We start from the raw sequence: 144,179 nt of genomic DNA, 5'->3' as shown, positions 1-144,179 counted from the left end.
AAAGCTAGACAGTTTGCCTTCTGCCCTGGCATCTCAAATAGGGCTGATGGTTTGACAGGAGCTCGACTATGGACAGACCTAAAGATCAAGGGAGTCTTGTGCTGGTAGGCCCCTATATGTATCGGATACCTTCCACCACCCGGTCCCCAACTATCACAACGCACAGATATACATGCACAATGGACAGAATGTTGCCCTTCGCTGACACACCTGGATACCGGAGGCAGGCCGGGGGTTCAGACAGTGTCTTTTGCTCTTGCTAGGCAAGAGAAGGGAGATGGAGGGCCAAAGGCAGCTGTCCCTTTTCAATCACAGCCAGAGGGCAGGAGCCATGACATTTGGAGCCCTGTCTTGCTATCTCATCAGGGCCTAGGTTCATCCTAGTCCTGCTTTTGTCAGAACCAGGACTCATGAAGACTCGGCAATCCTGCTCCCGGGAGGCTCCTGACACACCTAGATCACCGCCCTTTCTGCGTTGGTCTCTCTAAAGTCCGTTCCCGCTATGCACTGCAACTTCCTTGGCCCTGGTTTGTAGACCCTCCACCTAAAAACATATGAGCTAGCCAGGTCTGGGAGGTGAGGATCGCTCTTTCTCCGAGGGAAGACAGACAAAAGCGCTACCCAGGACCCGTGCCTCCGCAGCTGCCTCTCCACATTTCCAGCACTGGGGCTCGGACAGGCCTAATTGAAGTGAGTCCTTGCGAGAGGGACTCACTTGGCCACCCCGGACTTAAAGGCACCTGGGAGCCCTGAACTGCCTCCATTTAAGTGCGATCCCATCGGCCTGCGTGCATGCTGTGCCTAGGTGCAAGGAGCTGGGCCCCTCGCTGAGCTGCAAGGCTCTGCTTTCTTTTTCAAATGTGGGCTCTTGGTCGTGCGCATGCGCACAGGCGTCTGGGAAAAATGGGTCCCTAGCACCGAGCTGAGAGGGGTGTAACTCCAGCCTGCTGCAGCCTCTGGCTCAGGCTTCTCTGGAAGGTGCTGCAGTCCTGCCAGCGACCCCAGAGGACCCCAGCACGACTCTCTTCGGTGTCAACCCCGAACGATGGACTCTGCAGTGTCCCGTGGACATTCTGGAAGACTTTGTACCCTCTCCTTGGCGAAGGTTCACTGTTCCTGGTGGTCTTCTTTCTCCTGTGACTAGTTCTCGCGGGAAATCCATGTTGACCTAGGCCTCCACAAGGTCTGCAACTCCCTGGGAATCACTTTCCTCAACCTCCCTGGGCCCCAACTCAAGGCACCCACCACCTGCTGGGTTCAACTCCTCCACGAGGCTCCCGGAAGACACTATAAGTGTCAAGGCCAGACACTGTGCTGAATGCACTTGTGCTAGAGCCACGCAGCCGACTGTAGTCATGCTGAACCCTGTGGAATGTCCATTCTGAGAACCTACTATGGGGTGATTCCTGGCCCACAGTGCACCTAGGAAATCATTGCCCTCTCCTGGGACGCTCCCGCTAGACGGTGCCTCCCATTGGAGCAAGAGCAATCCTGCCAGCGTCTAGTTCTCTGTCCCAGTGTGGCCTAGAAACACAGGGGGGCATCTTTCTTGGGGCGACCCCAGGCTCCTGCTCCGGGGCTCTATGTTGCCAGAGGTGCCTTCTGTACACCCCCAGGGAGACACTGTCCCGAGAAAAAGCGTCGTTCCCTGGACGTACTGAATCTTGCCTTTGGACACCTCCAATCCAACCCAGAATTCTCAGAAGCCAGCGCCAGGCTCTGTCCAAAAGCTCGGAAAGGAAAGCGGGCCAGCTGCAAGAGAAAAGGCCCGGGAGTCAAAATGCAAGTGAAACCTCTGGCTGTGACAAAGGAGACAGAGTCCTACCCAGCAATGAGGCTTCAGCCTACAGAGGAGCAGCAGGAAATTCCTGTCGGTCCGAAACACCAGAACTCCACTCAGAGACATTCTCAGGAAGAAAGCTGGCTACACAGCTTAGAGGCAGCAGTCAACCTTCTGCACAAACGTCATCATCCCAAAAGAGACAGTGCAGAGGAACAACGGGATGTGTGTATTACGTCTGTGCCTCTAGGACTGTGTGTGTTTCTAGGGGAGAGGAGATAGGAGTGCACGTTCGTGTCAGCTCTCAGCGGTCCTTCTTTAAGAGGCATGCGAACGAGTTTCGTAGAAGTAGAGAGGCCATAGCAGGAGGAAGGAGAGGGTGGCAGTCTCCAAAGCTAGACAGTTTGCCTTCTGCCCTGGCATCTCAAATAGGGCTGATGGTTTGACAGGAGCTCGACTATGGACAGACCTAAAGATCAAGGGAGTCTTGTGCTGGTAGGCCCCTATATGTATCGGATACCTTCCACCACCCGGTCCCCAACTATCACAACGCACAGATATACATGCACAATGGACAGAATGTTGCCCTTCGCTGACACACCTGGATACCGGAGGCAGGCCGGGGGTTCAGACAGTGTCTTTTGCTCTTGCTAGGCAAGAGAAGGGAGATGGAGGGCCAAAGGCAGCTGTCCCTTTTCAATCACAGCCAGAGGGCAGGAGCCATGACATTTGGAGCCCTGTCTTGCTATCTCATCAGGGCCTAGGTTCATCCTAGTCCTGCTTTTGTCAGAACCAGGACTCATGAAGACTCGGCAATCCTGCTCCCGGGAGGCTCCTGACACACCTAGATCACCGCCCTTTCTGCGTTGGTCTCTCTAAAGTCCGTTCCCGCTATGCACTGCAACTTCCTTGGCCCTGGTTTGTAGACCCTCCACCTAAAAACATATGAGCTAGCCAGGTCTGGGAGGTGAGGATCGCTCTTTCTCCGAGGGAAGACAGACAAAAGCGCTACCCAGGACCCGTGCCTCCGCAGCTGCCTCTCCACATTTCCAGCACTGGGGCTCGGACAGGCCTAATTGAAGTGAGTCCTTGCGAGAGGGACTCACTTGGCCACCCCGGACTTAAAGGCACCTGGGAGCCCTGAACTGCCTCCATTTAAGTGCGATCCCATCGGCCTGCGTGCATGCTGTGCCTAGGTGCAAGGAGCTGGGCCCCTCGCTGAGCTGCAAGGCTCTGCTTTCTTTTTCAAATGTGGGCTCTTGGTCGTGCGCATGCGCACAGGCGTCTGGGAAAAATGGGTCCCTAGCACCGAGCTGAGAGGGGTGTAACTCCAGCCTGCTGCAGCCTCTGGCTCAGGCTTCTCTGGAAGGTGCTGCAGTCCTGCCAGCGACCCCAGAGGACCCCAGCACGACTCTCTTCGGTGTCAACCCCGAACGATGGACTCTGCAGTGTCCCGTGGACATTCTGGAAGACTTTGTACCCTCTCCTTGGCGAAGGTTCACTGTTCCTGGTGGTCTTCTTTCTCCTGTGACTAGTTCTCGCGGGAAATCCATGTTGACCTAGGCCTCCACAAGGTCTGCAACTCCCTGGGAATCACTTTCCTCAACCTCCCTGGGCCCCAACTCAAGGCACCCACCACCTGCTGGGTTCAACTCCTCCACGAGGCTCCCGGAAGACACTATAAGTGTCAAGGCCAGACACTGTGCTGAATGCACTTGTGCTAGAGCCACGCAGCCGACTGTAGTCATGCTGAACCCTGTGGAATGTCCATTCTGAGAACCTACTATGGGGTGATTCCTGGCCCACAGTGCACCTAGGAAATCATTGCCCTCTCCTGGGACGCTCCCGCTAGACGGTGCCTCCCATGGGAGCAAGAGCAATCCTGCCAGCGTCTAGTTCTCTGTCCCAGTGTGGCCTAGAAACACAGGGGGGCATCTTTCTTGGGGCGACCCCAGGCTCCTGCTCCGGGGCTCTATGTTGCCAGAGGTGCCTTCTGTACACCCCCAGGGAGACACTGTCCCGAGAAAAAGCGTCGTTCCCTGGACGTACTGAATCTTGCCTTTGGACACCTCCAATCCAACCCAGAATTCTCAGAAGACAGCGCCAGGCTCTGTCCAAAAGCTCGGAAATGAAAGCGGGCCAGCTGCAAGAGAAAAGGCCCGGGAGTCGAAATACAAGTGAAACCTCTGGCTGTGACAAAGGAGACAGAGTCCTACCCAGGAATGAGGCTTCAGCCTACAGAGGAGCAGCAGGAAATTCCTGTCGGTCCGAAACACCAGAACTCCACTCAGAGACATTCTCAGGAAGAAAGCTGGCTACACAGCTTATAGGCAGCAGTCAACCTTCTGCACAAACGTCATCATCCCAAAAGAGACAGTGCAGAGGAACAACGGGATGTGTGTATTACGTCTGTGCCTCTAGGACTGTGTGTGTTTCTAGGGGAGAGGAGATAGGAGTGCACGTTCGTGTCAGCTCTCAGCGGTCCTTCTTTAAGAGGCATGCAAACGAGTTTCGTAGAAGTAGAGAGGCCATAGCACGAGGAAGGAGAGGGTGGCAGTCTCCAAAGCTAGACAGTTTGCCTTCTGCCCTGGCATCTCAAATAGGGCTGATGGTTTGACAGGAACTCGACTATGGACAGACCTAAAGATCAAGGGAGTCTTGTGCTGGTAGGCCCCTATATGTATCGGATACCTTCCACCACCCGGTCCCCAACTATCACAACGCACAGATATACATGCACAATGGACAGAATGTTGCCCTTCGCTGACACACCTGGATACCGGAGGCAGGCCGGGGGTTCAGACAGTGTCTTTTGCTCTTGCTAGGCAAGAGAAGGGAGATGGAGGGCCAAAGGCAGCTGTCCCTTTTCAATCACAGCCAGAGGGCAGGACCCATGACATTTGGAGCCCTGTCTTGCTATCTCATCAGGGCCTAGGTTCATCCTAGTCCTGCTTTTGTCAGAACCAGGACTCATGAAGACTCGGCAATCCTGCTCCCTGGAGGCTCCTGACACACCTAGATCACCGCCCTTTCTGCGTTGGTCTCTCTAAAGTCCGTTCCCGCTATGCACTGCAACTTCCTTGGCCCTGGTTTGTAGACCCTCCACCTAAAAACATATGAGCTAGCCAGGTCTGGGAGGTGAGGATCGCTCTTTCTCCGAGGGAAGACAGACAAAAGCACTACCCAGGACCCGTGCCTCCGCAGCTGCCTCTCCACATTTCCAGCACTGGGGCTCGGACAGGCCTATTTGAAGTGAGTCCATGCATGAGGGACGCACTTGGCCACCCCGGGCCTAAAGGCACCAGGGAGCCCTCCACTGCCTTCATTTCAGAGCGACCCCATGGGCCTGGGTGGGTGAGGTGCCTAGATGCAAGGAGCTGGGCCCCTCGCTGTGCTGCAAGTCTCTCCTTTCTTTTTCAAATGTGGGCTCTTGGTCTTGCACAAGCGCACAGGCGTCTGGGAAAAATGGGTCCCTAGCACAGAGCTGAGAGGGGTGTAACTCCAGCCTGCTGCAGCCTCTGGCTCAGGCTTCTCTGGAAGGTGCTGCAGTCCTGCAGGCGACCCCAGAGGACCCAGCACGACTCTCTTCTGTGTCAACCCCGAACGATGGACTCTGCAGTGTCCCGTGGACATTCTGGAAGACTTTGTACCCTCTCCTTGGCGAACGTTCACTGTTCCTGGTGGTCTTCTTTCTCCTGTGACTAGTTCTCGCGGGAAATCCATGTTGACCTAGGCCTCCACAAGGTCTGCAACTCCCTGGGAATCACTTTCCTCAACCTCCCTGGGCCCCAACTCAAGGCACCCACCACCTGCTGGGTTCAACTCCTCCACGAGGCTCCCGGAAGACACTATAAGTGTCAAGGCCAGACACTGTGCTGAATGCACTTGTGCTAGAGCCACGCAGCCGACTGTAGTCATGCTGAACCCTGTGGAATGTCCATTCTGAGAACCTACTATGGGGTGATTCCTGGCCCACAGTGCACCTAGGAAATCATTGCCCTCTCCTGGGACGCTCCCGCTAGACGGTGCCTCCCATGGGAGCAAGAGCAATCCTGCCAGCGTCTAGTTCTCTGTCCCAGTGTGGCCTAGAAACACAGGGGGGCATCTTTCTTGGGGCGACCCCAGGCTCCTGCTCCGGGGCTCTATGTTGCCAGAGGTGCCTTCTGTACACCCCCAGGGAGACACTGTCCCGAGAAAAAGCGTCGTTCCCTGGACGTACTGAATCTTGCCTTTGGACACCTCCAATCCAACCCAGAATTCTCAGAAGCCAGCGCCAGGCTCTGTCCAAAAGCTCGGAAAGGAAAGCGGGCCAGCTGCAAGAGAAAAGGCCCGGGAGTCAAAATGCAAGTGAAACCTCTGGCTGTGACAAAGGAGACAGAGTCCTACCCAGCAATGAGGCTTCAGCCTACAGAGGAGCAGCAGGAAATTCCTGTCGGTCCGAAACACCAGAACTCCACTCAGAGACATTCTCAGGAAGAAAGCTGGCTACACAGCTTAGAGGCAGCAGTCAACCTTCTGCACAAACGTCATCATCCCAAAAGAGACAGTGCAGAGGAACAACGGGATGTGTGTATTACGTCTGTGCCTCTAGGACTGTGTGTGTTTCTAGGGGAGAGGAGATAGGAGTGCACGTTCGTGTCAGCTCTCAGCGGTCCTTCTTTAAGAGGCATGCGAACGAGTTTCGTAGAAGTAGAGAGGCCATAGCAGGAGGAAGGAGAGGGTGGCAGTCTCCAAAGCTAGACAGTTTGCCTTCTGCCCTGGCATCTCAAATAGGGCTGATGGTTTGACAGGAGCTCGACTATGGACAGACCTAAAGATCAAGGGAGTCTTGTGCTGGTAGGCCCCTATATGTATCGGATACCTTCCACCACCCGGTCCCCAACTATCACAACGCACAGATATACATGCACAATGGACAGAATGTTGCCCTTCGCTGACACACCTGGATACCGGAGGCAGGCCGGGGGTTCAGACAGTGTCTTTTGCTCTTGCTAGGCAAGAGAAGGGAGATGGAGGGCCAAAGGCAGCTGTCCCTTTTCAATCACAGCCAGAGGGCAGGAGCCATGACATTTGGAGCCCTGTCTTGCTATCTCATCAGGGCCTAGGTTCATCCTAGTCCTGCTTTTGTCAGAACCAGGACTCATGAAGACTGGGCAATCCTGCTCCCGGGAGGCTCCTGACACACCTAGATCACCGCCCTTTCTGCGTTGGTCTCTCTAAAGTCCGTTCCCGCTATGCACTGCAACTTCCTTGGCCCTGGTTTGTAGACCCTCCACCTAAAAACATATGAGCTAGCCAGGTCTGGGAGGTGAGGATCGCTCTTTCTCCGAGGGAAGACAGACAAAAGCACTACCCAGGACCCGTGCCTCCGCAGCTGCCTCTCCACATTTCCAGCACTGGGGCTCGGACAGGCCTAATTGAAGTGAGTCCTTGCGAGAGGGACTCACTTGGCCACCCCGGACTTAAAGGCACCTGGGAGCCCTGAACTGCCTCCATTTAAGTGCGATCCCATCGGCCTGCGTGCATGCTGTGCCTAGGTGCAAGGAGCTGGGCCCCTCGCTGAGCTGCAAGGCTCTGCTTTCTTTTTCAAATGTGGGCTCTTGGTCGTGCGCATGCGCACAGGCGTCTGGGAAAAATGGGTCCCTAGCACCGAGCTGAGAGGGGTGTAACTCCAGCCTGCTGCAGCCTCTGGCTCAGGCTTCTCTGGAAGGTGCTGCAGTCCTGCCAGCGACCCCAGAGGACCCCAGCACGACTCTCTTCGGTGTCAACCCCGAACGATGGACTCTGCAGTGTCCCGTGGACATTCTGGAAGACTTTGTACCCTCTCCTTGGCGAAGGTTCACTGTTCCTGGTGGTCTTCTTTCTCCTGTGACTAGTTCTCGCGGGAAATCCATGTTGACCTAGGCCTCCACAAGGTCTGCAACTCCCTGGGAATCACTTTCCTCAACCTCCCTGGGCCCCAACTCAAGGCACCCACCACCTGCTGGGTTCAACTCCTCCACGAGGCTCCCGGAAGACACTATAAGTGTCAAGGCCAGACACTGTGCTGAATGCACTTGTGCTAGAGCCACGCAGCCGACTGTAGTCATGCTGAACCCTGTGGAATGTCCATTCTGAGAACCTACTATGGGGTGATTCCTGGCCCACAGTGCACCTAGGAAATCATTGCCCTCTCCTGGGACGCTCCCGCTAGACGGTGCCTCCCATTGGAGCAAGAGCAATCCTGCCAGCGTCTAGTTCTCTGTCCCAGTGTGGCCTAGAAACACAGGGGGGCATCTTTCTTGGGGCGACCCCAGGCTCCTGCTCCGGGGCTCTATGTTGCCAGAGGTGCCTTCTGTACACCCCCAGGGAGACACTGTCCCGAGAAAAAGCGTCGTTCCCTGGACGTACTGAATCTTGCCTTTGGACACCTCCAATCCAACCCAGAATTCTCAGAAGACAGCGCCAGGCTCTGTCCAAAAGCTCGGAAAGGAAAGCGGGCCAGGTGCAAGAGAAAAGGCCCGGGAGTCGAAATACAAGTGAAACCTCTGGCTGTGACAAAGGAGACAGAGTCCTACCCAGGAATGAGGCTTCAGCCTACAGAGGAGCAGCAGGAAATTACTGTCGGTCCGAAACACCAGAACTCCACTCAGAGACATTCTCAGGAAGAAAGCTGGCTACACAGCTTATAGGCAGCAGTCAACCTTCTGCACAAACGTCATCATCCCAAAAGAGACAGTGCAGAGGAACAACGGGATGTGTGTATTACGTCTGTGCCTCTAGGACTGTGTGTGTTTCTAGGGGAGAGGAGATAGGAGTGCACGTTCGTGTCAGCTCTCAGCGGTCCTTCTTTAAGAGGCATGCAAACGAGTTTCGTAGAAGTAGAGAGGCCATAGCACGAGGAAGGAGAGGGTGGCAGTCTCCAAAGCTAGACAGTTTGCCTTCTGCCCTGGCATCTCAAATAGGGCTGATGGTTTGACAGGAACTCGACTATGGACAGACCTAAAGATCAAGGGAGTCTTGTGCTGGTAGGCCCCTATATGTATCGGATACCTTCCACCACCCGGTCCCCAACTATCACAACGCACAGATATACATGCACAATGGACAGAATGTTGCCCTTCGCTGACACACCTGGATACCGGAGGCAGGCCGGGGTTCAGACAGTGTCTTTTGCTATTGCTAGGCAAGAGAAGGGAGATGGAGGGCCAAAGGCAGCTGTCCCTTTTCAATCACAGCCAGAGGGCAGGACCCATGACATTTGGAGCCCTGTCTTGCTATCTCATCAGGGCCTAGGTTCATCCTAGTCCTGCTTTTGTCAGAACCAGGACTCATGAAGACTCGGCAATCCTGCTCCCTGGAGGCTCCTGACACACCTAGATCACCGCCCTTTCTGCGTTGGTCTCTCTAAAGTCCGTTCCCGCTATGCACTGCAACTTCCTTGGCCCTGGTTTGTAGACCCTCCACCTAAAAACATATGAGCTAGCCAGGTCTGGGAGGTGAGGATCGCTCTTTCTCCGAGGGAAGACAGACAAAAGCGCTACCCAGGACCCGTGCCTCCGCAGCTGCCTCTCCACATTTCCAGCACTGGGGCTCGGACAGGCCTATTTGAAGTGAGTCCATGCATGAGGGACGCACTTGGCCACCCCGGGCCTAAAGGCACCAGGGAGCCCTCCACTGCCTTCATTTCAGAGCGACCCCATGGGCCTGGGTGGGTGAGGTGCCTAGATGCAAGGAGCTGGGCCCCTCACTGTGCTGCAAGTCTCTCCTTTCTTTTTCAAATGTGGGCTCTTGGTCTTGCACAAGCGCACAGGCGTCTGGGAAAAATGGGTCCCTAGCACAGAGCTGAGAGGGGTGTAACTCCAGCCTGCTGCAGCCTCTGGCTCAGGCTTCTCTGGAAGGTGCTGCAGTCCTGCCAGCGACCCCAGAGGACCCAGCACGACTCTCTTCGGTGTCAACCCCGAACGATGGACTCTGCAGTGTCCCGTGGACATTCTGGAAGACTTTGTACCCTCTCCTTGGCGAACGTTCACTGTTCCTGGTGGTCTTCTTTCTCCTGTGACTAGTTCTCGCGGGAAATCCATGTTGACCTCGGCCTCCACAAGGTCTGCAACTCCCTGGGAATCACTTTCCTCAACCTCCCTGGGCCCCAACTCAAGGCACCCACCACCCCTGGGTTCAACTCCTCCACGAGGCTCCCGGGAGACACTATAAGTGTCAAGGCCAGACACCCTGCCGAATGTACGTGGGCGAGAGCCACGCAGCCGACTGTAGTCATGCTGAACCCTGTGGAAATCCATTCTGAGAACCTACTATGGGGTGATTCCTGGCCCACAGTGCACCTAGGAAATCATTGCCCTCTCCTGGGACGCTCCCGCTAGACGGTGCCTCCCATGGGAGCAAGAGCAATCCTGCCAGCGTCTAGTTCTCTGTCCCAGTGTGGCCTAGAAACACCGGGGGCCATCTTTCTTGGGGCGACCCCAGTCTCCCTCTCCGGGGCTCTATATTGCCAGAGGTGCCTTCTGTACACCGCCAGGGAGACACTGTCCTGAGAAAAAGGGACGTTCCCTGGACGTACTGAATCTTGCCTTTGGACACCTCCAATCCAACCCAGAATACTCAGAAGCCAGCGCCAGGCTCTGTCCAAAAGCTCAGAAATGATAGCAGGCCAGCTGCAAGAGAAAAGGCCCAGGATTCGAAATGCAAGTGAAACCTCTGGCTGTGACAAAGGAGACAGAGTCCTACCCAAGAATGAGGCTTCAGCCTACAGAGGAGCAGCAGGAAATTACTGTCGGTCCGAAACACCAGAACTCCACTCAGAGACATTCTCAGGAAGAAAGCTGGCTACACAGCTTAGAGGCAGCAGGCAACCTTCTGCACAAACGTCATCATCCCAAAAGAGACAGTGCAGAGGAACAACGGGATGTGTGTATTACGTCTGTGCCTCCTGGACTGTGTGTGTTTCTAGGGGAGAGGAGATAGGAGTGCACGTTCGTGTCAGCTCTCAGCGGTCCTTCTTTAAGAGGCATGCGAACGAGTTTCGTAGAAGTAGAGAGGCCATAGCAGGAGGAAGGAGAGGGTGGCAGTCTCCAAAGCTAGACAGTTTGCCTTCTGCCCTGGCATCTCAAATAGGGCTGATGGTTTGACAGGAGCTCGACTATGGACAGACCTAAAGATCAAGGGAGTCTTGTGCTGGTAGGCCCCTATATGTATCGGATACCTTCCACCACCCGGTCCCCAACTATCACAACGCACAGATATACATGCACAATGGACAGAATGTTGCCCTTCGCTGACACACCTGGATACCGGAGGCAGGCCGGGGGTTCAGACAGTGTCTTTTGCTCTTGCTAGGCAAGAGAAGGGAGATGGAGGGCCAAAGGCAGCTGTCCCTTTTCAATCACAGCCAGAGGGCAGGAGCCATGACATTTGGAGCCCTGTCTTGCTATCTCATCAGGGCCTAGGTTCATCCTAGTCCTGCTTTTGTCAGAACCAGGACTCATGAAGACTGGGCAATCCTGCTCCCGGGAGGCTCCTGACACACCTAGATCACCGCCCTTTCTGCGTTGGTCTCTCTAAAGTCCGTTCCCGCTATGCACTGCAACTTCCTTGGCCCTGGTTTGTAGACCCTCCACCTAAAAACATATGAGCTAGCCAGGTCTGGGAGGTGAGGATCGCTCTTTCTCCGAGGGAAGACAGACAAAAGCGCTACCCAGGACCCGTGCCTCCGCAGCTGCCTCTCCACATTTCCAGCACTGGGGCTCGGACAGGCCTAATTGAAGTGAGTCCTTGCGAGAGGGACTCACTTGGCCACCCCGGACTTAAAGGCACCTGGGAGCCCTGAACTGCCTCCATTTAAGTGCGATCCCATCGGCCTGCGTGCATGCTGTGCCTAGGTGCAAGGAGCTGGGCCCCTCGCTGAGCTGCAAGGCTCTGCTTTCTTTTTCAAATGTGGGCTCTTGGTCGTGCGCATGCGCACAGGCGTCTGGGAAAAATGGGTCCCTAGCACCGAGCTGAGAGGGGTGTAACTCCAGCCTGCTGCAGCCTCTGGCTCAGGCTTCTCTGGAAGGTGCTGCAGTCCTGCCAGCGACCCCAGAGGACCCCAGCACGACTCTCTTCGGTGTCAACCCCGAACGATGGACTCTGCAGTGTCCCGTGGACATTCTGGAAGACTTTGTACCCTCTCCTTGGCGAAGGTTCACTGTTCCTGGTGGTCTTCTTTCTCCTGTGACTAGTTCTCGCGGGAAATCCATGTTGACCTAGGCCTCCACAAGGTCTGCAACTCCCTGGGAATCACTTTCCTCAACCTCCCTGGGCCCCAACTCAAGGCACCCACCACCTGCTGGGTTCAACTCCTCCACGAGGCTCCCGGAAGACACTATAAGTGTCAAGGCCAGACACTGTGCTGAATGCACTTGTGCTAGAGCCACGCAGCCGACTGTAGTCATGCTGAACCCTGTGGAATGTCCATTCTGAGAACCTACTATGGGGTGATTCCTGGCCCACAGTGCACCTAGGAAATCATTGCCCTCTCCTGGGACGCTCCCGCTAGACGGTGCCTCCCATTGGAGCAAGAGCAATCCTGCCAGCGTCTAGTTCTCTGTCCCAGTGTGGCCTAGAAACACAGGGGGGCATCTTTCTTGGGGCGACCCCAGGCTCCTGCTCCGGGGCTCTATGTTGCCAGAGGTGCCTTCTGTACACCCCCAGGGAGACACTGTCCCGAGAAAAAGCGTCGTTCCCTGGACGTACTGAATCTTGCCTTTGGACACCTCCAATCCAACCCAGAATTCTCAGAAGACAGCGCCAGGCTCTGTCCAAAAGCTCGGAAAGGAAAGCGGGCCAGCTGCAAGAGAAAAGGCCCGGGAGTCGAAATACAAGTGAAACCTCTGGCTGTGACAAAGGAGACAGAGTCCTACCCAGGAATGAGGCTTCAGCCTACAGAGGAGCAGCAGGAAATTACTGTCGGTCCGAAACACCAGAACTCCACTCAGAGACATTCTCAGGAAGAAAGCTGGCTACACAGCTTATAGGCAGCAGTCAACCTTCTGCACAAACGTCATCATCCCAAAAGAGACAGTGCAGAGGAACAACGGGATGTGTGTATTACGTCTGTGCCTCTAGGACTGTGTGTGTTTCTAGGGGAGAGGAGATAGGAGTGCACGTTCGTGTCAGCTCTCAGCGGTCCTTCTTTAAGAGGCATGCAAACGAGTTTCGTAGAAGTAGAGAGGCCATAGCACGAGGAAGGAGAGGGTGGCAGTCTCCAAAGCTAGACAGTTTGCCTTCTGCCCTGGCATCTCAAATAGGGCTGATGGTTTGACAGGAACTCGACTATGGACAGACCTAAAGATCAAGGGAGTCTTGTGCTGGTAGGCCCCTATATGTATCGGATACCTTCCACCACCCGGTCCCCAACTATCACAACGCACAGATATACATGCACAATGGACAGAATGTTGCCCTTCGCTGACACACCTGGATACCGGAGGCAGGCCGGGGTTCAGACAGTGTCTTTTGCTATTGCTAGGCAAGAGAAGGGAGATGGAGGGCCAAAGGCAGCTGTCCCTTTTCAATCACAGCCAGAGGGCAGGACCCATGACATTTGGAGCCCTGTCTTGCTATCTCATCAGGGCCTAGGTTCATCCTAGTCCTGCTTTTGTCAGAACCAGGACTCATGAAGACTCGGCAATCCTGCTCCCTGGAGGCTCCTGACACACCTAGATCACCGCCCTTTCTGCGTTGGTCTCTCTAAAGTCCGTTCCCGCTATGCACTGCAACTTCCTTGGCCCTGGTTTGTAGACCCTCCACCTAAAAACATATGAGCTAGCCAGGTCTGGGAGGTGAGGATCGCTCTTTCTCCGAGGGAAGACAGACAAAAGCGCTACCCAGGACCCGTGCCTCCGCAGCTGCCTCTCCACATTTCCAGCACTGGGGCTCGGACAGGCCTATTTGAAGTGAGTCCATGCATGAGGGACGCACTTGGCCACCCCGGGCCTAAAGGCACCAGGGAGCCCTCCACTGCCTTCATTTCAGAGCGACCCCATGGGCCTGGGTGGGTGAGGTGCCTAGATGCAAGGAGCTGGGCCCCTCACTGTGCTGCAAGTCTCTCCTTTCTTTTTCAAATGTGGGCTCTTGGTCTTGCACAAGCGCACAGGCGTCTGGGAAAAATGGGTCCCTAGCACAGAGCTGAGAGGGGTGTAACTCCAGCCTGCTGCAGCCTCTGGCTCAGGCTTCTCTGGAAGGTGCTGCAGTCCTGCCAGCGACCCCAGAGGACCCAGCACGACTCTCTTCGGTGTCAACCCCGAACGATGGACTCTGCAGTGTCCCGTGGACATTCTGGAAGACTTTGTACCCTCTCCTTGGCGAACGTTCACTGTTCCTGGTGGTCTTCTTTCTCCTGTGACTAGTTCTCGCGGGAAATCCATGTTGACCTCGGCCTCCACAAGGTCTGCAACTCCCTGGGAATCACTTTCCTCAACCTCCCTGGGCCCCAACTCAAGGCACCCACCACCCCTGGGTTCAACTCCTCCACGAGGCTCCCGGGAGACACTATAAGTGTCAAGGCCAGACACCCTGCCGAATGTACGTGGGCGAGAGCCACGCAGCCGACTGTAGTCATGCTGAACCCTGTGGAAATCCATTCTGAGAACCTACTATGGGGTGATTCCTGGCCCACAGTGCACCTAGGAAATCATTGCCCTCTCCTGGGACGCTCCCGCTAGACGGTGCCTCCCATGGGAGCAAGAGCAATCCTGCCAGCGTCTAGTTCTCTGTCCCAGTGTGGCCTAGAAACACCGGGGGCCATCTTTCTTGGGGCGACCCCAGTCTCCCTCTCCGGGGCTCTATATTGCCAGAGGTGCCTTCTGTACACCGCCAGGGAGACACTGTCCTGAGAAAAAGGGACGTTCCCTGGACGTACTGAATCTTGCCTTTGGACACCTCCAATCCAACCCAGAATACTCAGAAGCCAGCGCCAGGCTCTGTCCAAAAGCTCAGAAATGATAGCAGGCCAGCTGCAAGAGAAAAGGCCCAGGATTCGAAATGCAAGTGAAACCTCTGGCTGTGACAAAGGAGACAGAGTCCTACCCAAGAATGAGGCTTCAGCCTACAGAGGAGCAGCAGGAAATTACTGTCGGTCCGAAACACCAGAACTCCACTCAGAGACATTCTCAGGAAGAAAGCTGGCTACACAGCTTAGAGGCAGCAGGCAACCTTCTGCACAAACGTCATCATCCCAAAAGAGACAGTGCAGAGGAACAACGGGATGTGTGTATTACGTCTGTGCCTCCTGGACTGTGTGTGTTTCTAGGGGAGAGGAGATAGGAGTGCACGTTCGTGTCAGCTCTCAGCGGTCCTTCTTTAAGAGGCATGCAAACGAGTTTCATAGAAGTAGAGAGGCCATAGCACGAGGAAGGAGAGGGTAGCAGTCTCCAAAGCTAGACAGTTTGCCTTCTGCCCTGGCATCTCAAATAGGGCTGATGGTTTGACAGGAGCTCGACTATGGACAGACCTAAAGATCAAGGGAGTCTTGTGCTGGTAGGCCCCTATATGTATCGGATACCTTCCACCACCCGGTCCCCAACTATCACAACGCACAGATATACATGCACAATGGACAGAATGTTGCCCTTCGCTGACACACCTGGATACCGGAGGCAGGCCGGGGGTTCAGACAGTGTCTTTTGCTCTTGCTAGGCAAGAGAAGGGAGATGGAGGGCCAAAGGCAGCTGTCCCTTTTCATTCACAGCCAGAGGGCAGGACCCATGACATTTGGAGCCCTGTCTTGCTATCTCATCAGGGCCTAGGTTCATCCTAGTCCTGCTTTTGTCAGAACCAGGACTCATGAAGACTCGGCAATCCTGCTCCCTGGAGGCTCCTGACACACCTAGATCACCGCCCTTTCTGCGTTGGTCTCTCTAAAGTCCGTTCCCGCTATGCACTGCAACTTCCTTGGCCCTGGTTTGTAGACCCTCCACCTAAAAACATATGAGCTAGCCAGGTCTGGGAGGTGAGGATCGCTCTTTCTCCGAGGGAAGACAGACAAAAGCGCTACCCAGGACCCGTGCCTCCGCAGCTGCCTCTCCACATTTCCAGCACTGGGGCTCGGACAGGCCTAATTGAAGTGAGTCCTTGCGAGAGGGACTCACTTGGCCACCCCGGACTTAAAGGCACCTGGGAGCCCTGAACTGCCTCCATTTAAGTGCGATCCCATCGGCCTGCGTGCATGCTGTGCCTAGGTGCAAGGAGCTGGGCCCCTCGCTGAGCTGCAAGGCTCTGCTTTCTTTTTCAAATGTGGGCTCTTGGTCGTGCGCATGCGCACAGGCGTCTGGGAAAAATGGGTCCCTAGCACAGAGCTGAGAGGGGTGTAACTCCAGCCTGCTGCAGCCTCTGGCTCAGGCTTCTCTGGAAGGTGCTGCAGTCCTGCCAGCGACCCCAGAGGACCCCAGCACGACTCTCTTCGGTGTCAACCCCGAACGATGGACTCTGCAGTGTCCCGTGGACATTCTGGAAGACTTTGTACCCTCTCCTTGGCGAAGGTTCACTGTTCCTGGTGGTCTTCTTTCTCCTGTGACTAGTTCTCGCGGGAAATCCATGTTGACCTAGGCCTCCACAAGGTCTGCAACTCCCTGGGAATCACTTTCCTCAACCTCCCTGGGCCCCAACTCAAGGCACCCACCACCTGCTGGGTTCAACTCCTCCACGAGGCTCCCGGAAGACACTATAAGTGTCAAGGCCAGACACTGTGCTGAATGCACTTGTGCTAGAGCCACGCAGCCGACTGTAGTCATGCTGAACCCTGTGGAATGTCCATTCTGAGAACCTACTATGGGGTGATTCCTGGCCCACAGTGCACCTAGGAAATCATTGCCCTCTCCTGGGACGCTCCCGCTAGACGGTGCCTCCCATTGGAGCAAGAGCAATCCTGCCAGCGTCTAGTTCTCTGTCCCAGTGTGGCCTAGAAACACAGGGGGGCATCTTTCTTGGGGCGACCCCAGGCTCCTGCTCCGGGGCTCTATGTTGCCAGAGGTGCCTTCTGTACACCCCCAGGGAGACACTGTCCCGAGAAAAAGCGTCGTTCCCTGGACGTACTGAATCTTGCCTTTGGACACCTCCAATCCAACCCAGAATTCTCAGAAGACAGCGCCAGGCTCTGTCCAAAAGCTCGGAAAGGAAAGCGGGCCAGCTGCAAGAGAAAAGGCCCGGGAGTCGAAATACAAGTGAAACCTCTGGCTGTGACAAAGGAGACAGAGTCCTACCCAGGAATGATGCTTCAGCCTACAGAGGAGCAGCAGGAAATTACTGTCGGTCCGAAACACCAGAACTCCACTCAGAGACATTCTCAGGAAGAAAGCTGGCTACACAGCTTATAGGCAGCAGTCAACCTTCTGCACAAACGTCATCATCCCAAAAGAGACAGTGCAGAGGAACAACGGGATGTGTGTATTACGTCTGTGCCTCTAGGACTGTGTGTGTTTCTAGGGGAGAGGAGATAGGAGTGCACGTTCGTGTCAGCTCTCAGCGGTCCTTCTTTAAGAGGCATGCAAACGAGTTTCGTAGAAGTAGAGAGGCCATAGCACGAGGAAGGAGAGGGTGGCAGTCTCCAAAGCTAGACAGTTTGCCTTCTGCCCTGGCATCTCAAATAGGGCTGATGGTTTGACAGGAACTCGACTATGGACAGACCTAAAGATCAAGGGAGTCTTGTGCTGGTAGGCCCCTATATGTATCGGATACCTTCCACCACCCGGTCCCCAACTATCACAACGCACAGATATACATGCACAATGGACAGAATGTTGCCCTTCGCTGACACACCTGGATACCGGAGGCAGGCCGGGGGTTCAGACAGTGTCTTTTGCTCTTGCTAGGCAAGAGAAGGGAGATGGAGGGCCAAAGGCAGCTGTCCCTTTTCAATCACAGCCAGAGGGCAGGACCCATGACATTTGGAGCCCTGTCTTGCTATCTCATCAGGGCCTAGGTTCATCCTAGTCCTGCTTTTGTCAGAACCAGGACTCATGAAGACTCGGCAATCCTGCTCCCTGGAGGCTCCTGACACACCTAGATCACCGCCCTTTCTGCGTTGGTCTCTCTAAAGTCCGTTCCCGCTATGCACTGCAACTTCCTTGGCCCTGGTTTGTAGACCCTCCACCTAAAAACATATGAGCTAGCCAGGTCTGGGAGGTGAGGATCGCTCTTTCTCCGAGGGAAGACAGACAAAAGCACTACCCAGGACCCGTGCCTCCGCAGCTGCCTCTCCACATTTCCAGCACTGGGGCTCGGACAGGCCTATTTGAAGTGAGTCCATGCATGAGGGACGCACTTGGCCACCCCGGGCCTAAAGGCACCAGGGAGCCCTCCACTGCCTTCATTTCAGAGCGACCCCATGGGCCTGGGTGGGTGAGGTGCCTAGATGCAAGGAGCTGGGCCCCTCACTGTGCTGCAAGTCTCTCCTTTCTTTTTCAAATGTGGGCTCTTGGTCTTGCACAAGCGCACAGGCGTCTGGGAAAAATGGGTCCCTAGCACAGAGCTGAGAGGGGTGTAACTCCAGCCTGCTGCAGCCTCTGGCTCAGGCTTCTCTGGAAGGTGCTGCAGTCCTGCCAGCGACCCCAGAGGACCCAGCACGACTCTCTTCGGTGTCAACCCCGAACGATGGACTCTGCAGTGTCCCGTGGACATTCTGGAAGACTTTGTACCCTCTCCTTGGCGAACGTTCACTGTTCCTGGTGGTCTTCTTTCTCCTGTGACTAGTTCTCGCGGGAAATCCATGTTGACCTCGGCCTCCACAAGGTCTGCAACTCCCTGGGAATCACTTTCCTCAACCTCCCTGGGCCCCAACTCAAGGCACCCACCACCCCTGGGTTCAACTCCTCCACGAGGCTCCCGGGAGACACTATAAGTGTCAAGGCCAGACACCCTGCCGAATGTACGTGGGCGAGAGCCACGCAGCCGACTGTAGTCATGCTGAACCCTGTGGAAATCCATTCTGAGAACCTACTATGGGGTGATTCCTGGCCCACAGTGCACCTAGGAAATCATTGCCCTCTCCTGGGACGCTCCCGCTAGACGGTGCCTCCCATGGGAGCAAGAGCAATCCTGCCAGCGTCTAGTTCTCTGTCCCAGTGTGGCCTAGAAACACCGGGGGCCATCTTTCTTGGGGCGACCCCAGTCTCACTCTCCGGGGCTCTATATTGCCAGAGGTGCCTTCTGTACACCGCCAGGGAGACACTGTCCTGAGAAAAAGGGACGTTCCCTGGACGTACTGAATCTTGCCTTTGGACACCTCCAATCCAACCCAGAATACTCAGAAGCCAGCGCCAGGCTCTGTCCAAAAGCTCAGAAATGATAGCAGGCCAGCTGCAAGAGAAAAGGCCCAGGATTCGAAATGCAAGTGAAACCTCTGGCTGTGACAAAGGAGACAGAGTCCTACCCAAGAATGAGGCTTCAGCCTACAGAGGAGCAGCAGGAAATTACTGTCGGTCCGAAACACCAGAACTCCACTCAGAGACATTCTCAGGAAGAAAGCTGGCTACACAGCTTAGAGGCAGCAGGCAACCTTCTGCACAAACGTCATCATCCCAAAAGAGACAGTGCAGAGGAACAACGGGATGTGTGTATTACGTCTGTGCCTCCTGGACTGTGTGTGTTTCTAGGGGAGAGGAGATAGGAGTGCACGTTCGTGTCAGCTCTCAGCGGTCCTTCTTTAAGAGGCATGCAAACGAGTTTCATAGAAGTAGAGAGGCCATAGCACGAGGAAGGAGAGGGTGGCAGTCTCCAAAGCTAGACAGTTTGCCTTCTGCCCTGGCATCTCAAATAGGGCTGATGGTTTGACAGGAGCTCGACTATGGACAGACCTAAAGATCAAGGGAGTCTTGTGCTGGTAGGCCCCTATATGTATCGGATACCTTCCACCACCCGGTCCCCAACTATCACAACGCACAGATATACATGCACAATGGACAGAATGTTGCCCTTCGCTGACACACCTGGATACCGGAGGCAGGCCGGGGGTTCAGACAGTGTCTTTTGCTCTTGCTAGGCAAGAGAAGGGAGATGGAGGGCCAAAGGCAGCTGTCCCTTTTCAATCACAGCCAGAGGGCAGGACCCATGACATTTGGAGCCCTGTCTTGCTATCTCATCAGGGCCTAGGTTCATCCTAGTCCTGCTTTTGTCAGAACCAGGACTCATGAAGACTCGGCAATCCTGCTCCCTGGAGGCTCCTGACACACCTAGATCACCGCCCTTTCTGCGTTGGTCTCTCTAAAGTCCGTTCCCGCTATGCACTGCAACTTCCTTGGCCCTGGTTTGTAGACCCTCCACCTAAAAACATATGAGCTAGCCAGGTCTGGGAGGTGAGGATCGCTCTTTCTCCGAGGGAAGACAGACAAAAGCGCTACCCAGGACCCCTGCCTCCGCAGCTGCCTCTCCACATTTCCAGCACTGGGGCTCGGACAGGCCTAATTGAAGTGAGTCCTTGCGAGAGGGACTCACTTGGCCACCCCGGACTTAAAGGCACCTGGGAGCCCTGAACTGCCTCCATTTAAGTGCGATCCCATCAGCCTGCGTGCATGCTGTGCCTAGGTGCAAGGAGCTGGGCCCCTCGCTGAGCTGCAAGGCTCTGCTTTCTTTTTCAAATGTGGGCTCTTGGTCGTGCGCATGCGCACAGGCGTCTGGGAAAAATGGGTCCCTAGCACCGAGCTGAGAGGGGTGTAACTCCAGCCTGCTGCAGCCTCTGGCTCAGGCTTCTCTGGAAGGTGCTGCAGTCCTGCCAGCGACCCCAGAGGACCCCAGCACGACTCTCTTCGGTGTCAACCCCGAACGATGGACTCTGCAGTGTCCCGTGGACATTCTGGAAGACTTTGTACCCTCTCCTTGGCGAAGGTTCACTGTTCCTGGTGGTCTTCTTTCTCCTGTGACTAGTTCTCGCGGGAAATCCATGTTGACCTAGGCCTCCACAAGGTCTGCAACTCCCTGGGAATCACTTTCCTCAACCTCCCTGGGCCCCAACTCAAGGCACCCACCACCTGCTGGGTTCAACTCCTCCACGAGGCTCCCGGAAGACACTATAAGTGTCAAGGCCAGACACTGTGCTGAATGCACTTGTGCTAGAGCCACGCAGCCGACTGTAGTCATGCTGAACCCTGTGGAATGTCCATTCTGAGAACCTACTATGGGGTGATTCCTGGCCCACAGTGCACCTAGGAAATCATTGCCCTCTCCTGGGACGCTCCCGCTAGACGGTGCCTCCCATTGGAGCAAGAGCAATCCTGCCAGCGTCTAGTTCTCTGTCCCAGTGTGGCCTAGAAACACAGGGGGGCATCTTTCTTGGGGCGACCCCAGGCTCCTGCTCCGGGGCTCTATGTTGCCAGAGGTGCCTTCTGTACACCCCCAGGGAGACACTGTCCCGAGAAAAAGCGTCGTTCCCTGGACGTACTGAATCTTGCCTTTGGACACCTCCAATCCAACCCAGAATTCTCAGAAGACAGCGCCAGGCTCTGTCCAAAAGCTCGGAAAGGAAAGCGGGCCAGCTGCAAGAGAAAAGGCCCGGGAGTCGAAATACAAGTGAAACCTCTGGCTGTGACAAAGGAGACAGAGTCCTACCCAGGAATGAGGCTTCAGCCTACAGAGGAGCAGCAGGAAATTACTGTCGGTCCGAAACACCAGAACTCCACTCAGAGACATTCTCAGGAAGAAAGCTGGCTACACAGCTTATAGGCAGCAGTCAACCTTCTGCACAAACGTCATCATCCCAAAAGAGACAGTGCAGAGGAACAACGGGATGTGTGTATTACGTCTGTGCCTCTAGGACTGTGTGTGTTTCTAGGGGAGAGGAGATAGGAGTGCACGTTCGTGTCAGCTCTCAGCGGTCCTTCTTTAAGAGGCATGCAAACGAGTTTCGTAGAAGTAGAGAGGCCATAGCACGAGGAAGGAGAGGGTGGCAGTCTCCAAAGCTAGACAGTTTGCCTTCTGCCCTGGCATCTCAAATAGGGCTGATGGTTTGACAGGAACTCGACTATGGACAGACCTAAAGATCAAGGGAGTCTTGTGCTGGTAGGCCCCTATATGTATCGGATACCTTCCACCACCCGGTCCCCAACTATCACAACGCACAGATATACATGCACAATGGACAGAATGTTGCCCTTCGCTGACACACCTGGATACCGGAGGCAGGCCGGGGGTTCAGACAGTGTCTTTTGCTCTTGCTAGGCAAGAGAAGGGAGATGGAGGGCCAAAGGCAGCTGTCCCTTTTCAATCACAGCCAGAGGGCAGGACCCATGACATTTGGAGCCCTGTCTTGCTATCTCATCAGGGCCTAGGTTCATCCTAGTCCTGCTTTTGTCAGAACCAGGACTCATGAAGACTCGGCAATCCTGCTCCCTGGAGGCTCCTGACACACCTAGATCACCGCCCTTTCTGCGTTGGTCTCTCTAAAGTCCGTTCCCGCTATGCACTGCAACTTCCTTGGCCCTGGTTTGTAGACCCTCCACCTAAAAACATATGAGCTAGCCAGGTCTGGGAGGTGAGGATCGCTCTTTCTCCGAGGGAAGACAGACAAAAGCGCTACCCAGGACCCGTGCCTCCGCAGCTGCCTCTCCACATTTCCAGCACTGGGGCTCGGACAGGCCTATTTGAAGTGAGTCCATGCATGAGGGACGCACTTGGCCACCCCGGGCCTAAAGGCACCAGGGAGCCCTCCACTGCCTTCATTTCAGAGCGACCCCATGGGCCTGGGTGGGTGAGGTGCCTAGATGCAAGGAGCTGGGCCCCTCACTGTGCTGCAAGTCTCTCCTTTCTTTTTCAAATGTGGGCTCTTGGTCTTGCACAAGCGCACAGGCGTCTGGGAAAAATGGGTCCCTAGCACAGAGCTGAGAGGGGTGTAACTCCAGCCTGCTGCAGCCTCTGGCTCAGGCTTCTCTGGAAGGTGCTGCAGTCCTGCCAGCGACCCCAGAGGACCCAGCACGACTCTCTTCGGTGTCAACCCCGAACGATGGACTCTGCAGTGTCCCGTGGACATTCTGGAAGACTTTGTACCCTCTCCTTGGCGAACGTTCACTGTTCCTGGTGGTCTTCTTTCTCCTGTGACTAGTTCTCGCGGGAAATCCATGTTGACCTCGGCCTCCACAAGGTCTGCAACTCCCTGGGAATCACTTTCCTCAACCTCCCTGGGCCCCAACTCAAGGCACCCACCACCCCTGGGTTCAACTCCTCCACGAGGCTCCCGGGAGACACTATAAGTGTCAAGGCCAGACACCCTGCCGAATGTACGTGGGCGAGAGCCACGCAGCCGACTGTAGTCATGCTGAACCCTGTGGAATGTCCATTCTGAGAACCTACTATGGGGTGATTCCTGGCCCACAGTGCACCTAGGAAATCATTGCCCTCTCCTGGGACGCTCCCGCTAGACGGTGCCTCCCATGGGAGCAAGAGCAATCCTGCCAGCGTCTAGTTCTCTGTCCCAGTGTGGCCTAGAAACACCGGGGGCCATCTTTCTTGGGGCGACCCCAGTCTCACTCTCCGGGGCTCTATATTGCCAGAGGTGCCTTCTGTACACCGCCAGGGAGACACTGTCCTGAGAAAAAGGGACGTTCCCTGGACGTACTGAATCTTGCCTTTGGACACCTCCAATCCAACCCAGAATACTCAGAAGCCAGCGCCAGGCTCTGTCCAAAAGCTCAGAAATGATAGCAGGCCAGCTGCAAGAGAAAAGGCCCAGGATTCGAAATGCAAGTGAAACCTCTGGCTGTGACAAAGGAGACAGAGTCCTACCCAAGAATGAGGCTTCAGCCTACAGAGGAGCAGCAGGAAATTACTGTCGGTCCGAAACACCAGAACTCCACTCAGAGACATTCTCAGGAAGAAAGCTGGCTACACAGCTTAGAGGCAGCAGGCAACCTTCTGCACAAACGTCATCATCCCAAAAGAGACAGTGCAGAGGAACAACGGGATGTGTGTATTACGTCTGTGCCTCCTGGACTGTGTGTGTTTCTAGGGGAGAGGAGATAGGAGTGCACGTTCGTGTCAGCTCTCAGCGGTCCTTCTTTAAGAGGCATGCAAACGAGTTTCATAGAAGTAGAGAGGCCATAGCACGAGGAAGGAGAGGGTGGCAGTCTCCAAAGCTAGACAGTTTGCCTTCTGCCCTGGCATCTCAAATAGGGCTGATGGTTTGACAGGAGCTCGACTATGGACAGACCTAAAGATCAAGGGAGTCTTGTGCTGGTAGGCCCCTATATGTATCGGATACCTTCCACCACCCGGTCCCCAACTATCACAACGCACAGATATACATGCACAATGGACAGAATGTTGCCCTTCGCTGACACACCTGGATACCGGAGGCAGGCCGGGGGTTCAGACAGTGTCTTTTGCTCTTGCTAGGCAAGAGAAGGGAGATGGAGGGCCAAAGGCAGCTGTCCCTTTTCAATCACAGCCAGAGGGCAGGACCCATGACATTTGGAGCCCTGTCTTGCTATCTCATCAGGGCCTAGGTTCATCCTAGTCCTGCTTTTGTCAGAACCAGGACTCATGAAGACTCGGCAATCCTGCTCCCTGGAGGCTCCTGACACACCTAGATCACCGCCCTTTCTGCGTTGGTCTCTCTAAAGTCCGTTCCCGCTATGCACTGCAACTTCCTTGGCCCTGGTTTGTAGACCCTCCACCTAAAAACATATGAGCTAGCCAGGTCTGGGAGGTGAGGATCGCTCTTTCTCCGAGGGAAGACAGACAAAAGCGCTACCCAGGACCCGTGCCTCCGCAGCTGCCTCTCCACATTTCCAGCACTGGGGCTCGGACAGGCCTAATTGAAGTGAGTCCTTGCGAGAGGGACTCACTTGGCCACCCCGGACTTAAAGGCACCTGGGAGCCCTGAACTGCCTCCATTTAAGTGCGATCCCATCGGCCTGCGTGCATGCTGTGCCTAGGTGCAAGGAGCTGGGCCCCTCGCTGAGCTGCAAGGCTCTGCTTTCTTTTTCAAATGTGGGCTCTTGGTCGTGCGCATGCGCACAGGCGTCTGGGAAAAATGGGTCCCTAGCACCGAGCTGAGAGGGGTGTAACTCCAGCCTGCTGCAGCCTCTGGCTCAGGCTTCTCTGGAAGGTGCTGCAGTCCTGCCAGCGACCCCAGAGGACCCCAGCACGACTCTCTTCGGTGTCAACCCCGAACGATGGACTCTGCAGTGTCCCGTGGACATTCTGGAAGACTTTGTACCCTCTCCTTGGCGAAGGTTCACTGTTCCTGGTGGTCTTCTTTCTCCTGTGACTAGTTCTCGCGGGAAATCCATGTTGACCTAGGCCTCCACAAGGTCTGCAACTCCCTGGGAATCACTTTCCTCAACCTCCCTGGGCCCCAACTCAAGGCACCCACCACCTGCTGGGTTCAACTCCTCCACGAGGCTCCCGGAAGACACTATAAGTGTCAAGGCCAGACACTGTGCTGAATGCACTTGTGCTAGAGCCACGCAGCCGACTGTAGTCATGCTGAACCCTGTGGAATGTCCATTCTGAGAACCTACTATGGGGTGATTCCTGGCCCACAGTGCACCTAGGAAATCATTGCCCTCTCCTGGGACGCTCCCGCTAGACGGTGCCTCCCATGGGAGCAAGAGCAATCCTGCCAGCGTCTAGTTCTCTGTCCCAGTGTGGCCTAGAAACACAGGGGGGCATCTTTCTTGGGGCGACCCCAGGCTCCTGCTCCGGGGCTCTATGTTGCCAGAGGTGCCTTCTGTACACCCCCAGGGAGACACTGTCCCGAGAAAAAGCGTCGTTCCCTGGACGTACTGAATCTTGCCTTTGGACACCTCCAATCCAACCCAGAATTCTCAGAAGACAGCGCCAGGCTCTGTCCAAAAGCTCGGAAAGGAAAGCGGGCCAGCTGCAAGAGAAAAGGCCCGGGAGTCGAAATGCAAGTGAAACCTCTGGCTGTGACAAAGGAGACAGAGTCCTACCCAGGAATGAGGCTTCAGCCTACAGAGGAGCAGCAGGAAATTACTGTCGGTCCGAAACACCAGAACTCCACTCAGAGACATTCTCAGGAAGAAAGCTGGCTACACAGCTTAGAGGCAGCAGGCAACCTTCTGCACAAACGTCATCATCCCAAAAGAGACAGTGCAGAGGAACAACGGGATGTGTGTATTACGTCTGTGCCTCTAGGACTGTGTGTGTTTCTAGGGGAGAGGAGATAGGAGTGCACGTTCGTGTCAGCTCTCAGCGGTCCTTCTTTAAGAGGCATGCAAACGAGTTTCATAGAAGTAGAGAGGCCATAGCATGAGGAAGGAGAGGGTGGCAGTCTCCAAAGCTAGACAGTTTGCCTTCTGCCCTGGCATCTCAAATAGGGCTGATGGTTTGACAGGAGCTCGACTATGGACAGACCTAAAGATCAAGGGAGTCTTGTGCTGGTAGGCCCCTATATGTATCGGATACCTTCCACCACCCGGTCCCCAACTATCACAACGCACAGATATACATGCACAATGGACAGAATGTTGCCCTTCGCTGACACACCTGGATACCGGAGGCAGGCCGGGGGTTCAGACAGTGTCTTTTGCTCTTGCTAGGCAAGAGAAGGGAGATGGAGGGCCAAAGGCAGCTGTCCCTTTTCAATCACAGCCAGAGGGCAGGAGCCATGACATTTGGAGCCCTGTCTTGCTATCTCATCAGGGCCTAGGTTCATCCTAGTCCTGCTTTTGTCAGAACCAGGACTCATGAAGACTCGGCAATCCTGCTCCCTGGAGGCTCCTGACACACCTAGATCACCGCCCTTTCTGCGTTGGTCTCTCTAAAGTCCGTTCCCGCTATGCACTGCAACTTCCTTGGCCCTGGTTTGTAGACCCTCCACCTAAAAACATATGAGCTAGCCAGGTCTGGGAGGTGAGGATCGCTCTTTCTCCGAGGGAAGACAGACAAAAGCGCTACCCAGGACCCGTGCCTCCGCAGCTGCCTCTCCACATTTCCAGCACTGGGGCTCGGACAGGCCTATTTGAAGTGAGTCCATGCATGAGGGACGCACTTGGCCACCCCGGGCCTAAAGGCACCAGGGAGCCCTCCACTGCCTTCATTTCAGAGCGACCCCATGGGCCTGGGTGGGTGAGGTGCCTAGATGCAAGGAGCTGGGCCCCTCGCTGTGCTGCAAGTCTCTCCTTTCTTTTTCAAATGTGGGCTCTTGGTCTTGCACAAGCGCACAGGCGTCTGGGAAAAATGGGTCCCTAGCACAGAGCTGAGAGGGGTGTAACTCCAGCCTGCTGCAGCCTCTGGCTCAGGCTTCTCTGGAAGGTGCTGCAGTCCTGCCAGCGACCCCAGAGGACCCAGCACGACTCTCTTCGGTGTCAACCCCGAACGATGGACTCTGCAGTGTCCCGTGGACATTCCTGAAGACTTTGTACCCTCTCCTTGGCGAACGTTCACTGTTCCTGGTGGTCTTCTTTCTCCTGTGACTAGTTCTCGCGGGAAATCCATGTTGACCTCGGCCTCCACAAGGTCTGCAACTCCCTGGGAATCACTTTCCTCAACCTCCCTGGGCCCCAACTCAAGGCACCCACCACCCCTGGGTTCAACTCCTCCACGAGGCTCCCGGGAGACACTATAAGTGTCAAGGCCAGACACCCTGCCGAATGTACGTGGGCGAGAGCCACGCAGCCGACTGTAGTCATGCTGAACCCTGTGGAAATCCATTCTGAGAACCTACTATGGGGTGATTCCTGGCCCATAGTGCACCTAGGAAATCATTGCCCTCTCCTGGGACGCTCCCGCTAGACGGTGCCTCCCATGGGAGCAAGAGCAATCCTGCCAGCGTCTAGTTCTCTGTCCCAGTGTGGCCTAGAAACACCGGGGGCCATCTTTCTTGGGGCGACCCCAGTCTCCCTCTCCGGGGCTCTATATTGCCAGAGGTGCCTTCTGTACACCGCCAGGGAGACACTGTCCTGAGAAAAAGGGACGTTCCCTGGACGTACTGAATCTTGCCTTTGGACACCTCCAATCCAACCCAGAATACTCAGAAGCCAGCGCCAGGCTCTGTCCAAAAGCTCGGAAAGGATAGCAGGCCAGCTGCAAGAGAAAAGGCCCAGGATTCGAAATGCAAGTGAAACCTCTGGCTGTGACAAAGGAGACAGAGTCCTACCCAGGAATGAGGCTTCTGCCTACAGAGGAGCAGCAGGAAATTACTCTCGGTCCAAAACACCAGAATTCCACTCAGTGACATCTCTGGAAGAAAGCTGGCTACACAGCTTACAGGCAGCAGTCAACCTTCTGCACAAACGTCATCATCCCAAAAGAGACAGTGCAGAGGAACAGGGGGATGTGTGTATTACGTCTGTGCCTCTAGGACTGTGTGTGTTTCTAGGGGAGAGGAGAGAGGAGTGCACGTTCTTGTCAGCTCCCAGAGGTCTTTGTTTTAAGAGCTTTGCAAACGAGTTTCATAGAAGTAGAGAGGAGATAGCAGGAGGAAGGAGAGGGTGGCAGTCTTCAAAGCTAGACAATTTCTCACTGTCCTGGCATCTCATGTGGTGCTGCCGGGATGACAGCACGTTAATTGTAGAGAAATTTAAAGGTGCAGGGTTTCTCTGTCTGGTAGTGCCCTGTATAAACATCTGATTGCTCCCACCTCACTTCCCTCTCAACCCCATTAATGAAACACCCTGATATACATGCAGAAACCTAGGAGAGTTGGCCTTCGATGAAGAATGAGGATGGTAATGTTGGGTCAGACATTTCCTTTTTGTAATTTGATGCAATAAATGGGAGAGGAAGGGCCTCCAGGCAGCTGTCCCTTTTCAGGCACAGTCTAAAAGGAAGTGTTACCCCTCTCAACTCAGTTCATAGGTTTTTGGCTAGACAGATGCAGTGGGTACTTAGTAGCATTTGGAAAACAGCATAACTACACTCAGATAAGGGTGTCAGGACCCAAACCCTATTCCCTTTTCTTTGCAGTGTGTTATTTTTCCCTAATGTTTTCATTTCTGGAGGATGTGTTTGTTTTGTGTGTGTGTGTGTGTGTGTGTGTGTGTGTGTGTGTGTGTCTTTTGTATTTGTGTATGTATACCCTATCAGCTCATTTTTTTTGGTTACAGTGTGACCGAAGTTTATGTTTGGACAATAAATACTTTCAGTCCAGCACAGTAAGCAGAATTTAGGCACCTGGCCGTTCCCCTGAAATGCCTTGCTTACCCCGTGGACATTTCCCTTTTGAATGAAGAAGCAGAATTTCAGAGAGGTGTCCACTGCTCTCTTATGGTCCTGTGGTGTAGGAGAATGGATAGGGAAGTCTTCCTGTTATCAGTCCTATTTCAGGCATAGCCTGGAAGCAGTTCCCACCACTCCCTTGCTCAGTCTCTTGCTATAAAATCACAGAATAGAACCATCAGATAACTTCTCTTACCAGGGGCTGTGCTCATGTAGGTTTAGCACTCCTGCTACTTTGAAGCTCTTTTTATACCTCAGTATCATAACTGCATACTGCATTGGTCTATCTGAAATCCTTTTGCACTGTATTTTCCTCGTTTTAGGGTTTATCTACTGTGAAATTCAAGAACTCAACCATCATGAGGACGAGAGAGACAAGGGTTCTTTGCCTCCATGGATATTTAGCTAATTAAGACACAAGAGAGCTTGATTGGAGAGTTTTGTGTGGACGCAAGTTCTGTGCCATTCATTCACCGAAGAAGGGCTGTTGTGGGTGTATACCATTGTCAGGACACTCAGCACCACGGTTTGGTAGGTGGCATCCAGAATGTTAGTACATGACAAAGTGGAGCATGGGATATTGGAGTTAACATTCATCATGAAGGTCAGAGAAAGAGAGAGGGAGAGGGAGGGGGAGAGAGAGAGATCTTCAGATCAGCCTGTACTGTGAACACACACACACACACACACACACACACACACACACACACACACACACGGGAGATTGAAGGCAAGCAAACATAGAGACCATCAAGATAGTTGATGATGAGAGGTACATGTATATTTCCTTTGACCTTGTCCCCACAGAGGCAGGGGGATATCTGTAACTTTGGCTCTATTCATATGTATAAAGGATCTCCCAGGAAATATAAAGTTGCATGGTAGTTCAAATCCACATGGGATAGCCAAATCACCTCTACTGCAGGATTTGAACATCATGAGCTTTTTTCGGAAACATTGGGAAGGAAGAAATGCAGTGTGGAAAGACTCAGAGATGACTCCATCTGTCAGGGAGCTTTCCACGCAAGCATGAGGAGCAGAAATCAGACCTGAGCGTCTTTGTTGAAGCCCCAGTATGCTCACATGCTTCCTTGCAAGCCAGCACTGTGAGAGGGTGAGATTCGAGGACCAGAGGGTTTTGTTGCTACCCAGCACCAAAGACTGAGGCTCCAAGTGGTCAGGCAGGGAGTCATAAGTCACAGAGCAGCACATGCCACATGCTTCTGCCCCTTCCAGATCCAAGAGCAGCAGCCATCATAGCTCATCTCACACCCCTCTCACCTCAACACACACAAACTCACCTATCCACAGTTTAGTCAGATTTTCTGTGCAGTCTTTTCCAGTCCTCATAATCTACCAGCAGCAGTCCAGCTTTTTTGTCACGGTACTCAAGACTACATTTTGTTTCCCATCTACCTCTATGAAAATAAGTCCACCAAAATCATAAGAGGACCCATAATGTCATATATTTCTGTATATATTTCCAGCATTCAACATACATGCAGTGGCCTGGAACTCACTTTCTGTCTTCTGCTGTATTTCCACTATCCTGTCCTTTTATCTTTTGGTCTTGCTGTGGACACTGCAGGAAACTGATGCCATGCCTGGTGGTAACTACTTTCTTCTTTCAAGACTGCATCTTCTTCGGGGTAAAGTGCAATTCTTCAATAAGTGAGTGGTGTGGCTGAGGCTGTTGATTTTCCACAGGTATGTTTTACAGTCAATCTGATCTTATTTTTTTTCTTTTTTCCCCCCATCTTTATTAACTTGGGTATTTCTCATTTACATTTCGATTGTCATTCCCTTTCCCGGTTTCCGGGCCAACATCCCCCAGCCCCTCCCCCTCTCCTTCTCTATGGATGTTCCCCTCCCCATCCTCCCCCCATTACCGCCCTTCCCCCAACAATCACATTCACTGGAGGTTCAGTCTTGGCAGGACCAAGGGCTTCCCCTTCCACTGGTGCTCTTACTAGGCTATTCGTTGCTACGATCTGATCTTATATTATGTTCTAAGATTGCCAATCTAATATAGAGAGACCATTTGTAATACAGAATTTATTGATGTTACTCTGTTTTATTTTTTAAACTCTTCACGTGTCCATGTCTCTGGAAATCACAAGGTGTCAGTTACTATGAAAATAGATTACAAGTATTATGGGCATCCACAAACATGGGAACATAGAAAAATCCTCCACAGGAGAAGTAAAACTTTTTCACAGCTGTGCCATCTTTTTTGCCCTGAAGTAGGTGTTTTATGTTTCTTCACATATTTAGTTAGTGAACTTGTAACTGCTCACCCCAATCTCATGAGTGCAATATGTGGTGTGTGGTTTGTTGGAATAGGTGTCTTCTCCTCTTACCCCAGCTCCCCAGTCTGCATCCATTCTGTGACTTCAAACCAGGTCTTCTCGGCACACACAAAAAGTGCTAAGTGGAGTAGGTGGCTGTCGACATAGCAGAGGATGCCATGCCCAGCCGTGGTTCCCAAATACTCCTCTGAGGTCTATCAGCCCGGCGAGACACTGATGATGTGAGTCGTGTGTTGATGGGTGTGAATCTGCTCAAGGGCACTTTGACACATGGAGTCTTTCCCCTACCTGCCACGATCTCCAAGATGCTGCTGTGTGAGGAGGGCTCTGGGATGTAACAGCTGTAGTCATTGTTGGGTTTTCTGGTTAGTGTGTCAGTCATTGAGCAGTCTGCCCGTACGTCTGCCATGTCTCACCCTTGACCCAATTTCACATTTAGCACAGTCTTCTTGAGTTTCAGGGTGTGTGTGTGTGTGTGTGTGTGTGTGTGTGTGTGTGTGTGTGTGTGTGTGTTGTGCGTGTATTACTCTAGACCCAGATGATCTGTTGCCATCTTCTGGTCTCAACAGGCATTGTACACATGTGCAGCACACACACACACACACACACACACACACATACAAACACACACACACACAAACACACAAATGCACATATATACACAGACACACATTGTAAAAAATAAATATAAATTTTTTATAAAGAGAATTTTAGAGGTCTGAAACAATTAATTAAAAGCAATCAATTAATTGCGAAAGTGAAATATGTTTGTTTCCTTTCTGAGCTGTCTGCTGTTACAACAAACACATTTTGGAGGTTGTAGTGGTTTTAGTTAGAATAGCTAGGAATTTTAAAACTTGGTCCCCATGTGGTGCCACTGCATGGAAGGTTTAGGAGATGTGGCCTTGTTAGAGGAAGTAAGTCACATCAGGGTGCCTGTGTCCTGGACAGCTCTCTGTCTAGTCAACAACAGACTCTGGGAGCAGGTGAGAGATGCTGGAGCAAGCTCATCTGAGCACTGCTGCGAGCTCCTTTAATCCCCTCCACCCACGCCCCCATTGGTCCCAAGAAAGCAACTCTTCTAAACAGCAGTTCCCGATTGGCTGGCATAATTTGAGCTAGCAATCCTTACTCTCTCAGGTAGTCCTCAATTAGGTCTTTTGATGCTTTTGCAGCCGCAGGGCCCCCCAGCATTTACATAGAGGCAGCCCCACTATTCCTGCTGCAAGGGTGGATTCTACTAATGCTCTGTGGTATTTGTTTTGTCACAGGTAAGTAATGTGAAGGTCAACACCGGTGCCTAGGGATTCCTGCTTCCTGGGGTAGATTCCCTCTGCAGCCCCCACTTCTCCTTTCTCCGTAGTTTTAGCCTTTCCCCTCATGCAGTAAACTGGCAGCAGTTGTTTTAAAGCCATAGGTCTGGAGAGATGGCTTAGTAGGTTAAGAACACCAGCTGTTCTTCCAGAACAGGTCTGTGTTCAGTTCCCTGCACCCACGTCAGGCAGCTTACAACTTCCTGTAAGTCCAGCTCTGTGGGACCTAATACCTCTTCTGGCCTCCAGAGCACTGTTCAGATGTGGTGCACAGAAACGCATGCAGGCAAATACCCGTTACATAAAGTAGTTTTTAAAATATCAGTTGTGATAACATCAATTGTATTAAGCTACTATGAAGAAAACTGCAGCCAGATGGAGGGGTGCAGGCGCTGAATTACAGCACTGGAGAGAGCAGAGGCAGGTGCATCTCCTTATGTTTGAGGCTAACTTATTGTGTGTTTCAGGCCAGCCAGGGCTACACAAAACCTCATAAAGGGGAAAGCGTTACATTTTATGAATTATTATAAATTACTATGATTCAAATATGGCCTTTCTCTGAGATAATGCAGTTTAACACCCAATGTTTTATGTTAAAAAATTAAGAGGGTGAAAATAAATATCACTGTGGTTGGAGGTGGGGCTTCTGGGACTTGGTTAGGGTGGATAAAGTCGTTGGTGGGGCTGAATGGCCAAATCCGAAGGCTTGTATAAGAATAAGGAAAGACAATGGATCAGACCAGATCAATCCAGACCAGACCAGACCTACAAACATACAGACATCTTGATGTAATGCAGCCTAGAAGAATCCTCAACAGAGCTGTGCCATGCTGGTTAGATCCTGAGCATCTGGAGCTAGAAGCCAACACAAACCTTTGTTCCATATGCAGGAACCTGCCTCATACATTTTGTTATAGTAGCAAAATCCAAACAAATCCATAACCTTTGCACATACTTATGCAAAAGTATAGCGGTGAATTAGTTAATTCGCTTTGGCTCCCGGCAGGCCATGCATGTGCTGAGCCCACCCAAGAGCTCTGGATTCGTGAATGAAAGACACATACACACTAGCTAGTTTTGAAATGCCCTGACTAACTCAATGGCTGGGCACTTCTAAACCTCCCTGCAGCTAGCATACACTCACCTCCGGTATTCCCGAGTTAACATCTTTTAAAAGCTGTATTTCTTTTTTTTAAGATTTATTTATTTTATGTATATGAGTGCACTGTCGTTGTCTTCAGACACACCAGAATAGGGCATCAGATCCCATTACAGATGGTTGTGAGCCACCATGTGTGGTTGCTGGCAATTGAACTCAGTACCTCTGGAAGAGCAGTCAGTACTCTTACCCACTGAGCCATCTCTCCTGTACCCTGAAATCTATATTTTATCTCTGCTCCCCAAGACCCAATTGGGGGAATGGCCCCTAGGGCCACTTTCCCAGAATCTTACCTGTTGGTGGACCTTTAAGTCTGTTCTCCTTGCTTCCTTGTCATGGCCTTTCCTCTCTCTCTTTCTCCTTGGTCCCTTGCCCATGAAATCTAAAAGTCCCGCCTCCATCTCCTGCCCAGCCATTGTCTGGATGTCAATTCTTTATTACTAATCAAAGTCAGCTGTGGGCAGGGACCCTCAGCATTTGGAAACCTGGCTTTTGGGAGCTGAATTAAAACAAGACATTAGAACTAATCCCCAACACAGTATTGGGTAAACTAGTAAGTTTAACAAGTTGGTCATTCAGAGAACTTGCCTGAAGTTAATTAGCCCATGCAAAGAATCTGGAAGGAATTGAAGAGTCTGAAGGCTCTTATCCATCACTGACTCCTCTCCTTCGAGGATTTTATTTTTATTTCTATATCTTTTTAAATTTAGGGCAAAAAGCATGGCTTCTCTTGGATTTTGTGCAAACCACCCACCACTGATTCTTTCCAAATGGGCAGAGTCCAAGTCCACCTCTGCACTCAGTCCAGGGCTTTTTATAATTCCGAGATGAATTCAACCATGTAGACAGGTGCAGCCACAGCTGACAGAGCAGAGAGGAAGTGCATCCCAGAGCCACACAGTGGGCTCCATGCTTCTCAGTGTCTGTTTGCCTAGCTATGAAGGCAAGATGAGCCCAGTATGGTGTTAGATAGTGTTGTTAAAGCACAAAGTCTGGCTGCTGGCATATGTTCATGGTGTTGTTGTTGTTGTTGTTGTTGGTGGTGGTGGTGGTGGTGGTGGTGGTGTGTGACTCCCAGAAGGCAACGTTGGATGCCTTCTTTTATCCATCTCTAGCTTAGTTTTTGAGACTTGCTGAGCCTTGTCCTTCTGACCCAGTTCAATGAGCTGGGTACCCCAGTCTCTGTCTCCCCAGCACTGGGATTACAGCTGCATGCTGCCACACCTGTTTTCAAATGTATTTCATTTTTACATGTGTGAGAGTGTTTTCCTTCTATGTATATATGTGTACTGTGTGCCCACAGATGCCAGAAGAGGGCACCTGATCTTCAGGAACTGTGTGTGCTAAGGCCATACCTGGATCTTCTGCAAGAGCAGCCTGGGTTCTTAATTACTCACCCATCTCTCCAGCCCCAACCTTACCTTTTAGATTTATTTCGTGTGTGTGTGTGTGTGTGTGTGTGTGTGTGTGTGTGTGTGACCTTTATGTATGCATGCACACCAAGTATGTGCCTTGTGCCTGAGGGGAGGTGAGAAGAAGGGGCTGGGTCTGGAACTAGAGTTATAGATGCTTATGAGTTGCCATGTAGGAGGTGGGAACTTAACCTGGGTCCTCTATATGATTAGGCAATGTTCGTAACCACCAAGCCATCACTCCAGCCTCCAATGTTTTATTTTTAGGTTGATGTGAAAGCACTCCTGTGTAAGCGTTGGAAACTCTGAGCACTGTCACAGGGCATTGTGTGTTCCTTAGCTGACGTTTATTCACTTCTTGTCCTTGTCATACCCAAGTCAAAGCTCCTTTCTCAGCATAACCCTAAGACACCCCCACCCCCAAAGCTTGAGCATGAAGAGTGTCCCAGGATGCAAGAAGGAGTAAGACAACACTTAGAACCACCACCAGGGGCAGCAGCTGAGGGCTGGCCATGGCTGTCTTGCTCCCCACCAAGTTCTAGAAAAACAAAAGTCCTATTAAAGGACATTTATAAATTTGAGTCGAAATCAGACAGAAATCCTTGTCAGGCTTTCGTTTCCACCTGTTCCCCCAGCCTATGAGACTCAGAAAAGTAGACACAAAGCAGCCATATAACAGTACCTTCCAAATGTTGTCGTGTTTTAGGTAAGCAAAAATATCTCATTTGGACAGGTCATGCAAACAGGAACACAGACACAAAAGGCCAGCTTTTACAGGGGTTCCTACTTGCAACACTCATTGATGTTCAACATTACATTTTAAAATATAAATCACAACTCGATTCTGTCATAAATAAAACTGGACGTTCCCATGATTTCAACAGAATTCGTTCAGCATGTGTGACCAGAAACCACACAGTCTCATAGAGAAAAGCACATTTGTCCCTTCCGAGGGTCACCCTCTGTGGACAGGTGTGCTCCATGCCCGTTACTCGGGACACTGTCACTTCTCTTGGGGAACACTGTGAGTACATGGCAGGGGACATTTCTTCCCTTTTGGAGAAGTGATGAACTGAGGCCATACAAAGTTCTCATCCCGAGTTTCTGACGTGAGTATCAAATGATTCCAGGAACCTCTTTTCCTTTGTCACGCCAGGGGCCTAGAGTGAGAGCCCCCTGGTGGAGTCTTAAAGAAATAAGGCTGTCTTGCCTTTCCTTTGCTTAAAATAGAACCATTCAAAAGTCTCTTCCTCCTCCTCTTGACATTTGAGGACAGTTTTTGTTACTGTGTTGTTGTTGTTGCTGCCGCCATTTTAAAAGCCCAAAAGAACTAAGAGTTGAAAATGATGGACTCACAAGCTGCCTAATTTCCTAGAAACTCTGAGACACGGGTAAGGCAAGTTCCACGGTGGGGCACATAGCTCTGGACAATGCTGTAAGAGAGGCTCGGCTCGGAAGGACTGCATTTTGAGAAGTGTGGCTGCAGTGAAACAGCTGCCAGGCCTCTCCAGGTAACCCCTGGAAGGGGACAGCATCGGTGTGCATGTCTCTGCAGTCACACAGCTTTTGTTCGGGAAGTCTGAGTCCAGGCTAACCCTCCAGAAGAACTATAGCCACACATTCCCACTTCAGTTACCAAGAAACTTAAGTCAGAGAGTTTGACTTCCACGGAGTATCTGAGACTCCCACAGTCCCTGAGGGCCAGGCATGCTCTGCCTGGGTCTCCTTCAGATGCTCTGCATTCTACCCAGAGCACAATCGCTCTGCTGCCTGCTTTCCTTCTGACAGCTCCTGGGAATGCCTCCAGACTGCTCAGCCCAGGACCTTAGATTCCACTTCCTAATGCTCAGGGGTCTAGTGACACCCATGCTTTCTTCCTCTGGTTCCCTCTTGGACATCAGACGTTGTCTATCCACTATGTGGCATCCTTTTGGTATGCCCTTAGGAACGAATGTGCAGAATCTTTTTGAATGTCTTCTTGAAGTTCTCGTTGCACAGGGGGTAGATGAGGGGGTTCAGCGTGGAGTTGATGTAGCCCAGCCAAATGGTGAACATATGCACGGGTTCACTGCAGCAGCTCTTGCAGAAGGCAATGACCATGAAGAAGATGAAATAGGGAATCCAGCAGAGAATGAAGGCCGCCATGATAAAACCCAACTGCTTGGCTGCCTTCCGCTCTCGGTTCAAGTGCAGCCCGGACACATACTGTCTGGAGTGTGAGCGGAGCCTCTTCCAGGTGATTTTGATGTAATCCAGGCCACTGTTAGACCCGCTTCTCGATTTGACTCTGCCCGGCCCTGGCTCTATGCTTGTGTCTGAGTCTGTGGTCCGGGAGAAGGACTGTTGATCCACCAAGGTCTGATCCTCTGATGTCTCACTGATCCGCCGACAAGTATTCAGGCTCTGCTCATCCATTTTGGGCTGGCTCAAGGCCTGATCATTGGCCTTTGAGCCCCTGACATCTCCCTCAGCCACAGACTGTTTCTGCATGATGTCGAGACGGAAACAGGGACGTGTTTCCCTTTCCCCCTCTTGGCTGAAGACAGTTGGAGAGGTCATCTTGGGGTCTTCAGATGTTGACTTCTGATCCAGTCCTACACTGGGGTCTCTTGATGGCCTTTTCAGAACCCCCCAGGGAGACTCTCTCCCAGGTTTCTTGGCACCTTCCTTGGTATCGTCTGACCTCAGCTTGAGTTCTGAAAAGGAAGGGAGGGACCCGTTGGTGAGCTGGCGGTGCTGACAGTGTCGCCGCACAGCCTTGTAGATCTTCACATAGAACCACAGCATAAGCAAAGTGGGGAGGTAGAAGTTAATAATAGCAGTCATGATCTTGAACCAAGTGACATTGTAGAAGTCTGTCTCACACTTGTCTTCCCGAAGCTCTGGGGCTGGGGGCATGAAGTGATGCCAGCCAAGTATGGGTATAACCCACAGGAAGGAGAAGAACCAGGCCCCCAGGATGGTAGCGGAAGCCCGGGTCTTGGTTCGGTACCTCAGGTACCGGAGGGGTTGCTGGACGGAGCGGTAGCGATCAATACACAGGATGAAGACGCTAAAGATGGATGCTGTGCTGGCCACATAATCCATAGAAAGCCAAAAGAGGCAGAGGGGGCGGCCCAAGGACCACTTAGTCATGATGAGATAGAGGATGTTCATGGGCATGACGACTGCCCCTACAATCAGGTCTGCCACAGACAGGCTGACAATGTATAGGTTGCCCACGGTGTGTAGCTTGCGTTCACTGTGCACAGCGTACAGCACCAGCAGGTTGAGGCCCACTGTGACCAGGGAGATACTACTGAGAACCACCACCAGGGGCAGCAGCTGAGGGCTGGCCATGGCTGTCCTGTTCCCCTCACACATCTTGTCTTCGAAGGTAGAGGAGGTATTGGCAAAGCTCATTGGCACAAGGGCAGCCTCCAGTGATGGCTCCCTCCCTGGGAGAAAAGAAGACACAAGATCAAGGTCAGAGATCAAGATGATCAGAGGTCACCTAGGAACACCATGCTGGTCAGACTGGAGTAGAAGCTGCTGGGGGTGGTGGACACCCATCACACCATCAGGACCATGTATTCACTCATGCGTTCCTGCGGTCCTCACATTCTGCCAGGGACTAGTTGCTGGATTCCTGGCATTATTATGAATATCAGAGATTCCACTGTTGATAAACCAGAGGGGAAGAAAACCTCTGATCTTGTGGAGTTTAGATACCAGAGTTTAACCAAAACAGGGTGACTTATACAAGTCTTATTCCGAACATGTCTTGAACACTCTGAGAAATCTCATTATCTGGGACCTCTTTGATGGTTCTGGGACAAAACTGTGGCCAGAAAGAGGCTGTGGGGTTCAAAAGCACTCATTCTTCCCCTGTGGCAAAGATGCCAAGCTATGAAAATCACCCTTTCCCTCTACCGTACTCCTGAAAGGGAGTGAGGAAGGGGTGTTTGGAGTACGATGGTAGTTTGGACGTAGTTAGGAATGTCAAGAAAACCACAGAGGCTGCAGCTTAGGACTTTGTTGACACAGAGCTGCTGAAGGAACTCTGCAATCTTGCTCCTATAGTAGCGAAATGTGTTCTTTGCTTAAGCCACTGTCCAAGAATCGTTGTTGGAAGAGGCAGCTGTTGGAGGGAAGCAATTGGGAGGGAGCCGTAGGGGTGGGGCTGTTGGAGAGCACTTGGAAAGAAAGCCCTGTGCCCAGCTCGCACAGTGAGGCCAGAGGAATGCCTGCAGTTCCATGGAAGTGGAAAAGCCTTGGGGAACAATGTGAGCCGGCTGTGAGCCCAGAAAGAAATGGCCACACAGGGAGCTCAGTAAACTGCACTGGCCTGAGAAGGGCTGCTGCGATTCCAAGAAAGGAGGGGGAGACTTAGGGACAGGCTTGAAGGAATTCTAGGGACTTCTCAAGAAAAAGAGATGCCTCAGGGACCCATGGGTTCTAGGTCTGGAGCTTACGGTCACACACAGAGGACTGCAGAGGGCCCATGAGAGAGAATTCCTCCACTCTGTGTCCCACTCAGGGCCAGCTACTTTTAAATTAAAGGAAACAAAATACCAAAGTACTAATAAAATGGAAAGAAAAAGAAAGATGTTTTTCAATACTGGAAACCATACCTAGAGTGTCACCCTTCCCAGACAAATGCTCTGCCTCCAAGCCTCAAGCCTTAAATAAAAATGTTCGAATAACCAGGAATTTGGTGTCAGGAGGTACAGAGCATCTCCGCATTTGGGGAATTTTCTAGAAGCTACTGGATTACAGGCTCACAGTGGCTGGGAAGTACCTGTGCTTTATCAAATCCTTAGACAGGACGTAGCCAGGAAATACAAGCCAGTGTGTTCCTCCCTCCTTTCGGATCAGCAGTTTGAAGGGCAAGATCCACAACAGTTTCTATAAGAGGGCCAGGCGCTTGTGGCAAGAGGGCAACATGCCAACACAGACCCCATCTGACCTCACAGCCCACAGAGACTACAGAGAAGGAGGGAGACAAGATCCCATCCAGTCTTACTTCTCACAAGAGACTGTGAAGAGGGTGGGGACACACAGAGACTGGGACCCCCACCTGGCTTCACATCCCATCGAGGACTGAAGAGAAAGAACATGGGGGACATGGGCTCCCATCTGACCTCGCATAACATAAGGGACTGAAGAGAAAGGGAGGGGCATGTAGAGACAGGGGCCTGCAGAGAGGATGAGGGCAGGGGCATGGATCCCTTCGGCCTCATGCATCCCCTAGTCCCCAGGAGACTGAGCAGTTTAGATCCTGGCAACGTATCCTTATATCAAAGGCAGAAAAAAAAAGCCCCCTTCCTTCACTCCCTCCCTTCCTTCCTGCTAGGAGGCCAACATCCTTCTGAATTACAGTGGCAGATACAGACCAAAGCCACCAGGAGGAGCAGGCTCTTTACCTAGTGACTGTAACTAGAAAAATCCAATCAAGTTCAAGAACTGTGAAACAAGCCCAAGGTCAATGTTCCTGCCACACTCTGGACCACAGACAGCAAGAAGCCAAGCCCTGGGCCTCTCTCACACATCTGTTATATTAACCTGAGTAGTCCACACTCAGACAGGCCAACCAAGTACTGAAAGCCACACAGCGCGAGAGCGTTTGCTGACGCTGTGGTTTAGGTGTGCTCCCCTTGGGTCACTCACCTGAGTGCCACTGGCATTTGGAGATGTCTTACTCTGTGGTGGGGTCTTCCCTGTGCCTGGTCTACGCAAACATCTGCAGCTACTGTGCATGGGACACCAGTAGTGGAAACCTCCCAGAGTGACAGCAGCATAGCTGACGTCAGATATTCCCTGAGGTACAGAAGAAAAAGTGCCCAGAGCAATGGCACGCTTATCTAGCCTAGGACACAACATGCATCTCACAGTAAGGACGACATGCTTGTGTGGTGGGTTTCAAGGGTGTGTGCCCTCATGTGCAGGTATGCCCAGAGGCCCGGAGAGTCCATTGGATGCCATGGAGCTGGCAGTAGGAGTTGTTGAAGACTGCTGGACTTGGGTGCTGGGATCGTCTGCAAGAGCAGTTCACACTCTTTGACACTGAGCCACCGCGTCTTCAGTCCTTGTTTTGGTTTTCGAGAGAGGGGCTCATGTAACCCAGGCTAGCTCTCCAACTCAAACTCCTTATATAGCTAAGGATGCCCCTAAACTTCTGGTCCTCCTGTTTCCATCTCCTGAGTTCTGGGATGAGGGGCATGTGCCACCATGCCAAGTTTTATGCAGTCCTGGGGACAGAACCCAGGGCCTCCTGAATGCTAGGCAACTTCCCGAATGCTGCCAACTGTGACACCTCCCCAAGCCCAACACAGGTTCTTGATGAGTCAGACCTTATCTAATACAACCAAGAGCTACCTTGAGAAATCTAAGCTCCCCTTGCATAAGAAGCACATGACAACAGATAGCTTCAACATAATTTAAATTAAATGCCATCCATCTTTCTCAAAGGTAATGATCTGACTAAAACCTGCAATGGTGGCTTCAGATGTAGCATTCAAGGCACTCAGTACTGTGCCTGGCATATAGAAGGTGCCCAATTGTTGCAACCACCACACTTTCCAACAGTCATAGCTGCCCCAGTCTAGCTAAAGAGACCCCTTCTCTTCTCATAATTGATTTGGCTTTTATTTATTTACTTATTTATTTGCTTGCTTATTTATTTATTTTATTTAATTATTTGTTTAATTATTTATTTGCTTGCTTTTTACTTTTTTATTTATTTAGACAGGGTCTTACTATGTTGACCAGGCTGGCCTCAAACTTACAAAGATCCATCTGCCTCTGTCTCCCAAGTGCTGGGATTAAAGGCACAGCCAGCATTAACTTGAACTTTAGAAATTGTTTATCTTACCGATGAGCATTGTTGCATGCCATTTAGACAACTTGCCTAGCCTTCCTTGGAAGCTTCAGAGTTAGAAAAAAAATCTTCCACAGTAATCTGAAACGTGAATAAAGAGGTAGACCCAAGGTGGGTGATCTTAACACCTGCAAGGTAGAGAGAGGCAGGACAGGAGTTTAAAGGTCATCTCTGGCTATTAATGACCTCAAAAAAAAATCCAGAAAAAACCAAACATGAATAAACCTATCTCCACTGTGTTAGTCCCCAAAAGGCTGACCAGCAGGTGTGTGGTTTGTATGTGGATGCAGATCAGCCTATAAGGGCTTCTAGTCACCAAGACGGGAGGGGCCTAATGGGGCCTCCAGCCCCCTGGGGGAACTGCTCATCTTGGGATCAAGGTATCTCTCCTGAGACCTTCAAATCTTGGAAGAACTCTTGGTGCTGAAACCTGAACCTGACTCTGGGCTGTCTCTGGCTTCCCGTTTCATATGCCTTTGCCTTCCACACATACTCTATAGCTGCGCCACCAGAGGCTACTGCACTGGCAGTGCCCAACCTTGGCTTTTTGACTAAATTCTGAGCTGAGCAATCTTTTTTCTTTATAGTTAGCCTGCCTTGGGTATTTTGTTACAGTGTCAGAGAGTGAGGGTCACTAAAGCAGAGATTATCACGTAGTCACTGATACCTAGTCTTAGAATACTCTTGATAACATAGGAAAATCTGGGGACAAAATTAAATCTTCACGGTGTTGTTTGTACAGGGTGGTGCCAATTCTACTGACCTAAAGGCTCTGAGAGAGGACGGACCTCTGCTGCACTCATGGCTCTCTCTGGGCTGTGGAAAACATTGTTTAATATTCCCAAAGGTGTCAAGAAATGAGATTTGACTTAATTTAGTGATAGGAAAAATAAGCACATCAACCGCATTCATTTTTAAAAACACAATGAAAATAAATCTCATTTAAAATAATAATTGTTTTTTTTAAAAAACAGGTTTATTTTCTCTTCAAGGAATGAGAATTCATGATTCCATTTGGGCACATTCTGAACCGATCCCCGTTCCAGCCTGTGCTCTTTATTTGCATAGATGACACTTCTAGTTGAGTAAGTAAAAACATTCATTTCTTGGCTCCCATCAAGTAAAAAGCACCACGGGCAAGGCTGTGCCAAGGACGACACAGCCTCCTCGTGTCTGGGAGGGCACAATTTTCACAAAGCCCTAAGCTTGGCAGAGTCACCTTCTGTGCGCACAGAGCAGATGGCAGTGGTGGGAGACAATCTGAGCTCTGCTACAGAGGTCAGCCTCAGTGAAAGAAGCAGTTGGCAGGTGACCTTGAGCTTGGGCAGAGACCCTCAGGGATCTTCTCGGGGTGTAGGTCTACATTCTTGTGTCTGAGGGCTGGAGAAATAGCTCAGGAGTGAAGTGTTTACTGCTCTCGAAGAGGACCTTGGCTCGGTTCCCAGCACCCACATGGCAGTTAAAACCACCTATGACTCTAGTTCTAGGAGATCCAATACCCTCTTTTGATTCTGACAGCTCCAGGCTTATACATGGTATACATCCATACATGAAGGCAAGGCAGGCATACACAAAAAATTAAAACACATGCATTTTAAAACAAAATGTAACGTTTCTTAGATATGGTACTGAAGGTTCAAGCCTAAAAGGAGAAATTGGTAAACCAGACTTAGAGCGCAACACAGAGCCCAGCATGGTGTGTGTGGGGTATAATCTGTCATTCCTGAGGCTGAGGCAGGAGGATCAACATGAGTTCAAGGTCAGCCTGAGCTACACAGGGCAGCCTTGGAAACACAAGGAGATCTTGTTTTAAACAAACACCATGCGAAACGTGTGGAAGCATAGGACTGTGGAAGGCAGAGATCCTTTAGTCTGTATTTGACCTGTATGTGATATATCCAGGATATGCCCACAATGCACTGCAGCTGTGACTGGGGTCATGTAGGAGTGGTGTGTGGACGAGCGGTGGCACTGAGCACATTGGGTGAGCATACCATATTCACATGAATGAAACCGTCTGAAAAAGTCTTTCTGGGACATAACACCATCTGGAAAGGACATGTGACTACAGGAAGAACTCCTCCTACACAACCATGAGAAGATGAGAAGTGATCCCCCTCAAAAACCAGGAAAGGATCTGAGAGGACATTTCACCAGAAAGACAGAAAAGAAAGGAAATGCATTCCCCATGAAAATATTTGCAACCGTGTGAGTCTCTAAGGGAATGCAAATCGCTGCCAGAGTGACACACGACTCCGTGTCTACTGGGCTGACTAATCATTAGGAAAGAACAATAGCCGGTGCTGGATGTAGACAAGTTAGCCTCAAGGGCTGCTGGGAAAATATGACGTGGCACAGGTGCTGTGGGGGGCAGTGCAGGTTCCTCAGGAGTCTAAATACAGTCACCTTTGGAGCTGAAATCGCATGCCTAGATGCTATCCGCACGCCAGAGAACCAAGAGTGTCCACAGGAAGCAGGCATGCAAACAGCGTTGCTCACAATGGCCTAGAGAAACCCCAGACAGCAGCTGGTGACTGTATTCTAACTACTGGTCTATTACTAGAAGGGTCACTGGGCCCTGATCAATGAGAAGGAACAAAGTACTGACAGGCTGAATGGTGCATGCTGCTGCCTTTAATCCCAACACTCGTGTGGCAGAAGAAGGCAGATCTGTTTGCGAGCCTGATTTACACGACAAGCCCCGGAGACCTTGTCTAAAAACAAAACAAAACAATAACGCCCCTCCCCCCCCCAAAAAAAACCTTCACACAGTGAAACACCAAGGCAGCTATTATCCAGAACCAGCAAATCAGAGATAGACAGGCAGACAGACATACAGACAGATAGACAGACAGAGACAGAAAGTTTGTAATGACTCAGAGTAGTTCAAGAACAAGGAGAAATTTTGGGGGAATGAGATAATATGCTGCAGCTGTTGCGTGTGTGTGTGTGTGTGTGTGTGTGTGTGTGTGTGTGTGTGTGTGTGTGGCCTGCATGTATAGATATGCAGCATGTATGAACCTGGGGCCGGGGGAGGTCAGAACACACCAGATCCACTCCAAGTAGATTTAAGGATGGTTGTGAGCTACCATGCGGGTGCTGGGAACTAAACCTGGGTCCTCTACAAGGCAGCTGATGACTGTATCCTAACTACACAGTCTATTACCAAAAGGGTCACTGTCTGCCGATCAGTGAGAAGGAACAAAGTGCTCACAGGCACTGTCAACCACTGAGCCATCACTCCAGCCCTCAGCACTTGGATTGTATGACTTGCAGTAGAAAGTTTATAAAACATGCCTTATTAAACCTGTGGAAGATTTTTTTTTAAATTCCTCCAAAGTAGAAGGACTGTTAAGTTCGAGGCCAACTTAGGCTATGTAGTAAAACAGTACCTCAAAATTACAACCAAACCAGAGTAATATATTAAAATGTCAGTGTGTTAGGAGAGAGGCTGCAGGGCCAGGAGGCAGAGGTTGCCCAGGGCTCTGGAGCTCAGAATCTGTTAAAATCATCTTCTCTGTACAAGTGTGGGAAACAGGACGGAGTCCAAGATTCTGAGGACATTGATTTATTTCTCTTCCCAAAGCTTTAAATCCACACTTTACGTGTATGAGAGCCTAAGACTGTTTTGCACTGTGTGTGCTGGGCCTGGGACATTCAGAAGAGGATGTTGGGGGGAAGCCTTATAGATGGCTGTGAGACAGCACGTGAGCTGAGAACTAGACCTGGGTCCTCTGCAAGGGCAGACTGTGCCCTTAACTGCTAAGCCATCTCTCCAGCCTCTCAGTGTCATTTACCTGACAGCAAGCCAGTTGACTAACAGAACAATAGCTTCAGCCAGGGCTAAGACTTAACTGTTGCATGGGTAGTGGTTAGAGCAATAAGCCAGGTATGTGTGAGGCTCTAAGTTCAATCAAATAAATTAAGCAACTGTATACACATACATGCACATACCCCCCCCCCCCCCGCCAAACACAAGCACGCATGCGTGCGCGCGCGCACACACACACACACACACACACACACACACACACACACACCTTATTAATCTCATAGCTTCTTGGTAAGAGTACACAGTGAGTTCATCAGAATTTCCCCAGTCTCCCCATGTGACAGTGGTATAAGGGTTTAGGACAGTGGCTCTCAACTTTCTAAGGCTGTGACCCTCATGTTGTGGTTACTCCCAACCATAACATTATTTTTGTTGCTACTTTATAACTGTAATTTTCCTACTGTTATAAATCATAACGTAAATGTCTGATATGTGCCCCAGTAAAAGGGGTCAAGATCCACTGGTTGAGTACCACTGGCTTAGGAGATCACAACTGTTCATCTGGACCACCCCCATAGAGACAGATGAATGCAGGAAAGGGGTGCTGAGGGATACATGGCCCCCAAAAGGAACATATGGAAAGCTCAATTCAGCTGTTTCCTCCCCCTGGCTTTGGACCTCAGCGATGAGGAGGTGTATGGATCCATCAGTCTGGAGAGGTCCGTTCTCACCCCTCACACCACTAGTGGCCTCCCCTTAGTCAAAGATGTAGAACTGAGGCTTATAGAACTTGATACCAACACTAAGAGACCCAAGGTGGGGTGACAATGGACTGGGGTGTGACTCGATGACAGAGCACTTGCCGAGTGTGGGGGCTCTGGGGTTCAGCCTCAGGCTTCATAAACACAGATGTCCAGCAGGCACAGCGCACTAACTTCCCAGACCTTCCATCGAATTTGGACTCCCCCCCCCCAGCTCCTGGCCTTCCTTTTCACTGGAAGGGAAGATAGGAAATAAAAGCTTTAAATAAAAATGTCAGGAAATGGAAAATATGAACATCTATGCTAAGGTTAGCCAGAACTAGTCAATGCAACTCCCAACCAGGCACGCGAGTGTCATTTCAGGGTACGAGGAATGGAGTTTTCTTTTTCTCTCAAATCCCTGAAGATTCAGCTTTGAGAAAGACACTTCCAAAAACCCAACTTATCCAGGATGTTCTCTGCTTCGGGGAAAAAAAGATTTACAAAACTACAGTGAACAAAAGAGAAAAAAGGTGGGGGCAGTGTGGATAAGCATACCTGGAATTGGGTGCTCCCTCGGTCTGTCTCCCTCAGCCAAGTAATCTGGGGCCCAATAGGCTGTCACCCTGCTCCCACACTGAGGGAACCTTGACACCACTGGGTTTGTCTCAGAACCAAGAGCAGGCAGAAATAGGAACCTGTGTGGCTGTGGGTGACATCTGATGTGCCTTCACTCGGTTTTGCAGTCATCCATCTGCCCACTCGTTCTGCCTTCACCCGTTCGTTCATTCATTCATTTATTCATTCACAAAATCTTTATTCTATCCTTGTGAATAGAATGACAGGGCTCAGCCCCTGCTGTCCTGCAGTGGACAGCTCTTACCAGCAGGTCTCCCCCCTGCCTTTCCAGACTGCATCCCATTCAATACAACTGGAACCCTCGTACATACTTGCAACATTCCTGTAGTCCCAGTGACCTGGAAAGCTGAGGCAGGAGGATCACTTGAACCCAGTACTGTGAGAACACCTTGGAAAACATCATGAGACTCAATTTCAAAAGCCAATAAGCAAATGGACCAATCCCCAGAAAGTAAGAATTTTATTCTTAATTATGTGTAAGAATATTTGAGGGTAGGTGAACTTAAGTGCAGTTGCTCAAGGAGGCCAGAAGGAGGCACTAGATACCCTGGAGCTGGAGTTGCATGTGGTTCTGAGTTGCCTGATGTGGTGGCTAAGAATTGAACTTGGGTCCTCTGCAAAAGCAGTTCTTATTCTTAGCCACTGAGCCACCTCTCCAGCTCCAAGACACTGTTTTTGTTTTTGAGGCAGGGCTGCACTATTTTGCCTTGATTGTCCTAAGACTTGCTACGTAGGTCAGGGTATCCTTGGACTCACCAAGATCTGCTACCTCTGCCTCCAAGTGCTGAGATTAAAGGTGTGCAGTAGTACACCTGCACCAGAGGTCTTGGGGATGCAGACGCCAATTAACCATGGAACTTAGAAGCCCAAGGATGATCTGAGGATGCATTTCCTGGACTCTTCCTTGGCCATGCAAATAGAACTGTGAGATACAGGGAGGAACCAGGGGTGCAGACAGAACAAGAAGCCTCAAGCAAAACCCACTGTGTCTAGTTAAAGACCCTAGAAAGTAGTAGCCTGGAAAAAAATGGCAACCTTTCGGTCTTAAATGGCTATACTCCAAGCCAAGTCCTGCAGAAGGCCCTAAAGTTCTTGTCAGCAAAGATACAACTCTGCTCAGGAGCCTCTCTTCCTGCCCCGTGTGGATCTGAGGGTAGGACTCTCAGCTACTTTTCCAGCACATGTCTACCTACATGCCGCCACGCTCCCCTCTGTAGACTAAACCTCTGAGACTGTAAGCCAGCTCCAATTAAGTGCTTTACTTGGTAAGAGTTGTGTGGTCAGGGTAACAGAACACTGACTGAGGCACCCACAGGTCTCTCGTTCCCTTTACTCCCGCGGTGATGCACTTCTAAGCACCAGCAGAAGCTGAGTGGGATATCTTGATTTCACTCCTATTTGGAGCTAATGGCGAAACACACCTCCCAATAATGACTCCGTCTTCTACCCTAGCAGGGTCCTATGAAACCAGGTACAACAGAAGCCTGAAAGGTGGCCCATTTCCCCTAACACAGTCTAGAAAAGGTACTGGAGAGATGGCTCAAACTGTTAATAGTACATGGTGCGCTGGCAGAAGACCCAAGTTTGGTTTCCAGCACCTATCCTGGACACATTACAGAGAGCTGTGATTCCAGTTCTAGGGGACTTGAAGCCTTCTGTGTGCTTCTGTGGGTACCAGGCATCTACATAATGGAGGTAGGCATACAGGTTAAACTCATACACAAAAAAATTAAAACAATCAAATCCTTCTTCCTTCCTATTTTTAAGGACAAAACCCAATGGACCTTCCTTTCTACTTTTAAGGACAAAACCCAATGGACCTTCCTTTCTACTTTTAAGGACATGGGCTGAGAACACAGCTTAATTGTTAGAATGATTGCCTAGCATTCAAGATCTGGGTTCGATCCTAGTACTATATAAACCTGTCATGGTGGTGCAGGTCTACAATCCCCGCATTCCAGAGGTGGAAGCAGGATAAAAAGTTTGAATTTCAGGATATCCTTGGTCTACCCGAGGCCAACCCGGAATACAAGAGACTCTCTCTCAAAAACAAACAAAAATGGGGGCTAGAGGGATGGCTCACTGGTCAAGATGCTTGCTACACTTTCAGAGAACCTGAATCCCTTTCCTAGCACACCTGTGGGACCGCTCACACCTGTAACTCTACTAGTTCCAGGGGCTCTGACACCCTCTTCCAACTCCAAGACCCTTCCAGGAACCTGCATACATGTGTACACACACACACACACACACACACACACACACACACACACACACTTCCAAAGTAAAGTACTAAAAACTTAAAGAGACAATAAACAACAACAGGAACAAAAACCACTGGTAAGATACAAAGTTCTCCCGATAGTGTCTAAATTTTTTTTTTCGAAGAATTGTCATAAAGTGTTTCAGTGTTCAAAAGTGAATGTTCTTGAGATAAGTGGAAAAAAAAAACCAAAAGTCTCAGGAAAAATACAAGATATAAGGAAGAACGAATAGAAAATTTAGGATAAAAATAATAATTGTTGAAATGAAAACTGCATAAATGAGGTTAAGAGCAGAGTAAAGGCAGGTAAACTGGCTGGGTAGCCATGTCTATAAACCTAACACGTAAGAAACAGAGGCAGGAGGATTGCCACAAGTCCAGGACCTGTCTAATCTATCACAGTGAACAAAAAAAACAAACCAAACCAAAGAGTGAGTGAACTGGAAGATTAATCAAAAGAAATTACTCAATTCCAGCACCAGAGGGAAACAGTCTAAATTTAAAATAATTAAGCAAGTGCCAAGAAGCTATGGGACTAATAAAATAGAGCTAATATTCATGTAATAATACTGGAAGGAAACAAGATAGCAAGGATAAAATATACTGGGAGGGGGAGTGCTAGATTTTCCTCAAGTTGACAGAAGATGCAGAACTCATTCTTTTTATCATTGCTGCAACCCAATGCCTGTCAGAAACAACTAATGCAGCAAAGGCTCACGATTTCAGAGCGACTGCAGTACCTCAGAGCAGGGGAGATGAGCATGGTGGGACAGCTCCATGGAAGGGGATCACCCCAGTTCATTCATGTGATGATGGACCATGGTCTCTTTCCCCCAGGCAGGCTCCATCTCCTAAGGGTTTCAGCACTGCCCCTGGGGGACAAGCACTCGCCGCCTGAGTTAAAGGAGGACATTTTTACTTCTGAGCCTGTGAGGGACACTTCAAACCATCACATCGTAGACCCATCGAATTTAGAACCAAATGAATTGTAGACCAGATACCAGCCCTGACAACTCCACAGCATGACACATGATCATTAAATCACTGACGGCTAAGGACAAAGGAAAAAAATGTGGTAAGCAGCTCAAGGAAGCAACGTCCTACTACAATGAGAACATCTCTCCTCGTGAAAAAACACGGGCAGAGAAAAGAGTGGGTAGGGACACTCAGAGGCTCACAGAAAGCAACCAGCCAAGACTCTCAGACAATGAGAAACCAATAAGTCCCCAGATAAAGAACTTAAACAAGACTCTCATGCTGGAAACAACCACTCAGGGATGAAAACGACGAAAGGTGGAAGTGATTGGAGACACCCAGAGCTCACACCACAGATCATGAGGTTCAGCACAGTAACCAGTTGCTCAGTGAGATACGGTTTCAATAGTTACTCCCAGTTCACAGGAACAAGCCTTACACATATGGATAAGATTGTTGTAGGGCTGGAGAAATGGATCCTTGGCTAACATTGCACAGTGTTCTTCCGGAGGATGGGTTTGGTTCCCAGCACTGCCTTTAACTCCACCTCCAGGAGATCTGATGCCCTCTTCTGGTCTCAGGAGGTACTGCAGGCATGCATATATAAACACACACACACACACACACACACACACACACACACACACACTTAAAATTAAATAAAAAGATTACTCTAACATGTATGTAGAAATGCAAAAAAAAACTAGAATAATAAAACACCAAAACTTTAATTATACTGTTTATTTTTTGCAGATAAGAGGCCCAGCTTGTGTGGGAACTCAGTCAGTCTTGACGTCAGTTGTTTTTACCCACTAAGCCATTTCAATAGCCCGGTTTGATTTTGAGACAGGGTTTCACGTAGCCCAAGATGGCCTTGAACTCACTATGTAGCCTAGGCCAATCTTAATTCCTCACCAGGCACCTTCCAAGTGCTGGTATTACAGGAGTATGTACTGCTACACTTAGAGTGAAGGAAACATTCTGAAAAAAAAAATTACCAAATCCTGCTCACCCAGTTTTGAAGTGTCACATGGTCAGAACACTTATAGCTCTGGGGGTTTGGGAGTGGCCATGAACACAGGGTAGAATGGCAACCAGCAAGCAGTTCCCAGACAGAGTAGAGGTGTTTGTGCACTTCAAGGAAGAACAGAAAGGCTTTATTTAGTTAATGGTACTGAAGGATCCCTGAGCCCTCAGGCAAAGAAAGCATAACTGAAGCCTGATGCTAGTTTACACACTAAACTGTAAACTATGACACCACAAAACTTCTACAAACCTCCAAGCTCCAGGGCTAGGCCTCAGACTTGAGGCCAAGAGTAAGGCACAAGAGGGGTAGAAAAAAAAAAGGTCTGAGTGGATTTCATCAAAATGCTAAATTTTGCAAAGGGGTTTGCTAAGAGGATGAAAAGTCAGGAAGAGCCTGTGTTCCAGTCACCCAGCCACCAAGGACTAACATGTAGTGCACATAAAGAGCTCTTGCAGGCCACAGTGGTTCATGCCTATTGCCCAGCACTGGGGAGGTAGAGGCAGGAGGATTGGAAGTTCAAGGTCACTGTGAGCTTGAGATCAGTCTTGGTTACCTGATATGTTGTCTCACAAACCAAACCAAATCAGAACCAAAACCAAAAAACAAACTCTCAAAACTCAACAGGAAAGACCAAATAGTCTAACCAGGAGACAGGGAATGTTATGAAGAAACATTTCACCAGGAGATCGAGGAGACACACACACACACACACACACACACACACACACACACACACACACAGAGGCTCTAACACCACTGGCCACAAGAGAAATGGAAGGCAGAGCAGACACTTCTGCACACATATGGAATGGTTGAAATACAGAACGGTGTCAGGAACGCCGAGGTGCGTGCAGAGACTGCACCATGCTCTTAGCACACTCCCTATGGGAACTGAGAACCATGCAGACACACAGCATGGAGTGCAGCTGTGACTTAGAGTCCTACACACTTGGCTCCCTACAGCTCAGCATGCACCCCTGATTGCCTAACCCAGAGAAAAGGAAGTGGTGTTCACACAAGAATTCACTCACGGATCACCCACTTGCTGTCTGCTAATAGCCCCCAAATGTAGCACAGCACAGAATACCACTCAGCAATAAAACAGGAGTGAGCTGGAGGCTCTGGTGTGGCTCAGTGGTGGATTGTGTTTAGCCTCTGAGAAGCCCTGGCTTCCAATCTGCAGCACAAGAGGACAGGCTCAGTCTGATGAGAGAAGCTAGACTCAGAAGGCTGCTTACTACACGATTTCTGTTTATGCAGCACCCTCGAAAGTATCAAATTGGGGCTGGAGAGATGGCTCAGCGGTTAAGAGCACTGACTGCTCTTCCAGAGGTCCTGAGTTCAATTCCCAGCAACCACATGGTGGCTCACAACCATCTGTAATGGGATCTGATGCCCTCTTCTGGTGTGTCTGAAGATAGCTACAGCATACTCAGATAAATAAAATAAATAAACCTTTAAACATTTATAAAAATTATCAAATTAAAGATATAGACAGGAGATGAGTGGTCACCAGAGGCAAAGAATGCCGGCTTGCCGCATGCTGGAAGCAGTGGTGTCAGCCTGCTGGCTGTGGTGCTGGTCAAGAGCTTTGCAGGCTGCTCCCATGGAAGGAAACTGAGGAAAGCGTCATGGGATCGTTCTGCATGCTTTCTTTGCTCTGTATTAACTAATGGGACACTGGGCCTCAAGTAGCCCAGGCTGCCCTCAAATTCTTTGAACTTCTGACCCTCCTGTCTCCACCTCCTAAGGGCTGGAATGAGAGGTGTGCACTAGCAGCCCGGCTGAGGCTAGTGCTTTGGGTATCTTACTACACACATATTTTCTGGGGCTCAACTTAAAATGTATGAGGCAGCATCTTGGGTGCTGCGTTTGTAGCAGGCTCCCCACGGACGCCCATGCTGCTGGATCTCCTTACAGCCAGAGCTTCTGTGCAATGCTTGCATTTAGACTGAGATCATAAGAATTGCCGGGGAAACCTCAATGGATGGGGAGATGAAATGGGAAGAGGAAGTGTACACACATAGTGAGATACTATTCAGTCATAAAAAAGAACAATGTACTAGGGCTTATTGTAACAGAGGGGGTGGGGACTGGAGGATAGCATGTGAGGTAAATAACTCAGACATAGATGCATGTCATCTAGCATGTGCTAAAAACAACAATCTGAATGCCAGGCGGGGATTACTCTGGGAGGGGTGAGAGAGGGGGACAGGGAGGTTGCACACTCAGTATGAGGCACAGTTCTTCCAGGACCACTTAGGAGGTAGACTGAGTCATGAAGACCGGTGCTCTGAGTCACTACAGAGAGGATCCTGAAGGCCCTAAACACAGCTACAGAAAAAAGGAAACAGGAGTGACATTATGTACATGCGGTGAAAATGTCACGCTGTGCTGTGTGAGTGTGAGGTTACTACTAGCTGGCAAGGCTTAGAACTCGTTTATGGAGATGGGGCTCCACACTGCCCTGACTGAAAGAAGACACATTCATTGCAGATGCAGACCCCTTTGTGATTCTCTGCCCAAGTAAGCTGACACTAAAAATAGATAAATATCCATCTTAAAAGATGGCAACCAACAGAGAGAAAAGAATTGCCAAGGCAACTATGAAAAGATACACCGGGCAAAATTCTGGAGAAAAGTTCAGAAGGTTTGGCCTAGGGTTTAGGAATCTGGTCTTTTTCCCTTGCCCCGTGGCCAGGTTTGGGACCAGCAGTCAGGCGTGCCTCTTGACCCCCATTTCTCCGGGAACAAGCTCCCTGTGGCCCAGCACAATAACTGAGCCCACAGCGTCCTGTCTCCATTCCCAGTGGCTTCTTTGTCCAAGCACCAGAATGGGGCACCGAGGCCAGTATCCTCGTCTGCTGATGGGCTTGCCCGTGGCTTCTGCCGGTGTCATCTCCTAGGGCTCTGAGCTAGGTCTCCCAGCAATGCCTGGATGTTGGTAACACATCCATTTCCTTCTCCTGCACAAAAGTTCAAACTCAAGTTCACTCTCAGGACACTGCAAAGGTCCCAGTACATTGGCCTGCTTCTTGTACATCTGCCAGCCCCCAAATTTTATCAATCAAAAAGCAATTTCTTGGAGGCTGGAGAGAATGCCCGTGGTTAAGAGCACTGTCTACTCTTGCAGAGGACCTGAGTCTTATTTCCAGTATCCCCAATGACCGCTCATAACCATCTGCAACTACAGTTCCGGGGAAACTGACGCCATCTTCTGGCTTGTGTAAATATTGCACGCGCATGTCGTAGAGACACATAAAAAGAAATATAAAGCAATTTCCCTAAATCTGTACCTCTCTCTCCTTACATCACTACCCTTTTTACTGAACCTGTGTGTTTCCTAGCCAACCATTCATTTACTTTGTATATTTTGCAAAGAACCTACTTCTTAAAACTCTTCCATTTATTTCACCGATAGAAAGCGACTGAAGTTTGCCCGGATACCGGGAAAGGGAATAACACTTGAAATGTATATAAGAAATACTCAAGTTAATAAAAAAAATATAAAAAAATATGGCTACTAAAATATTCTAAACATTTTTAAAGCCATTTAACCTTTTATCACATTGCCTAGATTGAGAATAAAGTCTGCCAAGTTAAAAAGTAAAAAAAAAAAAAAAAAAAAAAGCGACTGAAATGCAAAGACTCTATGATGTCACCCCTGAGCAGCAGCTGAGGACACTACCAAGAGTCGGGGAGGAGGGGGGAGGCTGGCAGAGGCTGTGGAGGAAGGGCAGGAGTGGAGGGGGCTGGCCTCCAGGCACAGCCTCATACCGAGTGGAGATCTCTGTATACAGTGCGGCAGCTGTGGGTAACGAGGTTCTGCAGAACATCCCCAAACAGCTGGATGAAAAGGTTCTCGGTGCTGAGAACCTCAGAAGGGTGGGTGATAAACTGACAAGATGGCAGACAAAGTATATTGAAATATCATCTTCTACCCCAAACACGCACAATCGTTACATGCCGATTAGAAAAAGAAATCACGCAAAGCCCATGCATGGTTTTTGTAGCACCCATGGAAGCTATCCACAACCGTGAACGTGCTGACAATGGTTGAACGCAACTGACTTCTAGAGGATTCTAGTTAGCAATTGTGGAGAAGGTTCAGCCTTGAGGAAGGGAAGCGAAGCCTGTGTAACAAGAGACACCACCTCCCACCCCAGAGCTTTATTTAGATGTTTCTGGAAGTAAGGGAAGGGCTGAGACACAGACACAAACGCAAAGCAGAGACAATATTAATCACCACCACGTTGGAGAGCCTTGGTCTTTCCAGACGCCCTCAACTGTGGGAACATTTGAAATCTCACCACAGTGCCACTATTCTCATCCATGAAGGAAGACGTCTAAGTCTGTCTGAGCACTACAGAGCAGTCAAAGCAAAGGCCATCCTTACTGCAGTGCTTGGGAGGCTGAAGCAGGAGGATCTCAAGTTCAGAGTGGACCTAGACAAAAATGTGGCAAGGCAGAGTGTCAATTTTTTTTTAAAGAGTTGTTTAGTTTATTTTATGTTGTATGAATGTTTTTGCCTACATGGGTGTTCGGGCACCGTGTGCATGCAGTACCCATAGGGACCAGAAGAGGGTATCAGATCCCTTGAAATTAGATTCCCAGTTTGTTGTGACCAGCCCTGCGGGTACTGGGAATTGAACCCAGGTTTTCTGCAAAAGCAACCAGTGCTCTTAACCAGAGTTGGGAGTACTTTGCCAGTATGCATGAAAGCCTAGGTTAGAACCCCAGGACTGAAAGAAAGGGAGGGGAGAAATAGGAAGGGGAGGGGAGAGGAGAGGAGAGGAAGAGTGCTTGCTGCTGAAATACAAGAAACTGAGTTCAGACTCCAAACACCCATATTAAAAAGCCAGGTGTGACTGTGCCACCCTAGTACCGAGAGTGAGAGCAAGCTGAGACAGAGGATTACTGTGACCTACCGGGCTACCAAGGGCTGGGGGAGAGTGAGCTCTAAGCTCAGTGAGAGACTATCTCAAAGGGACAAGATGGAGAGCAAGACACATGGCTTCCTCTTTTGGCCTCAGCACAGGTACACACATGTGCACTTATCTGCACACACAAGCAAGTACATTCTCTCTCTCTCTCTCTCTCTCTCTCTCTCTCTCTCTCTCTCTCTCCACTCACAGAGTAATATAAACATTATTGTTAATAATGAAGGGTTCAGGAATAATGCAATAGGAGAATGTTTGCTAAGCATGTGCCCGACCGTATTCTCCAATGCTGGAGGGATACAATGGCAGGAAAAGAAGGAATGAGAGATACAGAAGATTATTAACCGGCTTCTACTTACCCCAGAAAGACCATCTTAAATGTGTTTCTCCATTCACTCCCTTGATGAATGTGTATGCTCTGTATGTGTGTGTGTGTATGTGTGTGTGTGTGTGTGTGTGTGTGCATATGTGCATGTGCACACATGTTATATAGCACATGTGTGCATCAGCTCTTTCCTTCTTCTATGGGGTCCCATAGATTGAACCTAAGTTGTCAGGCCTGACGGCAAGTGTCTTTACTGCTGATCCATATCGATGGCCACTCACAAAGCCCATCATCTCCAATGTTCCTTTTTCTTCCAAGCTTTTCTGTGTCCTTCAGCAGGCTCTGAAGTAGGCTCAGACAGTGACAGAAGTAAGCTATGGAAGTAAGGTATTCCTTTCTGGGGCTTCTCATGGTACTATTCTCAAAACTCAAGTTGGAGTCCTGAGTACTAGCCATCCTGTGATGGAATTTCAACTCTGTATTCAGGCTTCTAACACTCTGCTCGAATGAATGAATGAATCAATGAATGAATGAATGAATGAAGTCATGTGTACTTCTGTTCTCACCCGAGCAGGGGATGAGACATTCGCCTGTATCTCCAGCACAAGGAGCTTTAAGGACTGTGACATGAGTCCCACCGAGGACACAATTCTGACTTATTTGTCCTAGGGCACAGTCTTGAAAATCCTCCAAATAGCTTCAGTGTAGCCCAAGATTGTCATCTGCCACCTGAAATCAACACCCAGCAGGCAGAGAGGCTCAACAGTGATTTCCTGGCATTGACTCATCCAGCTCAGACCCAATACCATCCATTGCTGGGCTTCATGTAATGCTAATTCATTAATATATTCAGGAACCATTAATTAAGCAGTAATGTGGTAGCAGGTGCTATGCTTGGCTGAGCTGCTGGAGATAGGGCCACACACAAGATGCCTACCTCTCTGGTCCCTTGAGAATTAGGGAGCATGGGGGCCATGTGCCACCCAGCTCTTCCAAGAACTTTCTGTCCTGCTGGCTAATTGGTCAGGCTCACCAGCCATCATTTCCCTGGCTGCAGGCAGCGGACCTCACTCACTTTGGTCTGTTCGCTGTAGCAAAGGTTATGTAAGGACAGAGCATATTCACTTAAGGAGACAGGGAGTTCCTGGATGCTGGACCAAGTACAGAGTGGCCTCACCTAGACAGCCCCACAAGCTGCAGTAAGACAGGAGAGTCAGGTGCCTCACTGCGGCTCTCTGCAGCCAATGTACACTTCTCTCTGGGTGCAGGTTTACACACACACATACATACACACACACACACACACACACACACACACACACACACACACACACGCACACAAACACGGAAAAGACCCAGCTCTTAATTACCCACAGGTTGGAAGATATTCCTAGCAGCTCTTAGCCTTTCCTGGAAACTCTCTACGTGAGCTGGGGGCAGCACACACCCATGAGCCCCGAATGCAGGGGGAAGGCAGAACCAAGAGCATTTCAAGTCTCCGCCAGTCTCCATAGGGAGGAGACCTTGCTTCAAAAGACAAAACTAAACCATACACTGGAGGACAGAGAGGCTGACGTCTAGCCCTCACTGCCAACAGAGAGCAAAGCTGTCCCTCAAATCCTTGGCTGCTTCCTCGCTGGACTACCTATTCCATCCATCCTCTATACAGAAGCCAGACGACGTCCTTGTCACCTCTGTGCCCTGCTCCAAGCTCTTCTGGATCTTCACTGTCAGATTATAATGGAAAGCCAGCTCTATGTAAATGAAGGTGAGCACATGAGACATGGGGCTGCGTCCGCTCCACACCCAGGGCATTACAGCCAGCATCAAGTTGTAAATATGCACACAGAGGAAGACACGTATTTGTACCTATATACACAGGTATCCGTGCGTACATTTGAAGTCACTAAAATCTCTTCTGGAGAGCTGAGGAGCCGCCTGGCAGTTAAGAGTATGCACCTGTAACTCCAGCTCCAGGGGATCGGAGGCCATCTTTTGCCTGTGGCAGGCACCTGCACCGCTCGCGTGCACACTCATTCCCTCCACAGACTCACGCGTATACATATAATTTAAACATAAATCTAAAATCTATCTTGAAAACTCTACTGGGGCCTTAAAGAGGCGGGATCCTAATGTTATGGGGACCTCGCTGGCTCTGACATCCACCTGCCCTTAATTCTCCCTTCCTTCTCCTAAAACCTCCAGCCTGCCTCAGTGGGCCCCTTTACTCTCCTTTCTCCTCCCTTCCCCATTCCAGTCATTCATTCTGATCCTTGGAAGGGCACCAAGTCATTTGTTTAACAAACCAGCCTGGCTCTCCCCAAAAGTCTCTTTCCTGTTCTCTACTCCCATTAGAGATATCAAGACAGGCGCTCTGTGGAGGGGCCCAGGGCCCAGAGAGAGGCTGCTTCCACACAAACACCTTAGGACACCTAACTTTCCACACCCAGTCCCATCAAGTGCACCTCACCACCCACCTGTGTCTACGATGTTCTCTCTGCCAGGAAACACCAAGGCCTTCCCTTGGCTCCTAACTCCCAGCTCTGACATCACTTCCTGTTGGGTATTCCTTGACCTCACAAGGCAAGTTCACCTACTTCCTTCTCTGGGGCTTTCTCAATTCTGTGTACTTCAGTTCTAAGCCTTATCAAGCTGGGCTGTAATTGCTTAATTGCTAAGCAGACTTGCTCAGGCTGTGGGTGCTGACTGGAGAGGGCTGAGTCATGTCTGGGTCTTTGGTGCCAAGAGGCTCTCCCTAGGGTATTCAGAGGCTTCAGAGGCTGCCTGTACCCTGCAAGAACTGTCCCTGTCTTCTCTTCCCTGCTTGTCCTCTGGAGATGCCAGGCCTGGCCCTGGGGACCTGCAGGCGGGCTTCTCAAGTGGTTCTGATCAGTCTGCCACCCCAGGAAGGAAAGGCAGCAGCTTCCCGACAGGAAAGGTGGAAAGTGTACCATCCTATGACCACACTTGATCCTGTCTGAGATTTCAAGGGACCTGTGAAACCCTGCTGGCCCCAAGTGAACTCTGGGGTCCTGGATTTGGGACGGCCCACAAAGGCCTCAGAGACACAGATCTGACTCTGGCATAGTCTCACAGCCAAGTGCTGCATCCTTTATGTAGCTCTGACGCCAGCAGCCACCACCTCACCCCGCACCATCCTCACCTTATCTCAGTGTCTAGAGTGAACGGTCACCCTAGGAAGGCAGAGTCTGCTCCCAAGCCACAGCCCCAGCTCAACCTCATCCCTAGCCCAGCTCTTACCTAACTAACCCTCAGCCACATTGTCAGAGGAGACGCCACTCCTTGTCTCTGCTCACAGTTTCAATATGGAGCCTCTGTGAACTGAAGCCAGGTCTGAAGAGACCTCTATACCATTGCCTGTGACAGACAATCCTTAACCTAAACTCCAGAGAGGCGCCGAACCTACGCTCCTGCCTGGGTGAGATGCCTCCTCTCTCCCTTACCTAAACTGCAGGATAGCAAGCTCAAGACCATTGACCTCCGTCAGCTAGGAGGGTCCTGCACTAACCAGCCTCACACTGCAGGGGCTCAGAAGAGAGGAAAGCAGATGGCAGAGGGACATGGCTTCTTTCTTTTGCCTGCCCTTATTTTTGGGGGGTGAGGATAAATAGAGGTGGGGGGATCATCTCAGTCTTTGTTTACAGAGACTCATGTGTCCCCCATTGCCTCATAATTTTATCCAACTTCTTCGTCAAGCGAGGCTAGAGAGTTCTTCACCCTCTCTCCCCGCTTTGTCTGGGTAGTGCTGCTGCTGATTCACATCTATACTTCTCTAAAAGAGATAAAGGAGAACAGATGTGCTCAGAGGGTTCAGAGCCCCCTGTTCTGGCTCTGCCCCACCTTCCTTGCTCTGTGCTCCCCCAGGGAGCACTCAGAGCAGCTGAGCAACACAGAGAAGGGCTTCAACATTCCCCGGCCCAGAGGGCGGTTCCTCGGGAACATCTGCCCTGCAGTGAGCAGCCTGGAAGTCAGAACTCTTCCAGACACATCTGGACAACAGTGACCAAGCTTTGCAGTGCTTGATGGGAGGCAGGCAAGGCATCTTGCTGAGAAACGACAGGCTGGACCGATCTGGGATGGAGAGAGGATTCCCCCAGTGCCTTTGACCACACTGGGCAGGGGATGCCTCATTCTGTCTTCTCCTTGAGTGGCATCTGGCTACAGAGCACGTTGCAGTCAGCAACTTGAGCCACTGCACCTCCCCGTCTGCAGCTTTTGAAACAGGGCCCCCAACTTTACTCCACATTTCCCCTGCCTTGTGCTTTCCAGAACTCATGTAGCAGTTTGAATCACACCAGTGAACTCTCTGAGAGAGGTCAATAACTGGACAGATGAACGATAGGCCAGCAGTCCATATTTGGATGTTTTAGTTAAAACTCAACAGGACAATGCTGTCCAACCACACAGCAACCTCTCAGGGAACTGCTTGCAGATGCTGGGAAGTAGAAAGTAATCACAAATGGCTCCCGGGAGAGCCTCCCAGCGCAGGGAGGTTACCACTTCAAATATTCAGGATGTTATGACCCCTTGTCCCAGCCCAGCCCTGCTGCCCTCACACAGACCCTGCCTCCAACTGTCTTGGAACTTTCTAGTCTCTGAGCCAGGGGCAGGAATTGGAGAAGCTGCCAACGGACTGGAGTACCTCCTTGAGATGTTTCCCTGGAACACCAGGTTACATAAGGATAACAGGATGGTTTTCTGTGGGGTGTGTAGACCCTAGGGCTTCGCAAATAGGGAAGGACTCTACCACACAGCCACAGCTTTGGACCCTGTCAGAGGAAAGCCATGTATACTAGAGCACCATTCATAGCAGCCACACGGAGAAACAGCCCTCGAGTCAACAACAGGCAAGAGTGGTCACAGTGTGGTTCCAACATACAGGATATGATGGTTAACATTGACTGCCACTTCACAAGACACAGAAACGTTTTAGGAGGCAAACATCTGGGCACATCTGTCAGGGAGTTTCTAGAGTAAGTTATCAGATGTAGGAAACCCCATCCTAACTGTGTGTGTTACCATTTTATGGGCCGGAGCTCCTGACTGGATAAAAAGGGGACAGACAGCTGGGCACCAGCATTCACTTCTCTCCACTTCCTAACTGCAGCTGCAATGTGACCAGCTGTCCCATGCTCCTGACACTGTGCCCACCATAACTGCCACGAGGCACTGTATCCTCAAAGTGAGTAAAAAATAAAGCCTCCCTTCCTTGACTTGGTTTTTGTTGGGTTGTGGGTCAGAGAAAAGTACCTCATCCACAGTGGAGTGCTATTTGGTCATACAAGAACACTACATGCTATCCTGCCACATGCTACAACACAACATGCAGGGCCAATTTCACAGACAGCTCAGTGACAGAGTACCTGCCTAGCACATGCAAAGTCCTGGGTTTTATCCCTTGCACTGACCCAAAAAAGGTCCACCTTAAAATTCTTTAAATTAAAATTTTATGTGTGTCTGTGTGAATGTACAGCACCTATGTGCAGGTACCTGAAGAGGCCAGAAGAGGGCGCCAAATCACATGGAACTGGAGTTACAGAGGGTTGTGAGCCACCATGTGGGTGTTGGGAACAGAACTCAGGTTCTCTGTAAGAGCAGCAAGCACTCTTGACCACTGAGCCATCTCTCCAGACCCAAGAGCCCACTCTTATGGGATAATGAATTCTCAGAGCAAAAGAAGGATGGGTGCAAAAAGCCTTGGGTTAGAAATGGGGTGAGGAGAACGGAGAGCTAGGGTTGAAGGGAACAGTTTAGTGTGGAAAGGCAAAGGCATTCTAGAGAGGAGCAGGGGAAGTAGCTGCATGTGAACATAATTGGTGTCACTGAACCACACTACTGAAGTGCTCATAAGTCCTGTGCTACTCACACTGAACCACATCTACAGAGTTAGGAGAGGTCTGTCCGCACTGGAATGGGGCCTTCCACCAATGAGTTCAACAAGGTGCGGACATTTTCTAGTCCTGGGTAGCAGAGTGGCAGGAACTCAAGTGGATCCAGTATTCCCTGGAGGCACTCACTCTGCATGACGTCACCCTCCCACAGGGCTGGGATGCGGCTCCATGGCAAAGGACCTGCCTCAGACACATGAGGTCCCAGGTTCCAAGCCTGAAGAGGACAGACATCAAATCCTGAAGAGGACAGACATCAAAGTGATGCATACAGAGAGAGAACAGAAACACAGGCAGCCATTCCCAAGTTGCTATAGTAACCTTGAACTATCTGTTCTGAGCTTGCTATGGTGACCTTGAACTCAGCTGTTCTTTGGAGTTTGGCTCAGGCTGTAGGGAGGGGGGCAGGGTTTGCAGTTTAGGAGGAAAAAGCCAGCTTGACTTTGACATGCAAGGTGACAGAAACCAATTTACTGCCTCAGCTGTGTGCTGGGCCTGTATTTTCACCTTCAGGTACCCACGGGAGCCTTCGCCATGCTGCACTTCTTGCTTGTCACAGCTTCCCATGGGACCACCAGTCCAAGGCTTGTTTCTATGTGCTTCTGTTGCAGCGAGCAGGTCGCTCAAACTTGGTATCTCTGTTCGTGATGGGAACTGGGACCACCGTACAGGGACCATGACTTCAGACAGAGGCCACTTTGCGGAGAGCACATGGCACGCCACAGGTCAGGCTAGAGTTAAAGTGGTGTTGCTGACCTCATCTTCAAGGCCTCTCCGTGTTACCGAATCGGCAGTGCTTGTTTGAGGTCAGATGTGGAGCCTAAAGACTTCTCTGTATTGTCTTATTAAGTTCCTGCCACATCGCCAAGAGGTAATTACTGTTACTCTTCCAGACAGGAAAGCAAGGCACGGAGAGGTTAAGCAGTTTGCAGAAGGTCACGGAGCTAACAAGATGGCAAATCCAGGTTTGGATGGAAGCCCTTGTGATATATCCAACAGCTGCCTTCCTTACCCCAAAGGTTGCTTTCGTTTTGTTTTTCATAAAACAAACACTGCACAAATGTGGCATGAATTCATCCATGCCCTCCAACTATGGCTCCCACAAGAGATAGTTATTCTGATGTTAAAGACTCTTAACATTTGTAAAAAAAAAATGCACCCGAAGGACTGGAGAGATGACTCAGTAAGTAAAGAGCTTGCTGTGCAAACACAGGGACCCCAGCATTCAGAAGAAGTCAGCTGTGATTCCAGTGCTGGGAAACCAGCTGCACAGAATGGACCTATAACCCTAGTGCTGGGAAGGTGGGGGCAGGTGGGGGCCTGAGGTTGTCTGCCTAGCCAGTCCAGTCGGTTAGTGAGCTCCAGGTTTACCAAGAGGTCCTGCCTCAAAAATGGTGGACAGCAATAGAGGAAGATATCTGACCCCACCACTGGCCTCCACAGGTACCTGAGCACATGCAAGACCATGTACCCACACACATGAAGGCAGGAAGGAAAGGGAGAGGGAGAGAGAGGTAGGTAGGTAGATATGTAGAGAAGGGGGAGGGAGAAAGGGAGAGGACCCCAAGACTTTATATTCTTGCCCACTTGAAAAACTTGATAAGCCTTTTTAATTTTTGAGGTGCCAAGATAGAACCCAGGGCAGTTCTCATGCTATGTAGTAAGTCCTCTCCTAATGAACTACACCTCAGCCTCTGACCTTTAACTCTGACCTTTAATCAGACAACTCAACTTTGTTTTGAATGTATGAGTGTCTCCGTGTGTGTGTGTGTGTGTGTGTGTGTGTGTGTGTGTGTGTGTGTGTGTGTGTACCACATGTGTGTAGTGACTTTGGAGACTAGAAGAGAGCCTTATAACCCCGGAACTGAAATTATAGATGATTCTGAGCTACCATGTGGGTGCTGGGAACTGAACTTGGGTTCTCAGGAAGAGCAGCAAGCGCCTTTACTGTGTGTCCAGCCCCCTTTCAATTTGCTTTATCCATTTCACTTCCTTGTTCTTTCTGGGGAGAAAGGGATGGGGTTCGGCTGGGTGGAAAATGATGCTGTCTGGTGTGCAGGCTGCACAGCTGGGCTCACCGTGAGTCACACACAGTCCTGAACCCTTTGTGCTCTGCAGGTAAGGTTTAGATGCCGCTCAGACTCAAGTCTGACACCTTGGGTAGGTGCTTGCCCTCTCTAGGAGGCACAGGATGCCTGGTTGTCCATCATCCCCAGCTCTCGGAAGTGGTTGGCACCTCACACAGTTGTCTTTTCTTTGTCCCCTTAAAAAACTTGTTTTTTTTTTAAAGTGCCTTCTTCAACCTGCAAACACTCAGTTCAGTGATATTATGTATTTGTTTTGTGCAGCCAGTTTCCAGAACCCTATACCCTGAATAACTGACATTCCAAATTTATTAAATAACTTCCCACCTCTCCCCTCCCCCAGCCAGTTTCGGGTAACCCATTCTACTTTCTGTCTTTATGAACCCGACCCCCTCATGTATATGGAGTCACACAATCTTGTTCCTCTTGTGATACATTAGTTTTATTGTTATTGCGCATCTATCTATCTATCTATCTATCTATCTATCTATCTATCTATCTATCCTGTGTGTGTGTGTGTGTGTGTGTGTGTGTGTGTGTGTGTGTGTGTGTGTGTGTTACACCATGCCCATGTACAGGAAGTCATAGGATAATGTGCCACATGCCAAGGCCAATTTTGCCCTTCCACCATGCAAGTTCCAGGGATTGAACTCAGGCTGTCAGGCTTGGCAACTGGTGTCTTTACTGCTGATCCAGCTCTCAGGCTGGTTTTATAGTCTACCCACTTTGCAGCATGTGGCAGGGTTTCCTTCCATTTACAGGATGAGGAGAGACATTCTATAACATCCAATACAAGATATATGTAACCCTAACTCTCAGGAGCTGAGACAGGAGCTGGAACAAGGCCAGCCTGGGCTATGTAGCAGAAACTCTAGCACAAAAAGCCCCAAAGAACAACAATACCAATAACTATAAACAACAAGAAGCTGAAATGTGGGCCTGGAGGTCTTGAGAGTGAGGTTGAATACTGGGGATAAGAGCCTGGCACGGCACATCTTTGAAGGAACCCTGCAAACTGAGTTCTCACTGAGACATCCATTCTTGTCACTATTATTGTTCTGAATTTTCACAACTCTCTACAGTGAGTTATTAACCTCATCACACTTGCCAACTGTGGAGTCAGAAAATTCTGCTCTGCTATATTCCCCGGCAGGGGGGAAGCCTAGTGCCGGCCAGCTCACTGCACCAGGGGAAGGTGCAAGAAACACCATCTCCCTGTCCTGTCCTCTAATGACAAAGCAGCCATCTTTAACCCACCACCGGATTCCTTCCTTCTGAATCTGCACTGTGGACCCAGAAACCTACTTTGGGTGGCTTGACAAACCAACAGAGCTGACACACAATGGAAAATGAGAAACTGCCTCTTCCACATCTCTTCAGTTACAGAATTTCTTTTCCTCCGAGTAGACAATGAGACAGAGACACCAAGGCGGAGTGCCGAGCCTGGGCCGCCCACTGAGCACACTGATTTGGACATAGTAAGGCACTGTGTTGGTTGAGGGCATAGATGAGTGAAGAAGTGGATGGTAAATGGAGAAGGAGCCTTCATTTTTCATTCCCTCACAGACTGGCCACCTAGTCTACAAAACGGCGCCATGCCTGGTGCCCGGAAATACCACCACAACCAATGACTGGTTTCTTCTGGATATGGGACTCCATTCAGGGACACTCTCAGGTGACCCTGGTATTAGAATAACAAGCTTGTGATCTTTTCTGTCACCCTCCAGAGGGGCTGTGGCAGTGAGCAGGGCGGTGCTCAGGCACCTGCCTTCTGGCTGCACAGCCCCCTGCTCTGAGCAGGCTCAGAATCATTCCTAAGTTCCACCGACTGTGCTTCCCAGAAGGCACCAGGGGCAGCTCTTCTCCCACAAAGGAAAAGGCAGCCTGCCTCCCTTCATGCTCGTTCTGCTCTCCCTGCTCCTCACATTCTGGAAGCTTTTCTGACCAGACCCATAGCTCTCCCTCTTTGAAGCCTCCTGGTTCACACAGTGCCACCCCCTATACCACCATCCCACATGACCAGGGGCCCAGCTCACCACGCCTGCCCAGAGAAGCCTTTGTATTTGAGCCACACGGCCAGACCCATGCCATCTCCGAGCGTCATGTAGATCATTCACTAGGACATGTGTGTGGCTATGGATTGAATGTCTGTGTTCCTCTGCAGCCCAGCTGAAACACCCAAGGCAATGGCACTAAGAAGTGGATCTGCGCTGGGGTGTGGCTCAGAGGCAGAGCACATGCTTGGTGGGTTTGAGGTCCTTGGTTCGAGTCTCAGTGTCAATATCAATAAATGCTGACAATGGTAAGAAGATATGGCACCTTTAGGAGGCAGAGATCATGCCAGCTACTTCCCGGATGATCAATCTTTACAATCAAGGTTCCAGAAAGTCTCCACTCTTTCATCTCTCGTGTCACACGAGGGGAGTGCCACTGAGGAAGGCCCTCACCAGATAGGAACTTGCCAAAACCTTAATTCTGAGCTTACCAGCTCCACACTGTGAGAAACAAATTTCTGTTCATTATAAATGACCCAGTCTCGGGCAATTTGTGACAGCTATACAAAAAGACCAGAAGTAGATAAGCTATCTTGTCTACCATGCAAACCTCTTTAGCCATACAGACTTCTAACCGGGCAGACCTTTCTCACAGTGCAAACCCATTTTATGAATGTATAGACCAAGGATCAGAGATGCTAATCACACAGAGCTAGTCGCACAGTTAGTAAAAACAAAGCCAGCCAGCCAGTCCATCAAGCAACCCTCATTATGGTCCTATAGTACATTAGACATATGGGAACATAGAGAAGTCCTACTTATAAGTGCCCTTATTCTAGTGGGGAGACACAGGGCACAAGGAAAAACCCCAGGAAATAAACAATATACCAGGTAGTGAAAATGCCTTGGGGTATTATTGATGGGTTAAAGTGGTTGAGGTGAAATGGTGGCACCCAAGCAGAGACCTAAAAAATGAGAGAATCGATGATACTGACACCTTTGGGGAAAAAAAAAATCCCAGAAAGAAGACAGTCAGTGCAAAGGCCCTGGGGAGGACATGCCCTGGCATGTAAGGTGAACGGCAAAGAATTAGGTGTGGCTGGAGCTGACAGTGGGTGGAATGGGGACATGGTAAGAAATTTGGCTTTGACCTGAGCGAAGAAAGCGGAGCTGTGGGGGATGGTTTCCAGTGCCCACGTTCTTGGTGGCTATGTTCTGCGACTGACTGACTGACTGACTGACTGACTGACTGACTGTAAACGGACCAACCAATTGGCTGTACATACGAATATCGTGAGGAAACTGGAGCCTAATCCCATCAAACCCAGTAGGCTGTCACCCATCCAGGCAGTCTGCAAAGAACACCGCAGAGGCTGGATGTGAGCAAGCCAGGCTGACAAATCACTGCAGTGAAAAGGCCCTCCAGGAAGCCACAGGACCACGGCCTTCCCCACGGGGCTGGGTGGAGTTCTACGGTGGCCTTCAGAGAATCAGCATTTCGGGATGTGCCTGGGACGCTCCGTGAAACCTGCTCTCTGCTAACCAGAGGCAGCAAGAAAAGGCAGCATCTGCGGTGACTCACCGGAGAGGGATGAGAACTGCATCCAAGCTAGGAAAGAATCCATTTGAAGTGACACATTTGCCTCAGAGCAGATAGAAAGCCTTTTCTTTTTCCTCCCCATTTGAAGGAAGGCAGAGCCCTGTAGACAACCACCTCACAGCGGGAGGAAACTGGCATCTAAGATTCCTGAGGCAAAAAATGTAACTGTGGGTCTGTGGCTGGCATTGGGCACACAGTGAAGCGCCATTTGATGGCGGGAAGCAATGCCCCGCCATTCCTCCCCAGCATGAACCCCACTGCCCGTGTTCTGATGGGTTGTCCACTTGACCCAGCCCTTCTCAAAGCCTGTGGTGTGAGAGAACCCATCAGAATCAGGAGGCCAGTGGAAGCTCATTGTGAGGTGGACACCAGTGCTAACCACAGGGTCTTCTTCAGTCTCTCTCCACCTCATTTGTTGAGAGAGGGTCTCTTGCAGAACCTGGAGGTTGCCAAGATGGAGGTGAGACTGGCTGGCCATAAGCCTGACATCCCCCTGCCTTCCCCTTGACTTCCCAATGCTGGGCTTACACTCGGATTTTATGTAAGTGCTGGGGATTGAACTCTGGCCCTCATGCTTGTTCAGCAAACACTTTATGTTCAGGATATCCCCACATCCTGCTACTTTTTACATTTCTTCCAGGGTTGAGGATGGAACCCAGGGTTCACACACATTAGACAGGGGCTAACTGAGCTAACTCAGCTTAGTGCTGCTTGTTACAGAAGTGTTCCTCAGGTTGTCTGAGCTCCAGGAGGGAGAGGTTAGGAGTATTCGGTATTCCACATGGTTCTGGTTTATGTTCTAGCTTCTGATGGACTGGTCAGACATGTCACATAGCACAGGCACTCAGCTAATACTTATTGAGAAGGTAAATCGTGGGCTTTGAGAGTGCAGAGCCACATCTGTCTCCATGGTACCCTGCTCATTGCATCCAGGATTTCACCTCTAAATGGATGGGCACGGAAGAATGGCAGGTGCTTTAATTTATTGCTTAAGATGTACAAGCAACATCATCCCATTTTGTCCTGAAGGCAGCTTGACAAGGGTAAGTTTAGCCCCACTTAAGAGACAAGGAGAAGGTGGCTGGAGAAATGGCTCAGCTGTTAAGAACACTGGGTGTTTTTGCAGAGGACCTGGGTTCAGTTCCCAGCACCCACATGACAGCTCACAACTATCTGTAACTCTAATACCAGGGAATCCCTTCCGGCCTCTGTGGGCACCAGGCACACATAGAGTATACAAACACACATAGGTAGAACACATGCACTTAAATCTTTAAGAAGAATGTTGGGACAGGAGAGATGGCTCAGCAGTTAAGAGCACTTGCTGTTCTTCCAGAGGACCTGAGTTTGGTTCCCACAGCCGGTGGCAGGATGCTCACAACCATCGGCAACTCCAGCCCCGGGGGATCCAGAATCTCTGGATTTGCATGCATATGTCTTTATGCAGACATGCATCTACACCTTCACAGAACTACAAGTAATAAAAACAAATCCGAAGGGGACAGAACGAAAGACAGAGACAAAGGAAACGAGCAAAGATAAAGACACCCTTCTGAGGCAGAGCTGAGCTGCTTCCTTCCAACGTTTGGTGAGACTATCTTGTGTAGACACTGGAGTAGAACTCAGGGGATCAAGCTAAAGCCCCAGCTCCCAGAAACTGAAGTCTTCCTGGACAGTACAAGGACTAAGAGTGTGTCTCTAAGGCTCCTTCCTTTCCAGCCGAGCCCATGGTCTCTCCTGTAAAGTGGAGCTATTAAGGCTCACATATGGTGACAAGGGGGTCTGTAAGACTGGGTGGGCCCAAACCAAAGAGTGTTTCCTTGCCACAGAACCGGACACACTAAATGTTCAACAAATAACAGGGCTCATTGGTTACCACTAGAGGGGAGCCAAGAGACCCCTTCCTCAAAGTGGTGATCCATCCCACCAGCTCCCAGACCTGTCCTGTGGACTGGGTGCTGTGACCCCTCTTTAACAAACACACATGTTATTGCCTGACTCTCTGTGGGAGAGCATTAGGAGGTAAGATCTTTAGGGAGTCATGAGGCTTAGAGAAGGCCATTAGGTGGCCCCATCCCAAGATGGTCCTTGTAAGAAGAGGAAGAACTCACTAGTTTCCTCCTGCCATGTGAGGATACAGCAGGAAGGAGGCCATTGAAGGCCTCCACACTGACATTGAGCACAAACTTCCAGCCTCCAGGAGGGTGACGCATGTCTGCCGAGCCACCTCTGCGATGGCACTCTGTCAGGGTGGTCTGAGAGCTGCGGGGCAGCGCCCAGATGCTAGAGAATACACACGCACTCAACTCTAACCCACACAGCGGCTTCATTGTCAAACACACAGAGAAAAGAGTGAAAATTCTCTGGGCAAATCAGTCACTCCTAAGTCCCTCTGTTAACATTTCTGAACTGGGTGTTCTACATTTTAGCCTTTGGGTGAGCAGCACAAGGCAGGGAGCACTGTGGGGACAAGGCAGGGAGCACTGTGGGGACAAGGCAGGGAGCACTGGGGGGACAAGGCAGGGAGCACTGGGGGGACAAGGCAGGGAGCACTGGGGGGACAAGGCAGGGAGCACTGGGGGGACAAGGCAGGGAGCACTGGGGGGACAAGGCAGGGAGCACTGGGGGGACAAGGCAGGGAGCACTGGGGGGACAAGGCAGGGAGCACTGGGGGGATAGGTGAGGCTTCCACTACTTCCTGAAGAGAGGCAGTCAGTGATTTTTAGTTCAAAATGTAAAACGTGTCCGCCCTTTGACCCAGCAAGTCCTCTCTGAGAACACCTCATGCCACACCATACAAAAACATATTCAGCAGAGTGTCAGATTGAGAAGCTGACCTGAAGTTCTAGGGCAAGGAACAGTCTGAATTTCAGACAGTTTTGCATTTTGATCTATTTGCATAATGAGATATTTATTAGACTCAGGTCTAAGCCTGAGATTAGCATGCCCTATGTCTTTCAGGCAGAGACTGGCATACGTGTCCCATGTATTATGCCTGTAGGCAGAGATTAGACTCCCATGCACTACGTATGTACAGAGACTGACCATGACTCCCATGCACTGTGACTGTAAGCAGAAGATGGTTTTGTACAAGGTCCCAGCTTTCTAGAGAAGCTTCGCATTCTGGAGTGCTTCAGACGTATAGACTATTAGACACAATATAGAGAGCGGCCATCATGGGGCTGGGGGAACAGCAGGGTGGGGACAGTACCAACTGTGAATATCTGAGTTCTGTAGTGCCACAGGGAGGCGTGACTGTCAATCCCTGAGGAGACAAGCTCGTGAGAGTTATTTAGACTAGGCTATGGTAGAAGGGCTCACCCTGAATGTGGGTAGCACCATCGTATGGACCAAGGCCCCAGTGTGAATGAAAGGGAGAAAGAGAGCTGACCTTCTGCTTCCCAACCATGACTGTAACATGACCAAGCAGACTGCTGCCACCATAGTGTGCCCACAATGAACAGTGGGAACTGTAAGCCAGATAAATCTTCCTGCTCTTGTCAGGCATTTTGTCACAGCAGGAAGACACAGACACACACTTGCATGGGTGTGCCTGCTTTCAGAAAGCCTACAAAATGTTCCCTAAAATATTCACAGTGGCTTTGCTTTGGGGGAACTATTACAAGTGCCTTCCCCAAAAAACTTTCAATAAATACAGTGTTTGGGTGGGGGGCAAGAAGCAAAAAAATGAAACAAGTCAACTTAAAATTGATTTAAAGGAAAAGATTAAGGAAGTAGTAGAGCAGACAGGAAAGGGGGTACTAAAACCAGGACAAATTTGCCAGACCCAGCAGCTTTCAACTCTTCATCCTGCTCTTGCAAATAGTCCACAAAGTGGGAACACACCTCAGTGCGAAAACTTCTCCTTTACCACGGCCCAGCTCTGGATGAGCCATGACACCCATCCTTCCTGACAGCTACCAGGACCTTTGCTTTTTTTCTCTTTGGGGAGGTTGAGGTGGTTTCCCTGTATGGGTAAGCTGAGGGTCAGGTCCATTCACTCGCACGTGGACATCAAGTCTTTTAGACCCATCATGGACGAGACTACTGACTCCTCATAATGACATAGTCGTTAAATTAGTTAAACTCATCTGTGTGAGTAGACTTCTGCTCCTAGCCCATCCCATTGATGCATGCTTTGTTTTGTAGCACATTTTTCTAGACCAGGCTGGCTTTGAACTCATAGAAATCCACCTGCCTCTGTCTCCCCAGTGCCAGTGTTCTTAGCTATATGCCATACTGTTTCCATTATTACAGCTTTGTAATATCATTTAAATCAGAGAGCCAGACTCAGTCCCTTCTGAGGGTTGCTCAGTTACTAAAGTGCTTTCTTTCATTTTGCTGCTTTTGGTGGCTTTCAGATTTGAAACCTGTTTTTCTACTTTAGGGCCGAATGCCTCTCCTGTCCATCCTGTGGCTGCTTCCTTTGTCTTCAAAACCAGGGCAGGGGGCATTATGCAGAGATCGGCTGGCATTTCCTCACACATCTTCCCAACCACCCCAGGAGAGAGAGGGCTCTCACCCCCTGATAGTTTTCGGTTGAAGAAACAAGGCTCAGAGAGGTGACAGGTTTTGTCCATTGTCTCATAGCAAGAAGTGGAGGAGCACAGAGTTGGATCCAGGCCTAGGTGATTCTAGAGCTACCACCCTAACCTTCCAACATGCTCACCCTGAGGCTGCCTTTCAGACCAGCCCAGTCTGACCCCTGGCCCCTGACCACCTTTACTGTCTCCTCTCCACTGTCATCCCCACCCATCCCGAGGTCCCAGTCACCAAACCGCCACACAACTACCACACTCCATCCCTACCTACCCTGGGGACACCTTCCCCACACAAACCTTCCATGCTTCCATCCTTCTGTCAGCACTGAGGCTAAGGGCAGCTCGGCTGACCCCTTCCTTGGCTTCCCTAGGAAGACCCAGGTCACTCAGCGATCACCACAGACCTTCTGCCTCAGGCTACCATCTGCTGCCTTTCAACTCCTCCTGCCCCATCCTGTGTGTCTGCATGCTTCTCCTGGATGTGCTCCTGGATGCAGGGTCTCTGAGAAGTTGCTGCTAGTAGGGTCCTGGGAACCAGAAAGCATGCTGGCTAGAAGACTTGAAGATATGCCTGGGAATCAAACAAGCACGGTGTACGTTTCAACTTGGCATCTTCCCAGCTGTGCGACTCCAGACTAGTCACTCTACCTCTCTGAGTCTTAGTGTCTACAATCCATGAGTATGAAAACAGCATCAGGGGTAAGGTGAGTATGCCACAGAGCACTGGCTATGATAACAACAACGCCAGTTGTGTGATTTACTTGGGAACGAGCCCCGCCACTGAGGCAGTACAAAGGAGCAAGAGCTGCTGGAAACAAGCAGGAGTGGTTCCAGCTGAAGGGCTAGCTTTGGTAATAGGAGAAACAGCTATCCAAGAACAGCAATACAGACATCAGCTCCTCACAAGAGGAGACCTACGTGCCTGGGGCTGGAAGACAGCACCAGTCTCAGGGAACACAGGGACCTGGCAAAGCTAATGACAATGACTCCTATACAGAGCAGATCACCGCTAAGTGTTTTACACGCAAAATCACATTTCATCTGCATGCCATCTTATTGGGATACAGCACCACGATTATCCCACATAGGAATAACTTAGGTCCTGAGAGGCTCATAAACTTGCCTGAGGAAGCACAGCTAGAATGTCGTGGGGATGGAATTTGGGTCCAGGATGTCTGAGTCTGGAGCTGCCAACCGCCTTAATCTTGCACTGGGTTCTGGAGCAGGCAGACCCTGCAGGTGGGTATGAAGAGGCCAGATCTCAGTAAGCCTCACCCCGTGGATGCTGTGAACAGTGGTTTCCGCACATTGTGTCCTCCTCCAATGTGAAGAGTTCCTCCCTAGAGGCGGGCCAGATGTGGCCTGTGTGTGGCTGTGCACTCATCCCCAACCTCCCCACGGAGAAGAGAAGCTGATGAGAGACCTGGCCTGGCCAAATTGCCTCCAAATTGCTTCCTTCATTCACTGTACAAATCTACATCTTAATTAAGCTTAATGGAATCCAATTACCAGACCCCACATTTCCCTCTGGGATCCTAAGCAAGGATACCACAGACACAGGCCAGAGGCCGAAGGAATGGGCTGGAGGGAGCTGGGCTGGGCTGGCCCGGCAGGCCACCTCACACCTGGGAAGGGAGGGGCAGTGGACAACATCAGGGACTGCAGCTGGTGCTGTGGGGTGATGAGCTGGGGCTTTGACCAGGTGTAGGCAGGAAGCCTAGTTCTGCTGCTGCTGAGCACCTCAGAGCCTCCGTTTTCTTGTGTTAGATGGCAACTATGGTATAGTGGTCATCATTGGGGGCTGCTGAAAATATGTGCACCAGCATCCCAGGAAGCAGCTAGCATGGACTTTGTCCTCTTTCCCCACACCCTCCCTCTATGTCCTCAATCCCACAAGGCCATACAGAGCCAAGTCCTCCCTCAGAGATGCAGTGACCTCATCTGGTCCATCTTCCCACCCATGCTCTGGCCACATACACCCCTGAGTCCTTGGAAAGCTCTGAACTCCTGCCAGCCCCAAGGGCTCTTCTTGGAGCCCCTGGCCCATCTCAACCTGATGCATATCAACAGTGGACCTACATCTCAGCTCAACAATGCCACCTACAGGCAGACTCTCAGGCCCCAGCCCAAACACCTTCAAATCCTCCACCTGGGGGCAATGAATTTCAATAGTGGCTCTCTGCCTCCTACCTAGATAGCTCTGTGAGCTTGTGGAACAGCACTGCTGTGGCACTAGTGAAGCTCCTGAATTGGGGCTTAGCAGAGGAAGAAATTCATCTCAGGACCTGGCAAATACCTGAGAAGAAGTATTACTCTGCCCCCCCCCCCCCACCAGGTACTATGTACAGAAGGATTGTACAATCTGGGACACACAACAGACTCTTGAAAGACAACCTCCCAATCCCCCCCTTTCTTTTTGCAGAAGGAGAGTAGGAAATGGGAGTTTAGCCAGTTTGAAAAGCAGCTCTGATCTTACCCAAGACAGCTCCATGTGCCCAGAGAGAAGTCACTGCTGTCTTAGAATGCCAGCTGTTCTCAACACTATCTATAGATGTAACAAAACTCCAGTCAAAATTATAACAAGCTGCTGTGTGAACTTATACAGACCAACCCTAAGGTTTCTATGAGGAGAGAGATTCCGAGAAGAGTCAACGAGGCACTGAAGGAGGGCAGAGCTCCTGTCTATGGAATTGTTCTTCTAGGAACTTCCAACTATCATAGGCTGAAGCTATGAGCCAAAGCAAACCCTACCTCCCTTAAGTAGTTTCCATGGGATGTTTTTGTTACAGCAATGCAAAAGTTAGCATGATGGGAAACTGATACCAGGAGTGGGGTATTTGCTACAATTAAACTTCATTATGTCGTTCTTAGGGCTCTGGAATTTAACTGGTTTGCAGAAGAAATGTGGAAGAGTTTGGTGTGGGCTAGAGGAGCCCCAGAATGCTGTCAGCTGTGGGCTCTATCTGTGAAGTTTCAGAGTACGAATAGAAAAGCTGGGTGTTGGGTGGTATGCTCAGAAGTTTCCAGATAGGAACAAGGACTCTAAAGTTGGCCTTAAGTCTCTGAACAGATTTTCAATTTTGAATTTTTAGAAGATTTGTTTATATTTGTTTTATGTATGAAAGTGTTTTGTCTACAGGTACATATATGAACCATGTGTGTTCACACCCACAGAGGCCGAAAGAAGTCATTGGATCCTCTGGAACTGGAATTACAGACAGTTGTGAGTTGTGATGTAGATGCTGGGAATCAAACCCAGGTTCTCTGGAAGAGCAGCAGGCCACCATTGAACAACATCTCCAGGATCCCGAATTTTCAAATGTTGAACAGTGTTGAGATTTGGGATTCTCAAAGTTGAATTGAGTGCATTCTGTGTGATGGCCGTGAATCTCTGGGTGGCCAGAATGGAATGTAATAGTTTGAATCTGAAACGTCACCACAAGCCCAGGTCTGGAATGTTTTCTTCCCATTATTTTGGGAGTGCCACTACTTGGGGAGGCTGTGAGCCCTGAAGGGGAAGGGCCAAGGTGGAAGAAATGGGCCAGCAGATCTTTGAAGATTACCACTGAGCTCCTGGTTCCTCAGACCCTTCTGCTTCCTGGACTGTCATGATGTAAGAAAACTCTTGCTGCCATGGATTGTGCCATGGCCTCTTGCCTCCTCAGAGGGGGTCGCTTTGTCATGCTTCCTCACTATGATAAACCAAAATGTCCTCAGACTGTGGGATAAAAGAAAAATGTATCCTCTCTTCAGGTCATTTCCTTGAATATTTTGGTCACAGTAATGTAAAACAATACAGAGGGTAACTGAGGTACCGGGACCGACTCCCTGTCATGCTTTAGTTCCTCCCCTCCCTATTCAGGCCCGGGGCTGCCTGAACCTCGACTGCCTTTCTTTCAGTCTGTGTCATGTCCTCAGATGGACCCTCTTGCTCCTTGCCCCAGCCTCCTCGCTGCTTGGTGAGTCCCACTTCACAGTACTCATGTCAAGTAGCACCATTCACAGAAGAGTAGGAAGAGAGAGTGCAGACACACTTGGTGATAGGCCTGTGACTGCTGGGTCCTCAAGAAATGGCTAAGCAGGAGAACAGGATGACCAGGTGAAAAGAATTGAACATAAAAGACACGCCCCCTCCTAGGGGCGCAGAGCCAAGGACTCTTTCAGAGAGGCAGGCATCATTCACCTGACTCGGGACATCTAAGATGGTAGTCTTGGTGCCTGGACATCCACTAATCCAAGATGTCTCTATCCCTGTAGTGAAGGCTCCTGGTGTGCCTCCAGCTGCCCTGGCCTGTAGGGAGATGGTGGTGCATTGCAGGGCCTCTTCTATTTTGAGCCCCAGGCTGTGCTGTAGGCCTGGAGTTCAGGGGAGTGAGTTAATGCCAGAGGAAGAATATTCACCCAGTTTTAGTGTGCCACTTTTCAGGCACAGCCCTTGTTTTCCTCAATGGTCAACATCATACTCAGCCAATGACATCAGGCCCCTGGAGACCCAGTGACTTCCTGAGTGTCTAGTTCCCTCTATGCTCTCAGACCATATGCCCCAGTTTCAGTAGCCTTGTGTCACAAACTGTTCAATGGCTTTCAAGTCTTCTGCCCTAAAAAGACTAAAATGCTTTCCAGCAAGCCACATTCACAAGCCCAGGGAAGAGACTGTACTCCCCAATCCCCCACGGGTTTTTGCCCTTCAGCCTGACCAACACTGCACAGTGCAGAGGTGCAGTGTCCCTCTTTCCAAGAGCTCTGTGGTACCACATCTTTGGGTTTTGCTATCCACTCCCTCTAGAGTCCCCCTCTATTGGGACAGGGCTGTTTAGACATCTGGTGCAAATTAGGTGCCCCTCGGCGGTGGTGGAGTCAATGATGGAACCTTTTGTAGAGTTGCTTCTCAGAGCCATATAAGATACCAGGACTGCTGCCCTTGTGGTGATATTTGGCATCCAGCTTCCTGCAGATCAGCATCATTTTGGCTCATTAAAAATGGAGTGCCCTGATCCTACCACAACCCACCTCTCCTGGACTCTGCCCATGAGGTGTATAGATGTTAGCCTTTGTCAAGCTGCAGACCAGAAGCATCTTCCAGAAGCTCCTGTACCGTCTGTGTCCCTGTGCCTCTTCCTATTTGTGCCTGTCTCTTTAGTGGGGGGTGCCTCTCTCCTCTTCTAGGCTGCAAGCTTCCCGAATCTGGGGGTTGGGATGTATTCCCCAACGCTGCAACTCCAACACCCGTCATATAAAGGCAAAGATTTATTTTCTCTAAAATTATCCCCCAGGAGAGGGTCAACCTTGTCTTTCATAACACATCAAGTCCACAGAACAGGAAGCTACGCCATTGAAAGTGGCATCAGCGGTACAGAAGGGAACACTGTGAAAGGCCCTAGCTTGGCAGCTTGCTACAAGATGGAAACAGGCTGAAGACATGGCCCAGAGGATAAACCCTCTAGAGGCCTCTTCAGAAGTCCTCAGGGAAGGTGGTGGGGTGGGGTATGTGCAAGAGGGTAATGCCAAGGCCAGTAGATTGGAGGCCAATTTCAATGTGGCACTGTCACACAGCCTGTGTGGCCCCTGCCTCCTGGAACCCATGTCCCAGTGCACAGCTGTCTTCTGATAATCAAGACATAACAAAGATGGCAGAATACTTGTGTACTTATATCTCATATGCATCTTTCCCTTGACAGCTTTGATGGCCATATCTATGACATAGTTCCACATAACCAGGACCCCAGGGCCATCCCTGCTAATCTCCACAGAAGAACTGAAGCCCCCATTTAATAATCCACCAGGAACAATGTCCTGCTGACAGCCTAACCAGCCATGCCCTTAGAAGCAATCCCTTCCTTGCTCAGGGGAGCTCAACCCTAGCTCCTACCTTGACTCCAGCTCTGTGAAAGGCTAACAAATAGCACCTCTCTGGAAAGCCATGCCCAGGACTCTATACCCACAGGAACCCACACTGCAAATGGGCCTGAGCTAAGTCACCACAAACCATTGATTGGTTTAATTGAATTTTAAAAGTTGTGGACACAGCTCAGTAGAAGAGCATTTGTCCAGCACGTGTGAGGTCATGGTTCAATCTGGAGCTCCAGAAGAAACAAACACATGAATCTGGTATGACCTCAGCACTGGTTCGGATGTTTACTGAGAGCACATAATCGACACAATAAAAACAAGTAAATAGATGCCGTCCTATTGAGAAGCATCCTGGAGCTCTGACTTCACAGCTCTTGGCTGGAGGTCACTGTAAACATGGCCTGGACGACCACCCGTAAGAGCATTATGTGCATGTTTGTACTGGGAGTTATGAAACACATCATAGAACCAGCTTCTGAAGAAGGGTGACAGCTCACCGCAGGCTCCCCTGTCTGTGTGCCTTCTCGACACCACAGCAGGGACCCGGGAACTTGGGTGGTAGCACTGTGGCTGGGAAGTCTCTACTTTGGTCATGGTATTAGAAAAGCATTTGGGGAGACAGTGGTAAGGTTAGGACAGACTCCCACAGTGAGGGCTGTGGGGCATCCTGAGCCTTATACCAGCTGGTAACTGCCCTCTGCCTCTCAGCTCTGCTCTCTCCTCACCTGGGAATGAGGACTCAGCCCTCTCACTATGGTGGTCACTTATTCACCCCCTAGTTGAGGTGTCCAATGATTTGCGGCCCCTCCTGACCCTGTACCCTCAGCCTTTCTCACCTTTTTTGTAGTACAGAGACCATGAGGCCTTGAGTCAGGCTTCAGCAGAGCTCTAGGACAGTGACAACAGGCACCAAGGTCACCCCCAGTGTTCACACTACCTGTGCTTACATACCTTCCCCTCAGGCCCGCAGGTTTGCCCAGGGCTCATGGGTGTTCCCTTCCCCCACCTACAGTCCAGCCAGCCTTCAGTCCTAGCCCACTTGCCCAGGCTCCACACATTTTTTTCTCTTCATTCTCTGGTTGCCATCTCCCAAGGACCCACTGCCAGGATTCTCTTTACTGACAGAACAAAAGGGAAAGGACCATGGGAATGGCCAAGAGAGCCATCTCTCATTGTTCAAGTAATTACTGCTATTTTTGAGCAACTGTTTGGGGCTTAGATTGGACTTGCGTGTGGGTGGCGGGACTGTTCTCTGAGGCAGAATAGGACAGCGAGATCTTTGAGACCCATTGGCTGACCTAGGGACAGGAGCTGTGGTCCAGAGGATGAGCACCTGCCTGGCACACATCAGGCTCTGGCGTCCACTCCTAGAACTGTATCGAAGTATGCAGGAGATGCCCCAGACCTGAGTCCTCTCCTAACATCTGGGGGACACAAGGCAAGATGGAGCATGGATGGACTGTTTTTTGAGTTGTGGGTTTGGGGGAGCCTGGAATTAAGGCTGCAGAATGCAGCAGCCAGGGAAGGGTTCAGTAGGAGAAAGGGATGACAGGCCTGGCATCCAGAGCAAATCCCATCAACAAAACACAAAGCATCAGTGGACTGGGAGCAGAGGCAGGGGAGGTGGAGGAGATAGGAAAGAATCCCAGTGTTCCCATGGGAACACGAAAGCCACGACTAAAGCAGAGAGATGAGAACAGAAGGTCAGGATGGATGTGAGAGACATTCCCAAGACAAAGATGGCCATGGAGAACACTTGAATGGCTACCCCAGGTGTGTGGCTAAGGTGGGGGGCCCATTGCTGGCACAGGTGGTCAGGAAGAGCCCAAGCTAAAGCCCCACCTCCCAGGGGAAGCTGTCAGAAGGTGGTGGATACTGGCCTGAGCTGGCAGACATGGGCTGAGGAAGAAAGTCATTGGATCATCAAGGGAGGGGCATAGAGTCTGGGCTCACTGCCCAGCTGAGAGGTGACAGCAATTTGAACTAGAAAAGGTGGCAGAAGGATCTAGCACAGGTGAGATAGAGAAGTGAGTTCTTGGAAAGAACAACTCTTGGTTCTGGGAAGGAGGTGGAGCAGCTTGGAGAGAGACAGAGACCTGGACCGGCGTCTGCCTGGAGTGGTCTCGAGCAAGGATGTGAACGTGAACCATTCAACTGGGAGGCAGTCATAGCAGGCAGTGGGCAGTGAGCCAGAATCTGAGAGGAAGAGCAGGTCAGGGGGCAAACCACGGAACTCCCTTTGTAGACCATGCTGGCCTTAGGGTCACAGAGGTCAACTGTTCCTGTTTCCTGAGTTCTGGGATTAAGGACAAGTGCCATTATACCTGGCTGAACAATATCTTGTTGTTTAAGGTCCAGCTCACTTGGGGGGAATCATATGGTTTTCACAGGGGCAGTAGCCTGACATTTCATATTTGAGATGGCCCAAAAGGTCTCAGTAGCCACCAGCTCTGCCACCAACTGAGAGCACCTACTATGTGCCAGGTGACTAAGCAGACATTCCACAGTCACTATGGGGAACAGCTGATGGGAGTAGACAGTAAGATCTAAAGACTCCCAGGGACACTGGCAGTGCATCTGTGACAAGTGTCGTGTGTTACTGTGAATGGCAGCGTGTGAGGAAGGGGAGGAAGGACCGGGAAGAACCAGGCATGACTGAAGGAGACAGCCACAGTAGTCCTAGACAGGGCCCGTGGCTGTCAAGACTGCAAAACAGGGCAGTATGCACGTCAGGCACGGGCAGGGGAGACCTGTGTTCATGCAGAGAGAGCCTGCACATTACAGAGTGCTGGGAAGGCCCCCACACTTTTGCATTGTGCAGAGATGGCCAGGCTGCAGGGCAAAGGGGGGCAGGAAGGACTAGGGTGTACACCGTCCGTCATCCCTGGGCTTGTGGGTGTAGGCTTGCTAGACAGAAGACTTGAAAGGCATTGACCACTTTGTGATATGAGGTCACCAGAAACTGGGCCATGTGGTTTGAGAGCTGAGATAAAATTAAATACTCAAGAAGTCACTGGGGCTGGGAGTGCATCCCTTAACAGTCCAAAGGGCTTGCCTTATGTACAAGAGGTCCTGGGTTGATCTGCATCCAAAAGCTGCCTCTGGTTCCAGCCCTGCCTGACCCTCTTCTCTGCTGCCGTGATTTCATTGTGATGCCTCTCCCTCCATGAGGAGTGCTTAGAGCCCTGGGGAACTCCTCAGTACCTTGAACTGCTGCTGACATAATACAGCAGTTCCAGAAAGGCAACCTACAGGCACGGGGTCAGAACCTCTAGAGCCCTGTGATCTGATCCACAGCGGTCACTTGGTTCTGATAAGCCAGGGCAGGTTGCTGTCTTTGCCTTGGGCAGGCTGAGGTGGAGTTTGTAGCATGAGTAGGGTGGGAGGTGGCACGGGTGGGCGGGAGAACATTTGCAGGTCTGTCTGTGGCCTACTTTGATTGTCTGACTTCCTACACAGGGCTGTTGATGCTCAAGTCAGAGGGAAGGGTGGGCACTGGATTTGATCTGTGAGCAGCTCAGGCAATGAAACTCTTTCCAGAAAAACAAAACAAAACAAAAATCTCCAATCATTTTGGAGAGATGGCCCAGGTTGTGAAGTCACTTGCCCTCAAACCCAATCTGCACAGTAAAAGGAGAGAATTGATTCCCAAAAGTTGCCCTTTGAACCCCCACTCCTCATGGAGTGGCGCACATTGGAACACACACTAAACACATGAAACATAATTTCAAGAAGAAAAAGAGAACACCTCCTCCCACCCCAGAAGCTGCTCATCCCTAAGAAGCTCTTGGAATTCCGTTTTCCTCATTTTGACTACAGGCACCGTGGGAATTCCGAAACCGAAAGGCTTCTCTTTAAAGGAAATTGTCTCAGAGAATGTCAACGTGACCTCACAGAGGTTCCAACTGGATTTGCAGGGTTAGTGGGAGGTGGGGGGTGGAAGCCCACTACTGGTGCTCTGAGGGTGGGGGGGACAGGGCACCCCTGCACAGGGCCACCCATCCATACCCCTACACAGGGCTATCTGTCCACAGGTAAGCATGGAGGTGACACCAGGAATCACAGAAGTTACGTTGTCGTGATTCAGGGCTTTTTACCAAAAAAGAGAATTAGAGAACTTAGAGAACACTCTATACACCCCCCCCCCCACACACACACTTTATAAAAAGTCAAAATAAGCATATTGAACTGGTAATTCCCCAGCTCTTAGTGCTCAGCAGGAGACCTAACTAAAGGGAGTGTTTTGCTTGGAAGCTGAAGTTCTTGCAGTGCAGTGAGAGTTAAACAAGACACTGAGAATTTGTGATTAATTCCAATCTGTAGCTTGGACCTGTGCTGTCCTGTGAAGGCTCCCGTGCTAAGCTCTGTTGTCCCCAGCTGGGCACTGTGAGGGGGTGAGGTTACAGTGGAGCCTTTAAGAGGTGGGGGCTCATGGGGACCGTGACATGACTCTGGTCCCCTCTCCACTCATTTGCTTCCTTACCACAAGGTGAGGAACTTTGCTCTTCCACACGCCCACCACGGTGCTTTGCCTCACCACAGCTAAGCACAAACTGATGGACCATGAGCAGAAAGCTGTGAAGCTGGGAGCTCACTTAACCCCCTTCTCCTCATGAAGTGTTAGCTCAGGTAGTCAGGGATGGAATGCTGACTCAGACAGCTGGCATCTGACAGAGCATGGGACAGCCAGAGCCCAATGTAACGGCTGACATTTAATGCATGATTCATTATCTTAAATTATACCAGTAGGCTGGGAAGGAGCTTCCATTGCAGTGCTAAAACAAACAAACAAACTAACTAACTAAAAACAAAAATAAACCCTAAAAAACAACAACAAAAACACAAGTACGGAGCTGGGGAGGCGGTCTGGGTAAGCATGAAGCCCGGCCCTAGAATCCTCAGCAGTCACGTGAGCCAGGCATGGCTGAGTGTGCCTATAACCAGAAAGTTGGATGAGTGACGATGGTGGCTTTGCCTAGTTAAGAGTGAGCATCCGTGAGTGAACCTGTCTCAAAGTGACAAGGCTGAGACTGACAGAGAAAGACACACAGTTGTACACACATATCTATATAAATGCATATGCTAAACACACACACACACACACACACAAAGAGAGAGAGAAAGACAAACAGACAGAGATAGAGGCAGACACAGACAGAGACAGATAGACAGACAGGAAGAGAGGGGAAGGAAGAGACAAAAGAGGAAGGAGGAGAGGGATGGGGGAGAGGAATAAAGGTGAGAAAACCTTACCCAAATGCACAGAATCAAAGGTCAAAGTGGGATTTAAACCTAGGTCTGTTTCCCTTTTTCCTTCTGATTCTCTACACCACTCTCTCCTCAACACGAACCATCCCTCCTCCTCTAGAAAAATGTCCTTCTCCTGGACCTCCTCTTTCCCCAGTTAGGGCACAGCCATGATATCCCTGTAAGTGCACTGTGCATGCACATCCGTTTACATGTGTACATGAACAGCCAATCAGTAAACTGAAGGTCCAGGACCAGAAGTGTTTGCATTTCCTCATGAATTGAAGAGAAAGCACATGGCTTCGCTAAGCAGAAAGCTCACCACCGTAGCCCAGAACAGATGCCTGAAGAGACTGCCTAAGCCTTTCCCCCTGTTCCCACCCTGCTGGTATTCCGAGTGCTGAAGTAAATATTTAATCTCAAACGGGAGTTCTACCCTACCTTAAGTCATTCACTTCCCAAATTAAAGGCACAAAATTTTTATGCTTGTAGTAAGCCTTAGACAGCTATTATGTCTACTTCCCTACCATAAATAACCCTGAGTCATGACTAGCTGTGTTCTGCCTGGCCTGCTCTTGCTCCAATTGGCCAGCTCTCATGGCCACATTTTTTATGATTCGCCTACTGCATGTCATTTCCCCCCCCCTCCATCTTCTCTCTACTCCACTTGTGGTCCTCCTCAGACCCCAAGCCTGGAAACTGAAACCCCACCCACATCTCTTCTGCCCAGGCTGTCAGCATCTTTATTCAACCAATAGTTTTAAATTAAGGAGCAAGGTCCTGAAGCATTACTTGATGTGTGTGTGTGAGGATTCTGACCTGGGAGGGCAGCATTTAGCATTATAATACATAGCAACAGACCAAACCCCAACACCTGAGTATTTGTGTCTCCTGCATTCCTATGTTGAAATCCCCCTGCAAAAGAATCTGGAGATGGGACCTTTGCAGAGGAATGGTGAAGGCCTCGGGAATAGGGTTAGTGCCTGTGTTGGTTTGAATGAGAGTGTCCCCCACAGACTCATGTCTTTAAACCTTTGGTCCCAGTTGGTGGCGCTGCTTGAGGGGGTCTCAAAGCGTAGCCTTGTTGGAAGAAGTATGTTGCTGGGGTGGGCTTTGAGGTTTCAAAGCCTTGTGCCATTCCGTGTGTGAGTACACTCTGGGGCTCTCACATTCCTTCCTTCTCCTTCCTCGCCCCTCCCCCTTCCTCTCCTTCCCCCTCCCCTCTCCATCCTCTGTTTCATGCTCAGGGTTTGATGTGAGCTTGCACCTTGCTGTTCTAACCACTATGCCTATCTGCTGCCACACTTCCTCACTGTGATGGTGTTGGACTCGTGTCTCTGGAAATAACTTTCAAATAAACCCCTTCTTCTAGGCACTGCCTTTGGCAGTGGTGTTTCGGCATAGCAACTAATAACATGTCCTTACGAAAGAGGTTTGAGGAAAGCTGCCTTAGTCTTTCTGCTATGTGGGGACACAAGAAGAAGAAGCCTTCTGCGAACACCAAACATACTGGCACCTTAACCTCACACTTCTCAGCCTCAAGGAGTGTGACAAAGAAATCTCTCATTTTTAAAAGACACCAATCTTATAGTGATTCGTTACAGCAGCCTGAAGAGATTAAGAAGCCTACTTAAAAATTATTGAACTCCAGACATAACACAGGAGCTTCTGAGTAGAAGACCAGAAGCTTGCAATCCGCTACCAGCATCACTGGTGTGCAGAGTGCAAATTCTCTTTGCACACTGGGCATAGTAGCACACACCTTTAATCACGGCACTTTGGAGACAGACACAGGCAGATCTCTGTTAGTTCAAGGCCAGCCTGGTCTACATAGCAAGCTCCAGGCCAGCCAGGGGTCCACAGGAAAACCCTGTCTACTAAGTAAATGAATGGATAAAATGAAATACTTTGTAACCATTTTCATCCAAGGGGAGGGGGGAAGAACACATCAGCTACCATACAGGAAACTTCTAGAAGGATTTTCTATGATTAGCATGCCTCCAGGAAGAGTAAGCTGTGGGTTTTACAAACTTTAACGTTTATATGTTGATCTTCTCAGCCCTTAATGGGTAAGTTAGGAAAAACTGTATTAGCCAGACCAATAAAGAAATAGCTTGTTCTATCTCCTCTTCTTGGCAGCTGTATAAAACACCATTGGTAATACCAAGCAGTCAATAATAACACAGCCATGACTTTTCTTGCTGGTTTAAAAGAGAATCAAGCTAATAAAAATGTGTTCCTACCTCTAACATCCCTTGGAGAGAAGAATACAGCCATCAAGGCCCAGATGGGATGCAGGTGACAACCAAGGACCAGAAGACTGTGTCCCTTGCTGAGCATGCCATCTCCTGGAACACTGTCTTACTGCTCAGTTGATGTGTGGGGACATGACTGGACTACTGTGATTTCTTTCCAAAAAATACCCAAAACCAAGAGCCTACCATCTAACAAGGAAGTGTATGTACCTTCACCAAAAGACCCAGAATGTTCCAGTAGCTCCACTGACCGCAGTCCCATACTTTAGGCCATCTCCCACCTCAGAACTGGGGAAGCTTGGTTCAGTACACTGCTCTCATCAACTGGAAATGATGTCAACAGCTAGAGTGCAGACAACAGATGAATGGTACAAGGACAGATGGAGCTTGAAAGGGGCAGAACTTACCAGAGGAGGCTGAACAGCTCCATTCTGTTATACAATGGCCTTGGCAGCCATGGAGAGGGACAGGAGGGGAGGGGACCCACTCATACACCAAGCTGGGAGTGTCCTCTTCCTCCTTCTGGATGCTGGCAGCCACACAGTGTACATCACTGGTTAAAATACATTCTGTGGTGCACTCAGTCCACAGATGGAGACGTTGGTGTATGTCACAGGTCAATAAAGAGTGCCACTGTTGTGATTTAAAGGCCCTTGAACAGGAAGCTCACTGCATCCATCAGAGAATTTTGGGTGGAGATCATTGAGATTGCATCTGGGGGAACAGGAAGCTCCAAACACTCCATCTTTGTTCCCTACCACCGCTAAGATTCCCCGTACTAAATGACTAGCACTATACTCCATGCCCACCCTGTAGGGGGCATCTGGGGATCATTGGTGGCTCTGGACTGGAACTGCTGTAGTATTCAGTGCTAATGTCATCAATACCCAGGTCACTGCCAAGGACAAGATGACAAGATGTCTGCATCTTGGGACAGTTAGCCTCCACTCCTTCCTTTATGATTCATTCATCACTTCGGGCTGGGAGGAGTGGTCTATGGCTGTTATCTGTCACTTGGGGGTAGGGGGTGGCTCATAGCTATGAACATCAATGGAGGAGAGCAATGTGGCAGCCCGAGGACCCCAAACCAGTCAAGAGCCTGTTAGCATGCTTTATGCACTTCCTCCTGCCCAGATCCTGGCATGCCACTCACACTTTTCCTCTTTGCCCATTTAAAGAAAATCCCCTGGGAGGCATCATATACATCTGCCTCCTCAGAGAACTCCTGATGATGCCTGGGTATGGAAAGTGAAGGTCCAGGCAGAGGCCTCGCCGGTGACCACATACTCCTAAGAGTTTACAGATGTGCTCTGCCTTGACTTTTGTTGCTGTGTCACGCCCCCTCCTTTTCTTACCTTTCAGTTGCTCATCAAACATCTAGGGTTGGGAAGAAGGTGCTGGGGAAATCTCTGAACTCAGCTTTGAGGCATAGAGTGGGGCGGGGACCACAAACCAGCTCGAGCAATCTGAAATTCTCATGAGAAGTGTTTCCGTTTCTGGGTTCTCTAGACTAGGGAATTTTGAATATGCAAAAGCATCTTGGGAATGGAACCCAAGTCTTAAACACCAAGTTCAGCTATGATTCCTATGCAGTGTTTGCACACAGGCCAGAGGGAATTAATTCTGTTCCTTGCTCTTGGTGCGTCTCTAATGGGGCTGGCAGCTGTGACACAGGTCAGGCATGTGGCTTTACGCCACTGGCCTCATGAGACTCATGATGTTCTGGATTTGGGGGCCTGGCATCTTCAGATGCTCTCTTAAGCCAGCTTGCTGCATGCAGACAATGGGGACAGTGGGAACGGTCCACTGCGGGACCATGGCAACCAGCGGGGCAGCTGCCTTCCAGCACTGCCAAGTGTGCCAAAGGGATGTGTACCCACTGCTGGAAATTGCTGTCGTGTGTGTGCATTTTCAAGAGTATAAGAAACAAAATCTCCTGTGAAATTTGAGCAGCCATGCCAAGATCATCTATCTGATTCCTTGAGGCCATGGAGTGCCCATTTGCAACTCCTGGTGAGAGGCCATGGTAGGGCATTACTAGATAAAAACAACAACAACAACAGCCACCACCACAACAACAACAACAAAAACAACAACAACAAAACACAGTAGTATTTGGTTTGGCCATCTGGTTATTTGAAAAATATGTCCAGGTTTTTAAAAACATGTATTGTGTTACTCTAATATAAATATTCTTATAGGGAAAAGGGCATAAGTAGGGAAATTAAAATAGCTTTGAATCATTGTAACCCTATTCTCTGAAGCAAATCTTTGAATGCACTTGGTGTTCCCTTCTGGTTTTTTTCTCTGTGTTCATTGTAGAAATAACAGTATCTCTGTGTGTAGCTATCTAAACGGCACCTGTCAGCATGGCTTCGACAGCCTCCATTTTATAACTTCTGCTTTCCATCCAAAGGCACTGTGAGCTTTTCCCCATCTTAAAATCCTGCAAAATCCCATTATCCTCATGGTTATATCAAAATCCATCATGTAGCATTACCATAATTTACAAAAAAACATTACCTTGCTATTGAGTATTTAAAGGTATTATTTGTTGTTGCTATTGAAATAGTTTCCATGTAGCCATTATCATCATCATCATCATTATTTTATTAAAACAGTATATTATTATAATATTATATTAAAACACACTGGCCTGGAACTCAGGGTCTTCTCAACTCAGCCTCGCAAGTGCTGCAAGTGCCAGGAGCACACACAGGAGAGATATTCAGGGAGACAGTAGCAGGAGACTAAATGTGTTTGCTGGAAATGTGGGAAATCCTTTTCCTGCTTCCTTTATTTCCCTCAGAACACTTTTCAGTTCTACTCTACAGCCTTTGTTAAAGGATGGAAATTCAAAGGCATGTTTTTCAGTTGACTTTCCAAGTGAGCACCCCAGTTTCTCAGGAGCCCCCTCATCCTTTACAAAAGCGTCCAAGACGATGGAAGACTCCATTTTCTCAAACAATTCTGCAGAGGAGAGGATATCTAGGTCACCAGTGGGAAGTGGAGACCCAAGGTTGAATTGGCCTTGGGGGACCAGTCCCAACGTTTGTGAAGAAAACAGCCCTGGAGTTAGATAAATATGTCAGAAAACCGTAGTCTTGCGGGGGGGGGGCTCCCAGAAGACTGGGGAGGGTGGGGGAGCTCCCTCTGCACAGACGGGGAAATTTCGTTAATAAGAGGCTGAGTCTGTAGGATGTCTCCAGCATTGTGGAGTGCTCACACTGGATAAGCAAATATTCCCAAAGCTGGGAAGTTCTGAGATTTTAAATACCTCTCTCAATATTTGGATGAGGGATCCTTGCCATTGGAAGACATCAGACCTATCAGCCCATGTTCTCATCTGACAATTGTCCTTGATCCTCACTGTGACCTGGGAAGAACAGGCCCAAGATTCAGCATCCAAAAGGAGAAACTGAGGCTAGCAAAGGAAGGAGGGAATTGATATGGTAAGTATATCCCATCTGTGTGCTTTGTTTTTTTTTTTAATCTGTTCAATCAGGGCACAGAGTTTGAGAGAAAGATTCTGCAGCTAAGGGGAGGGTCTGAATCCTGGATGCTGTGACCACAGCCCAGTGTGTCCTTCCAGGTCAATAGCTACCCACTCCCAAATGCATGAACACCAATAGTGCTTGCTTATAACCCCCTGCTCTCCATCCAGTTTCTTCTTTCTTTACTGTTTCCCCCCTTTCCTTCTCCTTCCCTTCCGAGGAAGGCATTTTCCTCAGGTATCTGTTCATACTCTCTGGCCTGCTCCCCTTCCACAGCTGCACAGTGAAGCTCACAAGGGTAGATGAGCGTTTGTTTAAGACACCACAGTACAGACCTATGGCACTGCCCACACACCATCACCACCTCACACACTCACAGGGTTAGCTGTCGGACAGACCTACAGGAGTAGGGAACTTCTGGGTCAACGGGCCTATATTTTAAGGCTGTGTGAGTTCCGGTGCCCTCTGTGAACAAGACAGCACCGGCATTTATGACACTGCTTATTGTTACTCGATCTTAAAACCTGAATGCCTCATCTAACTTTTCGATCTCTCTCAATCCCTGGAGGTTAGAATCCTGGCTCACCTGCCTCTGGCTTCTGCTCCTTATAACAAGAGCAAAGGAACACCTTCTCTTCCTTCTCTATCCCAGTTCTCTGACCATCTCAAAGATCATGGGGAAGTCCTTTTCTTTATTGGTCGATAGATGGTCTTTACATATAAGAAATGTAGCTCATGGCTGTGATCTGTGTTCGTGATTAATTTATTTCTCCAAGTGACACGTCTGTCTTTGGGCTTCGATAGTATGTTAAGTTTTAGAGTTTATAAAGTAAAATCTGGGTTCTGGATTGTTATACCTTAGGGAGGCAAGCACAGGGGCTAGCTAAACCTGGGACTGACTGTATTTGGCTTTATGCTTTGCAACTGCTCTTCCCTTGTGGTAGTGCATTTATTTAGCAGCTTAATTAGACCTGCAGGTGCCCCCACACCCTTCTCTGAGCAATGCACCTAGCATCAGAAACCTTGAGCCTCCCGCAAACTGCAGCAGGATACACATACTTCTGTCTCTGAACAATAGTATAAATATTCCCATTTTTTATTAGCAATCAGGTTTAGACAGCTTCTCTTCAAGTGTATTCCCAGGATACCTGGGTATAAATAATAGAAGTGCCAATCCAGCCTGAACTGGTTCTAGATAAATTTAGATTTACGATAAAGTAAAAAAATCTGTCCTCCGGTGAACTTTCAGGGAGAATCCCCTACTTATCATCTGGTGCCCGTGCATGCATGTGATTAAAGTGCATCAGAGTGGGGCTGTGTACATTAGGGAAATACATAAAGACATATCTCTCATCAGAAGAAAGACCCCATGGCTCTTAGCAACCAAATGCCTCCTCTTGCATGCAGTCAAAGGAAGCCCTAAACAATGTTCTTTTGCAACACTGAGAAAGCCCTGACTGAGAACCTGGAAACAGCCTGGCCAAACCTGACTATGGTAACATCCGTACAGACTTCCTCCTTTCAGGTTACTGTGGGAGTGCACACCCTACCCGTATATGGTTTTACCCTCCTGTTTAACCTCTGTAGTTTTATTTGTCAAGAGGCCCTGAAGTTGCTACTGCTCCTTTACTGAGCACCTCGCCACTTGCAAACAGTAAACCCAGGTCCTCCCTCCTTCCCTCAGAGTCAGGGAGCAAGTAGTACAAGCCATTCTGAGCTGGATCCAGCCTTCTCCGGACTCAGTTCGCCTCTCGGTGCCTCAGTTTCTCCAACTATGAAACAGTATGGAGAGACCCTGCCGTGCCCCAAGTATTTAGTCACTAGACGCTGGGCAGGGGTGATGGTAAGTCACAGTTACGATGCCTGAGAGTGCTGGCATGGTGACCCTGCCGCCCTCCCTCATGCTGAGGCAAATAATGTCTATTCCTTCAGCTACACTTGGCAGGAAATAAGCGATCCGTCTCCTTGACAGCCCTAATAAATCTAAAGTTCTAGTTGCCACACCCCAAGTGCACATATCTCCCATGGCAGGAGAAGGAAAGGGTGGGACTCTCCCAAGCCCTCCTAGACCTCAGGGCCCTGGAGGCAGAAAAGGCCTTAAAATAGGGCTAGGCCTTGCTTGGAGGAGCCAGGACCCAGGCTATGCAGTCCTGAAAGCTGTGGTGAAACTGGGTGGAGAAGGAAACACCAGAGAGTGGCTGGAGGTGGGCCCAGCCTGCTACACAGCACTGAACAGATCAAACCCCAGCGGGGGCACTTAGCCAGAGCTAAGTGTCTGTCTGTGAGTCTGAGTATTCAGTGGAAAACTTGGGGTGCCAGCTTCACATCCAACAGGTGCACAGCAGGTGCTAGGGAGAGAAGCCGATGAGACAGTGTTTGCTCCACCCCAGTGCACACATCGTCTGCAGTGCCCGGTGTGGAGCGTGGTCATAAGAAGCCACTAACTCCTCTGAGGAACCAGGAAAAGCTTCCTGGAGGAGGTGTCTGGTGAGGCAGAACCTGATTGGTACTGCCTGGGCCGGGGATGTGTACAGACTCCCTAGTGCTCATCCTAGCACTGTGTCCAGGCTTCTGCTCGCTCTCTGCTGAGACTCTGGGGTGCCCAGGACAGCTGTGAGCCCAGCACTAGGCTGTGTCAGGACCCCCAGGATAGCCATCTGAGGTGGATATTCAGGGAGTACCAGCCAGTGGCCAGTCGCAAGCATTGTCTCGTTTGGTTCTTTAGTGAGCTGTTTCCTTGGATAAAAACTCAGTTCAACAGAAAAGCAATGTCAGAAGTCCCAGGAAGAAGTCCCTGTGGCCTGGGCTCACTGAGAAACGTTTCCTCTCTTACTGCTCATGCCTGATTCCATGGAAGAGGGGTTATTGTTCTGGGAACAACGTGGTGACCATCTGGAGAAAGCTAGCCTCAGGTACGGACAGAGCAGGAAGCACTTCATCTGCCTCTTTAGGAAAAGAGGGTGACACTCAGAAGAACCAAACAGTTTGTGTTCAGAGTGAACTGGTGCTGCCTCTGAGCTGTGTGACTTGGAAAACATTACTCAATCTCTCTGTGCCTCAATTTCTTCATTTGTACAATGGGGACAATAACAGTATCTGATGTGTAGGTTGTGTGGGGATTGTGGAATTTGTGCATATGATACAGTGTCACAGTGCTGGCCAGAAATCATGCTCTGTGGGACTGTGCCTGTGCTCTCAGGCCAAGTGATAGCAGAACCTGGTAGAAGGCTGGCTATAGCCAGAACTCCTGGATTTTATCTTAATTGATGCTATTTATCATCCATGTGCTGGGGTGGAATACACCAGGCAATCACTCTGCCACTGAGCTGCACCCCAGTTCTCCGTGTACTAATGTCTGCATCCCAGTCTGCACTCCAGGTGCTAATCGAGTGGGAGTCAAGCATCTTCTCATCCAGCATCCAGACAGGAGCCTGGCTGCACCCTCACTGTGAGGCCCTGCAGACCAGGCAGCATATATGCCCTAGCACCTATCTAAGACTGTCCAGAGACACCCTAGCTCTGGGAAATGCAAGAGCCATTGACACCTCTCAGACTCCCTGGGCTTCAGGGTGGGTGTGTCCCCTTGGTTTCATCAGAAGGTCTTTGAGGTCTCAAACCTGGACTCAGGAAGGGGAGCAGAGTATCTAGGAAGCCCTTGAGTCAGGTATGTATGCACATATGCATATACACATACACACATGCCCTTCTGGATTGGTCCAGCTACTCTCCATGTGTGTCTAGAACTCTGGGTACAGGTAAGTCTAGACCCTAGGCAGAGCAGGAAGCTCAAAAGACCTCAGCATGTCTGCACTAGATATCAAGAGCACCCTTTCCTGCGACCTGGGGCAACTCCCACTTCAGACACTCCCCTGTATCCTACTTCTGCTGAAAGGTCACTTTGGAATCAGGCCAGCCCTATCCAGCCCATCATGAGAGTGCAGACAGTCAGTCTCCATAACTTCTGCTACAGATACAATGGAACCCTCAGACCCAGGGCTCTACTTACTCAGCCTCCCCGGCCCATCGCTTTGCAAAGGTGGGCTGGGCTGGATGTGATGGTACAAGAGCTTTCTGATGGGTGGAGACAGTGTCTCAGGATGGGAACATCAGGGATGCAGGGTTGGGGCAGGCTTTCCATCTTCCTCAGGTTTCCTCCACAGTTACCAGAACTTCTAATCAAAGAGCAGTGATGAGCATTGGGAGGAAAGGGTACCTCACTGGGATGTCCCAAGCCTGGGTGTGTCTTGGGACGCAGGGAGTGGCAGCAGAGGAGGCAGATGTCAGACACTGCTGTGAATCATAAGGTAAATATCTGACATGTGACCCCAAAGGGGTCGTGACCCACAGGTAAATAACCACCTCTATAGTGACTGAGCCTCAAGAACATGGTGTGAAGACATGCACAAAACTTAATCCACCAACATTCGGTTACGAGCAGGGATGAGCTCATAAGGCCCCACCCTCCCTGAGAACTGAGTGGCAGCTAATGTTTGCTCGGGGTGGAGCATCATATTCCTGGTGGCACAGCCATAGCTAACTTGCCCTTCCTTGGGTAAATGACCCTCCCTCCCCGCACGCAGGTGCATGCAGGCAACTCTAACTAAATGCTTCGGAAACAAAATAGACACGGAGTGAGAGAGGGCTCAGGAGGAAGAAGGTGTTCAGCAGGAGAGGAGATAATGGGGAAAATGATTAAAGTATACTGCATACTATTCATGGAACTGAGAGATAATAAAGCAGATGGATACAAGTTAAAATATATAATAAAACAGAATGCTGGGCCGAGTGGTTGAAGGCACAGGTCATGAAGTCCCTAATGCCGTGTGACCCTGCTCATGTGACGTGTTCAGAGCAGGCAGATCTGTCTAGATGACTGGTACTGGTCAGCAGCTGCCACAGGCAGGGTGGAGTGGTACAAGCACAGGCAGGCTGGAGTGGTGCAGGCACAGGCAGGGTGGAGTGGTGCAGGAGGTAGGGGTGGCTGTAATGGGTGGGAGTTTTCTTGGGGGGGGGGCGTAATGAAAATGTTCTAAATTAGACTGCGTTTAAAGTCACGTATCACTATGAACAAACTGAAAACCATCACAGTGCACACTTCAAATGGATGAGCAGTTGGGCATGTGAACCACACCTTAAAACAGCTTCTGAGTAGAAAGAGTTCCACGGAGTAGAGACTTTATCTAAGGACAGTAAGTGCATTTATAATGAAGTTGGGACTCACAACTCCCCAGGCTGATGCCTGACCAACTGAATAGAGGACTCTCTGAAGGACCCTAAAGAAACAAGTGACACCACATTTAAATTGGGTATTGAGGGATGTGGGTGAATTTGCCAGCAAAAGATCGAGGAAACTGTCATTCCAAATTTGCTTAGCATCACACAGTAGGACTAGGATTGTGACCCCTAATTATGCTCAGGATAATGGATGTCTACCTCATTGGCTCCAGTCTCATTGTCTGGCCTCCAAGTCATAATGATCCCCCTACTTGACTCTCTTAAAGTGTTAGGATCTTGTGCATGGGCTACCACATCCAGCTACACCATTCAAGTTAGCTGCCCTTGTAGGAATTAAGGCAGCATTGCCACATGACCTTGGGCTCAGGGTCAGGTAGACACTCAGGCCTCTCTCCTTTCCCACAGCAAAAGAGGACCTGAGAGGCCAGTGCCTTCAGCTCAGGGAAGGAAGCACATCCGTAGGCTGACCATCATGGCTTGTTCATCCCTCTGTCAGCCTCACAGAATGGTTTCAAGGGTGTGGGGTTCCACACCTTCTCTGGGGTTTGTAAATGGCCAGAGGTGCTGTTCTGCATTGCCACAATGATTAGGGGCTGAATGACCCCTAGTGAATTTCCACATAAGAAGGAACTGTATGTTCCCCAGTGTTTCCTGGCCATAGTATAGGTAGAACTATCAGCTTGTAGTTTCTAAGTCCAGAACCCAATTCTATTTACATGTAGTCACAACCCTGCCACATAATTTAACCTGCTCACAACATCTGCGCTAGCCCTTGTGTGATTGTCAGGAAGCCCAGATGTGGGTTGGGCTGTGCTGCTGGATTCCCATGCCACCCACCAGTAGGGAATCCTTGACTCTGTGACACTATAGGTCTCAAATGGCTATGGAATTCGAAGTGTAAGCACGCCACCATTTATACAGTGAAACACGGTCATTTTGTGATGGCTGGTTTCCTCCAACCTCCTTCACTAGTTGGGCACTGTATCACTACCCTCCTTCACTGGTGGCCACCACACCACTGCCACTCCTGCAGGGTGAAGTCTGTGGGTAGCTGAGAGAGACACTGGCTGCCATTTTGGGAGGATGGCACAAATCACATCATGGAAAGGGGCGTGGTCTGAAACAGAAGAGCTGGCTCTGCCTGTGTCAGGAGTCCCACTTCCTTTCCGTGGTGACAAATATTTAGCTTAGAGGTTAGGAGCCATGACCTCAAGCCAGAAAGATCCAGTTTGGGGCTTACTAGCTAAACACTCTGGGGACATTATATGATCTTGGTGATCTGGAACTGCTTGCAACATGGGCTGCCATGGGCCTTGAAGGCTGTAAATGGGCACAGGAATTGACCCCATGTTTCTATAGGGACCAACGTTGTCTCATCTTTGCTGTTAGCATTTTTTCAGCAATCCTACCCTGACCCGACCAAGCTACTATCCCCTCAGTTCTTGCTCACCAGATGCTTAGGGGAAAGGGTTGACACAGATGGACCAGGGAGCAGATATGTCTGTGCTGGGACCTTCTGAGCTCCAACTAGAACCAGGCACAGCTCCTGGCTGCATGCTAGGGTGCAGGAGGTGGAGAGAAGGCATCTACCACCCAGAAGCTCCGGAAACTCCATATTGTCTCCTGAATCACCCATCACTATTGTTTCCTGGGAAGCCCTGGGCCAATCCTTAGGTTTCGGGTTTGTGGGGTCTCCGCTCAGGATTCTGCCCTGATCTGAGAACTCTTAAGATGGACCAGGTTCCTGCCCAGAAGGCTCAGCCCAGCCCTCAACGCAGGAGACCACTGCTGTTCCCTAGGATTAAACCTCCATGGACTTTCGCTTGGCCCACACAAGCCTCCAGACTCACGGTACACAGGCTTTGGAGCAGAAGGGATTAGCTTCTCTCCTCATCCTGGTATCTCTGTCTGTTGTCACACAATGGTATTCTCCTTCCTAAACAAGCCTAGGCTAAGATCAGCCCCAGTGAGACTCACCTCCTGCCATGGGTGACACACTCCAAGGTCTTGTGCCTTTCCCCATGGCCTCAGAAGTAGAGGTCAGCTACTCAAGCCTCAGGGTACCCTGTGCTTTTGCTTCACCCTCTGACCTCCAGCAGAGACTTGAGTAGTCCCTAGGGTGGTGACAAAATTGGCACTCCACCAAGAGCTGACTGGGCTTCTTAGGAAAAAGCCATTATATCTACTCTGAGGAGGTCATGGTCCAGCCTGGGTGACAATCATGTGACTGTGGTTCAGTGTTGTGTTTGTTGAGACTGTGACAGAGGCCTTGATCCTCCTTGGACAAGGAAGGCCAAGTGATTCTTCCTAGGTAGGATGTGAAACTGCAAGAGTTAACACTGGAGCTGAGTATTGAATGATGGACAGGTGCTTCCCCGGGACAGGGCTAGAACTCAGACTCTCCCCTTCAATCCCCACACTAAAAATCCTGGCCACTCTTTTTGGCCCCACACCTTTCTTCCTGAGTGACAGAGGATAGGGGAGGGATAAAGACGAAAGACAACTCCTGTTTGGACTGAATCCCGACCCAAAGCCAATGCTTTCCTCAGACTGTTTCCAAAGTTTGAGTATCTCCCCAGATGAGTATCACAAGATACAAATTCCCTAGGACCCCCCTCCCCAATGTTATCCAACAGACAACAATCAAAATCAAAATAGACTTCAGAAATACTGGGTCAAATAAAGCAAATGACAAGAGCCTTAGTAATAAAACATAAATTGGTGTGTTTTAAATGAACTTTTGAAATAAAAATATCATAGCAAGTATTTAACATACAGTGAGCCCACACCTGTCCCTCAGTATTTCTAGCTGTGTACAGGTCCATAAAGTCTCATACGGTCATGTCAATAGTACTGCCATCGCTCCCATTTGGCAGACAAGAAGAGTGAGGCGTCTCAAGAATGGTTTCATTTCCCACATTCCATTGACATATAGCAGAGTTGAGACTCATGAAACTCTGTCCAACCAAGTCCCACCCCTTAGTGGGGGATTAGGAGATCCTGAGACACATATTTCCAGGCTATCCAACAGAGATCCTTTTCCACTTATGCTCCCCAGAGCGGTTATGCAAAACACTGCTCCGGGTCACTTCTAGAAGACTCTGAAAGCCACGAAATGCATCTCAGCGCCCTGCTTCTCTTTCCTTTCCCCCACTTGTGTCTGTAACCAATCACCCACCAACACAGAGGACAGTGGATTTGGGCTTATGGCTTTGAAACCCATTAAGAACCAGCTGGTGCTCTTGTCTGGGCTTCAGGAGCGAATGGCAGCACTAAGACAGTCATCCTTGCCCAGGAAGCAAAGCAAAAAGAAGTCCCCAAGGTCTCTCAATCCCCTTCCAGGGATAGCTTCCAAATGGCCTACAGATCTCCCACAAGGCCCCACCTCTTAAAGGTCCTGCCACTTCCCAGGGGCATCACAGTTTGTAGCCAACCCTTCAAGACACAGGCCTTGAGGTAGGACATTTACCCAAAGCATAGCATTGGATGGCTCATTGCAATGGAGAGAGCATAGGCTAGACCAGGAAGAGGGGATGGTGCAGCATTAATTCAGAGTACAACAGAAGCAGGTCCCTGCTCTCTCCAGGTTTGCTCTCCTGTACACTCTGTCCTCAACCTTGACTCCAGCCACCAGCACAAGCTCATTTCTTCTGATATCTTGGACACATCATACTACCTCTACCCACTGTGCTCCTTTCACCTGCTGCAGCACCCCATGCCCTCCTGGGAGTGTGTCTCAGGCAGATCTGCAAGCCACAGTGCACCTATAGTGTTCTTTTGGACCACAACCCAAAGGCAATCTTGTGGAAAGCATGGAGATGGGGCATGCCAGGTTCCTCTATTCCATCAAACAGCAAACCCAAAGCATGATTTGCACATGTTCCTTTTGTCCTGGATGTTCAATGACATAATGTAAGGCTGGCAACATCTCTCTCCAAAGGAAAGGGGATTGGGTTTAGAAGATTCGGTCCACCCCCCAGAGAAATGTTAAATCGTAAACTAAGCCCGTGGAGGAACCCAGAGCCCCCACCACCACGGTTGCTATGGAGTTCTGAAAGGTGAATGTGATGGTGATCTTGATGGTCAAATTGATGGATTTAGAGTTGCCCGGGAGACACTCCTCTGAGAGCAGCTGTGAGATGTTTCCAGGAAGGTTTGGCTGAGGTAGGAATGTGGGTGGCACCATCCCATGGACTGAGATCAGGTCTGAATAAAAGGGGGAAAGGGAGGAGCCACTGAAACGTTCCTCAAGGTGATGCTCTTTTCTCATCTCTGTTTCACGATTGTCCTAGTTTTTTTTTTTTTTTGCTTTGTTTTGTTTTGTTTTTCCTGTTGCTGCGATAAAACATTCTGACAAAAGCAACTTAAGGGAGAAATGGTTTATTCCAGTTCCCAATCCGAGACGCCATCCACCATGGCAGAGGGTCAAGGCTTCAGGAGCTCTAGGTAGCCAGACTCATGAATCCCAGTCTGAACCAGAGAGCTGGTGCACACGCTCCTCTTCATTCAGTGCAGGACCTGGCAGCAATGGTGCCCGTCACATCTCAGGTGAGTCTTTCCACAGCAATGGATGCAACTGAAAATCTCTCAATGGAAAATCTCAGCAATAGAAAATCTCTCAGGGCTAGTGAGATGATTCAACCAGTAAATGCGCTTCCTGTCAAGCCTTAAGACCTAAGTCCAAACCTTGGGACCCAGATCATTGAAGAAGAGAACTAACTCCCACAACTTGCCCTCAACTTCCACACATGTATCATGCACACACAGGGGGTAGTTTCCTTTCTGTTGATGTGATAAAACTCTCACTAAAAGCAAGTTGGCGGGGGAAAGGGTTTATTTGGCTTACACTTCCAGGCCACAGTTCATCAGTGAGGGAAGTTGGGGCAGAAACCCCAGGAGAAGGATGCTTGCTGGCTGACTCGGGCTCAGGCTCAGGGGAGTTTTGTACACAGCCCAGGACTACCTGCCTAGGGATGTTCCCACCCACAGTGGGCTGGGTTCTCCCACATCACTTAATCATCAAGACACTCACTCACAGACCCATCTGACCTAGGCAAGTCTTCAACTGAGGCTTTCCTCTCAGATGACTCTAGGATGTGTAAAGTTGACAACTAAAGCTAAGTGAGACAGACACACAATACACATGTGAACACACAAACTAATTAAATAAACAAAGATTGTTTTAATCTTAAAAAAAAAAGAAAATCCCTCACAGGCATCCCCATAAGCCAACTTAATCTAGACAACTCCCTCCTGTGACTTCCTCTCAGTTGTTTCAGATCCTGCAAAGCAGACAACTGAAGTTAACACTGGCTGAGGACAGGATGTGGCCATCTACTCCACACTCCTGCTTTGTCTATCCACCTCAGTGAACTGTATCCCTCTGAACTATGAGCCAAAATAAAACCAACTTCTTCCTCCCTCTCTCCCTCTCTCCTTCTCTCCCTCACTCCCTGCCTGCCTGACTGCCTCACTCCCTGCCTACCTACCTGCCTGCCTGCCTGCCTGCCTTAAAGGGTTCTTGTCAGGGATTTTCAGTTCAATAATAAAGAAAATAACAACATATAGCACAGATAACAATGACGCAGAGCTGCACCTAAAACACCCCCCCCCAAAAAAACAAAACTCCAAACAAACAAACAAAAACAAGAAACATTGAATCCAACCAGGCTGTCCAAGAACCAATCCATTAAACAGATTAGAAAGCTGAGGTTCAGGGACGCCATTCCTCTGTCCCACAGCTCAAGGTTCCAACATGGTCTTGGGAGTCCAGGTGTCCTGCTGAGTTCTGGAGGCTACAAAACTTGAATCTGACTTCTTATATTTTTGGTTGTGAGCCTAGCCTTCAATGGCTGACTCATCTCTCCAGCCCTGAAGCTGACTTCTTAAATGGGACAGAGGAGGCCAAACGATGCACACAGGAAGGATTCAGAAAGGCTGTGTGATGGGTGGGTGTGGAGCAGGGGAAACACTCCTTGCTAAAACGAGGTGCCAGAACAGGATGAGTCACAGGGGATGCTTGACTGAAGAGACCAGGCCACAGCATAGAACAGCACTGTTGACACACCATGACAAGGGCACTGGGGAGTCAGAAGCTTTGACTTGATGATATGTTGAAGGTGTCCAAGGGAAGTGCCTTCACAGGCTCTTTCTGAGCAAAGGGACAATGGCAGGTGGGCAGTGGTCACCAGGTGAGTCACACCCTGGCACCAGTCTCCATGGATACTGGGGAACTTATGACAAAGCTATGGCTGCCCTCATGGGTGGCTGCCCTGGCCCCACCCCCACCCCAGCTTACACAGCTGCCTTCATCTGCCTCCAACACTCCATCTGCCTGCCCCACCTTAGTTCCTCAGAACCTGTCACTTGGCATAATGCACTAGTGAGAGCAGGCCATAGGGTGAGCAAGGGAATAACGTCCCTCCCGCCCCATCCTTCCTCAGGGCCTCTCCTGTTTCTCCATCTCTTTGTTTCCATGACAGCATCTGGCAACGAGATGTCTACTTCAGAACACTGGCAGGGATGGTCCACAGGAGTAGAGGCAGAGGCTGCAAAAGGAAGAGTGGTCTGACCTGACAGACTCACTATGTGGGTACCCCCTGAGACTTTACAGCTACCATGACCACTCTTTCCTCCAACCAGGAGAGGACAGGTGTCTCAGAGATGCATCCATGCTGTCCAGTTCTGTTTATAGAACATGCCAGAAGCCCACCTCATCTCACCCCCTCTGATCACACCTCTCTTTGTCCTGTCTGCCTGGCTTGTTGGAACAGCACTAGTGTGCCAGTCTCTCTGCCACTCCTTGCTTTCTTTCTTCATTGTTCCAAATGAATAGAGCTAGAGCAACATTGGCACACCATGACCTTTGGCCCTGTTGCTGGTAGCCCAGAATCCCCCTGTGGCTCTCAGGGTCATCTGAACAAAAGTCAAGACATCACAATGGCCAGAGATGTCCCCCATAACATGCCTGATCTCTTCCATGGTCACCCTTACTCACTCTGCCTATTCACTCAGATCTTCTTCCTCTCTCTAGAACATTCCACACTACTTCCACCCAAGGCCTTTCTAATGCCTCTCCACAGAACATTCTTCTTCAGGACTGTCCCTCCAGGATCCGCCCAATCCAAATGCCCACCTCCTACTCCCTGGGTAAAGAGACTTTCCAGTTCTCACATCTGCCATTTTGACAACACCCTCCATATCTCTGGCCCCACAGAAATAACCCTGTGCTCTTTCAGCAGCACAGAACCCTGGATAGGCAGGCGGGGCTGGACTTAGAGGATGAAGAGGGAACTTCCCCCAGCATGTTCTGTCTGCTTTTGAAAGACCTCTGACCCTTTATTAGCTCCCAGGGTCCTTGGTAGTATCTGTTTGCCTCTTGAAATATTAAGTGGGACATAAGAACTTGTCTTTCTTAATGATTCCCTAGAGGAAATGCATGTTCTTTGCTGAAAAGTCTCAAGAGAAAAGCTACTGGGGCAGGAGCTGGGGAAGGCTCCTTGATACTCTCTGTGATATAGTCATGTCTGAGGACAGGGATCCAAGACCTTGGTGTCCTCACAGCCTTAGGCCATTCATCTATCCCTATACAGGGACCCTCTTGTCTCATGCCTGCTGCTTAATCCCCTGAGTACCATACTGTACAGTAACTGAGGGCCTCCTCCTTACCACCCTCACCCCCACTCACACACACATGTGCACACATACACACAGGAACAAAGCTCTAGGCAGACAGGACCTCTTGTCTAGTCCATTCTTGTACATCATCACCCAGGACTTTGGTCCCCCAACACTGAGGCAGTGAAATAGCCCTTACTGCTGAAATCTGTTGAATGAATACATGAGTTCTGTGGGTCACAAGGCTCCTCTGGAGGGCAGCTGAGCATGTGACTCTGTCACCCTAGTAGTCACTGAGAACAGGACCAGTCACAGTCATTCATCCATTGGCTTTATATAGTGTGGTTGGGTAAACTGTGTCCAAGTGGTCCCTGGCTAACAAGACTAAGCAGATGGAAAAAAAAAAAACAGAGCAAAGATACAAAGCCATGGGCTTCAGAGCCACAGGGCCACAGACCATGAACAAGAGACATCATAGCCAGCAGTTGTCTAAGATGAAAAGTGCCACGGGACAGCAGAGGAGAGGACAAAGGACATCAAGGATCCATAAGAGAAAGGAGTAAAGATGTGGCAGGCCTATAGAATCTAGGGGACAATAGAAACTAATGGTACAAGAGAAGTCACAGGGTGGCAACGACAGCAGGTTAGAATCTGGCCTGGGCAAGGAGCCCAGGAGCCAGCACAGGAGTAGACAGACAAAACAGACACTCAGCAAGCAGGTAGACAGTGATGGAAAGACAGGACAGGAGCAGAGAACTGGGCAGCCAGCCAATGGTCATCTAGCTGTTCCTGCCCTGACACTGGAGAACAATGCCTTGCTACAGAGGATCCCACGGAGCTTCCTGGCTTTAAATGGACCCCTAGCTCCCCACAGGGTCTGCCATGTGTAATAACACTGTTTGGTCTTGGTCTTGTTTCCATATCTGGACAAGTAGAGCTTACCCAAGCCTAATGCATGACTGTGGATATTCCCAACCCCAGCAGGGAGAATTAGCCTACCTGGCAATGGCATGGCAAGGGACACCAGACAGGAGACCTTATGTGTGCTTTTCATCGGTTTTTAAGCGGGGGAGGGTCATCATCTTCTTACTCTACCATAGGCTGTCCTCAAACTCAGGATCTTTCTGCTTCAGCCTCCTGACCACTGAAGTGCCATTTAACAACACCCACCTATTTTACATAAGATTTATCACAATAAATATTTCAAAATTCTCACCCATGTGGAAACATGGGATGAGTGGTTAGAGAAGGTAGGAAGCCATGCAGGCAACAGAGACATAGAGGAGCTGAGGATGGAGTCCAGCCAAACACAGGGGAGACCTGGCTGTCCAGTGTAGACCAAGCAAACAAGTGAATGGTGCCAGGCCGGCCTTCCCGGAGCCTGCGTTTTGAATTCCAAATTTTACTTAGCACACCTGGGAGAGAGAGCACAAGAGTGAACTTGGAGGTCAGGAGACCTGGACTCCAGAGTTAGTGCTGCCACTAGGTGATGTGCCCTGGAGAAGTTCCTCTCTGTGTCAGTCAGCTTTCCACTGCTGTGACGAGATAGCAGAGACAAGCAACTTAAAGGGAACAAGAGACAGTTTGGCTCACAGAGGTTTTAGTCCACGGTCACTTGGCTGTGCTGCTTTGGGCCTGAGTTAACGCTGTATGCCACGACAGCAGCACATACAATCACCTCAGGGTCACTGTCTGTTCACCATGTAGCAGCCAGGAAGCAGGGGATGGAGGGGAGAAGGGAGAGGAAGGGGCTTCGGGCCCCACTATCTCTTCAAGGACAGGTCCCCTGATGGCCTAACTTCTTCTTCTCAGGCGTCAACTCCCAAAGGTTCTATGGCTCCCATCAGTAGCACAGGCAGGGGCCTTGAGGTGACACAGACTGACGAAGAAACTCGTTCAGCTCCCAGCTCATCTCAGAGATGCAGGTAACAGCAATCCCAACCTCTCGGAGTGGCTCAGAGGGTAGATGAGGCGACACTCAAATGCACAGCATCCTGCCCAATTCCCAGCGGATGCTCAGCACACGCCATTATCACCCCGCCTTGGGTCAGGTGATGCTGGCGAGACTGATGAGGGCAATTTCCCCAGGAAGCACGGATGTGGAGATGCTCAACTTGAAAACAAGTGTTCTCAGAGTGGCATTCAGAGTCTGACACACACAGTTCTGTATCTGAGATAAAAGGGGCAGGGCACATTCAGAAAAAAAAAAAAAAGCTCACTTCTGCAGGGATTTCTCCTCCAGTCAATCACTGAGAAGCATGGGAACCAGCCATTGAGCTCACCCTTAGCTCTTGACACCAACAGAGCGAGCCAGCCCAGTGTCAGTCCTGAACCTGTTGTCTGGGTCTGTGACTCACCCCAAAGCTGCATTTCCATGCAGAGCTCGGGATTTGGCTTTCGTGTCTGTGCAGCCTTTCCCTCTACCTGCCTCTAACACAGGTGTCAGAGAACAACCAGCATCAGGCTCCCCAGAACCATGTGCCCAGTCTGGAGCTCCGGACACGGGGTACACACGCAGCTCCTGCAAACACCCACGTTTCATGGTTAGGAGAGGGTTAAATGGATAAAAGCAGCCTGGCTTTCCACATGAAGACTGACAAGAACTGGTTAAATGTGGCCGTTCCTAAGCCTGTACCAGGCAGGTGACATCACACTCCAAGTAGCTTTGTGACACAGTAGAAAGAAGCCAGAAGATCCCAGGCCAAGCCCTGGCATGGCTACACAGTAGCTGTGTGCTGTGGAGTGAGTCACTCACTCTCTCTGAGTCTCCCTTTGCGCTGTCCCCTCCCTGTGTCCCTCTTAGTTGTCCATCTTGTCTTCCATCAGGATAGCAGGCCACAGCTGTACAGTGTCCTCAGGGCACAGAATTTCCTGATCCCCACAAACAGCCTCCAACTCCTATCCAACCTCCGTGAGCCTCAGCCGCTGGCCCAGGCACTGTCTTCCCTGCTGCTTTTAGACAAGCAGGATTCTATTTGGTCCCAAGAACTTCAGAGGGAGGTCTCCTGTGCGGGTGTCTATGTTGAAATCTAACTACTCCACCCAAGGCCTTCGTAGAGGAAGCAGACGGAGAGATTGAGTCCATCTGAGTGGGAAGCTATATAATCTTTACCCCTTCGGGAACTGAGAGACAGCTTCTAGGACTTCACATCAGCATGCACCTCACGCCCTATGCCTGCAGCCCTCTGTGGAGAGGAAGAGTAAGGGGAGGAGCAAGCAGCGCGTGTCTGTGCATAAGAAGATTTTTAGGAGAAAACTGGGACCTCCAGTTTCCACCTCTGAAACACTAGAGTCTGGCTGTGGAAAGAGCCAAGTCGATTGTTCCCGTTACCTCATCCAAGGCATTCAGCAAGGTCCCTGGAGTCAGGCAGAAGTGGAAGAATCCTCCCTCAGCCCCTCCCACTCTCCATCACGCCCACCCTATCATAGCCTTGCTCTTCTCTCTACCCAGAGCATCCCAGCCTGCCCCACCCTGTTCCCTTTCATTATTTCCTGCTAAGTTCCCAGGTCACCCTCTGAGGGGCACCCGTCATCTACCCTTCCAACCTCTCAACCTTAGCTAGCACAGCTCACCTCACTCCTTCAGTCATTCATTCACGCATCCATCCATTCAACAGTTTCCTGAGCACCTCTATACTTCCTGCACTGTCGTACATGTGAAATATAACAAGGGCCCGGTCACTACCCTGCGTCTTCAGACAGCTCATACCCAAGGAAGACTGACAGTGACAGTAAGAAATAGTGTGTGGTAGACATAGGTCCAGGGCGGGGTTGTGAGGCCAGGGAAGATCCTGATCCAGGCTGTGGGTGATCGGGGTGGGCTTCCTGAAAGAGAAGACACCTAGCGTGAGTCCTGAGCTGGAAAGAGATTGAGGTGCGTCTGAGTCTATATGAGCACATATAATCCATCATGTGGCCAGGTAAGACAGCCACTTGTCCCCCGCACAGGCTGGCGGTGTAGATGGCGGAGTACCTGCCACACATCCAGCTCCCTGGGGTGCAGACTTTCTGGTTCTACAGGTGAGGAGGACGAACAGAGTCAGGTTACTTCCTTTCTCCTTTGCACAGTTACCTGGTCAGAGTGAGCCAGGAAGCCACGTTGTGACCAGGGCACTCTGCTGCCTGTCATTTCTGTCCTGGTTAGGTTTCTGTTGCTGTGATAAAGCACTACCACCATAAGTGAGGAGAAAACGGTTCATTTCAGCTTGCAGCTTGTAGTCCGACATCGAGGGAAACCAGGGCAAGAACTCAATGTGGGAACCTAGAGCCAGAAACTGAAGCAGAAGCCATAAAAAACTGTTGTTTGCTGGCTTGCTCCCCATAGCTCGCCCAGCCTGCGTTGCTAAACACCCAGGACCATTCAGCCAGGGCCCTCCCACATCAATCAGCAATTAAGAAAATGCCCTACAGACTTGCTTATAGGCAAACCGGTGGAGGCATTTTCTCAATCGGCATTCCCTCTTCCTGGGTGACCCTGGCTTGTGTCAAGTTGACAAAAAAACGTAACCGGGACACTGTACATGCTGTCCGTGTGATTTTGCCATTTATTCTCATCACCTGCTGATGCATTCATCAGAGCCATTTTTCTTGGTACAGCCTAGGGCTCATTCCTTGGAAGGGCACTAGATGTCATCACTGGGTTTGGAACAGGAGGTGACACAGTCAGACTCTACCCTGGAACAACCTCTGGTGTTAACGATGGGCTTTGGGAGGCACCGGGGAAGGTATCAGGGTCCAGTGAAGGGAAGTGGAGGTCCATGCTAAAGCTGGGGCAGGGAGGATGCAGGGAATGAGCTTGGTAATCAGTGGGATGCAATCACTTGTCACCTATGGGAACTAAAGTACAGAAACGGTATGTCATCCTCTCTTAAGGGCTGCAGCCCCTGTCTGTCCAGCCCCCACTGCAGCCCTGCAGACTCTGCTCACTGAGCATGCTCTATGCATATGCTCTGGCAGAGAGAGCACCATTCCCTGCTCCCCTAAGTGGGCAAGTGGCACCACGCCTGCAGAATTCTGAATCCCTGCAGGGGCTACGCCTATGAGTTCGTGTCTAGTCTGCTTTAAGTGTAAAACCAAACTGAGTTCCCTCAATCAAGAAAAAGACAAACACAGTGAGCTTAGCCAGGAACACAGCTCAGCACCACCCCCAACAATGGCCACTTGCCCTTGTCCCACCATGCCACCTGCACAGTGCTCATTCACTGACTCCTGACAGCTGCCCTGCCTCCTTCTCTCCAAGGCTGTCTCCCCTTGCTGGATCTCCAGGACAGTTTTCCCATGTCTGCCAGTGCCTCTGGTGTGTCAGCCACCACCTCCAGCCTCAGTGGGTTCAGGAACACTCACCTCCCCAAGTGGCTGAGCGAACAGAACAACCTAAGAAAGAGAAGCGCCCAGAGCTCAGCTCCTTGCCTGTCGGTGGAATGGGATCCCCCAGAGTCCAGTGACCCCGTTTCTTCAATCCTCTGCTTACCAGGTATTAAGCCAGCACCCAACACCTCGGACTGGCATTGCCTCTCTACCCTAGAGAGCCTGCCATGTCTACCACTCACTTTCCACACAACCGGATACACAAGCACACACACACGCTCACCCTCACATGGATCGAAAAGGAAATATGCAAACAGACTCAGAGCTAGCCTGGGGGCCAGTATATAGGTTGCCAGGCTCTTCCTCAGGAAGGAGGGGCTGCCTGACCAGCGCCCAGCACTGCTGCACCTGGGCAGGAACCCGGCCAGCTCTGCCTTCCAACCACTCTGACTCTTGGCCGTACTGATTGGCAATCACAGTGATATTTTGTTCTCCAGCTGCCTTGCCTTTTATCTTCCTTCAGTTGGACAGAGCTGAAGCTGGGCAGAGCCTCCTATTCACCCAGCCCCCTACAGGAGAGGCAAAGGAGGAAACACCGGCTCTCTCGAGTTCCCGGCTTACTAATGGAAGGCCTCAGTCAAGCCCCGGTGCCAGGTGCTGCAAGAATCAATCAATAAATTACCGACAAATATTTATTGAGCTCCTGAAGCAATAGTGGAGAGTGCTTGTCTCTGTCCAGGGTTTCCTAGGCCATTCAGCTTCACAGTCTGAGTGGCCCTGTGCCAGCCCTGCATTAAGCAGAGACACTGTGGTGGGCTGCACAGCTACCTGTTACCCTTTAAAGCTTGCATTTGATAGGTTTTTATTGTGCACCTACTAAGTGCCAGCTGCTAACAAAGTCACTGCAGGTGAAGGGATGCCAGCAAATACTGTTCCCAATCTATAGGTTCCTGAGGGCTGTGCAGACAACCAAAGAGAGACTGGTCAGACCATGGCATGGAGCAAGGCAGTCCTCCCTGAGGAGGAGACAGCTGGGAACCCAGAGATGAGAAGGTGCGGGTCTTTATAGGGTCTGGGACACAGGGCTCTCAATAATGCTATAAGGTGAGTATCACCATTTTGTCCCCTTTTCAGATGAGGAAACTGAAGCCAGAGAGATTAAAATGCTTTGTTGGAAGCCAAAGATCGGAGCCCAGGAGCCTGAGGAAATGACCTCAGTGGTTAGGAGTGTTCGCTGCTCTTTCAGAGGAGTTCCAGCACCCATACATAAGTTCATAGCCATTCAGTTCTAGGGGATTCGATACTCTCTGTCTGGTCTCTTTGCACACCAGTACGTATAGACATACACGCAGCCAAACAAGTCCAGGATAAGATTCAGAAGTCCCAGTGATGACCACCCAACCTACCTCCCCCTAGGCTCTAGCATGCCTTACTAGAACCTTCCCCTAGGAAGCCTTGGCAAAGCACCGATGGCATTCTCCCAGCAGCTTATGGTCTATGAGCTGCTTCTCCACAGAAGACACTAATGCCATTCAGAAAGGGCCACACCAGCTCTGACATCCAGGGACAGGGTCATGCTGCTGCAAATCGGCAACCCAACCAAACCATGGCTGACTTCCTGGGTTGGGAGGAGGGGATATTACAGGTGGCTGTTTTTTTAATCAGCTCATTTAATACACTTATGCCCCTGTTGTAGATGCTTTTCAAATATTAATTCTCTCAAGCTTCATGACTCATTTAATACTCATAAATGATGCTGGCAGTAAACTGTCGGGCATCACCAAGGGAGAAGGATGTGACACGATTCATTATGAGACACGTGCCATTCCGTTGCCGCACAAACACACCAGACTGGCAGAGGCTACCACACACCTAGGCTGTATAGCATGAACCGTTGGCCCCAGCTGCAAGTCAGCACAGCCCGTGAATGCTCCAAATGCCACAGGTGGCAGTGACACCCGGTAAGTATTCAGGCATCTGGACATGTCTAGGCTAACATGGCTGCACACCTGAAATCCTAGCACTTGGGAAGCTGAGGCTGGTTGCCATCTTGAGCTACACAGGAAGAACATCCCGGGCTACAGAGTGAGACTCTTGTGGTGTTTTTTAATAAATAAATAAATAAATAAATATCATAAATAGGAGCTGGAGGGATGGCTCAGCAGTTAAAAAGAGCACTGGCTGCTCTTGCAGGGCACCTGGGTTCAATTCCCAGGGCTCACATGGCAGCTTAGAACCATCAGCAACTCCAGTCCCAGGGGATCTGATGACCTCTTCTGCTCTCCTCTAGTACTGCATGCATGGGCAGGGGGAGGGCATAGACAAACGGGCAAATTTCAAGACACATAAAAAAACCAACAAATAAATGAAAGAATCCAGATGTAGAAAGACGCAGTCAAAATATATGAATATAAGATGAAAACTGGCCCACCTGTTGCTGCTCTCACGGTGGGGTAGATCCTACAGGCAGAGACTACCCTGTGATTTATGGGTTGTAAAACTCAGGGGAAGCTCTGCTCACTGCCAGAGACATCAGGGACAGTACATGCAGCCTGTGTAAAGATGGTTATGATATTTAAAACGTATTTATTTTACATGTGTGGGTGTGCATGCATGTAGTCTGTGCACCATGTTTTTGCCCAGTGACCATGGGTATTAGCATCAGGTCCCATTGAATTGGAGTTACAAGTGGGGGTGAACCACCATGTGGGCACTGGGGATAGAACACAGATTTTCTGCAAGAACAACTAACACATCATTTTGCTAGCGTTCTCTCTCTCTCTCTCTCTCTCTCTCTCTCTCTCTCTCTCTGTGTATGTGTGTGTGTGTGTGTGTTTTAGTGGAGGTTGTTGGTTTTGTGTGTGTGTCTTAATGGAGGTTGTTGGTTGTTTTGTGTGTGTGTATGTGTGTGTGTGTGTGTGTGTTTTAGTGGAGGTTGTTGGTTTTGTGTGCATGTGTCTTAATGGAGGTTGTTGGTTGTTTTGTGTATGGGGGGCTTGTTGTTGTGTGTGTGTAGGTTTTGTGTGTGTGTTTTAATGGGGGTTATTAGTTGTTTTTTTCTTGTGCGTGTAGGTTGGTGTGTGTGTGTGTAGGTTGGTATGTGTGTGTGTGTATGTGTGTAGGTTGGTGTGTGTGTGTGTGTAGGTTGGTGTGTGTGTAGGTTGGTGTGTGTGTGTGTAGGTTGGTGTGTGTGTGTAGGTTGGTATGTGTATGTGTATGTGTATGTGTGTAGGTTGGTGTGTGTGTGTAGGTTGGTGTGTGTGTGTGTAGGTTGGTGTGTGTGTGTGTGTGTGTGTGTGTGTGTAGGTTGGTGTGTGTGTAGGTTGGTGTGTGTGTGTGTAGGTTGGTGTGTGTGTGTAGGTTGGTATGTGTGTGTGTATGTGTGTAGGTTGGTGTGTGTGTGTAGGTTGGTGTGTGTGTGTAGGTTGGTGTGTGTGTGTGTGTAGGTTGGTATGTGTGTGTATGTGTGTAGGTTGGTGTGTGTGTGTAGATTGGTGTGTGTGTGTGTAGGTTGGTGTGTGTGTAGGTTGGTGTGGGGGGTTGGTGTGTGTGTGTGTGTGTGTGGTGTGTGTGTGTGTGTGTGTGTGTGTGTGTGTGTTGCTTTGGAGGCAAAGCCTCATGTCTCCCAGGCTAGCCTCAGGCTCACTATGTAGCCAGAAATGAGCATGAACCCTGATTCTCCCACCTCCCAGTTGCTGCTCTCACAGGCATGTGCTATCATCATACCTGGACTTTATTGTCAATATTATTATCTTATTTTTAAAACATGTTTGCTAAAGCATAAGGCATAAACATGTATGCATTCTACCATCACATGTGTCCCACTGAAAGGTCTTAGAACACACATACAACTGTCACCTCCTGTGATCACAATGTCTGTTCTGCCTCATTGTAATCTTAGGAGACAGGAACCTACCTTCAGTCCATCTTTGCCCAAAGTATCATCATATGGCATGAGACTGTACTGTCACACAGCTGACTACACAGGGAGGGCATCATGTTATAGATAAACCAGGGCATTTGACCAGGACACAGTCTGGAAGGTGGTGGGCTCAACACAGAGCCCTATGTCCCCAGCCCTGAACCCTGGCTGGATTGGCAAGTGGCACTGTACAGCTGAATCTGTGCATGTGACAGAGTCTCTGGCCCTTCCTGTTTCAAATATGCCTGTTCTCGGAGAGAAACAGGAATGGCCTGATTTAAATGCAAGATCATCCTTCCCCTAGATTCATACAGGGAGCCTTGGGAAACACTGGAAAGAGCTGGGCCATCTGCAGCCCTCTAGGGAGGCTGGAGCCAAGTTACCCAGAGAACCCAGAGAGAGGTCCCTGGGACTGCAAAAGCCACAGTGACTGAGACCCCCTGGGGACAAGTCTCATTCACAGCCACGAGGTCATATGTATGGCCCGGCCATGACTCTGTGCTTTCACATTGGCTCAGAGCAAGGGACAATGGTGGGCATTTCCTTAATGAGGATCAGTGAGCCTCTTCAAGAACGGAGAAAAGCCAGTGAGCAAATGAAAGAAGCTCAGCTAAATGAAGAAATGACATGGAAATTGCCTAGAAAGGCAGGCATCTGGTAGCTTAAAATACATTTGGTAGCTATAAAATGCACCTGGGTAGGCATTTGGTAGCTATAAAATACATTTGGTAGCTATAAAATACACACTATACAAATAGCCCTCAAATCTGCGACTCAGTCCCCACTCCTCCCGACCTCCTCTGTACCTGCATAGATCTCAGAAGGTCTCTTGCTAGTCCACCCATCTGCCCGTTACCAGCCAACAATGGTCACCAGGATTGCTGGAAAAAGTATGATGACTGTTCTTTGCCTGACTCTTTCTCTACCTTGTCCCTAAGGGTTGCTGAAGGTGGTGCAAGTTCAGGTTCTGTGCTGTGCTCTCTACTTGAAAAACCTCACCCTTCTCCCACCCACCAGGCTTACAGGTAGGACAACCCCCCCAACACACACACACACACACACACACACACACGCACACTCGCGCGCGCGCGCGCCCCTCCTCTCCCTGATGCCTGAGGCAACAGTCCCTTGGTCAAGCTCTTTGAAGCCACCTCAGTTCCCTGCCTCTGCTGACTGCTCAAGCCAGTGGGACAAAGCAGAATACCACACCCAGACAAGAGCCTGCAGCCAGTATCAGTTGTGACCCATGCTGGTGGCGATCCTACAGCTGCGTGGCATTCCACTTGTTGCTGTGCCTCCACAAGGCCATCCAGTTCTGATACAGGAAGCCAGAAAGGGAAGAGACAAGGGAGGAAGGGAGCCTCTGGAGACAGCATGGGGAGTCTTAAAGGAACTGCTGACTAAAGAGGGAAGGAGCAAAACGTTTCACTGTGAAACACAAAACCGTGAAGATAACCAACTGGTACCCTGGCTTTTCCTCATCTGGAAGAAGCAGGCAGTGACCACCCATAGCATTGCTACCATGATTAAGAGAGATGATTCAGGGGTTGGGGATTTAGCTCAGTGGTAGAGCGCTTGCCTAGGAAGCGCAAGGCCCTGGGTTCGGTCCCCAGCTCCGAAAAAAAAGAACCAAAAAAAAAAAAAAAAGAGAGAGAGAGAGAGAGAGATGATTCAAATCAGTACGGAGCCTGGCAGGTCTAGCAAAGAGGACCAAAGAAAGATTCTAGCTGAGAAACTCAGACAGATCTACCCAGAAGCACGGGAGGAGGTGGGAATGATGTCAGGAGGAGACACGGTATTAGGTCAAAAGTATTAGGTCCTGAAAAAACTAGCACGCTGGGAGGAGAGTCCCTGCCACCAGCCGGAAGAGGATTGATGCGGGAGGAAGTCAAGTACCTCAGTCTCTGGACACCCTAAGGGAATGATGAATCACCAGCCCACAGCAGGAGCAGCAAGCTCAGGAGAGACTCAACTGCAGCCCACAAGCATGGCTTTCACTCCTGGCTGAGTCTCCTCCCTCTGGGGGTCCTGGGGTTGGCAGACACCTTATGCAATGTGTATGGCCCAGCTCACCCCCTGCCACTCAGGATGGATGGTTGGCAGCCTCTGTCCGTTCTGTCCGTGTCTGCACTAGGCAGTCAGAGCCTCTCAGTGGTGGAAAGTTCCTCTGGGATTTGGCTGAGCTGGCTTTCTTTCCCACCCTCCACTCGTGTGTCCACCCACTGGTGACCTCCAGCAAACACCCGAGGAAGAACAGCTCCCTGAGTCAGCAACTGCTTTCATCACAGAAGAAGGTTAAGCCATCCGAAGTCTGATAAATACGCTTGAATATGTAAATCACCAGAAATTTCACTCACAAACTTGCATTACAATCCTATGCTAAAGGATCAGCTGCAGAGAAGCTGCAGGATGGTGGGAGGTAGATTTATGCCAAAGAAGCAAAAATCAAGGCCATTTATCAAGTTAAAATGGTGGGGGAAAGGATCACATGGTCATGCAGGTTGATATAGGAAGAGCATCCATAAAAAGTCTACTTCCATTTATGACTAAGGAGAAAAGAAAACTGGACATTGGGAATGTAAGGGACTTCTTCAACCTGACAGAGATTCACCACAAACCTAGAGTCAAACTATATTTAATCTGGAAATTAAAACAGCTCCTACACAGGCCTGGCAAAAGGCACAGTGCCCATAGGACTCTTTAATTCATCACACTGAGGTCTTAGGAGGAACAAGAAGAGAATTAGAAAGAAAGGGATGGAGTTGCTCCTTGTATCTCCTTTCATTGTATACCCCATACTTTCTAACGAATCTACTAAGACACTTTTTAATTAGTAAGAGGTTTAGCCAGTTTTTCCTGATTGCAAAATCAATTTTTCAAAATGAATATGCACTTCCCTAAAAAGAAACCAACAGAACTTTAATTTAAAATATATAAACACTGAACAGATACAATAGCCACAAACTATCAAGTACCTGGGAATATGTCTAACAAAAGATGAACTGAACCATCAAGAGAAAATTAAGAGTCTGGCTGATGGAGGCATATGCCTTTAATCCCAGTACTCAGGAGGCAGAGGCAGGTGGATTGCTGTTGAGGCCAGCCTGGTCTATAGAGTGAGTTGTTACAGGACAGGCAGAGATACATAGAGAAACCCTGTCTAAAATAGGGGTGTGGGGAGAAGGGGAAAGAGGGAGGGAGAGAGAGACAGACAGACACAGATACACAGACACACAGAGAGACAAACAGACATGGAGAGAGACAGTGGGGGGTTATATTAAGAATTTATTCTCTTAGAATAGTTACAGAGCTTTTACAAAATGGCTACAGAAACAATATGGTGAAAAGAGGTACAATGTTCATGAAAGAGTAACACTACACATTCCACCCTCCAGAGGGCAACAGAGAGCTTGACAATAACACCTAGGACTTGGAAATCAGAGAAAACTGCTTCCGTCAGGGGCAGTGATCTGGGGGAAGCTTGGTAGCCTTGGATGGAAGGTCTAGAAAGCCCTGACTCACAGCAGGGTATCTACATGGGGTGAGCAAGGATTCCTGTAAGAAGTTATTCAATGGCAACAACCCACCCAAAAAGACCTATTGGAGGCAGAAGCAGGGGTGCTGTGGGCCCTGTTGCCTAGCACCCCTCTATTGTTTATCTCCATCGCTGTCAGTCACAGTACAGAAGGACCTGAGGTTCTCTCTCATGTTGCTTTTAGACTCTCGTGTGTATTTATCCTGTTTGTAGAAATAGCTACAAGCATCCACACTGTTCAATCAATCCTTTTGAATCTCAGTTTCCTCCCCTGTAAAGTAAGAACAGGGATTCCTGCTTCAGTGTTAGGAGGGAATGGATACTAAAACACTTGTAGTGTGTTGTCTAAACACAGGACATTCTTCTGACTTGTACTATTGCTTCTTTGTAGACTGTGAGTAAGAGAATAACATTCTATTTCCTAGACTGGACAACAGTGTCCTTCCCCTGTCTGTATCTTTGTTGCCAAAGGCATCACTGAGTCTTTTACTCTGATCATAACATTTCATCAATTAGTTCTCACAGAACTCTAGAGGAGGTGTGCTATCTGACTCCATTCTACAGAAGGAAAAGCCAAGGTTCGGTTCTCCATTACACATCCATAAGTGCCTTTTGTAAGACAGACACAGTCCCTGCTCTACGAGAGTCATCCTCTAGCTGGGAACCCGTTCAAACCTCACAGACAAACTGGCAGACCCCCACATCCAAACTCAACTCCAGTAGATGCCAGTGGCTACCCTTTCAACTTATCCCTGGAGTTGCCTTCACCCCCTCTCCCACTCCGTCCTCCTTAATGATACAGTGGCTGCTAACACACATTCTTCTAGCAGCAACAAGGTGCAAGGGTCCTTTGCCATGCAAGCAAATGAGAGCTGTTAGTTTCAGTCCATGTGATCCTCCTGCAGGATCATCAGAGAATTACCAAGTGGTTGATGAATGTAGAAATGAGGCGAGGCACCCCAGCCCCCCACCCCGCCCTGAGCAGCATCAGCAGCATTGTTCCCTAAGAGTGTGTGGCTGAGTCCTCTGCCACCATTAATGGCAGAAGTGAGTCACTTATAAGTAAGATACAGAAGCTTTGTTATAATTACATCCCGAGACTCAGCAATGCTCTGCATCACTGTGAAAGAGAGGGCAGCGGGTGACTGAGGCTTGAATGATCCTCTGCCAGGTACGGCTTTCAGATAAAGCGTCTTGGATCAGGAGCAATTACAGCTAATGCCCAGCCTGAATGCTAATGAGAATTATTTACAATTGCATGTGATTCTTTGCCATTTATACACTCAGTTGTCCCCCACCCCACCCTCTTTTCTTTGCCTGTCTATCTGAGCTGATCTTGAGAAACAGACACTGGTAATGTCTGACCATTTCACAGATTCGGATACTGGAGTCCACGGTATTCAGTTCTCAGGGACAGAAATGAGTTTCGACCTTGACTATGCTTCCCTGGGAGAGAGAGCCTGCAGAACTCTGAATGCACTCTCCTTGCTCAGAAGGCGCGTAGCATCCCCACAGCCAGCTGCACACTCTCAGAGGCAGCGGCTGGTATCCTCTGTTGGGACAGCTGTGGACAGACCTTGTGAAATAAACCAATAGACCTCAAATGTGCCCTTTAACCCCATGATTGTCAAGACTCTTGCCTCTCCTTGGAGAACCCAAGCAATGACCACACAGTTCAAATCCAGGAGACAGGAAACAACTTCTGCCTCCAACCCAAGACTCCACACATGCATTCTAACCTGACCACTTCCTTTTTGAAAACGTGTTTGAAGACTGCCCCAGATCCATACCACACAAGAGCACAAAGCTGAACCTGCCAGGGGAAGGAGACAGGTCTGGGTAGCGGTGACAATGGCAGCAATGTCTGGAGCTCCCTGGGACCTGGCACAAGTCTGGCTGGCTGAGTCGTCTGCTACCTGTTAAAATTAGAAACTGCAAGAAGACGTTTGCCATATAGAGCATCTAGCTAGATCTGCCCCAGTTTACAGCCGAGAAAGCCAGGAGGCTTGGGGCTGGAGATGTAGCTCCATGGTCAAGTGTTTGTCCAGCACGAACAAAGCTCCCAACTGGGTTCCCAGCATCACAAAACGAAACCAAAGCAGCAAGAGCTCACAGGCTTGCCTAGCTGGGTCTGCCAGTGTCACAGGGATAACTGCTGCCCTAACAATGGGACTTCGGTGTACTACAGGATACCTTTGCAGTGCCGTATCAACGTGAACACAGTGAATTCTCTCGCCAACCCCCAGGACGAAGGAACCATGAACATCTCCAATCAAAACATGGGGACACAGAAATAAGTGTAGAAACTTGTTATGGCACATAAGAAACAGCATGGTGAGTGGACCCAGAAATGAACCCTCAACCTCTCTGCCATGCCTTGGTACTGAGGAAAAACTATTGTGCTTCTGCCAGGTGCTCCTTGACTGTAGAGAGGAGTGTGGGCAGGAGAGAAGTTCACATGGGAATGCCTCCCCACAATCCTCAGCTCACGGCTGGGGCCTGGAACTGCCCAGTGCTGGGGGAGGGGGTGCTAGGACACTGGCAGGCAGCACGGTTCTGAAATTGTAGATGGGTAATACCCAGCTACCTCCTAGTTTTGCAGATCTTTTGACGTATTTCAAAACAGCATCAGTCAAACCCTGCCCTCCCCTGGAGCAATGTTTTGGGGACAGATAGGTGGCCCTGGATGGAAGGTCCAGCAAGCCCAGAGACACAGCAGGGTACCAACATGGGTGGAGCAGGGATTCCTGCAGAGAAGACACTCACTAGCAGCCACCCACCCAAAGAGACCTATTAGAGGCAGAAGCAGGGGTGCTGTGGACCCTGTTGCCTAGCACCCCTCTATTGTTTATCTCCACCGCTGTCAGCCACAGCACAGAAGGACCCGAGGTTCCATCTGCCACTTGAGCTTCACTGGTAGTCTAAGATACAGGCAAGATTGGTACTCAATCCACTCCACCATGGACCAGCTGGCCAACTCTAAGCAATCTATTTAACCTCTGTGAGTGCCCACCTATTGCTCAATAGTGGTGCCTTGCGTGGCTGCTGTATAAACTATGTCCATCCAAAACCATCTCGGGTGGGCTCTTTCTCTGTCTTCAAGGGCTGCTGGTGGCCTCCAGGCATCCAAGAGGGCAGCATTCAAACTCGACCTGTCATAGCTCTGCCTACTCTCTCCTTCATGTTCCAGTAACATACTTCACCCGGGTTCATGGTCCCGCCCTCCCTCTCCCCCCACCCCCCAATAAGGAATCCATTCTCCAAGCGCTCAGCCCGGGGATCTTCTGGAGGGATACTTCCAGTTCCCTCAGCTCCATTCCGTCCGGAGGTGGGAGCCCCCTGTTGGAGGACAGCTTCCCTGACTGGAGCAACCCTGTATCTCCATCTCCCAAGCTAGCGAGCACCTCAAAGGTGGCTTCGGTAAAGAACAGTTGTGCTCTGGTTCAAGATTCTAACTTTCAGAGCAACCCAGCGTAAATTCCAGAATTTTGGTATCCCCTAGCGCTCTCCCGGAAAAGGTAGCCTTCAAGGATCTCCATCATCAGAACACACCCTGGCTACAGCCTTTTGGTTCAGGGGGAAAAATGTTACAGCCAGCTAGGAAAAGAGGGAGCACTGGTTCAGACGCTTCTCATACCCAGAGACCTGGTTTGGGTTCCACCTAGCTAAGAAGCTTGGAGTCATCCAATTCAGGTTCAAGGCTCTTCTCTAAGGGACAACTTTCCCTTCCCAAGCCTCAGTTTCCTCCTCTGAAAAGTGGGTATACTAGTAATACCTGGGTCCTGGAGGTTCAGAAGGATTTGAAAGATAGTGGATGTCGGATGTCCGGAGCTTGGCAAGGAGATAGGACCTCCACCCAGGGTCTCTGTCCACGGTTAGCATCAAAGCCAAAAACCCCGAGGAAGCTCCGGGAGCCGCTGAGGTGGCCCCCTGACCCAGAAGTCAGGAGGCCGACTCTAACGGGTGCGCCCGGCCCCAGCTCCCGGAAGCCACAGGTGTTTGCGCGTCCAGGCACAGCACCCACAGCTCCGCTACCCTGCCCAGGCCGCCGGCTTTGCCAGAGCATCCTGCGCGCCCACCTCGTGCGGCCACCTGCGGAGTGTCCCTACAGCCCTGCGGGGGCGAGGACCTCAGAGCTGGGCCTGAGCGCATCCTCGCCAGCCGCCCGCCACCGGGTTCCCGCCCCCTGCCCGCGCTGCGCTCCGACTCACCCGAGCCAGCTCCGGGGAAAGTTTGGTGGCGGCGGCCAGTCTGCTCGATGCGGTGGCGGCGGCCGCGGGGGTGGCCGGAGCACGCGAAGGCGGGCACGGGGGAGGAGCCGCTGAGGGGCCCGCCTACCAGCATCCCCAGGGCACCTTCCCCCGCCCAGCTTCCACCGCCGCGCCCCGCATCCGTGGCGGAGCCCTGAGCTTGGCAAGAGGCCAAGGACGGGTAGGAAGCCAGACGACAGCCCTCCGCCACTGCCACTGCATTCTCACCCGAAGGCACGCAGAGCCTCAGATAAGGAGGAACCGACAGAGGACTTCGCAAATTCAACCACAGGTGGACAGAAAAAATAAGTGACACTGATTGACCTGATCACCAAGACTCCGGAGGTTTAGAACCGCATAGCCACATTCTCTAGACCCTGAAGAATGAATGCGCTCTCGCCTTCCGCCCTCCTCGCCTCCTTCTCTCCTGTCCTCATCTAGCAAGGCTGAGCTGGAACTCAGGGTCTTGCACTAAGCTCTCCTAGTTCAACTTTCACCGTACCATTTCACTTCGGAACCTGTGCTGTCTAAGAGGGGAAGGCGTGTGTGTGTGTGTGTGTGTGTGTGTGTGTGTGTGTGTGTGTGTGTGTGTGTGTGTGTGTGTGTGTGTGTTGGAGAAACTTAAGGAACTGTTTTCGTTTTCTGAGCTAGGAGAGGGCGTTTCTCCTTTCATCTTTGCTACCCGGAAAACCCTTTTAACGTTCAATTGTGGCTTCAGATGGCAGGCAACACTCAGGGAAGGGAAGGCCACTGAGGGAGGGGGGTGTCCCTTCCTTGCTATGACACCCTGCACCACCCCCTAGAAGGAGCTCATCCTCCTGCAGTGGTGTGGAGTCTTGGGAATGCAGGCCCCCACCCCATGGGGCTCATTTCAACAGACTCGTATGAATGCTTTAGTCCTCTTTCAGTCCTCAGGGCCCTTATTTAAAACTCAAACGACATGAGTAAAAAGGAGCAATCATCATTCCTATTTACAGATGAGAGAAGTGAGGCCTGTTAACGTCTACAGTGTCACAGAGAGAACTGAACTTCTATCCTATCTAGCCCAAGTCCAAGGGCCAAAGTTTTCAACTTGGTGGAGCTGAGGACAAGTTCATGATGTCATTTACATAAAGGGCTTACTTGGTAAGAGACCCCACTGTAGCCCTTGACCTTGAGCCTGTCTGTGCCAGTCTGCAAGGTAGGACTCCAGGGTCATTTGAAATGCCATTAGGAACCCAGGCAACAGGTGGCTGAATTCAGGATAGCTGGCCGCCCTGGGTACCAACCTGGCCTGACCCTGACCCTTTCTGACCTGTACCTCAGGAGACCCAGGAGCTCAGGAATCTACAGCATGCTTTACTTCCAGTTGCTACTCTAAGGCTTCCATATTTACACTTTGTGGGACTAATGCACCATCTGGAACTGTGTGAGCGACTAGGATCACACCTGTTATAAACTGTAAGGCAAGATATTTCCTCCTCACAGCTGTGGAGCACACAGGAGTTGAGGCGTGTGGCAGAGAGCCTCGGAAATGGTGGGCTCCCTTTCATCTCTCTGCTTCCTGAAAGTCAGCAAAAGCCTGATAACTTGGAATTCTGCTCGAGAAGGTTTCACTTCCTTAGGCCTACTTAGGTCTGGTTCTACCCATGGGACTTTTAGAAAAATCAGCATTTTGGAAACAATGTGTCAGAAATCATTTGAAGCCTCTGTTGTTTATTTTGGGGGGGGGTGTTATTTGTTTCATTTAGTTTTGTTTTGTTGTAATTTCTGCGGTGACATTTGTGACTGACAGAGCATAGTGTAACCTGGGCCATGTCTATCTAAAGTCAGCCAACTACCAAGAGGTAGGTAGGTAGCAAGCGGAAAAACAAGGCTAGTTCTCCAGTTCTTCCATCCTGTGGAGGCGCTTTCCTGAGAGGAGTTAATGTGCCTGCTTCTCAGAGAAGCTCCAGGAGGAGGCTCTGTCTTCATCTGGTTTGCAAATGAGAAAGCTGAGTGTGACGTAATCAGGCACTTAGGAGGTAGAGTCAGGGAGGGTTTTGAGTTTAAGGCAACCTAGATCACCCAGTGAGATGTTGTTGTTGTTTTTAGAGCAGTCAGCTATTAAGTCATTCCAAGACCCGAGAGGAAGTCCTAAACCAGCTCTAGAAGCTGGGAGACAGTTCTGGCCTCTACACTTTGTGGAAGAGTGAGAGAAGGGAACTGTGAACTCAGAGCAGGGGTTAGAGGCAAGGAGAGAGAGCCCCTTAAAGCATCCCTGCTGGGTCACTGGCCACCTCTGTCTTTGCTTTGTATCTTAGAGCCTCAGTCTCCTTAAGTGAAGGTAAAATGAACACAGTGCCCCGGTCATATCTAGAATTTGAGTCACCATTACTTTTTGGTGCAAGCAACAGAAACCAGTAATAGGAGGTTCGACCAGAAAGGGTTCTTGAACCTCAAAGCTCAGCAGATGAGTCTAGATTTGGCACAGCCCATTCCAGAAGCTCTAAAACATCACTATGAGCTTCCCCAAGCTGCACCGGTCGAAGCCGGTGCACTGACGAGCTACGTCTTCCACGGGGAAAGCAGGAGGGATGACCAACTGACATACAAACCATTTCTTCTGAATACTTCAACAAACATCCCAAGACTAACTCTTGTTGGCCTGGCCTGGACCACATACAGAGCTCTGAAATCTTAATGGTTGTTCTTGGTTGGCCAAGCCTGGTCACATGCTGATGGCTGCTCTGGTGGTAAAGTCAGTCACTCTTTAGCCACTAAGGACTAGAAGAAGGCAAGAGATGGCTCTCCAGACTCAGGTTTGATGAGTGGAAAGTGACATTGGATCTGGAGGTTGCAGGAGTCTCCTCTCTCCAGAACTGTTACTGGGATTGGGTCAATGTGTGTGTGTGTGTGTGTGTGTGTGTGTGTGTGTGTGTGTGTGTGTGTGTGTGTAGGTCAGGGCAGTCCTTGGCTCTGGTGGGTGCTCGGTGACTGAGTCACCTCCCTTCCTTCCTCTTCTGGAAAACAGGAACTGCAGCTCACCAAATCCAGGCCAACTTCTCCCTGTTCACACAGGGAAACTGAGGAAGATCTGTTGAAGGGACTTGTCCAAGGTACCCCCTCCTTGTCAGTCATAGAGACATGTCTGACTGCGAACAAGTCCCACTGGAAGTGTCAGCTGTCAACTTGAGGTCCCCCACTGAAGAGGAGGGAGCCAACTGCTTTGCATAGATGTGACTGGAAACTCACAAAGCCTTTCCAACCCAGAGGAAGTGAGTGCCTCTTACGTTGGGCTCGCAAGTCATGCTACAAGCTCTAGACAATGTAGTACTGGGCAGAGTGCCCATTCAGCTTCCCACTCATTAGAGCTTACGTCAGCCAGTTCCTCGGGGGACAGCACACTCTGGGTGCTGGGAGACCCCCAAAGCTGGTTTTTTATGAAACTGCCCAGATTAGACAAGATGGCTCTTCGCTTGTCTGCTTTTTTGCTTGGGTTGAGAGGACAAAGTGTATGCTCCGGGACCAGAGTGGGGAGAGAGCAGGCTGTCCTTCAGTCATTAAAGTCAGCCTTTCAGTTGGCTCTCACCCAAGTCCAAGTTCCTGGCCTTAGACAGTGGTACAGTTTGGATCTGGAATGTTCTCAAAGGCTCATGAGTTCAAGCCTTGGTCTCCAGCTGGTGACACTATTGGAGAGGGTGGGGGTTAGGAGCTGGGGCCTAAGGGGAGGAAGCAGGCCGCTGGGTACAGGATCTGATGGTTGTATTTTCTCTCCTGCCCCTTTTTCTTAGTCTCTCCCTCTCTCTTTGCTTCCTGGCCGCCATGATATAAGCAGTGTCTTCCTCTCCCATGAGCTTCTGTTGCCATGAACTTCTGCCTCAATTTGGGTCCAAAATAATGGAGCAGACCTTGGAAGCCATGAGATAAAACACCCCTTTCTCATCCCCAAAGTTGATTTTCCCCCCAGGGAATTTGTCATAGTGATGGAAAGCTAAGGCTGGGAGTCTTATTCTTCCACTTCAAAGTTAGCAAGATACACGATGTGTAAGTCTGTCTGTCTGTCTGTCTGTCTGTCTGTCTGAAGGCACTCTAGCTGGCTCATGGCTCTGGCAAACCTTGTCCTTCTCCTCCATTCCCTCTGCCTTGTAAAAACCGTTAGATTACATCCCCAAATCCAACCACCAAGGTCCATTCCTTATTTGGCTACTATTCCTCCTCTTGAGGCAACCAAGGTCCAGCTTTCGCAGTATTGGACTGCAGCAACTAGAAGCCTGCTTTGGTTCATCGAATATGTCCAACCAAAGCTAAACAGCTCATCCTAGCACCGGGCTTCCCCTTTTACCTTTATAAACTCGTTTGCCTATGGGCCATGTCTGTCTCCTCTCTATCCAGAGGCAGGCCTTTGTTATCATGCTCCCCTCTGCCTTTGCCCCTATCAGACAAATACTCCTTCCCCCTCTCCCTGGTTCCCTTCTCCTTCTCTCTCATCCTCTGTCTCCCATCTTTGTCTTTTATTCCATGACCTCTGTCTCTCTGGGGCAAATAAATCTCTTTTGTGCTGAGAACTTTGTCTTGGGGGTCCCAAGATGATGCCAAGCCCTTCACTATCTATCTACTTGAAAGTGCTGGGATAAACCCATGTCCTTCCATGTGCCAAGTATGGCAGATACCATATTGGGATGAGTAGATGTGTCCATCTCTCTCCTCTTACATGCATAGGTTTTGCGTGCACCCTGTGACGGGGCTTAAGGGAGAGGGTTTCATGCAGAGGAAGTCACCAGGGAACAGGGCACAGGGCTGGGAAAGGAAACGCAGGCAGTGGTGACCAGCTGGCTGCACCCAAATCCCAGCAGCACTGGGAAAAGCACTGGGCCACGTGCACATAAGCCTCTGTCCCCATCCACAAATGAGGATGATGGCAGGTAGAGAGGGTTAGGTGACTCAGTTCCACAGAACAGAATAAATGTCCTCACAAGGCGGGGACTCCATGAACATAAGCTGTTGTGTGAACATAAGCTCTGTAGAAGGTGGGACACAAATGCATGTTCAGTATCCTAGGATCACTGTACACCACACAACACAGGATTTTACACATGTGGGTCTTCCACACGTCACTCTCTTGACTTTCTCTTTCTCCCTCAAGTTCCTTACAGTTGGTATATAATAGTCTCCCCCAATTCCCAGTCTGCTGGACCCTGGGGCAGGAGTCTCTGACTCCACACTGGTATCTGAGGAGACTTCTTTGCTCCGATCCACACAGGTCGATGCTAAGTTGCCCCTTCTTTGCTTTCCCAGCAGTCTCAAGGACACATTGCAAGTTCCCCAGGGAAACTGTTCAGCTCTGTGGAAGCTGGAACTCAGAGAGCTGGGGGCGGGGGAGAGACAGGAGACTCCTCTGTGTACCCACGCACCCCTGACCGAGAGAGATACTGGTCTCTGCATTCTGTCTTACTGAGACTTGTCTACGGGTGCTGAAGTCTTGATCATGCCTGAGAGGTACAACAGACAGCAAGGGAGGGCCACTGATGGAAGGGGAGTGATGTGTAGCAGAGCCTCACAAGCCTGGAATGCTCTGGAGAGTGGTGATTGTTAGGGCTTGGGGATGGTGACCATGGAGGTGGTAAGGAGATGGTCACAGGGCCTTCAATAGCTCAGGAGATGGGGGTGGGGCGTATGGAGTCAGAAAAGGAACAAATGAAGGCTAGTATGGAGAAAGAGAAGAGTCCTGGAAACCTCGCAGAATGGCTTGGGGAGCTGGCAGTGTTAAGCTACAGGGATGGGGACAGCTAAGGAGATTCCTGCCACTGTGAATCCATTTACTAAGAAAAGACTAGGGCGAGGGGCTCTTGCAAGTGTCAGTGTGATGAGTAGTCTGTTGGATCTCCTTATTCCTGTTCCCCTTATCCTTGAGGAAGAACCTGGTTTGTGCTATGGAGAGTCACCTGCTCTTTGTTGAGGTCACGTAGCCATTGGGCTACAGGTCCTGTGACTCTGGCCCAGTCAGCAAGTTCCAGCTCTCCAGTCCCAAGGATCGGACTAGCACACAATCAACACCAAGCCAAAGGGAACCAGTCCTGAGAAATGCCGGTGTTCTTGGTAATGGAGTCTGTCTTCTCTGAGGGTTTGCTCAGCAGGCAGATGCTGGAGCTGCTAATAGCCACTTGGCCACCAAGGCAGGGTGAACCAGCTTGACGACACCAGCACTCGGATAAGCAGAAATCAAAGGATGGACAAGCATACGCAGGGGGTTCCTGTTTCAAGCCTAGACCCAGCCATGCCTGGAACGAACCCAGACTTTTTATGACTGGTTGTCTCTCTTACTGAGAGTATTCTAACGAATACAGACTCCTTAAAAAAAGACTTTCTGTGATCACCGAGCCTCTGCTTGGGAGAAGGAAACATTCTAGAAGTCGGCAGCAGGTGATACTTGTGCAATGCCGGGCTCATGCTATAAAGCATATGGTTAAAACAGTTACGTTCTTGCTTTCCCTCAATTCGAAGCACATTCTTTAAAGTCTTCTATGATGAATGCAAGAGAAATAAGCTTAAGGGCCCATGAAATTCTGAGGCGGCATTTGAAAGACACCAGACAAACTCTAGTGAGTACGCGAAAGCTGGATTTCAGGTGGAAGGGAGACAGCGAGGGAATGTGAGGGGAGAGAAGGGAAGAGTCCAGAAGGGAGACCAGAGTGCCAGCCAATGTGCCTTTTGGTGACAGAGTCATCTGAGGTTCCTACAGAGCAGGATGGATGTGAGCTCAGAGTCTGGCAGATGGTTCTAGGATACAGCCTGGTGATGTCCCTTTTTGCCCTTTCCTAATTCACAAAGCCTCCCCACACTGGGACATCTGGCAGTCTTGGCCAAAAATAAGCTAACAGTACCATTGCCCTCTGTAACCCACTTCCCACACAGCAGAACAAGGAGCCTGCAGCTCCGTAGCTGACTGCTCATAGAAACCCTAGAGGTAAGCCCACACACCCTCAAAGTCCACAAAGACCCATGCCATCTGATCCCTGTGCCTGCTCTGCCCTTGTCTCTCAACCTCACCATCACTGGCTCACTGCCTCATGCACACCCTGTCCCCTCTCAGACCCATAGGTTTTTTTCAGCTTCTACCCTGCCTTGGGTGTGCCCTGCTATTTCTTCTGTCTGCCAGGGAAACTCAGCCATGCTAAGGATCACCTTTTCAACATTAGTCTTTCCTTGCCTGGGGGAGACTATGCTACTCCAATCCCTGCAGCCCTTGCTTGTGGGATGGGAATCGCAAGTCCTTCTGAAAGCTGAGCTGAGCAGCAGTATAGGAAGCTCTCTGCAAGTGCCCAGGATGGATTGGTGGGTATGTAGATTCCCCCTGTGACTGTCACCTTGCCTTCCGGGTTCTCCTGGCTGGTCCATATGAACATTTTTCCTCCATCTGAGTGTGGGTAGCTGTTGGGCAGGAGCTCCCTTCGTCTGTATCCACACCAGGTGTCTATCAAATGGCTATGGAAGAGACAGTTTGCACATACAAGGTCCTAGAGACACCTGAGAAGTTAAGCCCCAAAAAGGAAGGGGCTTCCCAAGGGCTCCCCAGCATCAATGCTGGCGTCTGCAGCTCTAAAGCCAGTTAGTTTTCTATAATTCCGCCCACATTTTTCTGCGAAAGGATTTGCCAGCTTCCTTCACAGTAGTTTTTCTCTCTAGGGTGAAAAGAACAAGGAACTGGCAGCTGGAAGAGATGGGAGTGGCTGGGGCTCTGCCACCATGTACCTTGAACCTGCTAGATCCCTCCTGAGGGCGCTCAGCTAGTGACCAAGCAGTCGTTAGCATGAAGATGGTGGGTCCCACATAGGTAGCGGTTTTGACTTCAGAGTCTGGGCCAGGTGACCTGACTTCAAGTCCTGCCATGCTAGTGGACAGTGGTTCTCCATCTGGTCTCAGGTAATGAAAGACCCCAGCCTTGCCTGAGGTAAGGCGGCTTTTATCTCCCTCCTCCTTAAGTGCTTGTGGAGCCCATGGCAAGGGGGGGGGGGATGATCTGTGTGGCAAAAGAATCCTTCTGAGTGACAGCATGTGATGTCTACATCATAACGGAGGACTCTCAAGAGCCCCACGGGAAGGGTCACTATGAAATGAACCAAGGCCTCCTACCAATGTTTAGCACCGAGCTGGGGGCAGATGAATGAGCCACTGCTGCAGGACCCTTCAGTCAACGTAAGCCTTCAAAACCAGAAGGCCAAAGCAGGAGAGACTGCTAGAAGTGCCCAGCAGAACTGCTTTTGAAATATCAACTACCCAAACTATGGGAGTCAGACATTACTGTTACAGCTGTGAGTCACTATGTATTGGGGTGATCCACTGAGCAGCCAAGGCAGTTAAGTTTCCTTATCTCCCTCCTGGGCATTTGCAGGAGGAGCCTCCTGTATAGCTTCTCAGCTAAGCTCTCAGAAGGGCTTGTGATCCCCATCCCACAAGCAAGGGCTGGTGGGGTATGGGGTAGCATAGTCTTCCCCTGCAGAGGTCTTGACTTGAGAGTTGGAGCTCAGACACCTTTGACTCCAGGCATCACTGCTGTAGGGAGAGGGAGAGAGGAATTTTGGAGTGTGAATTCATAGCCTGGGGTGATAGAGAGACTTTACCTGGGAGCCCCTGACTAATCCCAGGGAGGCTTGGAATTAGTTGGAATATGCATGCCTAATTAGCCTTGGAATACGGATGCCTTTTTTCCTGCAGAAAAGCAGGCCAGCCTATACAGTAGTAGAAACTTTCAAAAGAACATGGCACTTTGCTCTTAGGAAGTCCCACAAACCCTTAGCTGTGTGGCAAGACGTGTGGTGGTCAGTGAGCAGGCATCAGGTAGCAGTTTTCTCTGAGCTTAAACCTTCCATGTTGGAGGGAAACTCAAAGAAGGGGAACAGGAGGATGTTCTCAATCTGTGAGTGGTGACCATCAGAAAACACACATTTCTGGTGGTCTTGGGAACCGAGACATTGCTCAGTATCAAAATTACAATTATGGGATGGCAACGAAAATCACTTTATGTTTGTGGGTCACCACAACATGCAGAACTGTGTTAGAGGTTAGCATTAGGAAGGTTGGGAGCCCCTGCTCTAAAGGGAGGGGAAATGATGGGAAGCTCATTAAGACAGAAGTAAACAACTCAAAAGTAGCTTCAGGAAGTCCCTGAAACTGATTCTCTAGGCCCCTGCCTCTTCAAGAGTATACAATCAGTAAACACTGCTGAAAGTCTCTGATAAGCTCAGCTGCCTAGAAGAAGCTGAGTTCATCCCAACTGCCTAGAAAATGCAGAATTGCAGAGCTGCCTGAACAGCATAAGCCAACCGAGACCCTATCCTCAGCGCCAAAGGACAGTCTCCACCCTGCTTAGCTGTCTGCAGGCTGTGTAGTGTGGTTTCCCAGCTTTTGGGAGCTGTCATCTATGCTGGGGCGGTCTTTGGTAGTGCTGCTGTCCATGAGACATTTCTACTCCTGTAAATAACCCCAATAAAACACATTGGTTTACCAAAGCGGATTTTGATGAAATTGTGGGGCTCACCATTTAGGGGTGAGTAGACATATGTATGTTGCATCTCTCTGGGAAAAGTCTGTCACACAACAAGAGGTTTCTTGTGTTGTATGAAGGTGAAAGGGAGGCTGGAGAAACTGTATGACTCTGGCAGAACCACGTAGCCTGTAAGGACATCACCAGGGAAAAGTCATACTCTTGTTTTACAAACAATTCAGGACAGAGAAAAGGCAGATGGGGTTCCTCCAAATTGGAAAGGGATGGCATTTATTATTTATTTATTTATTTATTTATTTATTTATTTATTTATTTATTTATTTATTTATTTATTTATTGTATGAGAACGCTGCCTCTGTCTTCAGACTCACCAGAAGAGGGCATCAGTTCTCATTACAGATGATTGTGAGCCACCATGTGGTTGCCGGAAACTGAACTCAGGACCTCTCTGGAAGAGCAGCCAGTGCGCCTAACCACTGAGCCACCTCAGTGAGTGAGGAGTGGTTTTGAAATGAAGGGTAATGTTGTGGATTGCCCTGGTGCTGTCTGTATTTTGATGTTAATTCTGCTTCTTCAAGAGGGGCTGCCCCAACAAGGGAGGAGTGGATCATGTACTCAGGTGATTTCATGTGAACCTTCTCCCCATTTCAACTGGTCAGATAAAGGCTAGAGTCTGTAATTGGGCAGTGGAAGGGAAAGGTGTGGCTGGAGGTTTTAGAGAAGGGGAAGAGAGGAAGAAGAGAAAGGAGTTGAGACAAAGGAAAATGGAGGAAGAGGAGGTGGAAGGAAGATGGGACCGGAGAAGCCGAAGCAAGGGATCTCATAGCTGGGGAACAGAGTAGTGTAAGTCAATCTGTGCAATCTAGGCGTATAGCTTACAAATATTGCAACTGAGTTGTGTGGTTTTTGCACAGGTTTATTGGGGCTGGGGATTTTCTGCAACAGGGTACCTTGGAGAGCGCGATCATGAAAGGGTCTGAAAGGAGAGAGAAAGTTGCTGGGGTTCCCAAGGCTTGCTGGGGCACAGGGGGTGAACAGTTCTAGAGCAGAAAGAGTGAACAAGCTGGGTGTGCAGCCAAGGTGTGGCCAGAGGCTCCAAGGGTTATTTGAAACTGCAGCTGCAGGGCGTGTGCAGGAGAGAACTTTGGGCCTGGGCAGAGAGTCAATGCTATGTACAGAGCATGGAGACAGGGTTCATTGTCCTTGTCGAGTAGAAACCATCTCTGCTCTCCTGCTCTCTTGGGCAATGGATGGGGTTTCACTAGATTCAGCAAACGTATTTGGTCTACCATCCCTCTTCTGTCAGAGGGGCCAGCAGAAGTCCAGATGTGGGCAGAAACCTTGATCTTCCACTTCAGGCTACCAACAACCCCTGAGCTGTTCACTGCACACAGGCACCAGCCCAAAGGGGCTAAACCCCAGCTTGACCTTTGCTTCTTAACCGTATGTCAGCAAGGCTGCACTTCCAGACTGACTGCTGATTATTTTTCTTTTATTACTTAGAAAGTTCTATGAGCTAAAATTCATGGTGCTTAAAAGATGTGATTGAAAATACTTCTGAACATCAAGGCTTTGGTACGGCTGCACCGCTGAGCCACGGCCACCACCCCTCAATTTGTAGACTGATTCCACCCCCCAAACAGTTCATTAACTCTTGATGCTCCCCCTACCCACTGGTGTCTACGCATCCAAGGATCTCGTGTGTGGATAGCATCCTCTGGTTTGCAGCGTCTCCTGACTACTTCATTCATTTAACCCGGTTGTCTTCCAGTTCTTTTTTCTCTCTCATGAATCAGCACCTCATTCCATTGTAAGGATAGTCTACTTTTTGTGAACGGGCCCAATGGCTGATGGCCTTCTGGTTGTTATGAATAAGGATGTTATGCACACACGAGCAAGCTTTTAGGTGAACTTACACTCACTACTCTTGGGTGTGGAGTTGGGGATAGAGAGTGGCTCTTGGATCATCGTGTCATTCTCGTTAACTTTCTGAATCACCAGATTCTCTTCCAAGAGAACCGTGCTGTCCACTCCACTTTCCCCACTACCCCCACCTTTAAACGGAACAGGTAACTAAGACTCTGAATGAGGGTAAAGATGTGACTGTCGGAACCACAAGCCAATGGCAGGATTAATACCAAGTAGACACTCAGATGCTTGAGGGACTTTGGGGGTAGCAGAGCCTGGGCTACCATTGTGTAGTTACAGGCTTGAACATGCACCCAAGTCACCTCAGAGGGTATGTCCAGGGCAGGTTCACATCACCCTCTAAGGGCTAGAAGCAAATTGAACTGACTGACTTGCTTGGATACATATGGGATCCTCAAATCCAAATGCTGGAAATGACTTTTAGGTATAAAAGTGCTGGCTATTCCCCCAGCAATTATATAGTGGAGGCAGGAGGGGATCAGGACTTAAGTCACCTTTGTGTACAAAGCAAGTTCAAGGCCAATCTAGACCTCATAAGACTCTGTCTCCAAAAGTGAAAGAAAGCAGAAAAGATTAGGATAGTCAGGGAAGTTGGCTTCAGCCTCCCCCGGGTGACACTGTTGGGAGGCGGGTGTGAGTAGATTCTCAGGCACACCTCGGGTCGCAAGGACACTACAGTGTAGGCTGTGTGTGGCCACTCTCTGTGTTTTCCTTGTCTGGAGGCCAAAGCCTGGCTTTCTTGCTGCCAAAGTGTTAGGGGCAAGCCCTTCTGGCCACTGTGGTTTGGACTTGGCTTCTAAGAAGGTTCTAGAAAGAAGGACCTCTTGACCTAGAGCTTGGACAAGGGGGTGGCTTGCTGAGCTCTGGGTGAAGGGAGGGAGATTCAGGTCAGCAAGGAAAAGTCAGGGAGAGACAGGCAGAAGGAAGATCAAGTTAAAGGATGAGCCAGGTCTCCAGGTCAGGCCCTGGTGAGGTAGGTGGGCTCTCCAGCTGTCTCCTCCTGCCACCCACTGTTATCTGAAGCATCTCCATGCTGAAGGCCATTGCATAACAACATTGGTTTAAAACATGGCTTTCCTTCCATCTTTCTTTTCCTCTCTCCCCCCAACTCCCACACCCATCTTAAGCTCTTAATCAAGGTTACATTTTCCTTGGGTCTTTATCTCTTCTCACTTCTCTTTCAGGCTTGCTTGGTAAAACCACATCTCTGGTCTCCTCTTTCTCATAACCTTGTCCCCGCTCCCCTATACTTGCCTATGGCTGAAAATCAGCCATGTTTTGGGTTTTGTTTTTTATCTTTTTTTTTCCCATTAGCTTTCTCGGAACCACCTGGGCTCACTTAAGACTCATGACCTTGACTGTTTCAAGACTCCACCACACTGCCTCTCCTGCTCTGGTGTGTCTGCCTCTGCCTGCTGCAGCTTGAATGCTGCCTCTCCTGGTCTCACCCACCACTTCCTGCTTCCAGGAAACAGAAGCAAAATGTCCCTGGACTCCAAGGTTTGCCTGCTGCTCTGCCTTCAATGTGTCCTCCAAAATTCCTTGTGCTTTAGAGTTCAGAAGACTTAGTCCTCAAAAGCAGACATAAGCAGTTTGGAAGTGGAGCCTCTTGAGAGGCACTCTTGAGAGGTTACAAGGGTAAGGCATCAGTGACTTTGTTGTGAAGACCCGAGTTGGTTTCACTGGGTTCTACAAAGGAAATGAGATTTTGTGTCATGCTGGCGCTTTGATATTGGGCTTCCCAGTCTCCAAAGCCATGTCCCAAATAAACTCCTATTCATTATAAACTGCATAGCATCAGCTGTTCAGTTATAGTAACAACAGGAAACAGACAAATACCCCTCCTTCTAGTGACATACTCTGCCTCCTATTCATTGCTAAAAGGTGAACTGACTATGGGGTTGTGTGTCTTGGCCTGGGCCTAACACTTATCCCATGCCCTATCCCTCCCATCTGCTTAGAAACATCACTCCAACAACTCTCTCCCTCTCCTTCCCTCCCTCCTTCCTTCCCCTCTCCCCTCCCCCCTCTTTCTCTCTCTCCTGCACATGCACCACAGCGTTGGTTTTTTTTAAACTTCTAGATCATTCTTAGCCAGTACACAATCATGCTTCCATTTCTCCAAGCTTTGAAACACCATGCCAATGAAAATCCTTTTGACAAAGCCTTTCCCAAATACCCCTTCGTATGTCTGTGTGGGGGCATTGCTGTTGTGCAGCAGTGAGCTGTCACAATGCTTTTAAAGCGACTATCACTTTCGTCTGCCTCCAGTCAGCAGTCTAGCAAGACTCAGCTGTGAGGCTTTTCTGACTCATGTGGCATCAGTGGGACTATTGCCTTCTGGGGTCTCTACTGGGCCATGCTGGCACTGGCTGGTGGCTGGAGTTCATTTGGGGTTGTGGACTTGAGGGTTTCTATGTCCCTCTTCAGTGGCATGTCCTATTTAGAGTATGGCACATTTGTTCAGGACTGTGGACACTGCTAGATCTTTTTAAGGTTTAACCTTGAAGCAGCACTGTTGTTTTAGACACATTTTTCTTGGTGATAATCAATCACACATATGGATGGCCCTGATTCAACAGCCAGAGACTACAACAGTCCTTGCATACCAAGAGGTGAGATCTGTCAAGGCCACCTAGTGCCCCACTACCCTACTGCCCTCTGCAGTAGAACTTCTCCTCAATCTCTTCTATTCCTTCCTTCCAGTTTTCTTAAACTCATGCCGCCAGTCACGTAGCCACTTCTCCTGTGAACAGTGATGTTCTTGGCTGAGGTTAGCAGTAGCTACCACATGGTAAGGTCTTAGTTTTTACCCTGCTGGGCTGAACACAGTTGTCTACTCCCATCTTTGCTGGCTTCAGGACCTCAGAGTCTCTTCCTTTTCCTCCTGTTCCAATGACCCAAGCTTCCCAGATGATTTTTCTTGTCCCTTCCTTTGCCAAACCTCTCAGTGCAGGGCTGACCCAATGCTAAACCTTTTATGCTCTTCTCTTGGCCAATCCCACCACTTTAAATTCTATTCATAGCATGCATGGCTGCACGGACCATAGCCATGGTCAAGATCCTAGTTTATTTTCTATTGCTATGATAAATACTGTGGGGAAAAGCAACATGAGAAGAAAGGGTTTACTTGGTCTATATCGCGGGGCATAGTTCATGGCTGAAGAAAATCTGGGCAGAGACACAAAGCATTTATCATCTGTTTGTAGTTGACACTGGTATAAACAGACCTACTGTGTGGGCTGCACAGACAGTTATGTGTGGTAGTTGGCACTTGGAATTAACAGTCAACTTAATCGACTTAGAGAGCTATGCAATGGCTCTACCATATACAGCAGGGTAAGTCTCTTGACTTAATAACAAAAGTTGTCTATAAAGCTGAATCCCTTTGGTGGTGGCTGCAGCCTTAAACATCCTGTTTCTTATTCCTCCTGATCGCCTCATACAGGAAGTGAATGACCCAGGCCATCCAGGTCTGAGGAAGTGTCCTCTAAGATGAAATGATGAAATCAGCTGTGATGTGTTTCTCAGAACTCAGTCCAGATGTTGTTATTGCCCCATTCACATCTGTAGCCCATAGCCCTCCCTTGACTCCTGACCACTCTTGCCATCTTCCTTATGGTGCTGGTCATCTCAGAAGTGGGACCAGCCTCAATTGAGGAAGTGCCTCCATCAGATTGGCCTACAGGCAAGTCTATGAGGCATTTCCTCGATTAATGATTGGTGGCGGGGGCGAGGGGGGTGAGTAGGAGGGAGCAGTCCTCTGTGGGTGGGTCCATCCTGGTTAGGTGATCCTTGGTGTATGAGAGAGCAGGCTGAGAAAGCTAGAGAGTAAGCCAGCAAGCCAGCCCTATGGCCTCTGCTTCAGTTCCTGCTTCCAGGTTCCTGCCTTGAACCTTGACCTCCCTCAGTGACTGAGTATGACCTGGGAGCTGTAAGCTGAAATAAACCCTTTCTTCCCCGTGTTGCTTTTGGTCATGTTTGATATCACAGGAATAGAAGAAACCCTAACTAAGGCAGAAATTGGTGCTGGAGAATGGGCTACTGCTGTGACAGACGTGACCACATTGATTTGGCCTCAGGTTGAAGGGTCGATCTGAACCTCCAAGGGTAGGGCATGATATTGCTGTTTCTAATAAGCTTCTAGGGGACTCTAGCGTGCAGCTGGGCCAGAGCCGTTTCATCGCTGCCCTTTATCGCTTGCATCGATCATGAACATTGCAGCTGCAGAGGAACAGATTTAATTAGAGGAGGCGGAACATTTGGGGTGAGTGGATGACAATGTCTGGACACATCCAAGGGGCTCACAAGTCCCATCTCTCCTGTCGTCTCGGCCTGACTTGTTTTCAATTTAGCTGATGTCACTAGTACAAGTCATGTCCCTAAGGCTGGGTTTTGGAGGGGAAAGCAAAATTCAGGAGGGTAAGAAAGGAGATAAGAGATAGATTAAAAACTCCCAATGGCTGAGATCCAAAGGATGGCACTGAGGGCTGGGGCTGGGGAAGGAAAATAAATGTTTTTCTAAACGAGCTGGGCAAGAGAAGATATTTTTGAAAATGGTCAAAATGAGATATAAGAAAACTCAAAAAGGCAGTATTGCATTACTGTGGGCCAGGGAGGAGTGGCTGTGCAAGAGCTGTTTCTAACAGAGGGGACAAGAGAAACAGGCCCCGCCCTCTTCCAGGGCCAGGTAAAGATGGGTACAACGCTACAGGGTTTATTGGTTCAGCCTCTGTAGGCAATGAAAGGCAGAGCCAGCACCTATGAGACCCTCTAACTACATTTGAGTGACGGCTGTCACCTGAGCAGTAGGGAACAGGGAGGGAGTTGTCAGGAACAGTATAAACTGCTATGTATGGCTAAATCCCAGCCCCACCAAAGGGAGACCCATAGAACAGGCTGGGTGCTAGAGGGGGCTTGCAGGGAACAAGAGGCTTAGTTCTCAATTTCCAGAAGGATCTGGAGTGGTGGAACATGCAGTAACATCTGGACACTGTCATCAAGTACTTCATGCCGAGCAAAGCGCCTGACAGGGGCAGCTTCACAGCAACCCCTACGTGCTGACACAGTAGCCAGGATGTTCAATCAATGACTGAGCTCGGAATGCATAGAAAGTGTCGGGCTACACCCAGCGAACCCGCCAGAGAATAAGGCTCATGCCCCAAGCTTCCAGGAGCAAGGGAGATATGCCACATCTTGTGTGCCTCAGTTACAGCTGTGGACTTCCAGGAGAGCTCTAGGAAGCAAGTCTGGATGTGATCTAACCTTCAAACCAGGATCTTTTAGGGAGTGAAAGTGGGCACCATTTACAGCTCTGATTGGACAACTAATTAGCACTCACCGGGGCTGCCCTGGGTCAATAGGGCACAGGGGTACCTTGCCACAGAGAGGCACCAGCTCCCCTTGATATCAAATCAGGCTTCCTCTAGGCAGGGACATTTGAGCTAAGACTTAACAGGTGTGTGTAGGATTTGACTAGCTGCTTAGATCGACTTTGTACATTGTCAGCCTGCAGACCCCTCCTTGGGTGGTTGTCATTGTGATATTGTTGGGTCATTGGATGGGTGATTTTTCAATGTCATAGTAAGTCCCTCATGGGAAATGTCATGCTTGTCTGACAGCTCTGCCTGGGATTCTTGTCAAGGCACCAACTGGAGGCGTGGGGCAGCTAGCACATCTGCCAGAAGCTCAGATCCTGCCTATTGTCATGCTCAGAGCAGAAGCTGGGGACCTGGCGGCTTCTCACCTAACCTTCCCTGTCACTATCTTTCTCTGAGGTCTGATGCATCTGTTTTACCCCAGTCTTATTATGATAAGCAGACACGATGTAAAATTAACTACTTCTAGGCATGGAGTTCCACGGCATTAAGTGCTGCAGCCAATACCGTCAGTCTCAGAATATTTCATCTTCCCAAGCACAAATTGCCCACACTAACACACTCTCTTCCTCCTCCAGGTCCTCGCATCCACCATGCTGTCCCTTTGAATTTAGTTATTCTATGTTGCGGATTTGGTCTAATGCTGCATGTGTCCTGTTAGTTTGGTCCCCCAAATTGCACAAGAATCCTCATGTCTGCACTTTAAACGCTGAGGAGCCAAGTTACTCTTGATTGGTAAATACAGTTGCTGGTGGCCAATGGCTGGGCAGGGAAACAGAGGCCCGCCTTTTGAGGTACCATGTCTGGAAAGGAGTAGAAGTCATGCCTGAAGTGTGCTGGACAGAGTCATCATGTAGGTGCTGGGGAACACAGCCTGAGAAGGCTTCAGGTTTGGGTCTGGGACAGTCAAGATGGAATATAGGTTTTAGTAATTAATAACTCAGGAATATTGGAGGGGAGTGTGTTAGCCACATGGAGGTTTGAAAGTGGCCCAACCATTGAGCTGCTTAGGCACATTAAAATATAAGGCTCTCTCTCTCTCTCTCTCTCTCTCTCTCTCTCTCTCTCTCTCTCTCTCTCTCTCTCTCTCTCTCTCTGTTTCATTTGAGAACCCAGAACATTGGGATGGGTAGCTAAGAGAGCTGCTACCACCAGCAGGGTCAATTTGAGTAGCAATATTTGGGTGCAGTACTAATTCTAAGGACCTTATGCCAATGCAACTGTATTGTTTGGCAAAGCAGAGCATCTATATCCGTATGTAACTAACAGCACATCCCAACCATCCATCAAGAGTCACCTACTGTCTTAGTTAGGGTTTTACTGCTGTGAATAGACACCATGACCAAGGCAAATCTTATAAAGACAACATTTAATTGGGGCTGGCTTACAGGTTCAGAGGTTCAGTCCATTATCATCAAAGTGAGAACATGGCAGCATCCAGGCAGACATGGTACAGGGGAAGCTGAGAGTTCTACATCTTCATCTGAAGGCTGTTATCAGAATACTGACTTCCAGGCAGCTAGGATGAGGGAGGGTCTTAAGCCCACACCCACAATGACACACCTACTCCAACAAGGCCACACCTTCAAATAGTGTCACTGACTGGGCCAAGCCTATACAAACCATCACACCTGGGTTACTTCCACCTCTAGCTGTTGTGCACAATGTTGTTGTGAACACAAGCATAATATCTGCTTTGTTTGCCTTCCCATGGCCATAACCAAATACTCAAGACGCCAACTCAAAGGAGGGAAGGTTTGTTGTGACTCCGGCTACATGAGCAGCAGACTCCATTGTTTCTGAACTTGTGGTGAGAAGGTTCAGGACCTCTTGACAATGGGGTATGCATTGTAGTTATTGACTTTATGGGGGCCAGGAGGATATAGAGTTGGGGATGTGAGGACAGGTATGGACCCAATGACCTACTTTCTCCAACTGAACTCTGCTTACTAACAGGCCATGCCTGTGAATGAATCCATTGATGAGGTTAGCACCCTCAAGATGCAATCATCTCTCAGCTGAACCAAGTCTTTGATAGGTGAGGCTTTTGGGGAACACTTTAACACCTGCCTTCAGTTCATGTGGGTTCAAACAGCATGGCAGCCAAGTCATAGAGTGCTTCCACTGAGCTTTTCCCAGGAAAGGCTGTGCTGTTCCCCATGACAGTGGCACCAGATGACGGTGACCATGTGCAGGAGCCTCACTTCCTTCATACAGCTGTGAGCAACTGCTGAGTCATCTTACTTTTTGTAGGGACTTGTATTAGTCAAGATTCTCTAGAGTGACAGAATTGACAGAATGATTATCTCTCTCTAGAGGGAAAGGGGGTTTATTGGAATAACTTACAGGTGGTGGTCCAGCTAACCCAACAACGAATGCTTATAAATAGAAGGTTCAAGAATCCAGTCGTTGTTCAGTTCGTGAGGCTGAATGTCTCCGCGGATCTTCAGTATATGGTCAAATTCCGAGTTGGCTTGAACACCAATGAGGGATGGACTTGTTAGTGAGGCGAGAGCAGGCAGGCAAAGAGTAAAAGCTTCCTTCTCCCATGACCTTACATAGGCTTCCAGCAGATGTGGCCCAGATTAGAGGTGGGTCTTCCCACCTCAAAGATCTGGATCAGAAATTGATCTTCCCACTTCAAATGATCTAACTAAGCAAAACTCCCTCACAGGTGTGCCCAACCATTTTTGTGCCTTCATTCCAAATGGTCACCTTGACAACCAGACTAGCCATCGCAGGACCTTTTATTTTCCAATTCAAAGAGGATTGTTGATTTCATGTAGCTACCTTCAAGAATACCATACAGTGCTCCCATAGTCTTCAGCCATTTCCTACCAAGAGTGACATGTCACACAGTTACAACATCACAAGTATACTAGTTCAAGCAAGTGCTGACGTCATTCGGTGTTTATTAATGTACATGTGCGTAGATATTTAAATTTTATCACATGCACAGATTCACGTGACAACAACATCAGTTAAGTTCCCAAAAGATTTTTTTTTAATATTAGGCATGTGGAGAAATTTTTAGTGACAGGAAACTAAAGATCATTGTATAATAAACACCCATGCATTGCCATCCAGTGTCGGGTCTCAGCATCAGTTTCCTCTCAGCCTCCTCTCTCCTCCCTGACTTCTCAGCAGCTCAAAGGCTTTTCCTCATTCCGTCTGCAGTCATTGCAGAAAGGTAGGAGATGGGACACTACTGCTACAGCACCCTTAGGCACACTCCCCTGCTCCCAAACAACAATAACCTCTAGACATTCCCACCTAGACACCTATTCACCCACCCCCAACGCCAGCAACCTAGCCGTATCCTAGGAGAGGGTAGCACAGACTGCAAAAGTATTTACTTGGGGTGGTAGACAAAAGCCAGAGTTTCATACCCTACAATCAATCTACTGAAAGTCTTGTTGGGACTGGAGAAATGGCATTTGCTGCCCTTGCATAAGACTCAGCTTTGCTTCCTAGCACCTGCATGGTGATTCATGACCATCCTTAACTCCAGTTTCTGGGAATGCCTAATCCTGACTTCTGAGGCCGCCAGGCACACACATGGTACTATACATATATGCAGGCAAAACACTGAAATGCATTAAATAAATAATAAGTAAGTAGAAAATGCTATCCCTTTCCTTCAAAACACAGTTTCCCTACAACCACTCCCTGCTGTGTTAATGTCCAATGGCTATAACCAAATAGCTAAGAGAAAGTCACCTTAAGGGAAGACAGGTGTGTTATGGTCCCTACCTGCCAAGTTTTCTGTCTACTGGCAGCAGGCTCAATTGTTTCTGGACCTGTAGTGAGAAGATTCATTCATCTGGCTCTTGTCTCAGCTTCTGGAGTCTTCCACCCAGACCTCTGCAACGGCCTCCAACATGGAACACTGCCTCCCTCTGCCTGGCTGCAGCCCAGAGGGATCCTGGTTGCCATACCCCTCGGCTCTCAGAACTTACATCTTTCAGGCATTCAAAAGCGCACACCAAGGATGCCCCCCCCCCGTTTTTACTGTCTTCTAATTTCTTTCTCTTTCCCACTAGGGACATCCAGGCCCCTCCTGCTTTCTGGCCTTTGACAGTCTGTCCTTCTGTTGGGGATGCTCATCTTCAGATGTCATATGATCTACTGAATGCCTCCTTCTTGTCTAGGCTCAGACATCATGTGTAAAAACAGTGTAGCTTGGTATGCATGGGGGATTGGTTCTAGGACCTCCTTGAAGCCTCCAAATATTCTCGGATGCCCATGTTCTATATGTAATATAGTACACATCTCAGAGCCTCTCATATATGTTTGTATTTAATTTTTCTGGAGAGCTTCTTTTTGTATTGTATTTACATACATTTTATATGTAATTTAACCCCTTTCCTTCCTCTTCCCCAGCTTCTCCTATGTCCTTTCTACCCCTTCTCAAATTAATGACCTCTTCTTTAATTATGTTTTGTAAATGTTCACTTTTATTTCCTTAGAGGAAGGGCTAAGATAAGAGCCATACCCAAATCGTGTGAATACACAGATTATTCTGAGTCCAGAGTGTTTCTATCTAACTATCCCCAGGTCTAAGACTAGGCCAAGAACCTTGTAACTTCCATATAATCTAACCTTCTGCGAGCCCAGACATTGAAGGCTTCAGCTTCCAGTCTTTGTCTGCTAGCCTAGGCATAGAATACTTCAGACTCCAAGACTTACTGCTGAATAAACTCGCCCTTTCTAGTTCTTTATGAACTCTGGCTGTCTGGTTCAACTCAGCTAGTTATTCTGGCTCAAACTCTTTAAGCTCTGGGTCAAACTGGTTTCTCTTGGCTTCTGACTGAATTGCTCTGCTTGGAAATACTGCCTCTGAACTCCACAAATGGAATTTCACCGAACTCAACTGCTCTGCTCTGATCTGAGTTCAGCAGCACTCAACTGAATTGTTCTGAATCGAGCTGACCACAACTGAATTGAATTGAATTTCCTCTTCCTCCTCTCCCTCTCCCTCTCCCTCCCTCCCTCCCTCCTTCCCTCCCTCCCCCCCCCCTCTCTCTCTCTCTCTCTCTCTCTCTCTCTCTCTCTCCTTCTCTCTGTTCTTCAAGTAGCCTCTCTTTCTTGTCTGTTCTCATAAGAGTTAGGTATATCCTATATCTGACTCATTCTGTCAAATCTTCCTCTGATTCATCACTTTGCCTCTCAATTAGATGTCACTGTTTGGTATCAAAGGTTCATACTGTATTCAAGCCAGAGGGATTAAAGGTGTATACCATGTCTGCATTCCAGCTGGATCATATCTTTGAATGTGATCCCTTGCCAAAGCAGCCATGTTGCTGGATTAAAATTCCTCTACAATTGTTGTTACACATATATGCATACATAACAACCTACTGAGTCCATTTAGTGTTGCTTGTATGTACATGTGTTTAGGATTGACCACTTGGAATTGCATAACTGTCAGAGAACTCATCTTTGACGAAGACTGATTCTTCCTTTCTTAACAGTCATTATTGCCTGTAGTTCACCTAGGGATGGGATATTGTGAGATTCTCTCTACCCACATTGGCATGTTAATTGGTTTGTCATTGTCAGAGTCTTAGTTAGGTGACCATAGTATCTAGAAGCAGATACCCTGGTCCTCTGACTCCTATAGCCTTTCTGTCTTCCCTTCCTTGATATTACTATGTGCAGGAGTGTGGTGTAGATTTATGAGTTAGGATTGGGATTCCCATGGTCTGTTCTGTGCATTTTGACTAGCTGTGATTCTCTGTCCTGGTCTCCATCTGTTTCAAAATGAAACTTCTTGAAAGAGGGGTAAAAGCTACACTTACCAGGGAAAGTAGATGCAGGTTCCATTGGAGCAAAGCCTGCAAGTATTGAAATACTTGAGGGGTTTGGTACTGTAAAGAGTCTCCTGATGACTGCCTACGCCACTACAGTGTAAATCCTCTGCAAATACTTATTTCACTGCAGCTTGAGGAGAACATGTCTGCTTGGTGCAGATGGAGTTTAATTTTCAGAACAGTTTCTGTTTGAGGTTGGGTGAACCTGGGGATGTGAAGACCAGGGACACTAGGCCAACCACATCTTCTATAACCCTCTGCATCCACTTGATACCTTGCTCTGTGTCTCTAGTGCTGATGGACAAGAAGCATAAACAGATGGCTTCATGGGCTGGGCCTATGAGTACCCTGTGGGACTGGTTGAGTGTGAGTGAGGCCAGATTCCTGTTCCCTGCTTCCTTTCCATGGGCCTCTCTCTGGTCACAGTTACTGTTTCAACACTACAAACTCTTCTTCAGTGGCCCACTCTCTGCTAGGAGTCCAAGTCCTGTGCTAACCTTGTTACTCAGCTCTCCCTGGTCACTTTCTGTGTCTATCTCCTAGCCTATATTCATTTTCTCTCTCTCTTTCTCTCTCTCTCTCTCTCTCTCTCTCTCTCTCTCTCTCTCTCTCTCTCTCTCTCTCTCCATTCCCCATTTCTTCCTCCTCATTATTTATCACCTTTTCGAGTGGTACACGTTACACCTTCCTGGGCTACTTGTCACTTGAATCCTCTACCTGGGGCAACCCTGTCCTAATGCACAAACTGTGTACCTTACAGCCCCAGTGGTCTCCATTCACAGACTGTGATGTGATATTGCAACGATGACTCTTGGTGTTGTACAACAGTGGCCCTAACACTCAAAAAAGTGAAAGCCATTTTCTTTGTGGGGGGTGTTTCCCAAATGCTTAGACATGTGCTTGGCTCACCCTGGTCTCACAGTTTTCTTTAAGGACTAGCAATCTCTTTTCCTCCCAAAGACAAGAGGATCCTTACCTAGAGGTATCTAGGGCTCTTCATATAATCCTTGAGAGTAGTGTGCTGACTAGTTTTGTCAGCTTGACACAAGCTGGACTTACTTCAAAGAAGGAAACCTCAACTGAGAAATTACCTCCATAAGATGAGACTGTAGGCAAGCCTACAGGGCATTCTCTTAATTGGTAATTGAAAGGAGAGCCCAGCCCATCATGAGTGATGCCATCCTCGGTCTAGTAGTCCTGGGTTCTTTTAAGAGAGCAGGCTGAATGAGCCATGATGAGCAAGTCGGTTTATATCCTCTGTATCAGCTCCTTCCTCTGGTTCCTGCCCTGTCTGAGTTCTTGACTTTCTTTGATGATGAACAGTGATTTGAAAATTCAAGTCAAATAAACCCTTTCCTCCCCATCCCAGCCATGGTAACCCTAACAAGGACGGGTAGTAACCATATCTTATTGGCTACCCAATGTTGTGTTTGTTGTCTGTGTGCCTCTCTAGGCTAAGTCCTGACCTATCCATACAGGAACGTCTAGCATGAGGAGCCTGTCTGACATGACAGATAGGACTCACTCAGTGGTGCCATGGTGGGCCCAGGCTGATGGCAACCTTCAGCACTCAGAAGTCATATGTGCACTTGGCTCTTGCCCTCAAGACTCAGCTGTGAGCCTGGAGAGATGTCTGACCCAGGATGTTCCTGGGAGATACTTTTGAACTACCAGATAGGTCTGAATGAATTGCCTTTCCATTCCCCATGTCCTCCTTGCACTACAAAACAGATACCTCTAGGTAAGGATCCTCTAGGCCTTGATCCTGAGATGAGTTTCTCAAAGAGGAGGTCAGGATTATCCTAACCGTCAAGTTGACCCTGAGGACTTTTGAATGACCAGTCCTAGATGAGATTTCAGGATGCAGCAGGCAAACAGGCTGTCTTCACGTCTTCCCTAAAATTTCCCAACAGCCTTGTGAGCAGGAGAAACAGCTCTCTTGCCCTGTGTGGTGATTTGAATATGCTTGGCCCGGGGAGTGGTATTATTAGGAAATGTGGCCTTGGTAGAGGAAGTGCGTCACTGTGGAGGAGGGCTTTGAGACATTTTTCTAGCTGCATGGAAAAAATCTTCTCCTTGAGGCCTTCAGATCAAGATGTAGA

The 144,179-nt window shown here is 49.7% G+C and overlaps 1 protein-coding gene across 4 annotated transcripts; it reads right to left on the bottom strand.

Moving 5' to 3' along the window:
• Nucleotides 1–35,787: 35,787 nt before the first annotated feature.
• On the bottom strand, nucleotides 35,788–119,527 carry Hrh1 (histamine receptor H 1). Of its 4 annotated transcripts, none has more exons than XM_087655893.1 (3): nucleotides 119,456–119,527; nucleotides 110,219–110,339; nucleotides 35,794–38,551 (listed from the first exon to the last, which is right to left on the bottom strand). In XM_087655893.1, the coding sequence occupies exon 3, from the start codon at nucleotides 38,514–38,516 to the stop codon at nucleotides 37,056–37,058; it is 1,461 nt and encodes a 486-aa protein (XP_087512019.1). In that variant the 5' UTR covers nucleotides 38,517–38,551; nucleotides 110,219–110,339; nucleotides 119,456–119,527; the 3' UTR covers nucleotides 35,794–37,055.
• Nucleotides 119,528–144,179: the final 24,652 nt, after the last annotated feature.

Source organism: Rattus norvegicus, chromosome 4, assembly GCF_021556685.1.
Source record: "Rattus norvegicus strain SHRSP/BbbUtx chromosome 4, alternate assembly SHRSP_T2T, whole genome shotgun sequence".
NCBI classification, from domain to species: Eukaryota; Metazoa; Chordata; class Mammalia; order Rodentia; family Muridae; genus Rattus; species Rattus norvegicus.
Note: the sequence above shows the minus strand (reverse complement) of the source record. Positions and strands in the feature narration are given on the sequence as shown.

What these genes read in the sequence shown, in the direction of transcription:
- Hrh1 (XM_087655892.1), bottom strand. Translation starts at nt 59,204, where the DNA reads ATGTCAGAGCTGGGAGTTAGGAGCCAAGGGAAGGCCTTGGTGTTTCCT. An exon ending in AGAGAACATCGTAGACACAG is followed by an intron (nt 38,552 to 59,131) that starts GTGGGTGGTGAG and finishes CTTTTCTCCCAG; the next exon opens with GGAGGGAGCCATCACTGGAG.